Raw genomic sequence first — 144,179 nt, 5'->3', positions numbered from 1 at the left:
CTTTCAGTCTCATCCCCTGACCTCCAAGGAAGGGAGAGGGGCTGGAAGTTGAATTCATTAATCAACCATGACTATGTAATGAAACCTCCATAAAAATCCCAAAGGATGGGGTTTGGAGAGCTTCCTGGTTGGTGAACCAAAGTGCTTGCATGTGCCATCATGCTAGGCCCCAAACTCCATGAGAACAGAAGCCCCTTTGTCTGAGACTTTGCCTTGTGCATGTTTTCATCTGGCAGTTGATTCATGTCTTTTAATATCCTTTGTAAAAAAACAGAGGTCTAGTGACTAAACTGGTTTCCTGAGTTTTGTTAGCCACTCTAGCAAACTAATTAAATCCAAGGAGAGGGTCATGGGAACCCTTCATTAACAGTCAGTCAGTCTGGACTTGTGATTGGCACCTGAAATGGAGGGCAGTCTTGTGGAACTGAGCCCTCAACCAATGGCATCTGACACTATCTCTGGGTTGACAGTGTCAGAATTGAGTTGACTTGTAAGACTCCCAGTTGCTGTCTTACAGTTGCTTGGTGGTGTAGGGAAACCCCAAACTGCCCCCACCCCACCACACACATTTGAATTCATTCATCAGAATCTTTATGGTCAGAGGAGGGGAGAATTAAGATTAGATTTTAATTTTAGATTAAATGGATCACTCATTCCAATGTAACAAACATGCTCTGAGCTGCTAATTAGATACACAGGTAGATGTAGATGTAAAAGATGTAGGTTACGTAGATGCAGGTGCTGATATAGATGATGTGGTTTATGTAGGTATTGTAGATGTTGCTGTCAATCACATAGATGTAAATGCACATGTAAATGCTGTAGATATAAAGACAGATGTAGACAGAGTAGATTTCAATATAGGTGCAGATGTGCATGGCATAGCTGTAAACATGGATGTAGATTAAATTTTTTCAATCTCAGCACTATTGATATTTTGGGCTGGATATTTCTTTGCTGTTAGGGGCTGTTCTTTATATTGTCCTAGTTGCCAGGGGCACTCTCTCCCCCACCCACAAGTTGTGACAATCAAAAATGTTTCTGGATGTTGCTAAATGCCTCCTGGGTGCAAAGTTGCCCGGGTTGAGAGCCAGTGATGTAGCCAATGTAGATACTGATGTAGATTTAAGCATCAGTGTAGATGATGCATATGATGAACGTGAAAATGTAGCTGTAGATGATATAGATGTAAACATAGATGTAGGTAAAGTGTATGTAAATATGGATGTAGATGATGATGTAAGAGTAGATATGAATGATATAGCTCTAAACATAGATGTAGATGATGTGTTTGACAGAGATAGATGGCATAAATATAAATTTTATGATCTGGGCAGGAAAATGTAGGTGTTAATGATGCAGATGACATAGATTAAGTATAGGTGATGAGATAGATATCTAGACAGATCAATATAGAAGTAAGTTTCCCAACTTGAATTTAAGTTCTTTGAAGGTGGTATATATTCATATCTCCAAGAGTAATTTGGAGGTGTTCATTAATGATCTGTTGATTGTTTAATTAGTTCTACCACTTAGGAGCCAATAAAGTTCTCTTTAGTATTTCAAGTATGCTTTCTATTAAGAAAAGATTATCTTTAGGAAAGTTTGTGGCAATTTAAAACCCCAAGTTATAAACAAATGTATGTGAGTAGACATTTAATACAGTTAAAAAATATCCTTCAGGGCTTCCCTGGTGTCGCAGTGTTTGAGGGTCCGCCTGCCAATGCAGGGGACACGGGTTCGTGCCCCGGTCCGAGAAGATCCCACATGCCACGGGGCGGCTGGACCCATGAGCCATGGCCGCTGAGCCTGCGCATCCAGAGCCTGTGCTCCACAACGGGAGATGCCACAACAGTGAGAGGCCCGCGTACTGAAAAAAAAAAAAAATTCTTCATATGTTTTCCTAACATTTTATTATGAAAAATTTCAAACATGCAGAAAACTTGATAAAAATTTTTATTTATTTATTTTTGGTTGCACTGGGTCTTCATTGCTGCATGCGGGCTTTCTCTCGTTGCGGCGAGTGGGGGCTACACTTCATTGCGGTGCATGGGCTTCTCATTTGCAGTGGCTTCTCTTGTTGCAGAGCACGGGCTCTAGGCGTGCAGGCTTCAGTGGTTGTGGCATGAGGGTTCAGTAATTGCGGCACACGGGCCCTAGAGCACACGGGCTTCAGTAGTTGCGGTGCTCAGGCTTAGTAGTTGTGGCGCACAGGCTTAGTTGCTCCACAGCATGTGGGACCTTCCCGGACCAGGGATCGAACCTGTGTCTCCTGCATTGGCAGGCAGATTCTTAACCACTGCACCACCAGGGAAGTCCCTTGATAAAAATTTACAGATAAGAGCTGTATACCCACCAGCTTTTACCATTAACATTTACTATCCTTACTTATCTCACGTCTATCCATCTAGCCACCATCTATCCATCCATCACCTCATCTTACTTGTTGATGAATTTCAAAGCAAGTCCTACTTATGTTTTTAATTGATTTCTTAGAAGACTAAATTCCTGAAAAACTACTTACTTCCTATATTTAAATACTATAATTTTACTTGTGATGGTCATAGGTCACTTGGGATGTTCTGCAGAATAAATCTTTGTATTTATTTAGTGTTGAGAAGGTCACCATGACATTTACTAAAAATTTGAAGCTGAAATTCAAGCAAGGATAAGCCCAGAGCTTATTAAGGAGAGACACTGAGAACAGGGAGGCTGTGACATTTCTCCCACCTCTCTTTTGGGAGAGTTTTCATGCCAAGGGTAAGCAGCTTCCTGTCAGGAATGGTTTAGTGTAGTGTTGCCTGAAGGCAGAGAAACTTCCCAGGTGATCTATTAAGGTCCTTTTCATTAGAGCCAACTGACCGAGACCTCCCAGTCTTTACTAAAGGTTGATAATCAGGGTGGAAGAAGGAAAAAAAAAATGATGAAAACCAGAAAGACATCAGATTCAAGCTATCCCTTCATTAATATAAGATGATACATCAAGCCTCAGATGGCCTTTCAACTCACTCAGTGAATCTTGGTAGGATGTTCATACACCAGACAACAACTGAGTAAATGTTTCTGCTCTCACTGAGGTCCCAGCCTTTCTTCCCAGACATCGCCACGTTGCCAACTCACAGCTGGCTGGCCCACAGTTTACACTGATGCTATCCATAGTCCTAAAGGAATCTGACCTTTTCCTTTGGAGAGGAGAAATACTATATCCCCTCAAGATCCCATACCCCAAACTTATCATGTTTAGCAAATAGTAAATCTCTCCAAAACATCAAAGCTGACAGGGACCTGTCTAAAGTTCATTGGCTGTGGACTGTGGCATTTTCAGATATCTAGAATGTTACTGAATGGATGGAGGTTGGAGTCAGTCAGTCAGTGAGATTGATTCAGTTATTCCAGGGCTGTGGTCAGGGTCTGAGCTGCTAGCGTGTTACCAGACAGGGAGGAAAGAGGACTAAACCACAGAGCGACCCTGTAACATGGGTGGAGAGCTACTGAACAATGAGTAGTGATGTAAGCAATCTGTACCAATTGGAAATTTGGCTTGGGGGAGGCAGAGGATGTGCATCTCCCAGTTGATTCTGGGAAGATTTACTCTGGGCTCTGAATGGATGGGAAGCAGAAAGTTTGTCCACTAGTCTGGAGGATGAGAGAACACAGTGTAGCAGATGCTGAGGATACCCTGCCCATATCACCCTGGGCCTTGACATTTTGTGCACAGAAGACTGACTTCCAACTGCTGGAGGGCTTTGTCTGGTGGTTTGGGTTTGCTCTGCCTAGACACACAGCAGGCCAGAAGTGCTGGGGAGTTAGTGCCTTCCCAGCTGCAGCCTTCGACCAAACACTGTGGAATTGGTGTTTTTATACCCCAGCTCCATAACTCCTTGTTCAGGATAACTGAGGCTTACATTCTGCACTGCCCCACCAGAGTCCTCCAATAGGGTTGAGTTCCAATTGTCCACAGTCGCATCTTCCTTAAGCAAGCACCTCCTATTGGCTTCTGTCCCTCATGTCTCAGTTCCCCACTCCCCTACTCAAATAAACTACTTGCACTTGAACTTGTGCCTCAGAGTCTGCTTCTAAGGGAACCTAAACTAAGACACACAGGCAGCTGACAAATGCTTTGAAGATCCCTCTGTCTCATTATTTTCTCTCTTGTAATCTGTTAAGACGATCAGAAAACAGAGAAGACAGGGACTGCCAAGCACTCTTACCTCAGCCCAGGAAACGCAAGGACATCTTTTCCTGGTAACAAAAAAATTCTTTGCCTTTGGGAACAGCTGTCACAGTGTCAGTTCTGGCTTCATATTACTTACTCACACAATACTACCTCCCATTAGAGAATTTGAGAGCCATCAGAAATACACTGAGAGAACAGTGGCAGAATCCTAGCTGTTGCCTCAACAAATCTCCTATGTTCCAGCTCATCTCTGCCCCAATCTGATATGTAGCAACATGAAATATTTTCAAATGCAAATCCAGTCACTAATGGAATCCTTGTAGAAGAAGTTTTAATGCCCTTGGAAGTCACTGCTCACACTGAGCATCTGAGTAAAAGTCAGGTGGACAGATCGATCTTCAGTGTTCCCCCAGAAATTAGGCCAGGAGACAGTCATTGGACTACTAGGACACAAAAGAAACTGTTTCTCCTTCAATGAGGTTAAATCCTTTGCAAAATCAGCACTTAGAATAGTGATGTTGTCTGGGGATGTAATCCATTTTCTGGAGGTGGTGGGAAATATCTCTATATTTCATAGAATTAAAATAACTCCTGTTGTCTATGTCCTTACACTAACAGAAGTTCAATTGCGGAGATAAAGTGTCATCTGCTATCATGGGAGGATAATTAGCATCCTAAGGCTCTTTGCTCTATGATGTGGGTCATGGTGGGAAGCAGGATTCACTTCCTACTGTAGAAGCAAGCCAAGCCAGATGGCCCTTTCCCTGACCCCTGGCTGAAGAGGACAGTCACATTATCCAGCCTCAGCAACTCAGGTGTTCCCACCCCGGATTTTTAATTTAGACTCAGGGACAGTTCAGAATGCCATGGCAGCAGAGGCACTTGGGCTCTTGACCTCAGCTGTGGTGGTGTCCATCGGCCAGAGGGGCAACAGGGCCAGGGTTAGAGACATTCAAATCAGTCCATCCCTGCAGCATGACCTCAGCTGTGTTCCTGCTGCCCAGCCTCTCGCAGATCCTGCCTGTCTTTAAAACCCAGTTATCCAGGCTTCTGGTCAATTATGTTAGCCCCCATTATCCTTCTACTAAAGTTAGCCAGAGTCTACTCCTGTTATGTGCCATCCAGAACGCTGAGGGGCACAGAGAGTGATATCCCCAAGTGTACAGAGTCTCCCCTGTAGGTCAGAGACCTAGCTCTTGTCTAGGGGGCATCTAGATGTCTAGATAACTAGTCAAAGGGGCCTTATCTCCTTCGCTGCAGGGAGCTTGATTGCATAATTGTTAAGTTTCCTTTCCTGTTCTAAAAGTCTATGACTCTACATGGAGTGTTGGACAGTGAAGACACAAAACTACTTGAGCTTCTGTATCCTTAGTGGTAATAAGAGGGTTTCTGGAAAAGAAAAATGCCATTGTGTGAAGCCCACAGACGGATCTGGTCCAAATCGAACAATCAAAGGGTATCTCAAGTCTATATTGTGCATATGTCGCCAAATATCTCAATTCTATACTGTGCATATGATTGTATCTGGTAAACGTTGTTTGGGGCATATCAAGGCAAAGGAAACACATAGTTCAATTAACAATGTTCACAGGTGTCTGTTATATGAATGGTCCCATTGGAGACAAAGAATCAGAGATGTTAAGACAGGGAGAGTGACTGGCACTTTTACGTACTCAGTAATGTGAATGACTCTGTAGCCATGAAAACAGTCTAGAGAGTGGGCAGTGTGGTCATAACATGCATAGATCATGGAGTTTGGTGGGGAGAGTAGAGGTCATTTGTTTTTAAGCCCTTCCCATGGTCACACTATAACAATTTCAGGAAAAACCCACTTGAAACATTATGAATCAGGGAAACTTTTGTAGTTAATGATAAACCAATCTAGAGAGTGGTTCAAAACAGTTTTTGAAGGAAAGGGAGACGATTATAGATTAAAAGAGGCTTAAGAGATATATCAGCCAAAAGCAATGGTAGATCCTTGTTTAAATCCTGATTCAACTAAAACTGTAAGAACACGGACTATTTGATGATGTTAAGGAGTTATTGATGATTATCTTGGAGGTATTAGTGGTATTGTGGTGCGTTTTTTCCCCCAAGTCCTTATCCATTAGACATACATGCTGAATCTATGGGTGAAATAAAAGAATGTCTTGGATTTGCCTTAAAATACTGTAGCACAGTGTTACTAAAAGTGTGGTCTGTGGATCAGTGCCAGTTTGCCAGTTGTGTGCTATTTGTCTATGGTAAGTGCAGACATTGACAATGAGTGTTTAGAAACTGTGACAGCACTTTGCATTGTCATGGCATCCAAGCAGCTATGAGTGGGCTTGTCTCATTGACCAGCACAGAGCCCAGTTGGGTATTGTTGAACTTGCATGCCCAACTGCATGTGGTCCATGACAGATTGGAAATTAAATAGAAGGATTCTTCACCACTGATAGCTTAAGAAGAATTGCTTTAGCACACACACAAAGAGGGGCAGGGGTGGGTAGAGATAGATGAAAAAGAATGGCAGAAAGTTGATGACTGTTGAAGCTAGGTGATGGGCACATAGTACAATTCTCTCTATTTTTGTGAAGGTTTGAAAATCTACATCATTTGGTTTATTAAATAGTTTTTAAACACCCAGCCTGTTAATGGAGATATTTTAAATACATACATTTTCAATGCATATATTTATATCTAAACATATAGTATATATGTATGTGTGTATTTCAAATAAAATAATATAGAAATGGCACAGAATTCATAGCTCACACAGCTTACATAACATATGTAACTTTATTTTACAGAAATCTTAGGTAAACAAAGTAATTTCCTGGATCATAAGCTTGGTGAGCTTTTATTATATAATTATAATAAACAGATTATATAATAAACACCTTAAGGCCAAGGATCCTGTGAGATATCACTTCTGTTCCTCCACAGCACTCAACCCACAGTACTGCAGAGTTAATGGTCTCTAATAAACCCTGGCTGATAGGCTAAACTCAGGAACTGAATTGTTATGAAGAGTGGTTTAACTCTCCATGCACTAACAACACACCACTCAATCAATTTGAAAATCAGTTTCCTGAATCCACCCTCACAGAGATTTGTCACGGAACATTTGAGACTGAGGAGGACTTGGAGCTTTGCTAATGTCCTCATTTTGAAAATGGAAATGAGGGTCAGAGAAGTTATATGAGCCTCACTGGATGTTCTGCTTGTTAGTGGCAGTGCTGTTGCTTCTGATGCCTACAATTGGACTGTTCCTTCTGCCACGATGTTTCTCAGAACGTACAAGTCCACCTCCCACCCCCTGCCCCTTGCTCCTGGTTTAAAATTATATGGTTTCAGTTGTAGGAAAGAGAAAGAAGTTGTCAAGCTGACTCCACCAGGAGGCTGAACAAGAGGTGCGACTATAGAATAGGTTCATGTAATGGTCAGTATTTGCCCAACACTGCTCTGTGCCTCTGGCCTTCAGGAACTTTCTGTCTATACAGGGAAAACAGATGTACACATGTTAATAGAGGATGGTCCTGATGTGTAGGATTAAAGCATAAATGAGTAGCTGGGTACAGCCGGGGGTGGGGGGTGGGGCTGGAGAAGGGAGGAATATCTTGGAGGCCATAGAGCTTGGGCATGAGGTCAGAGAACCAAGGAGAGGGAAGAATCCTAGGGTTAGAATCACACAGACCTGGGTTTGTGCTTCACCCTGTTGGTATTAAAGAGCTTGGGAGGTTTCTGTGGGGAACAGGATGGGATCCAACACTGACTGGATTTAGAAAGACCAATATGGTAGCAACAGTGTGTGGAAGTGACTGGCAGCAGGGAGAACCATGAGGAGGGCCTAAGGAGAGGAAAGCGTGGAGCAGGTGACGGCAGTGGGAAGAGAGAGAAAAGGCAGATGTGAGAACTTTGACTTTTAAGTAAAAAAAAAAAAAAAAACACCCCAAATCCCCCCAAGACTATGTGATGTGCCAGATGCTGTTCTAATACCATACAAATCTGAACTTATTTCAACACCCTGAACTAGTATTATTGTTATTACTGTTTTACAGATGAAGAAACTGAGACACAGGTAGGTTAAGTCACATGCTCAAGGACACACACTGATAAATGGTAAAGTCAAGATCACACCCAGGCATTTTGGCTGCTGGGTCTCAGCTCTTCACCACTGCATGTTATAGTGAAGTAAAGGTGTTAGAGGTTAAAGTCATGATGACTCCATCATGACTAAGTGACTTAGAAAATGTTAATGCCACTGACAATTTAGATACATTAAATGAGAATATTAGCCTGAGGGAAAGCAGATACATATACTTGGATTTTATATATTTTGTTTAAGTGGACAAGGCTGCATCTGAGTAGAATGTCCTGTGGGAAATCAGAACTACAGGACAGGAACTCAGGAGAGATGTGGTTGTTAGTTCCTTTCTGTCAGCACTTGAAAAAAGTTGTGCCACTTCATTCTGGCCTCCATGATTTCAGATGAGAAATCTGCTGTCATTTGAATTGGTATTTGCCTGTAAGTAATGCATCATTTCTCTCTTGTTGCTCTGAAGATTTTTTTCTTTAGTTTTCAGAAGTTTAATTATGATATGTTTTGATGAGGAGTTTTTTAGATTTATCTTATTTCAGGTTCACTTAGCTCTTGAATCTGTAGGTTTCTGTCTTTCACCACTACTTCAGCCATTATTTCTTTGAATGTTTGTTTAGTCCTACAGTCTCTCTTGTCTTCTGGGATTCTGATGATATATGTTAGAGCTTTTGTTACTGTCCCACAGGTCCCTCTTTTTCCCTAGTCTCTTTTAGCTCTTTTTCAGATTGAGTGAATTTGATTGAATAGTCCTCAAGTCCAGTGATTCCATCTTTTGTAATCTTCACTTTACCATTAAGCCTATCCTGTGAGTTTTTATTTTAGTGGTTGTACTTTTCAGTTCTATAATTTTCACTTGGTTCTTTTTTGTAACTTCTATTTCTTTGCTGAGGTTTTCAATTTTTTCATGTTTCTGGGGATTTCATAATTGCTTGCTGAAACCATTTTATAGTGGCTGCTTTAAAATCTTTGCCAGGGCTTCCCTGGTGGTGCAGTGGTTGAGAGTCCACCTGCCGATGCAGGGGACACGGGTTCGTGCCCCGGTCCGGGAAGATCCCACATGCCGCAGAGCGGCTGGGCCCGTGAGCCATGGCCGCTGAGCCTGCACGTCCGGAGCCTGTGCTCCGCAGCGGGAGAGGCCACAGCGATGAGAGGCCCGTGTACCACAAAAAAAAAAAACACAAAAAACAAACAAACAAATAAAATCTTTGCCAGATAATTCCAACAAATGATTCGTCTCACTAGTGGTGTCATTTGATTATCTTTTCTCATTCAAGTTGAGATTTTCCTGCTTCTTGGTATGACAAGTGATTTTTTTATAGTATTTGGACATTTTGCATATAATGTTAAGAGACTCTTGATCTTATATAAATCTTCTATTTTACTAGGCAGCCACTCTGTTTAGTTTTTTCTTTAAGGCTTACTTTTGTAGGCTATCATTTCAACGACAGTTTAGTTTTCTGAGCCCTTGCAATGTTGTTCTGATCCACATTGCTCTTCTGGCTCTGCTTAAGCTCCAACTGGGTCCCTTCACATGATGCCTACATGGGTTAAAGGGGCTTCCCTGGGCTGCTTGGTGTCATTAGGCAGATGAAGGGAGATGCCCTGGGTTACCTTCTGTCACTGCGTAGAAGGCTGGAGACACTGAGCCTGCTGGTACTACTAGTGAATTTGGAGGGGCTTGCCTGTTGTCACCTGGTGTGGGACAGTGGATGAGCTTGGCTTCTGGGTTTCTCTGTTTCCACCGATGTGGGCAGATTGGGTTGACTGTTGTTGGGGGTTGGAGGGTAGGGCATGGGATGGGTTGGCCGACGTGCATTTTGCTGTTACCACCACTATGGGCAGATCAGTCTGCTGCTGTCTGTGACTGTGGGGTGAGGGATGGGTTGGAAATTCATTTCTGCTTCTTGCTGCTGCTGTGAGCGGGTTGGGTCTGCTGCTACCACAGGGTATGAGTCTCCCCACTAAGGCTTTGCTATCATTGTCTTTTCCTGGTCCTTTAGCCAGAGAGAACAGGCTTTGCTTCCTTCCTCCTCTCCTTCCTTCCTTCCTTCCTTCCATCTCTTTCTTGCTTGCTTCTTCTTGCTCTTTCTTTCTCTTTCTCTCTTTTTGTCCATTTTTTAAAAAAATCTGTTGTCTGTTGTTGGTTTCAGGTTGCAGGTTGGCTGGTACCCAGGATCTATGGAAGATAAAAGAACACCCAGGGAATTCACCATGGTGTTGTTCTTCAAGACATGAGGTCCCCAGCCAGTCCACTTTCTTCTTTCCATCTTTAAGAGTCCTTCAGAGTAGGATTGTCTGTAGAATTCTTTCCATGGCATTTGGTTGTTTTTAGATGGGAGGAGCCAGGAAAAATGAGTCTATATCATCTTCTCCTGGAACTGGAAGCTGCCTCAGGATTTTGAGTAAATGTTTTTGTTTAAGCCACTGTATTAGCTGCTGACTGCTGCTGTAAAAAATTACCACAACCTTAATGGCTTAAAACAATACAAATATATTATCTTGGGGCTGCATTCCTTCCAGAGGCTCTGGGGAGAATCCATTATTTGCCTTTCCAAAGAATGCTATCTGTGGTCCCCTTCCAGCAATGGCATCACTCTGACCTCTGCTTCCATCATCACATCTCCTTCTCTGATGCTCAAACTCCTGCCTCCCCTATATAAGGACACTTGTGATGATATCAGGTCTACCTGGACAATCCAGGATGACCTTTTCATTTCAAGATCCTTAACTGAATCATACCAATCACATCTGCAAAGTCCTTTTTGCCACGTAAAGTGACATATTCCCAGGTTTCAGGGATTAGGTCATGGACATCTTTGGGGACCAGTCTTCTGTTTGTTACAAAGCTAATAGATGTACTTTTGGATATAGATTCCCCAGCTCCCCAGCTCTTCTTCACAGAGGCAGCAAGAGTTGTGTTTCTTCTGCATGTCTCCAAAGGTATTTTATGCATCCACAAACATTTCTCTTTTGCCTCCATTTCCCCCACACAAATGATAATTTACTGCATAGACTCTTTTTCTCCTTGCTTTTGTTTTCCAGTTAATAATAGAGTTTGGAGATCTTTCCACATCAGAATAAAAAGAACTTCCTCATTCTTTCACAGCTGCATAGTGGACCATAATGTGGATATGCCATAATATATCTAACCACTCCTTACTATGGGACATTAAAGGCTCTGCTGGGATTTGAGGGGGTGACTAACAATGGCCTTACTTTCAAGGGGGGAGGGTGCTAGTCACAGTCATGGCTGAAAGGGGTTTCAACTGAGCAGCAGTAGGGTAGAGGCCAGATTAGAAAGGGATGATGAACTAGTGAGCACAGAACATTACTGCCATTCTTACAAATTCACAATTTCACTGTGCTCTATAATTTACAAAGGGCTTTCAGACACATTTTATATTAAGATATGTTGAATATTCATTAACTTATGAGAGCCTCATAAAGACTTTGAGACATAACAATCACCTATTATCTATAATTTGCAGATAAGTAAATTCAAGCCCAGAGAGGTTAAGTGACATGCTTGGGGGTGAATAGCAGCAGAGCCATTTCAGGGTCTTCTCTGTTTCCAAATTCCGGCATCTTGTGTCTTAGCTATTTCCTTGGTCCAGAAGGTGGAAGCAAAGGGAAGAAGAGGAGCTGGACAGAGCTAACATCATTAAATGAAGGTTTTTTTTTTGTTTTGTTTTGTTTTTTGCTGTGTGTGTGTGTGTGTGTATGGGTGCGTGTGTCTGTAAGTTTTTTTTTTAAGATAAAGGAAACCTGGAAATACATGATGGAAAAGTGAGAGGAAATGGGAGAAAGCTGAGGATACAAGACAGTGGGGAGAGAATGTGAAAGATCAGGGAAGGGTTAGGCAATGCATCCTTGAGCCAGGAGTTCTTGAACCAGAGTATCTGAGAATTCCACACCTTATATCCAAATGGGCCACACACCTTCTAGAGTCAGTGGGGCAAGCATTAATCAGGATCCCAGGGGTATCTGGCAACGGTAACCAGAACACTTTCATAGCTCGAATACACATGAATTACATTCTCATAAAATAATAAAGTGTGCTTAAGGCATCTGACATTAAGCTGCAAATGCTGAAGGAGGCCAAGGAAAAAAATAACTGTGACAGAGGGGTCTTGAGTCTTGTGTCTTCTGTGAATGCGCTACCCGGAGAGACCGCAGTTGGAAAGGATTCACTTGCGTGGATTTGTAGAATTCTTGCTTCAGCTGCTGGTAAAACCACTTTCTCCAATGCACAGCTTTCAGGTATTTAAGAAAAAAGCAATGAGAGAATAAGGCCAGTGGGTTGCAAGCAGGTAAGCAGGCTTGAGTCTGGTCCACAAGCCTATTTGCTGAGAGAATCATTTATCCCAAAGGGGCTGTCATTTGGGTCTCCTTAACATGGGCTTTCTCCATCCAAGCAAGAAACTGGTGTAGGTCGCCACAGAAATGACTGCGCGGAGGTAGTCCAAGCCTGCAAGGGACAGTTTGGGTTTTCTGAACACTGTGTTTTTCTGGTAAACGAACCATGAGGACTGATCAGCTCTGAAAGGTCTAAAACCATGGCCCATGGACCAATAACATTCAAGGATGTGGCCATAGAGTTCTGTCAGCATGAGTGGGAATTTCTCGACCCTGTTCAGGAGAAGTTGTACTGGGATGTGATGATGGAGAACTATAGTAACTTGGTCTCAGTGGGCCATTCCATTTCTAAGCCAGACATAATTGTTTTATTGGAGCAAGAGAAAGAACCCTGGATGGTTGTGAGGGAAGAAACAAGAAGCTGGAGTACAGATTTGGATTCAAGTTATAAAATAATCAGCGATAGAAAAACTTTTATATCTGGAAAACGTTCATCTCTTTTTCTGCATCAGAGAATTCATAGTGGTGAGAAACTCTATGAAGATAAAGAATGTGGGAAGGCCTTTAGTTATGCCTCAAACCTTGCTCAACATGGAAGAGTTCATATTGGAGCAGATAGCCAGGACTCCAAGATGGCATCAGTCGTACCACTGAAGGAGAAGTTCCTGGATGTCAAATTAGGGGAGCTGCCACACTGGATACTAATGCAGGATTTCATCCCTAAATACATTGCTGGAGCATTTCAAAGAGGTTATTACCGGTATTACCACAAGTATTTTAACGTGAAGAGGGGGAGTGTTGCTGGGCTTTCTATGGTGCTGGCAGTTTATGTGCTTTTCAACTACTGCCATTCTTATAAGGAACTTAAACATGTGAATTCCCTGGCAGTCCCGTGGTTAGGACTCCGCACTTTCACTGGCTAGGGCCTGAGTTCAATCCCTGCTCACGGAACTACGATCCTGGATTTTGGGGTCTTGGTTCCCCAGCTGGGGGTCAAATCTGAGTCCCTGTGGTGGGAGTGCCAAGTCCTGACCGCTGGACCACCAGAGAATTCCTGGCCCCAGGGAATATTAATTGGCATGAGCTCTTCCGGAGGTCCCCATTTCAGCACCAAGACCTGGCTCCACCCAACAGCCTGCAAGCTCCAGTGCAGGACGCCTCATGCCAAACAACCAGCAAGACAGGAACACAGTCCCACCCATCACCCATCAGCCTAAAGTTGTACTAAGCTCACAGACACCTCAAAACACACCCCTTGACATGGCCCTGCCCACCAGAGGGACAAGACCCAGCTCCACCCACCAGAGCACAGGCACCAATCCCTCCCACCAGGAAGCCTACACAAGCCCCTGGACCAATCTCACCCACTGGGGGCAGAGACCAGAAGCAAGAGGAACTATGACCCTGCAGCCTGCAGAAAGGAGACCACAAACACAGTAAATTAGACAAAATGAGATGACAGAGGAATATGTTGCAGATGAAGGAATAAGGTAAAAAGAAAAGAAATCTTCCATAAACATGAGTAGCCAAATGAGTACCACTGAAGAGGGCACACTCTACATTCCTGACCATGACCTTTGCCTGGCAGCCCAGAATCCTTTCATATCCTAATGGAAAATTAACAATAAAAGATGACTGGTTAAAAAAAAAAAAGGATCTCTCTCTCAGCAACTTTCAAGTATGTAATAAAGTAGTATTAACTCTGCTCACCATGTTGTATGTTACATTCCCATGACTTATTTTATAATTGGAAATTTGTAGCTTTTGACTACCTTCACCCATTTCGCCCACTGCCTCTGGCAATCATCAATATGTTCTCTATCTATGGCTTTGGTCTCACTTTTGGGGTATTTTTTTTTTTAGATTTCACATATAAGTGAGATTATACAGTATTGGTATTTGTCTTTCTCTGTCTGACTTCACTTAGTGTGATGCCCTCAATATCCATCCATGTTGTCAAAAATGGCAGGATTTCCTTCTTTTTATGACTAATATTTGACTGTATATATGCCACATTTAAAAAAACCCATTCATCTCTTGATGAACTCTTGTTGTTTCCATGTCTTGGCTATTGTGGGTGGTGCTGCATTGAACACTGGGTTATAGATATATTTTCAAGATAGGGATTTTGTTTCCTTTGGATGGATACCAAGAAGTGGAACTGCTGAGTTATATAGTAGTTCTAGTTTTAATTTTTTGAGGAACCTCCTCACTGTTTTCCATGGTGGTTGTACTAATTTGCATTCCCTCCGGCAGTGCATAAGGGTTCCCTTTCTTCCACATCCTTGCCAACACTTGTTATTTCTTGTCTTTTTGGTAATAGCCATTCTTACAGGTGTGAGGTGATATTTTATTGCAGTTTTGATTTGCATTTCCCTGATGATTAGTGATGTTGAGCACCTTTTCCTGTACCTGTTGGCCATTTGTATGTCTTCTTTGGAAAAATGTCTATTCAGATCCCCTCTCTATTTTTTAATTGGGTTGTTTGTTTTATTTTATATTAAGTTGTATAAATTTTTGAAAATATATTGTGGATTGTAAATCAACTATACTCCAGTATAAAGTAAAAATTTAAAAAAAAACAAAAACAAAAAACGTGGGCTTTCTCTGAATGTAAACTTGCTCATGGGGATTGTGCTCTCTGACAGATAGGGAAAGTGGTTTTCCCCTGGAAAAGAAAGTAGAGTCTGAGAGAGTCAGCCACTGCAAAGTAACCTGAGAAAATGGGAATAGAGAGAGGAAAGGAATAAAAAAATGTTTTGAGTAAAAATGCAGACAAAAGCAAACTGGCTTGTCATTTACTTGGATGTACACAAACCAACATGTGAATGAAATTGATTGTATCTGCTTCATCTTGCTTCCACTGAAGTATTTTAAAGTAAATTACAACCATCAAAATGTTTTACCGCTGAATGCTTCAGTACACATCTCTAAAAAATACGGACATTTCCTACATTTTATTTTATAAATATAAATAAGTATCACTGTTTGCCAGCCTGGACGTGCTAGGCATGGGTGAACAAGATAGAGCTCATGTTCCTTTGGTGGGAGTGGGAGATAGAGAGGTGGGAAGAGACTTAAACCATGTACCACATCGTTACATTTGTTTGGTGTAATCAAGTTATGAAGGTGATGCGCTGTGCTGTAGCCATCACCTATGGAAGGTAGCCCCTCCCATAAGGGAAGGTGGGAGGGAGTGGTCCCAGAAGGCTTCTCTGAGGAAGGCACACTGTGGGTGACCCTGGGGTGGGAGGAAGGCCAGCATTCTGGAGCAGGGAGCAGAGAAGGATAGCTTGGGGTTAGGTATGGGCTCTGACACCACCTCCACTACCTATTAGTTCTCTGTGCCTCTGTTTCCCCATCTGTAAAATGGGACCAGTAACAGGGGTGTTTGAAATGATGGTTGACACTTATTAAGGAATCCACAGTCCTACCCAAAACCTGTTGGTTAAGGAGATGGCATGTTAAGCAACTGAGAAGCCACTGTGGCTGCAGCAAAGAAAGTAAGGGTGAAGCCCTGGGATGGGCAGGACCAACTGCTAGACCAAGGGCAGCGAGAAGCATGGAAGGCAAGTGGCAAGGTTGGGTCTATATTTTTAATTTTTCAGTTACTATTTCATTGCAAAGGTAATACATGCTTTAATTTTGGACTGCCATGTCCCCCCACCTTTGTTAACACTTCACGGGATTGATCTTTTCAATTTCTTACCAATCATATATATTCTAAAATGGCAACACTTTTTAAAAACTGCATTTCTTTTTTCTTGGCTGTGTTGCATCTTCATTGCTGTGCACAGGCTTTCTCTAATTGCAGCGAGCAAGGACTACTCTTTGTTGCGGGCGTGGGCTTCTCATTGCAGTGGCTTCTCTTGTTGTGGAGTGTGAGCTCTAGGCGCACGGGCTTCAGTAGTTGCCCTGCATGGGCTTCAGTAGCCCTGGCGCACAGGCTCTAGAGCTCAAGCTCAGTAGTTGTGGCTCACAGACTTAGTTGCTCGTGGAATGTGGGATCTTCCCAGACCAGGGATAGAACCTGTGTCCCCTGCATTGGCAGGCAGATTCTTAACCACTGTGCCACCAGGGAAGTCCCTAAAAACTGCACTTCTGTGATAACTTACATCAAGCGGCTATTCATACTGTCCATTGAGAAAAAATTGCACAACCTAACAGTTTGGAGTTATGTTTTTATTCAAGGAACTTACTGAGGACTATAGCTTGGGAAGGCAGCCTCCCAGATAGCTCTGGGGAACTGTTCCAAAGAGCTAAGGGAGGAGCCAGGATATACAGGAGCTTTTGCTGAAAAACACAAAACAAAACATGTAGTTGAACATCAAAAGATTACTGCTAATGCCCAAAACCAGACATTTCAAGTTAATGATTTTAGTGCTTTAGTATGGGAAGATGCAAGAGTCTGGGCTCATTGAAATTATTCCTTTGATATGCACCTTAACTATGAAGGGCCAGCATCTAGTTTTTCTCTGTCCTGAGTTCCCCTCAGGGTGCGCCATCAGGGCAGCTGCCTTGGCTGAGGGCGTGATGGCTGCAACAGTAATTGTTTACTGAAATGCCAGGCAATGCTTTTTGTCCACAATATTTACTGACAATTTGCATTTCTTCTGTGAAGTACCTGTTCATACTCTTAGTTCATCTTTCTATTCATTTGCCATTTTAGCATTTATTTACAGAAACTCTTCATATATTACAACATTAAACTCTTGTTTGTTAATATCTGAGCAAATTTTTTCTCAAGTCTATCTCTTGTCTTTCAACATTTCTTTCCTTTTTTAAATAAACATTTTTTTTCTATTATTAAGATTTCATACATAGAAAAGTAGAAAGACTAGTGAATCTCCATATACTCATTACCTAGATGTGGTAACTGATAACATTTTGCCATATTTGTTTCATTATCTTGTTTCTGATAAAGTATTTTAAGTATTATAAAATTTTTTAAATTTAATAAAAAATTATAGACATTAAGACATTTACCCTAAATCCTCCAGTATACATCTGTATTTTTTTTTACAAAACCATAATACCATTATCACATATTTATGATATCTTTCAAAGTTTTTTACTTTTATGTAGTCATAACTGTCAGTCTTTTATTGTTTTGCATTGCTGTTTTAGGAAGTGCTTTCTCATGCAAAGATTATTAAAAAACTTATCTTTATTGTCATCTTCAATTCTATAGTTTTTTTTTTTGCACTTAGATCTTTAATCATCTGGAATTTATTTTTGTATATATTGTGAGGTGGAGATCTCATCATTTATAGAATATTTAGGTAGTTCAACATTTACCAGAGTTTTGAAATGTTGCCCTTAACACAGACTAAATTCCCATGGGGACTTCCCTGGTGGTCCAGTGATTAAGAATCTGCCTTCCAGTGCAGGGGATGTGGGTTCAATCCCTGGTTAGGGAACTAAGATCCCACATGCCGAGGGACAACTAAGCCCATGTGCCACAACTACTGAGACCGTGTGCTCTGGTGCCTGCATTCCACAACTAGAGAGAAGCCCGTGAGCTGCAATTAGAGAAGCTTGTACACCGCAGCGAAGAGCCCGTGTGCCGCAACGGAAGGATGCCACATGCTGCAACCAGGACCCCAAACAGCCAAACAAATAAATAAATAAATTTAAAAAACTTCCATGAATATGGCAACTTATCTTAATTTTGCTTAAAATCTTAAAGTCCCACTGTCTTTAGAATAAAATTCGAAAAAAAAAAAAAAGAATAAAATTCGAATTCCTCATCTGGGCTTAAAAGGCCTCCCCCTGCTTACGAAACTCATCTACCACTCTGCCCTCTGCAGACTGTGCTCTAGCCCCAGGGACCTCCTTCCATCTGGGCACTCAGAGCTCATACCAGGCTGTTTCACACTGATTTCGCATATGCCATTCCCTCTGCCTGGATGCTCCAGCCTCTGTGCGGCTGGCTCTGGCAAACCTTGCAGCTCTTAGTTCAAATGGCACTTCTTAGAGTCCTTCTCAGACCACCCAGTCTAAGCACCCACCCCAGGCACTACTACATCCCTTTTATTGCCCCAAAGCACCTCTCACTATTTGAAGTTACCTTGCCTTTGTCCGTCACCCTCACTAGAGGGTAAACTCCATGACAGCAGGAGACCTTCCAGGTCTGGTTCCCTGCTGTTGGGTCAAAGAAAGTAGACTTTCATCATTTTGATAGAAGTCGCCAAATTGCCCTGAGAAAAGCTTTGCCACTTTACTTTCCCCTTGATAGTCAATCAGAGCACTTGTCTCCCTGTACCCTTGCCAGAACTAGCATCCTTCCAACTTTTTACCACCTCCAAAATACAAAAATCAAGAAACAAAAACAGACAAACCCAAAACAACTAAGGGTATCTTATTTAAATAAATTAAAATTTAACCTCATAAATTGCAGTTCTTCATGTTTGAGTATGGTTGTTATGCTTATTAGACATTTTTTTCCCTCATTTTGATCTTGTTTATGACCTTAAATATTTTTTGCCTGCAGAATTTTAATATTTCTAAAAAGTCAAATTTATCACATTTTTCCTTCAGGATTTTCAGGTTTTGTGCCATTCTTAGAAAGATCTTCTCTATTCCAAAATAGCTAGATAGCTCTTTCCATATATGTATATGTATATACGCATTTTTTATTCTAACATTTTTATGATTTTATTTTAAAAATGTGAACTCTTTAATCCATCTGGAATTCATTTTGATATCAGGAGTGAGGTGAAGAATCTAACCTTTTTTCCTTTCCTCCCCCAGGGTGGGGAGCCAAATGTGCTAAGACCATTTGCTAAAAAATCCACTTTTCCTCATGGATTTGAAATGCTACCTTCATCATATATTCACTTTCCATCTACATTTATATCTATTTATGGGCTGAACTATTTTTCTTTCTCTGTTTTTCTTTTCTAGTTGCTTTAATCACTGTAGAGTTAGAAACATTTTCACATTTGACAAGGCTAGCTCCTCTTTAATTTGCTAGCTATTGATGCATATTTTGCTTTTTAAAAGGATTTGCACTGGGAATTCCCTGGTGGTCTAGTGGTTAGGACTCTGCCCTTCCACTGCTGGGGTGGGGGTGGGGGGCCCAGGTTCCATCCCTGGTCAGGGAAATAAGATCCCACAAGCCACGTGGTATGGCCAAAAAATAAAATAAAATAAAATGATTTGCACTACGGCTGCAGGGTAAAGAGAATGGAAAAGGTGGATGTGGCTTCACCTGATGGAACTTCCTTGCAGTATTCCAGGAGAGAGATGGTAGAATAGAGAACAGAACACAGAAGTTACCATAGATTACCCCATTGTATTCCAAATTTTAGTCATTTTCCAGTATACCACCTTTAATAATTATTGATATATCTAAATGTCACCTACACTATTAAGTTAATTTTTTACTACTTCAATTCATTTTAAAATTTTAAATACTTACATTAGGTGTATCCTATGTAATATCTGTAAAAGCATAGATCAGACATAGTAGTTATAATATTTTATAGTTATAAATGAATAGATAACAATGAAAATAAACATTGTCCATCTAGCACCTAAAGTTATTTTGTGTACAACCAGTGGTTTGAGAAACACTGATCTGAGCAAACCATTCTGATCAGTTCTTTGAAAATCTCCACTCAGCCTGGGCTGGCTGGTAGTGCCTGCTGCCTGAGCAGGACGCTGGTCAACAGGTGGGTTCAGTTTGCAAAAATCTTCAAGATGTTCACTTATAAATACTTTTCTGTGTGATTATAACCAATAAAAAGTTTAAAAAGTAAGTTTTTAAAAGTTTTAAAAGTATCACTGTATTGTTTCGTGCTAATTACCGGTAATAAAATCTATTACATATATAGGTCATGCAAAGAAACAGATTAATGAAGTGAATAGCAGTTACACAACCTTAAAACACTGGTAGCAGTTCTCTTCCTTAGAATTCTGAGGTTTCTGCAAGCAAATCCATCCTCCCATAGATCTCTGAAATGGGCCACAGATGATATCCTAGATAGAATGCTCAGAGGATCATAAGATGTCAGTGAAGTGATCTGTAGGGCAGAATTAGACAATGATGCCAGAGGCCAGAGCCTTAATATCCTTATCTCTTAGTCTTTATTAAAGGTAAACAGTGATAAATGGAAAATGCCATCCTAACTGCATGAAGATCAAATTAAGGAGCGAGATTGCAGGGAATCAAATATTTTGTACTGACCTGTCACAAGCACTTACTCAGAAACAAGTAAACACACACCACAGTCTTTTTTTACCCTAAGGCGATCCTTGTTTTTAGACTTCTAAATTCTCTGCTTTCAGAGTTTACCTTTTTTTCTGAACAGCCACAGCACTGATATTAATAAAGTTTACAAAGTCACTGATATTAAAATCTCACTGCCAAACAGAAGCTGCTGCTTCCCAGCATGCAAATTCAAATAGCTTGTATCTTTTGTCCTTCAAAAACAGTATAAAATAATCTAGTTTCCTTCTGTTGGTAGCCATGGAAACTAAAGTCCAATATTTCGGTGACAGAATCATGCTACAGACTACAGCATTCAAGGGCATCTATGGATTTGCTACACATCAATAAACAATAAAACTAGCAACTTCAAAATTCAACCTGTAGATTTTCAATTATAAGTCCCCCTGGTTTCATAATTATTGGGTGGGGGGCCATTGAAGTGGAGAAAATGCAGATGATTGCTTGTCAGAGGAAGATCTGGAGTCTTGTTTTCTCAAAGACATGTTCGTTTCCTATTTCTTTTCTGTTAGGTCTCCTTCCAGTGGTGCCTGACCTTCGAGGTGGATATTCTTCCTACCTCTAATCATCCCAAAGCTAGAAGCCTGACTATGTAATTCCCGACTTTTAAAAGGGCTTCTCTCTCCAGTCAAGCGTCCCTAAGAGACCCGGCCTGAGAGGGTGCCCTCACTCTTAACATACACATGTAGGCTGATCTATTTGCATAATCTGCTTTCTGGAAATCTTACGGAGTCTTATGCCAATTAAATTTCATCCAGAGTTTCTCAAAATCGAATTGTTCAGTATTTCCAGCTTCTCTCACTGTTCCCCCAGTCAAGTGATAGAGCCCTTTCTGTCGGTACAATTTGTTCGAAGGACCTTCGAGAGAAGGATTAGCACGGGGATTAGCGCGAGGCTTCTGATTACAATTTCAGGGAGCTCAGTGCAGGGACATGTCCTTCTACCAACCAAATCTCAAACGAATATTCGGGACACAGCTGAGGAGGAGAGGACCTGCCAGCACAGGCCTGCTCAGGCTATTTAAAGCTGCTCTCCATAAAAAAGAATGAAATAATGCCATTTTCAGCAACATGGATGGACCTAGAGATTGTCATACTGAGTGAAGTGAGAGAAAGAAGGACACATATAATATGATTTCACTTATGTGTGGAATCTAAAAGAAAGGGTACGGGGACTTCCCTGGTGGCGCAGTGGTTAAGAATCCGCCTGCCAATGCAGGGGACACAGGTTTGATCCCTGGTCCGGGAAGATCCCACATGCCGCAGAGCAACTAATCCCATGTGCCACAACTACTGAAGCCCGTGCGCCTAGAGCCCATTCTCCACAACAAGAGAAGCCACCGCAATGAGAAGCCTGCACACCACAACGAAGAGTAGCCCCAGCTTGCCTCAACTAGAGAAAAGCCCGCGTGCAGCAGTGAAGACCCAAAACAGCCAAACATAAAAAAATTAAAAATATTTTAAAAAGGGTACAAATGAACTTATCTACAAAACAGAAATAGAGTCACAGATGTAGAAAACAAACAAAACAAAGGGGGAAAGGGGGGGGAGGGATAAATTGGGAGATTGGGATTGACATATACACACTACTATATATAAAATAGATAACTAATAAGGACCTACTATACAGCACAGGGAACTCTACTCAATACTCTGTAATGGCCTGTATGGGAAAAGAATCTAAAAAAGAGGGAATATATGTATATGTATAACTGAGTCACTTTGTTGTACACCTGAAACTAACACAACATTGTAAATCAACTAAACTCCAATAAAAATTTTTTACAATTATAAATAAATAAAGCTGCTCCCTGGCAAAGCAAGGGAAGGACAGGGGTGAGGCGCCAGCCATTCAGAGGGTGACAGAGGGTGCTGGCAGCAGGCAGGCAGAAGACAAAAATAATGAGAGGAACGAGTCCACTTGGGCAAAGGATTCCTTTTTCTTTTCCACCACAAATTGACAAGCCTGCATCCATCAGCCTAGCTTATCATAAGTGAGCTTACACATACTTTGGTGGGTGGTACACAATTTTTTTTTCTCACCTTTAATGTTTACAATCTGGTGGAGATGAAAAGACTTTTTTTAAAAAATTTGCAAATCTTGGGCCTCCCTGGTGGCGCAAGTGGTTGAGAGTCCGCCTGCCGATGCAGGGGATACGGGTTCGTGCCCCGGTCTGGGAGGATCCCATATGCCGCGGAGCGGCTGGGCCCGTGAGCCATGGCCGCTGAGCCTGCGCGTCCGGAGCCTGTGCTCCGCAACGGGGGAGGCCACAACAGTGAGAGGCCCGCATACCGCAAAAAAAAAAAAAAAAAAAAAAATTTGCAAATCTTAGCTGTCATTTTAGATGGTTCAAATGTTCCTTCCATACCCAGTTAATGTTATAAAACAGGAAACTCTGGTTTTGGAGAGGCAAAGGTATGATTAAGATGTGATGCACTTTTTGGAACCATATTTAAATCTTTGTATTATTGGGGGACGTACGTTCCCAATCACATGGTCACAGTTTTACAATTTGTTAAAATTCTTATACTTGATTCAGCATAAGGCTTTGTTCCCTTCAAAAAAACTCACTGAGGGCTTCCCTGGTAGTGCAGTGGTTACGAATCCCCCTGCCAATGCAGGGGACACAGGTTTGAGCCCTGGTCCGGGAAGATCCCACATACCGCAGAGCACCTAAGCCCGTGCTCCACAACTACTGAGCCTGCGCTCTAGACCCCGCGAGCCACACCTACTGAGCCTGCGTGCCACAACTACTGAGGCCCGCGTGCCTAGAGCCCATGCTCCACAACAAGAGAATACAACACAGTGAGAAGCCCGTGAACAGCAACGAAGAGTAGCCCCTGCTCGCCGCAACTAGAGAAAAACCTCCATGCAGCAACGAAGACCCAATGCAGCCAAAACTAAATAAGAATAAAATAAATACATTAAAAACAATAAAAAAAACTCATTGAACGGAAGCCTATTCTCTTAGGTCGGCTTCTTCCAGAAGTAGAATCTGAGTCAAGGGTTCAGGTGCAAGAGATTTACTAAGGAAACGCTCCCAGGAGACACCAGTGAGTGGGAGAAGGACAGGGGAAGGAAGGAGCCAGGCAAGAGTGAGGTTTCACGTGAAGCCCCAGCCTTGGCCTGGTCAGGAGGAGAGCTCTGGAACTTGAATCACGCCTCAGAGCATGTCCTTCCTGGAGATAAGGAAGCTGGACTTTCAGACTCCCAAACCAGTTGGTCACCAGCCTTAGGTCAAAGGGTCGGGTAGGAGATGGGGTGGCCATGGAGGCAATAAAACCCCCAGACACTGCTGGCTCTCCATTTGGGCCGAATTGGCTCCAGGACCAGATCACAGATGCCAGCCTTTGCCTGCAAAGCACTTAGCTGGGGGTTGGGCACACAGAGCTGGCAAGAGACCTGAGGGGTTCTGGGTGATGCACCAACAGTCTCAGCCACAGGGCTACCCCCCATATGCTTGCTCTCACCACCAGGCAACAGTTATGGGTCTTTCATCAAGTTCTGCTGCAAGAGGAAATGAATAATTTCTTTTGAAAGTCCTGGGGTCAGCTTTTCATCCTCCAGAGACGCACTTCCTTCTCTGGTTGGGTAAAAGTGGGCGTCCCTGGAATGCTTCTGTAAGATGGAGCAGCCGTCCCGGTTGAAGATGACCCGCGCCATTTGAAAACTGCGGAGGGTGTACTTTTGGTTCTCCTTGGCCTTCAGTTCATTGATTTTCTGAGACAGGCACTGGTAGACGGATGTGGAGAGTGAATTTCCAGAGGCTGGCTGTGGATGGCCAAATACTTCATAGAATCTGTCCAGAGATTTCCGAAGTCCAGTATCCTCTGCCTTGGTCTCGGGTGGGCCCTTCCCAGAAGGGTCAAGCCAGGAGTTCTCAGAGGTCCAGGAATCATTTTGTTCAGTATTTAAGTTACTACTGTCTGCAAGACAAAACATATTCCAATACTCAGACACATATTTTAAAATATCAGAAAGCAAGGCAAGAGCAGATGATGTTTCTTTTCAATGTAACACACTCACTATTCCTGGGTAACTGGCAATGGACAGAATTAGCTGATTTCAGAATCTGTTCCCACTATCCTGGGGTTCTGCCACTTGTTTGCTCAAAGTAAGATACTTGCATGTGTCAGGGGTTCTTAACCTGGGAGTCCTTATATAGAAATTCAGGGTGGCTGTGAACTAGTATGGGGGAAAAAATCTTATTTTCATTAACCTCTACCTGAAATTAGGAATTTCATGATGAATGTAGGCAACAAACTTATTAGCAGCAGCACCTGTAACCCTGTTACCAACAGATCACAGTTCTTTTCATTTCATATTAGAGCTTGTTGAAGATGTTTTAAAAATACCATTTATGCTTATCATTATGCTATAGAACAAACTGTGTCCCTCCAAAATTCATATGCTGAAGGCCTAATCCTTAATGTGACTATAATTGGAGATGGGGCTTTTAGGAGGTTCTTAAGGTTAAGTGAGGTCATAAGGGTGTGGCCCTAATCAGACAGGACTGAAGGCCTTATAAGAAGAGGAAGAGACCCCTCTCTCTCCCTATTGCCTCCTACCCCCCACCAGATGTGCAAAAACCAAGGAAAGGCCATGTGAGCCTGTGAGGACACAATGAAAAAGTGACCTTCTGTAAGCCAGAAAGAGACTCCTAACCACAACATGACCATGGTGGCACCCTGATCTCAGACTTTCAGCCTCTGGAACTGTGAGAAAATACATTTCTGTTGTGTGAGCCGAGCCACCCAGTTTACAGTACTTTGTTAGGGCAGCCCGAGCAGCCTAAGACACACTACTCTGAAATCACCATAGTTATTAGTTCGGACACTAGATCTTATTATGTAAGTCAATAAAAAAGCATTACAGGGCTTCCCTGGTGGCACAGTGGTTGAGAGTCCGCCTGCCGATGCAGGGGACACGGGTTCGTGCCCGGGTCTGGGAAGATCCCACATGCCGTGGAGTGGCTGGGCCCGTGAGCCATGGCTGCTGAGCCTGCGCGTCCGGAGCCTGTGCTCCGCAACTGGAGAGGCCACAACAGTGAGAGGCCTGCGTACCGCAACAACAACAACAAAAAGCATTTCATATTCTTTACAATGTCATATCTTTGTTCTTTAAATATTTTAATAACTACATTTCAATATTTTTTCCTTAGTAATCCTATATGTTTTACTTCATGCATTTAAAAACATTATTCTGAGAAGGGGTCGAGAGGCTTCACCAGATGCCAAAGGGATCCATGGCACAAACACAGCAGTGACCCCTAATGTAGACGATTCTGGGCATTTATGCAGTTCAGACATTTTCTTTTCTACCCCCCACAATAATCCTATAGACTCTTTACCTCCAAATTAAAATTACCACCTTTGTGCTTTTTAAAGGAGGGGTAACAAACTAAGTGATTTAATAATAGACAAGAAGAAACCAGAACTGAAGACAAACCCTAGTTCTTGTAACTTTCTGTAACAGGAAGGTAACTTTCTGTACCTCTCTGGGCACCCTAATTCTTAACATAGGAATCTCTTAGGTCTTTTGAAACAGAATGTTCCTATCGATGTGTTCTAGAAAAGACTTCATACAAAAAATTAATTTGCAAGTTATAGAATTCCTTATAAAACTACCAGGTTTATTCTTTAAAATTTCACACTTTAAATCAAAATATATTTTCCTTTTTTCACTTTGATATAAGCTTTATTAAATTACTAACTTTAATTCCACACACACCCCACCCTTGGTAATTCAACAAGTAGTTATAATAAAAAATATTTGTACTTGCTAATGATGAGGAATGTTGAATGATGCAGTGGGTGAAGTTTTAGAAAAGGAGGCAGGATTTGGGGTTTTGACTCTAGTTTTACTACCAGGTAGATATGACACCTTTCTGAGCTTCGGCTTTCTCATCTACAAAACAAGAGTTTTACTAAACAATCTCTCGCCTAGACCTTCTATGGTAATACAGGGAATGGAGAAGTATAATCCAAAGCATTAGAGTATCCAAAAAGAATGTGGACACACGTTCTGTGAGACACATGCAGGGTCACACGTGGACAAGCATTCGCTGACTCAACACACATTTACAGAAAGGTGATGCTATAAATGTAACTCATTACAAGTTGCTACAAGATAAGCAGAGAATGCTGAAGACCATGTTCTTCACCTGAGATAGTTAGACCTTAACTAGGAAGAGGGGACATACTTCTAGACATCAAACAACTGGGAAATACTCACAGGATATACATAAATGCACAAAGATGTGATGACATTGACTGGGGACAGTGTGGATGCAAAGACAAATGCAGAGTAAGGGAAGGATCAGCGTGTAGCAGAATTAGTGAGGAGTGCCTCTTTGGAGAAGGCTACGTGCAATCTTATTAGAAAGGGACCAGAATCAGAAACTGTGGAAACAGGAGGGTTAATGAACAAGGCCATGTGGCAAGAAGAAGCAGAAACTAAACTACTCCATGGCTGGTTGTCATTATCCCCCTCTGCCAGCTGGCTGTACCTTCAGCAGCCTGAGACCCAGCCTGGAGGCAGAAGGAGAGAGAATTCACAGAATGGCCAGACAGGCTCCTGGGACAGACAACAGCGACCATGCTTTTTAAAGAATTCAGTGGCAGGGATGGCTTACATTACACTGGATTTCAGCAAGCCTAGTTTATGTCCCAGGCCCCTCAAGCCTAAAAAATAAAATAAAATTTTTAAAAGAGGAAAAGAAATTTCCTTTGCTGCTGCTATGCCCAGAGCTCCTGCCTAGTTCTGCCTAAGTTCCTCCCAACAAGCCCATTGCTGAACTGCAGGCTCCTGGACGGGCAGAGGGTGAGGGAGGCAGAGGCTGGCCTCTTTAGAGTCCTGAGTCAGAGCAACTGCAGGAGAGGGCTTCCTGGCCACCTCACTTGGAATGCTGAACACACTTTCCAATAGCAACTTTCTTATCCACATAGGTCAATAGGTTCTACAACGTGGAAGGGGATGTGGATAGACAGAGTGGAAAGCTGGGGATAATCTAAAGCAGAGTGATGTGTAACACAGTCTCCAAAGTCAAGCAGACCCAAGTTCAAACCCCTGCTCTGCCAAATTCAAGTCGTGCAGCACTAAGTTACTTAACATCTCTGAGACTCGGTCTCCTGGTGTGCAAAATGGAGACACTACCAGTTATCGGCTCATGATTCTCATGTTGTGAGAATTAACTAAGATAATATATGCAAAGCACTTAGCCCACCTTGAAGAATGGCTGATTCCAGGCTGGTGATAAGAAAGTACAAGATGAGCCTGGAACATCTCACCATTCTCTAATGCTCGAAGAATGCTGGGGGCACAGCAAGGGGGAGCTGAGGCCGGCTCAGAAGGGATGACCTGGCCAAATCTGGAACAACTTGAGCATCAAAATAATGAGAGTTAACAGATTATAACCCATTTATTAAAACAGAAAACCATGAATCCATAAAATAATTGAAAGTTTGAAGAGGAATGGGATACTTACAGCCTCAGAGTACCTCCCCATAAGATACTTATTAGTTACAAAGGGAAAAAGAATAACTTTAAATATAGTGGAGAAGTGTGGCAAATATCACCATCCACAAGTCCCATCAGTAACGGGACAAATCAAAATCATGTGCCACCTGACCAGGTGTAACGGGAAGACCCAGCATCACTTCTTGGATAGTCCTGCCAAAGGTGCATCACCTGAACCAATATGAGGAAGTGGCAGACAAAACCAAATCAAGAGACATTCTACGAAATAAATGGCCTGTATTCTTCAGAAGTGCCAAGTTCATGAAAACCAAGGAAAGGCTAAGCAGTTGTTCCAGACTGAAGGAGACTACAGAGACAGGACAACTAAATGCAGCACATGATTTCCTCTGGCTCCTTTTGCTCTACAGAACATTCTTGGGCCCCGTGAATGGGGTCTGGGGATGAGATGGTAGTAATGTGTCACTGTTAATTTCCTGATTTTGATGGTTTCATTGGGCTTTGTAGGAGAATGTCCTTGTTTGTAGGAAAATCAAGGATGGTGGGCAACAGGTTGGTGGCTTACTCTCAAATAATTCATGAAAAAAATGTTACTTGTACTTGCAAGTTTTCTGAGTTTGAGATTGTTTCAAGAAAAAAATTAAAACAAACCTCTGGAGGAATAATTGTTAACATTTCTTTGGGTGGCCTACTTTCAAATTAAAACGAACAAAACAAACTTAGTCCAGGGCTTGGCAAATGTACTTGCCTAATGAAGGTACTGCCATTAGAGAGGCGAGGGGAAAGGGGAAGAGGAAGGGTCACAACATGGCAGGATGGGGTGTTCCTTCCCACCTTCTTCCCCACAGATGATCTGGTCCTGGGGGGTAAGGCAGGAAACCAGAGGCTGAGAAGTGTCCATGGGAAGAGTGGGAGAGAGAAGGAGAGCTCAGCAGTGACACTCCAAGTAGCAGGGCCTGTACTTATTAAGTAACTGGTCAATACTTTGATATGCAGGTTTAAACTTTTGCATCTGTGTCTCACTGTTATATTTCATTTAATTTTTGAAACTCAGTATCCATGAAAGAACCTAAAAAACTAGCCTGTCTCCTCTATTTTACATGCAGATGTCAAGTAGACAGCAGCTCATCTTCAAAGAAACCCTCCTTCCCCTTTCCAGAAGAGTAATGACAATATGCATTGAGTTATTTACTACATCCGTTCTTTTGAACAGTGCCTCCAGTTCATTTCGGACTCTGATTTCCTTTTAAAATTTACTCTAAAAAAAAAAAAAAAAAAAAAAAATTTACTCTACTTCCAACTACAAAGCCATCTCTCTAATCACGTGGCTCGTGTGGCCTTTTGGGTATATTAAATGTTTGCGTAAATTATTTAAATGTAAAACATTTAATTTAAATTTAAACATTTAATATGTTTGGGTAAATTTAATCTAAAAATTCATAAGAGTTATTGTACGCTGTTCAGTTGCTAGGGAATGCACTGCCATTCATGTATGCTGCACAGAGCAGGTGTCAGCACTCACTCAGCATTGACTGTGCTCCCACTGGGTGTGAAGCACGGTCCTGGTGGAGTAAATCCAACCAAGAATGAGGCTCTGAGGCATCTAGGCTGTCTTCCTCACTCCATCCTGGGAGGAAGGCATCCAAATCATTTTTAAATGTTTTTATTCTAACATAAAGTAAGCCATTTCTTGATCTGTTCTCTAAGACATGAACTTTTCTGTCAGCTCTATCCTGTTGCTGTTGCAGTTGAAGGGTTTTGTTTTGCTTTGATTTTTATTTATGTGTAAAGAAACCTGCTGCAATGATTTCACAGATGAGAGACAGGCAGAGAGATACAGGGGTTTAAAAATTTGCACAGCTAGTTAGTAGTGAGGCTCACACTTGACACTGGGATCCTGACATTTCATTTCTCAGATAATTCAAGGATCAGTTTTGGCTTGCAAACAACTCCTTATTTTTACATTGGCTCATACTATTTCTTAGCTATTTGTACCCACCATTCCCTTGACCCATCTCCAAAAAAGGTAAACATTTCATTAAAGAATTCCTAATTAACATTTATAGTACAAATAAAAAACATTATATCATGAAAAAAATTATTTAAATTTAAATTTACCCAAACATATTAAATGTTTCTTCACCAGTATACAAAGCCCATCACTTCTCTTCCTACACATGGACAGAAGATGGATCTCTGATAACTTGGTCAGTTCCTGCTCAGTGGAGCATCCTCACAGCTATATTCAAACCCCACTTTATTCTACCTGTTGTTAGAGCTCAGACCTGTAGGGCTCTCAACTGGGGACTCTACTCTAGGGACAGACGGGGGACATTTTTTTGGTCAGTGCTTGGAAAGCGCTACTAGTGAGTGGGATCAAGGATGTAAACATCCTACAATGCACAGGACAGTCCCATATATCAAAGAATCATCCTCCCCCCAAATGCCAGTACTGCCCTCCACCCCCAGAGAGCAACACTGGCTCAAAGGATTCTGGAAGGAGCGGGAAGTGAATGCTGAATCCCACTGAGTTGTAATAGATTGATTTGCCTTGAGCTCCTCAAGGCACCTTTGCTACTGAGCCCTGCATAGTGAAGGCCCTTCTTGCTGGCACCTATTTGCACCATGGTTTCCTTCCCTCTCAGACCTTGAGATGGCTTTTTTTTTTCCCTCAGTAAGGGCCCCAGTCCTAATGATTTTGGCATTATATAAATTGGGTGGAATTTCCCTTTTTATTTCAATATGCTTTCCATCATGAATAGATTTCTTTAGGATTTGCAAAAAGAGAGAAGGATGGGGCTTGACGCCACAATGCTCTTACATGCATTGCTTCCAGGTCATCTATCCACCAGAACATCCGTTTGTTAAATTTTCTTTTGACCAAAGAGAGGAGAGATAACGTATAGATATTTGAGATTCTTATAAACCTAAAACTATGTTTATATCTTGAGGAGTTACAGAGGTTATTTGAGTTTAGTAATCTGAGATAGTGAATTAGCATGGAGCATTTGAGATTCATGGCTGCGTTCTGAGATGAATACCATTGGCCGTCAGAAACCCGGGTATTTGATGGGGGTTTCTTCCAGTGACACTTCTGTGCCTACTCCTGCGGCTGGTAAGTGCACAGCGGGGTTTGACCTCTGCGGCACGTTTTAGCTTCTGTCCTTAACAGGTTCCCTTTCAATGGGCCTGACGTCTAACTCTGCCTCCTCCAGGCAGCAGCATCAATAGCCGCCCACTCTGCCTATTTGTCCAGAGTTTCTTTTACCAGCAACTGCTAATTGGGAGGATCTGTGGCTTAAAGGCTGCACAGAGCTGAAAGAAATCTACTCTAAGACAATAAAAATATGGCAAATTATCAGGATTCAAGGAAAGAAGGAACATGTGCTTTGTATGGTCTTCTATGTTGCTTGGAGGGGAAGCTGCCCCTTTCTCAGGGCACTGCATGGCACACTCCTAAGGGTGACCCTGCTGCCTTGGTTAGTCTATTGGAGGCTCTAAGAAAAAGTCACGGGCATGAGAACAAGGTGAATGGGAGGAGGGAACACTTTGGAGGCACTGACTCATCTTCTTCCTGACAGCAGTCAGAGGCCTCCCAAGGTCTCCACATGGGTGAGCTACCAATTTTAGTATATTACGGTTTGTGGTCCAAGGATGTGGGGCACCACTCTGCTAGGCTGAATCTTCCTGCTCCAGATCTCACCTACCTTTCCTCTCCTATGCCTCTCATTCCTGCCTCCCCACTCCATACTTTGTGGAGGAATAGAGGATTGAGCAGGATCACTGGATGGACAAGAATAAGTCCTACCTCCAGCCCCACAGGCTGCAGGGTGCTGATACCTCTGCATCCTGGCTTCTTTCCTGATCCTGGAACGCATCAAGAATGTTCCCTCTTCAAAACCTTCCCACTTGCTGTTCCTCCCTGTGGAACATGCCTTTTCCACATATCTGCACAGTTGGTTTCCTCACAACCTTCAGTTCTCTGTTCAGATGTTACCTTCTCAGTGAGGCCTTCTGTATGAGTCAGGATGGGCTAGGGTGTGCTACTTAACAAGCAAGCCCCAAATCTCATAAAACAACAAAGGATTGTTTCTTACTACTTGCACTCTGTGTCATACTACAGGTGGATCTGTATCATCCTTGCCCTTTCCCTGGAACCCAGGCCACTGGGGCAGCCACGACCTCAACATTGCTTAGTGACTACAGCAGAGGGAAAAGAGCACGGTGGAGCAGACCGTCACCAGGAGAGCTCTGTGACTTCTGTTCACATATCATTGCCATTGTTAAGTTGTATGGCCAAACCTGATTTCAAAAGAATGAGGAAGAAAAATTCTCCTGTAGGGAGAGGCAGAGATTACTGGTGAACAATAATCTAGTCTGCCATACGTTCCTTGAGCACACCATTTAAAATTACATTTCCTTCACTCCCTAGACCCTGGCTGTCCCTATCTCCCTTGTCTGCCTTATACTGTTTATATAAACCTAATAGTACCTAATAATATATGATTTGTTTGTTTATTGTCAATCTTCTCCTACTCAAGGTTTTTTGTCTCTCTTGTCACCTGGTGTATCCCCAGGGCCAGCACACGGCAGATACATTTAAAATTTTTTGATGTTTTGTTTTATTTGATGAGTTTTACTTTCAAATGCACATGTAAATGTGTGTATTACTAGGGTGACCACTATTCACGAGTGTGACTGGGGTGTTTGCCCAGGAAATCCCCAGTTTGTGCCTAATGTCTCAATTAATTATTAATAGCACCCTTTTTCACTCTCAAAAGGGCCTTGGATTACACAATCCACTAGGTGAATACATGAATCGTGATAAATTACATATATAAGCTGATGCTGGAGGAGGGGGCAGATATATCTTGGTCAACAGTGAGACGTTCCACCACACATACCTGGGGCGGGGCAGGGGGGTTGAGTTTGATGCCAGAAATAATCCCAGTCTGTGGTATAAATAATGTACCTACAGACTTTTTTTTTTTTTTTTTTTTTTTTTTGCTAAACCTGTGGATTTGTTCTACTGTACTCCAAGACCATCCTCTTTTCCTTTCTCCTCTTTTTCATACGTGGTATTTCTCCTACCCTCTTGCTGTCCAAGAACCTTTTTATTACTGCCCTGCAAGTGAAGGGCCTCAGTTCACCCTACCCCATCAGCAGCTTGCTTAGATTCCTCTTTCTGGCTTCATCTGACTGTCCCCCTCCCCTTAAGGTATAACACCAGCCCTGTTACTTACTTCCTATCTTATTAATAATGTAAAATTAATGACAAGAAAAATCAATCAGCTTAAGCCTCCTTTTGCCTGATGGTTTATACACTTTAGAATTTGCTGCATACAAGGGAGCCCAAGGAGGTGTGGACATCAAGATATTTAATCCCAGTTAACACCTCAAAGGATGGATGGTCTGGCCAGGTGCTTTTGAAACCACAGTCTAGGTCTGTACTTACTTACATCTGAAAGTAGAAACTGGATGAATCACCCATGCTGTCACCTTTCATCCTAATGACGAACAGATGCAATGGGCAGAGGACAGAGACCTCTAAAAGGCAACTGCTGAGAAATAAAATGAATGCTGGAAAAATACAAAAATATGTGTGATAGGTGAACAGCCCTAAAAGTAGGTGCCCAGGGCAATTAATAAGGTCAATCTCTACTGTCTGATTCATAAGCTATCTTACTTTTACCTTGGCATTTTATGTTTTTTTCTAAAGAAATTAAAATGTTCTGAAAATTACAGGGAACTATAATATCCAAGTTCACACCACTCCAGATTGACAATTAACATATGTCATATTTGCTTCAAGTCTTTTTTCCTATTAAAGAAGAATTAAACAGTTCAATTAAAGTTGACATAGAAATAGAAATTCCTACATAGAAATTGATTCCTTCCAGCCCATTTTTATACCTTACATATATACGTAACCATAAGCAAGACAGAGTGTTGCTTTATGTGTGATGATCTTTTTAATCTTATTTTCAATACACAAAGTTTTGCTTTTTTTCACCCAACCTTATGATTTTTTACTTCTAGCCATTATTGATATATATATATATATATATATATATATATATATATATATATATATATGAATTTAGGGACAGGCTGCATTAGTTTTCATCCATTCTCTTGCTGAAGGACATGTAGGTTGTGCCTAATTTTTCACTATCACAAACAAGGCCTTAGTGAGCCCTTGTGCACTTGTGAGACTTTCACTGGAAATACATACAGGAGTAGAATTGCTGAGTTGAAGGAAACATGCGTTTTCAATTTCACTAGATCCTGCCAGATCACTCTCCAAAGTGGTTGCAGCAGTTACAGTCCCACCAGCACTGTCTAGTTTTTCCTGTTCCTCCACAGCTTTGCCAAACCCTGATACTGTCAGACATTTCAAGCGGTATCTCATTATTGGGTTCACATTTCTCTGATTACTCGCATGGCTGAGCTGCTCTTCATATACTTATTGGCCACTTGAGTTTCCTTACTGTGAACTGCCTGTTCATATTCTTTACCATTTTTCTTTCTGTTTTTTGTCTCTTTTCTATATTCTTTTTAACGGCATAGAAAATGAATTATAAAGAAAACAATATCTTTGTCTGACTTTTCTCCAATTAATCGCATGACTAGTTTTTTTCCAGTCTGAAGGGGATTTAAAAAAAAATGTGAGGATGAAAAAAAGACTTCACGAGAAGCCTCAAGTTCTGTTTTTGTTTTAATGGCAAACCTTCTAAAGCAAAACAACTCTCTTGGTGTCAGCTTATCATTACCAAAAAGTGATATTATGTTTCTACTCGATTTAATAAAAAAGTCATACACCAAGCCTGATCCAGGGGCAGGGATCACATCCAGCTTACCGAGTCTCATTTTCCAGGCAAGAAAATTAAGACAGGACCAAGTCTCCCAGAGTCATTTAATGCAGGGATTGGCAACTAGAACACAAAGAAAGGCTAATCTGCTCATTAATTTTCTTAATTAAAATCATTTTCATGTAACTATCATTTGCCATAATGAGGATCGCTGTTGGTTTTACATGTTGGTGATGATGAGCCAGGCAAGGAGTTCAAGAGCCTCCCGAGATGATTCATAATTGACGTTTAGAGACCACAGGCTTGGATCCTAGAAATGCATAACAATTCTCTTCTTTACTATGAGACTGAGGATTAGCCTGAGGCTTGATTTACAGCTTGGTTTTGTATTTTGTTAAGTAGTAACCAAGTTAATGGGACAGAGAACCTGACCCTTTCACAGCTGGAAAAGCCATGGGGAGTTACCTTGTTCAACTCTCTCACTTTCTGGACCAGAACTGTTTAGCTAGAGTTGGAACAAGAACTGTGGTCCCCACAGACATAGAGAATAGACTTGTTGCCAAAGGGAAGGGTGGGTGGGGGAGGGATAAACTGGGAGTTTGGGGTTAGCAGATGCAAACTATTACGTATAGAATGGATAACGACAAGGTCTTACTGTATAGCACAGAGAACTATATATAATATCCTGAGATAAACCATAATGAAAAAAATATTTTAAAAATGTATATATATATATGTATAACTGAATCACTTTGCTGTACAACAGAAATTAACATTGTAAATCAGTTTTTTCAATTAAAAAATTGTTAGAAATAAAGTACTGTGATCCATTGATTGTTAAAAAAAAGAACTGTGATCCATTGACCCCGTCCACATCTGGATATGAGGAGCCCTGAGAAGGGATGACCAGGAGAGGCCATCACACAAGGGACCTAAGCTCCTTCAGGAGCCACTGCAAATTAGGAGCTTCACAGTAACACTTAAAGCCTTTGTTTTAAAGTGTTTTTCCCCCAGGTGGTTTTTAAAATCTCTTTTACATGGGATGTTTCAGCAGATTTGTTTCAAATCCTGGCCTAGATAGTAAGGAACAATTGTGAGCAGAAAAAGCAAATGATTTGGATTTAGGTTGCTATGGCAATGTTACCATTTTTGAATATGGCTGTTTACTTCAGCAGAGTTGATTTAAATTTGAGCCGCTAATTAAGATGATGCTTGAAACTTTAACCTTAACCTTCACTGTAAGAAAAAAGTAAGCACTTTAAAAATGATGCTTGAAGTGTTGCTGGAGACATATTTAGCAAGAATATCATTCCCCTTTGCTGGAGAAGCAGAAACCCAATCCGTTTTCCTTGAAAAAGAATGAGGGCCTACTCACAATCTGTCCAAATCCACAAGTCAGTATTTCCTAGTTTTAAGATTTAAAGAGGAACAGAACAGAATTCCTGTCAAAACTGAGCCAGTTCCAGTGTTGACACCAGCAGTAAGACTTTCTGAGAGTGACAGACAAGGGAAGTCTGATACTTCTCTACACATAGCAGTATTTTTGTTAGACACATATTTGTGTAAACAGATTTCACTCCACATCAAATCAAAGTTAAGTACATCTATGAAGTGACAGATTGAACTGGAAACAAATACACCAGAATGTAAATATATAGCTGAGTGTTCCCCCTTCAAAGTAATCACCCTGGGGAGTGGGGGCAAGCTCTTATTTTATTTTATTTATTTTTATTTATTTATTTATTTATTTATTTATTTTTGCTGTACGCGGGCCTCTCACTGCTGTGGCCTCTCCCGTTGCGGAGCACAGGCTCCGGACACACAGGCTCCGCGGCCATGGCTCGCGGGCCCAGCCGCTCCGCGGCATGTGGGATCTTCCGGGATCGGGGCACGAACCCGTGTCCCCTGCATCGGCAGGCGGACTCCCAACCACTGCGCCACCAGGGAAGCCCAAGCTCTTATTTTAAAAATGTTGATGTTGCTGAGAACATTTTGGAGCCTCTTAGAAAGTGACTTCACTTGCTCTGGAAACTTTTTTTTTTTTTAACATCTTTATTGGAGTATAATTGCTTTACAATGGTGTGTTAGTTTCTGCTTTATAACAAAGTGAATCAGCTATACATATACATATATCCACATATCTCCTTCTTGTGTCTCCCTCCCACCCTCCCTATCCCACACCTCTAGGTGGTCACAAAGCACCGAGTTGATCTCCCTGTGCTATGTGGCTGCTTCCCACTAGCTATCTATTTTACATTTGGTAGTGTACATAAGTCAATGCCACTCTCTCACTTCGTCCCAGCTTACCCTTCCCCCTCCCCGTGTCCTCAAGTCCATTCTCTACGTCTGCGTCTTTATTCCTGTCCTGTCCCTAGGTTCTTCAGAACCTTTTTTTTGTTTTTTTTTTAGATTCCATATATATGTGTTAGCATACGGTATTTGTTTTTCTCTTTCTGACTGACTTAGCTCTGTATGACAGACTCTAGGTCCAGCCACGTCACTACAAATAACTCAATTTCGCTTTTTATGGCTGAGTAATATTCAACTGTATATATGTGCCACATCTTCTTTATCCATTCATCTGTCGATGGACACTTAGGTTGCTTCCATGTCCTGGCTATTGTAAATAGAGCTGCAGTGAACATTGTGGTACATGACTCTTTTTGAATTATGGTTTTCTCAGGATATATGCCCAGTAGTGGGATTGCTGGGTTGTATGGTAGCTCTATTTGTAGTTTTTTAAGGAACCTCCATACTGTTCTCCATGTGGCTTTATCAATTTACATTCCCACCAGCAGTGCAGGAGAGTTCCCTTTTCTCCACACCCTCTCCAGCATTTACTGTTTGTAGATTTTTTGATGATGGCCATTCTGACTGGTGTGAGGTGATACCTCATTGTAGTTTTGATTTGCATTTCTCTAATGATTAGTGATATTGAGCATCCTTCCATGTGTTTGTTGGCAATCTGTATACCTTCTTTGGAGAAATGTCTAGTTAGGTCTTCTACCTATTTTTGGATTGGGTTGTTTGTTTTTTTGATATTCAGTTGCAAGAGCTGTTTGTAAAATTTGGCGATTAATCCTTTGTCAGTTGCTTCATTTGCAAATATCTTCTCCCATTCTGAGGGTTGTCTTTTCATCTTGTTTATGGTTTCCTTTGTTGTGCAAAAGATTTTAAGTTTCATTAGGACCCACTTGTTTATTTCCAATTCTCTAGGAGGTAGGTCAAAAAGGATCTTGCTGTGATGTATGCCATAGAGTGTTCTGCCTATGTTTTCCTCTAAGCGTTTTATAGTGTCTGGCCTTATATTTAGGTCTTTAATCCATTTTGAGTTTATTTTTGTGTATGGTGTTAGGGAGTGTTCTAGTTTCATTCTTTTAAATGTAGCTGTCTGGTTTTCCCAGCACCACTTATTGAAGAAGCTATCTTTTCTCCATTGTATATTCTTACCTTGTTTATGAAAAATAAGGTGACCATATGTGCGTGGGTTTATCTCTGGGCTTTCTATCCTGTTCCATTGATCTATATTTCTGTTTTTGTGCCAGTACCATACTGTCTTGATTACTGTAGTTTTGCAGTATAGTCTGAAGTCAGGGAGCCTGATTCCTCCAGCTCCATTTTTCTTTCTCAAGATTGCTTTGGCGTTTTGGGGTCTTTTGTGTTTCCATACAAATTGTGAAATTTTTTGTTCTAGTTCTGTGAAAAATGCCATTTGTAGTTTGATAGGGATTGCATTAAATCTGTAGATTGCTTTGGGTAGTATAGTCATTTTCACAATGTTGATTCTTCCAATCCAAAAACATGGTATATCTCTCCATCTGTTGGTATCATCTTTAATTTCTTTCATCAGTGTTTTACAGTTTTCTGCATACAGGTCTTTTGTCTCCTTAGGTAGGTTTGTTCCTAGGTATTTTATTCTTTTTGTTGCAATGGTAAATGGGAGTGTTTCCTTAATTTTTCTTTCAGATTTTTCATCATTAGTGTATAGGAATGCAAGAGATTTCTGTGCATTAATTTTGTATTGTGCTTCTTTACCAAATTCGATGATTAGCTCTAGTAGTTTTCTGGTAGCAACTTTAGGATTCTCTATGTATAGTATCATGTCTTCTGCAAGCAGTGACAGCTTCTTCTTTTCCGATTTGGATTCCTTTTATTTCTTTTTCTTCTCTGATTGCTGTGGCTAAAACTTCCAAAACTATGTTGAATAATAATGGTGGGAGTGCTCAACCTTGTCTTGTTCCTGATCTTAGTGGAAATGGTTTCAGTTTTGTACCATTGAGAGCGATGTTGGCTGTGGGTTTGTCATATATGTTCTTTATTATGTTGAGGTAAGTAAGTTCCCTCTATGCCTACTTTCTGGACGGTTTTTATTATAAATAGGTGTTGAATTTTGTCGAAAGCTTTTTCTACATCTATTGAGAGGAGATTAGCTAATCCAACAGCACATTAAAAGGATCATACACCATGATCAAGTGCGGTTTATCCCAGGAATGCAAGGATTCTTCAGTATACGCAAATCAATCAATGTGATAAACCATATTAACAAATTGAAGGAAACTTCTTTTGGATGTCCTCATTGGTGGCAAATCTCCATCCACAGAGGACAGAATTATCCTTTTGGAAAATGTCAAGAGGCATTAGGAGTGAAATCTGATAAATAATGTAGGTGATCCTGCAGGGTAACTGGGCATGGGTTAAAAAGCAAGGTTTATCTCCAAAAGGAAATTGCTTTCCTTATGTTTCACATGCTGGTTCTGAAAGTAGTTCTCACAAAGGAATTACAAAGTCAGTTCTATGTAATAGCAAGCAGCATGGTTTCAATGTACATATATGTTCAAATTTGCTACCTTCAAGGACAGGCTAATGCGGATATAAGTTCTGGCTATTGTAAAAAAGCTCATAGTCATAGATTAGAAATCTGAATATTTTTGTCCTGACAGATAAGATGTTGGCGAGCGTGGACTTTGTATTTAGAAGACTTGAGTTTAGTCCTACCATGGTCACTTACTGCCTATGTGACCATGGGCAAGTTACTTAACATCTCTGAACCTCCATGTCTTCATCTGTAAAATGGGAATAATAGCTCTGCCTCATAGGACTCTTTTAAGAATTAAATGATTTATTAGTGTAAAACCTAGCATGTAGTAAGTGCTCAACAAATATAAGCTACTTTATAATTATCACAGTGACAAGAGTAGTATCAGAAGCAGAGTTGTTACATGTAGGTATTAGGCTACTTGCCATTTAGCATCTAGGACTTTTTTTTTTTTTTTTTTTTTTTTTGGCCATGCCATGTGGCATGTGGGATCTTAGTTCCCTGACCAGGGATTGAACCTGAGTCCCCTACATTGGAAGCATGAAGTCTTAACCACTGGACTGCCAGGGAAGTCCCAGCATCCAGGATTTTAAAAAGTAAATTGTAAATGCTCCTGCAGGTCTTCTCTGCAGTGATAAATTAACATTATAAGCAAAGTCTAGATGAACAAGCATTCATTCCTGACTGGAAGGAACATCACTTTTACTTACTGCTCCATGCTGGTGTCAGAGTTATTGGGATGAATCATAGTGAACATTGCCCATCTCACAGCAGTAGGACTATGATTACAGAGAGGTCCCAAGTGCATGCTCTGCAAAGCAAACACAGTCCCACTGTGGGTGGAAACAGCAGGTTCCTCAGCATGTGGGCATGTCAAACACGGAAGCCCAGGCTGGTGGAGCCCTCATCGTCCCAAGGAGCAGCAGCACCAGAGTGTGGGTGGGACTGAAATGACTCAACCTCCAGGGAGTCTGTGGGGGTGGTTGTTTTAGAAGTAGATGGAGATCAAGTGAAGAACTTCAGGGAAAGTTTAGGTTAATAAATACATATGAAAGAGAAACAGGTTACATTAAAAATAAAAAAAGATTTAGAAACTAGGAAGAAAAGATCTGGGTTCACAGAATGACTGCTGGCTGAGTCAGAATTGTAGTGCTGAGTTAAATTTTAAAAGGCAAGATGAGACTGGGAAATACAATGAGAACAATTATAGGAGATAATTCTTAATTTCCTTCTCTTCTCCCTTCTCTCACTAACAGCTGATTCTGAAGAAAGGCAAAGCTTTGTGCCTTCTCTTCTGTAACAAATAACTTCAGAGAATACAGAAAACTCAGTGGAAGTGGATAAAAGCCATCAACAAAATTTTTAAATAGCATAATATACAACCTATGCAGAAAAGGCCTATAAACAGCAGAGAAATGAAAGCTAAGGCTGACTGAATGACAGAAAATATGGGCTGTGAGGGGTTTAGGATGCATTTGTGTTGAAAATGTTTCTAACATGGAAACATGAGCTAGAAGGGCTAGAAGTGGGTGCAGATATGGAATTTTGAATTTACACCTTTACAAGGATATGACAAATCCTCCCTGTGACCAAATATCTAAAAATGCTGGCTAAGATATTTTTTAAAAATCTCTTACAGTGCATGACTAAGCTGGAATAAAGTAAAGAAAGTCCTCAGAGACCAAAAGGAAAACAAGAATGGGTGTTCCAAGAGGTAAGTGAATCCTGAGCTGGTGCCTAAACCTAGCATACCAGCTTTAATGGTCACACAGCATTCAGGACACAAAGTCTAGGTCATGGCCAGATGGGGTGCTTGAAAGGAAACTCACTGCACAAGGCCGAGAGCCCTGTAGCTCCACCCTCAGAGAAAAGATGGACTAGAAAGAAATGTGCCTTGGAAAGGGTTGTAGGAACTTCCCTGGTGGTCCAGTGGTTAAGACTCCAAGCTTCCACTGCAGGGGGCATGTGTTCAATCCTTGGTCGGGGAACTAGGATCCCACATGACATGTGGCGAGGCTAAAAATATTTTTAAAAAATAAAAAAATAAAAATAAAGAAAAGGGTTGCACTAAAAAAACTTGTCTGTCTTGGCTTTGCTCTGAGTGGAGAGAAAAAAAAAAAGAACCATCTCTCCAGAAATATAACCATGAGCCAGACCTCACATATATTTGTGGCCTGAGTTGAGACTATTCTGTAGTCTAAAATCCTCTATGCCAGGTATTTATTTTAATATGGTTCCAGATTAATGTGCTCTCATATGTTTAGAGAAAGCAAATGCAAACCCTTTTTAGAAGACTGTACTCTCACTCCAAATCTCAAAAGAAACCCTACACACAAAGTTCCATGGAATATGAGTTTACAATAAAAACAATACTCACAAAATACCTATTTAAACAAGGCACCTTTGTTGAGAGGGAGTAAAGAAAAAGCACCAGCACTAGAATGAGACTAACAGAAACAGATTATTTGAGTTAATAGAATATAAAATAAATGTGCTTTTGTTAAAGAAATAAAATAGGGATTCGGAAGTTTGACTAAAGAACAAGAGACTACAAAAAATAAACAGGTAAATTAGAAAAAGAGATAAAAAAGCTTAGAAGAATGTAAAATTATAATAATAGGTATTTATACCTCAGTAGATAGGTAAAACAGAAGATTAGACACTGCTGGACAGAGAATTAGAAAATGGAAATCAGATTTGAAGATTCACTCAGAATTTACCAAAGACAGAGATGGAGAAAACAAAACAAAACTGAGATGTGTAAGTCAAAGTGAGATGTTCTAACGTGCATCTAATGGGAATTTCAGAAAAAGATAATAGAGAGAATGTAGGAAAGGCAATGACAATAAGTTAATGAGTGAGAATTTCTTAGAACTGATAAAAGCATGAATTCTCAAATTTAGCAATCACAGTGTTTTTCAAGCAGGATAAATAAAAAGAATTCTGTGGCTAGGTACCAGAAAAAACTGTAGATTATCAAAGGCAAAAATCAAAATCCTAAAACCAGCCATAAAGAAAAGACAGATTACCTATAAATGAATGATAATTAAGTTGACTGTTGATGTCTCAATAGCAGCAATGCAAGCAAGAAGGCAGGAGAATAATATCTTCAAAGTTCTAAGAGAAAATAACTGCCAACCCAGGGCCACTCAGGATGATGAGGAAATTAAGACATTTAACTGGCCATTTAACAAAATCATAAATGTCATAGCCAGACTGCCCTCATATCCAAAGCTCATTCTCTAAGAGTGCTTAGAATGGACAATATTCATACCACCTAAGTCAATTTATGGAGATTTTATCTTAAGGCAGAGGAATGAGCTACATAGAATTTTCATGTTTTCTATTCCTTTTGGTGATTCACTAATATAGTTCAACTATCCTTGAAATGGTATTCCAAAGCTAGACTTTGATCCCAAATCACAGGTGATCACCTTAAAAGTGTAGCTTATTCTACATTTTGTTTCCCGAAAGTTTCATTCTGTAGTGAATTAATTATGCAAAATCATTCAACTTCAAAGTTGTTCTAGTTGGTTTTATTAAAAATGTAGATGCTTTTAATGTTTTGCAGATGTCATTTTCTCTCTGTAATCAACTGTTTCCATATGTTTTTCAAAAATTACTAACTTGATCTTCCTAAGTCAGCTCATGCTGCTACTCTAGTGCCCTCAGTATTGCAAAATTAATTGTGCAGCCATTGGCCTACAGCCCAAGCACTCTTTTGGGGAAAAAAAGGAAAATAATTATTTTTACTCTCTCATGTTATTCACTCTCTTTGAAGAGATCACATGAAAGAAGAAATACAGCTTAATTTTAAGAAAGCAAACTTTCTTTTAGCCAATGAACTATGCCAGTCATAAGAAGATAAACAGAATAGAGGTGATGACTCACAAACTTATTAGCGGTAACATTTACTGCCTTACTGATTTTTTGTTACCTAAGATCCTTCTTAAATTCATTTCATTTCACATATAAATGAAACAGTTTTCTTGCATAAACCTAGAAAGTGGTACAAATTTGTAGGGGATTATGAAGAAGGAAAAAGAGGAAAATGACCTAGTTATACTGGTCATTCCAAATAACTAAATTTCTTTGACCTCTGAGTGGCAAAACCTCAGATGCATTTGAAACTTCAACTCTTTTAAAAGGAGCCCCCCCAAACCCCATGCACACAATAAATCTTTCATGCATATTTCTGTTTTCCTGTACCCTGACCTAAGTAGTAGATAATTGGGTATAAACATATGTAAAAATCCACCAAGCTGTAACACATAAGACTTGTGCACTTTATAAGAATTGTATCTCAATTAAAAAAATATCTACACAGACACACTCAGAGACACACACACACACACACACACACACACACACACACTCCCTGTCTTCAATAAGTCTTGAATGTGGCATAGACGTTAAGATTTTTTTTTAAAAAAGATTCCCAGATGATTCTAATGTTCATCTAATGTTCAGTTAGGATCAGCTGCCCTAAGATAGCTGGAACATGTCTTGATTAGAATAGCCATTCAGCAAATATTTGTTTCAATAAATGTATGAATGAATGAATGATGAACCAACAAACTAATAAATATCTATGTTATTCACAGTTGTAGGTACACCATTGATTGAGGCCAGAAAAAAACCCTAAGAATGTCCAAAAAAAAAAAAAAGACATGCCACATGTTTTAAGCACTTTAAATGCCTTATCTTTCCTCACAACAACTCTGTGAGGAAAGTTTACTGTTCCTGATCTTTAGCTGCAGCCAACATCAATCACTTTGGCTACTTTAAGCAGAAAGAGAGGTATTAAGAAGTATAACATAATTCACAGCATTGTTAGGAGAACTGCAGAGACAGACTCTAAGCTAAACTTTTAGGAATTACTCCTCAAATCAGTAAGCAGAACTGAACAGCCAAAGGGGCTGCTGGAACCTAAAGAACCAGGAAGCTGCTGCTACAGATGCTGCTCCAAGCTTCTCAATCAGGAAGCTGCCTGTGAAGTCAGGAAGCTATTACTACAGTTGCCAGTTTCAGAACCATGCTGCCTCTGCCATTATCCACACCAGCTAGAAATGAAGGTCTCAGCCCCATCTCTCTTCACACATAATCTAAGCCTGAATTCAGAGGTTTATAGGAATGCATTTGATTAGCAGATCTAACTCACATCCAGAACACTAGCTGCAACAAGTTCTAGAAGTGAAAACTGCCACTTTCTGTAAGACAAGAAATGATGCTAGGAGGAGGTAGGAATGGGCATTAAGTGGGCTAATTAATAGACTCACAGATAATAAAACTGAGGCACAGAGATTAAGAAACTTGGTCAAAGACACATAGCTAGTAAGTGGCAGGGCCAGGATTCAAACTCAGGAAGTGGCCCCAAAGACTAATAAGGCATTGGAGAAAATGATAATAATTCAGTGCACAGGCAGGCTCATGCGTGTGAGGTTTCCAGTCCTGACATACAAACTTTTTTGCTTATAAAGAGCAACTTCTAATTTACTATACTTATTAATCTTGACATCACCTCTAGAATTTTAAGTCTGGTAGTTTCTCATCTTCAAAATTCAAAAATATATCACTAATTTATTTGACCATTTTAATTTTGGTCTAGAAAGTGTTCTTAAGTGTTTCAGGGTGGGGAGGGGGCAGGGGAGAAAGCTGAAAAAGGTTATGGCACCAACTAGTGACGGAAGACATCCATACTCAGGCTTCAGTGACCACCTCCAACTCCAGCTCCTCATATTACTTCCATGGTACAAATTAAAAGAACATTTAAAAGTATCTTGAAGTTATTTAGGACTTTCTAATGGAACATCTTACTGATTCTACTTTCATCAAAAATTTTAAGAAACTATATTGCATGAAGTAGAATGATGGTTGTTTAGCTTCTGCTTGGAAAGCTGACCATTATACAGCTCTTATGGACTGGAAACCTTGAGAGTAAAACTGTGGTGTATTCTCTGTTATCTGGAACTGTATTTCCACACATCCTTAGCACAGTTCCATCTGTCAGTCTGCCTATCCCTCTCTCGCTCCATCTATTCACCCACCCATCCATCTCTCTATGAGAATGACCCAGATAGCCAAATAAAAACACTAAACTGTATCCAAAATAAATATATCAATAAGTACGGACTAAGGCTGAGAGGAGTGAGAAAGGTCATTTCCAAATCATAGGATGGAAATGTTGAAAGTTCCCCACAGAGGAGAATGTGTCAGCTACTTTTTAAAGACTATAATTTGGAACAGAAACCCTTCTGGGGTGGGGGAAAGAGGAAATGCTTCATCTGACATGACAAGTTATAAATCACAAAACTGTCAGTTTGGGAAGGGTAAATATTTGCTGAAGATTAAGTACATGGCAAAGGTACATCATTAAATCTAAAGTGATTAAAAAGCTCAGTTTGTTACCACATACCTCTACTCCATCTTTAATGAGCACACAGCCTCAATAACCATGAGCTGTAGTCTTATCTATCTCCACGATGCAGAAGGAAAAGATAAATGTTTTCAGCATGACTTCCAACAAAGTGAGTCTGAATTAATTATTCCGTGTGCAAGTGCAAATGGATTTGGTAAACAAATGAGCCTACCCACCAAAGACATCAGCCAGATACTGGACTGAATTCATATTAATCAAATGTACATCAGACTGAATCAGTGACGTGCACAGAAGTAGGACTGCTCAACACTTATATTTTATTGATAATTCCTAACCAATTTTTATGTTTATAAAAGTAATATGTGTTCAGAGCTTTTAAAAGTCAGATGAGGCTAAAAGTCTGACAATGGGCAACAATACTTTGGAACATCCCTGGTGGCGCAGTGGTTAAGAATCCGCCTGCCAATGCAGGGGACACAGGTTTGATCCCTGCTCCGGGAAGATCCCACATGCCACGGAGCAGCTAAGCCTGTGTGCCACAACTACTGAGCCTGTGCTCTAGAGCCCACAAGCCACAACTACTGAGCCCATGTGTGGCAACTGCTGAAGCCCGTGTGCCTAGAGCCCTTGCTCCGCAACAAGAGAAGCCACTGCGATGAGAAGCCCGTGCACTGCAACAAAGAGTAGCCCCCGCTCGCCGCAACTAGAGAAAGCCCGCACGCAGCAACAAAGAGCCAACGCAGCTAAAAATAAATAAATAAATAAATAAACTAGCTTAAAAAAAAAACAATACTTCCCTGCCTCCTCCATCCTCCTCCCCATTCCTCAGAGTCTACATTCCAACTTGCTGTTCCTCCTGGTTTTTAAAATCTTTTTATGTCTAATGACCATGATCCTATATGATAACTTAGTCTTAGACACTATATGTTGATATCATTAGGCCTCATCACATACACTTACACATGCCCCTGTGCATAGAGACTTACCTTCCCCTGTTCTCTAAATACAATTATGTCACATTTTTAAATTAAATCAACATTCAGTGTTTACGTTATTATAACTATATAAAGTTGATCACTGCTTTATTGTATGATATTAGTGTTTCTGTGCTCAATAGTTATTTCTCTTTTGCATTTGCTTGCTTTGCTTTGTAACTATCCCTAACTCTACCTACACCCCCCAAGAGCCACTCAGTGTAACGTCCACATGTCCACCTGGCAGAACAGGCTTTCAGTTCCCCAGCCTCCTGAGCACTTGCCTTTGCAGCTCTCCACCCTCCAGCTCCAGGCCTGATCCATGGCTGTTACCCAGGTCTCCCCTTTGTTGCTCTCCTGAATTTTTTGTATTATTTCTATGATGATTTCCTCTGCCCCACTTTTTGTTTTGTTTTTTGCAGATTTCTTCTGCTCCATCATTGTCTCTGTTTCTTTTGAGTTCTTTATTTCATATTAGTCTTGGTTTCTACATTTTACAATGGAGGATTTCCACAAATACCTGGTGATCTTTGGCTATGAGTTCCTAATTTAAGGGTGAGGTATTCAAACGCTAATTGGAAGCTCTTGCCATGGGTGGGGCTTATAGCCTGGTGGACTTCATATAGGGTGACTGATTTTCATTCAGGTTTTCCAGAGATGGATCCTCTCATCTCCGCAATGGCCAGGGAGTGATGCATGAGGATCCTGTTTTAGACAGAAAGGTCCAGACAGTCCTCTTTGATGAGATGACATTGAACTGGGAAGCCCTAAATGCAACGAGGGAGGAAGCAATGTGAATATCTGGGGCAGATGGGTTTCAGCAGAGGAAATGGCAAATGCAGAGTCCCTGAGATAGAAACAGGTTTAGCAAGTATGAGGACCAGCCAGGAGGGCCCTGTGGCTAGAGCAGAGGAAGCAACGGGGAGACAGAAGGAACGATGTGCATTTATAATTTATGGAAACAAGTTTCACATAGACCTTGTCAGAGACATTAAAAAGCCTAATATCAAAATATTTAGTGACAGTTTATAAAAACGAATCTGAGGGCTTCCCTGGTGGCGCAGTGGTTGAGAGTCCGCCTGCCGATGCAGGGGACGCGGGTTCGTGCCGCGGTCCGGGAGGATCCCACATGCCACGGAGCGGCTGGGCCCGTGAGCCATGGCCGCTGGGCCTGCGTGTCCGGAGCCTGTGCTCTGCAAGGGGGGAGGCCACAACAGTGAGAGGCCCGCATACCGCAAAAAAAAAAAAAAAAAAAAAAAACGAATCTGAACCATTTTTATGGTACTTGATATCAGACAAAAAAGATCACGATGACTTGCCTTTGTTTGGTTAATCAGGCAAGCTTACAGTTATGTGAAATTATTTACCCTTGTTCAACCTTGTGAAGATTGTGAAAATTGAAAAATCTATACCTCATAAACATGTACACTAGAGACTCTGAATAAGATATAAATCTGTCCACACATCTAAGCTAAATCAAAGGAAGCAGCTCATGTTGGGAAAAATCGAAAGCTTAAAAAAAAAAAAAACCCAACCAGTTGCCAAGGCAACAAGAAAAAAAATTAGACAGAAAATATATTTTCCATCTCAAACACTATCACATTCGAAAGCTGAGTATCTTCTGGCCCTGCTTTCGAAGTTTTATTTAACCTTTATTCAGTCATTCCCGGAGACGGTGGAAGAATTGAGAATCCACAGAACCCAGGCCTCTGTCAAAGGTGGGGGGTGGGCAGCACACTAGTAAAAAGCACTGTAAGGGGAGGGGAATAAACCCTCTGGTTCACAGGCTAAGGCATAAGAACTACCTTCTTTACTTGAAATTATTCTGCGACTTTTCCTGTATGACACGATTTTGCAGAGAACTTCCACTTATGGGCTAGACACCAAATGGTTATTGAGAGACTGGAAGGTCAAATAATGTGCTGGAGGATTTCCAGATCCTTCCCCTTGAACTTGTACAATTTCAAAGGATGACTCAGAGCTGACATTAAACACCATCTGTGCTCCTCAACCAGCCACCCCGCTAAAAGCCCTGCCACCCGCCACAGGCTGCCAAACACGGTCCCGACTCTCCCCTTGCCAGCTTTCTCCACCTGGAGGCTCCAGTCCTTCTTGGGTTCCCTGTGCCCCCTCCTCGACGAAGCCCCCACAGGTCCGCAGGCAGAGCTGACCGGCCCGCCCCATGCCCCGCAGGGTCCAGTGTACGGCACCCAGTGGCTCTTCCACATCCTGCTGAAGGCCTGTGCGCAGCCATTTTCTTAGATCTGATTGTGGCTTCCTCGAGACAGGCACCCTGTCCTAGCTACAGTGAGACACTGGGCCCAACACGAGCCTGGGGAAAGTGGTTTTAGCGAATGACACAGAATGAATTAATATACTGCTCTAGATTTTAATGCTAAAGAACAATCTCAAAACACCATCAACAAGAAGCGGGAAGAATCTGGAAAGCTGGTGGAGGGTAGAGGGAGGCAACTGTGTGTGGCCCCAGCTCAGGCCCTGGCCAGCCGTGTGACTGCTGATCCTCTCTCATTTTCCAAACTGAGTCTGCAGAATGCCTCCTGTGTCCTGAGAGATGGTAGCAGGTGTTCCATGAAAAAGGGGCTCCATTTTCCAGTAAGTTCCAGATGGTGGGGTCAAAAGCATAAGTCAGGTCTTTTTACCGCAGGCCTTTGTGCAATAGTGTCTCACCTGGAGGAGGATGGAAGAAAGCGGAGCAGGCCAAGCCCCTGAAAACACTGACTCTCATTTTCATTAGCGTTGCTCTTCTCATCCATCTACACTCTGTAGATTTTTTATTCCATAATGACTATAGATTATTTTTAATTAAAAAAAAAGCTATTTTACTAAAAGAATTAGTCAAATTAGGATGAACCTAGCTGGATGAGCTTGTATTTATTTTTCCTGTATTATTATAGAAATGATCCTTTTTCTAAAGTTACACACTCTTACTTTCACTATCAAAAATTTTTTTTTTAACTTTGGAAAGTTATATTTGAAGAAAAGCACTCACAGGATAGGAGAACCTCTCACCCTGGGTATGGGAAGCCTCCACCATAAACCTTCCTCCTGGCAGGCAGTTCTGTTCCGGCCTCCAGAAGGCTTGGGCTTAGAGGGTAGCTCCCAATCTGCTTTCCCCAAAGCTGTCACTGTGTTCCTGACAATGAGGGCATAAATACCACATCTATGAACACACACTTAAGCAGATATCTGCATTCCAAGGGTCACAAAGATGAAGGGAATCAAATGTAAACACACGTGAAGTTTTGTCTCCTCAATGCCAAGGACAGCAGGCACATCTTAGATGAATGGGTTCTAGGCAAGAGAATTATAGGACCACTCAGGTAACTGAACATAGGCCAAGGGTTAGACAAAATGGAAATGATAAAGATGCAAATCCAAACTTTAGCCTCCTTCTCTTTTCTATAACTATTTCTACAGCTAGCTTTTATATAACTATTCTGTGTGTGTATGTGTGTGTGTATTTCTCTCTCTCTCTGTCTCTCTCTCTCTCTCTCACACACACACACACACACAGCACAGGACCCGCATTAGATGGACTCTGTTCAGGACAATCATTTATATTAACATGGTGAAGCAGAGACCTAGAGATAATGCAGATGTCACAAGGCCCCCAACCAGAGCTGAGCTGAACAAACAGTGTTCCCATTAAGGTATTTTAAAGATCAAGAGAAACAGTTTTTCAGGGTTACAGGGGTGATTTTTCTTCTTACCAATGAATAATCTCATTTAAATGAGTACTATTTAAATCCTTTAAGAGTCTAAACAGAAACTAGGGACAATACTCAGAGGAATCTGGAGCAAAAAACTGAAGAAAGGAAGAGGAGAAGCAGAGAAGCCTATTTTGGGACTATTTTAAGAGGAAAAAGCAAAAGTACAACACTGTAAGGTGTGTGCACCCAAGGGCACGACAGATGGGGAGCTCCGGGTGTGACAGGGGGACAGACCCACCAGCCATATAGCACTGCTGCAGGAAGGCAACGACCACCTTGCTCCAGAAATGTAAAGAACAGCACAGCCTTGGATAGCTGCCCAGAAACCTCCACCTGGAGAAGCAGATCTTCTGTAAGACTCTTGAGCAGAGACCTAGGATGAATGGGATGTTAAGGTCTAAAAGATGTTAAACTCTAAGAGATCTAAAAGATCTCATCCTGCTTTCAGCATGAGACTGAGAACAATACTATTAGTAAACAGAATGGCTCTATGCTGGAAGAATTCTAAGTCTTTTCAGTGATTTGGAGTATAATATACCCACCAGCCATGCTAATCTCAAAAATGTAAGCAGTGATGAAGAGAAGCTTCAGTTAAATATCATGAAATACGCTACGGCCTAGCGTTCCATCTAAGCTCCCCCTTCACACAGGGAGAGTAAAGGAAACCGAGGCAGGAACACATGCAGTTTCCACTCGACCCAAGAATCCTTCAAAAATGTGGAGAAGTCTCTCCTAGGCTCACTTCCATTCCTCTTACGAAATGAAAAAAAGAAAAAAAATAGGGGGAGAGGAGGACAGGGAGCATGAAAGCAATGCATTGTAAGAAAAGAAAAAGAAAATATAGCAAAATTGTAAGAGTTTCTCTCTGAGTGGAAGGATTATGGGTGTTTATCTTTTTCCTCTTGTGCTTTTTTATATTTTCCAATCTTCTACAGTAAACATGTAAACAAGAAAATGTTTAAAGAGAGAGAGAGATCAAAGGGACTAGAGAAATCAAATTGAGACGACTCAAAGGAAGCGACACAACTATTGCCACTTAAAAGCAAATGCTGGGCTTCCCTGGTGGTGCAGTGGTTGAGAGCCCGCCTGCCGATGCAGGGGACACGGGTTTGTGCCCCGGTCCGGGAAGATCCCACATGCCGTGGAACAGCTGGGCCTGTGAGCCATGGCCGCTGAGCCTGCGCGTCCGGAGCCTGTGCTCCACAACGGGAGAGGCCACAACAGTGAGAGGCCCGCGTATCACAAAAAAAAAAAAAAAAAAAAAAAGCAAATGCTTGCTCTGTCTTAGGCAGTGTCTCTGTTCATCTTCCTGTTTCTTCAAGGACAACAGTCATTTGTCAAATATTTATTAAATGTGCACCAAACGCCTGACCCTGGATGGAGAAATGAAAGGTGGGGCTGTTGTCCTCAACAAACTTGCAGTCAAGAAAGACTCCAAAAGAAATAAAACACGAAGAGCACTATAAAATGCTAAACCATGTTCTTCTGATGACAGCTATACTCAGAGCTTATAGAGAACAGAGTCAGAGGTGCCATAAAGAGTTCACTGAACCGGGACCCCAGACCTGGCTCCTAAGAGAAATGGGGATTTGGATAAACTCCCATGGTTCTCCACAAAATGATCAAGGCTAGGTGGAAGTGTCTCTGCTTTCTCTTGGTAGTTAATTAATATGGTCCTGTTTAAAGACAATGCAGGTCTTGTGGGCCCTTGAACCTTTTGTCAAAGTGTCACTGTAAACGTCTACCATTTCTAATGAGTTGGCATGAAAATTATAGCAATGTTATATTTGCAAATTGATACGTTTTTAACTTTTTATAAATTATACGTATATGAAAGTGCATAAATCATAGCTCTATTCATCTTCACAAACTGAACATACCCGGTATAACCAGCACCCAGATCAAGAAACAGAACAACACCAGAACCCCAGGAGCCCTTCTTGTGCCCCCTTCCAGTTACTACCCTTCCAAGTGTTACTCTCATTCTGACTTCTAACACCTAGGTTGCTTTGTCTTTTTCATAGTGTATATAAATGGAATTACACAGTAGATACATTTGATATCTGCCTTCTTTCACTCAAACTTCTGTTTGTGAGACTCATCCATGTTGTTGTAGAGAGTAGCAGTTAGTTCATCTTCAATGATGTATGTGTTCCATTGTATGAATTCATGACCATTTAGTTATCCATTCTACTGAAGATGGGCACGTGGGTGGTTTCCACTTAGGGATGTTATAGTTGGTGCTGCTATGACTATTTCAGTGCATGCTTTTCCATGAACATATGGGTGCATTAACTGCTGGGATACAGGGTACACAAATGTTCAGTTTTTAGAAATCCTGCAAGTAGGTGTCATAGCTTATCTGAGAATTAAGGGCCCATCTCTGCTTTTTCCTGTTCCTGGCTCTAATGATGGAGTCCTATATCAGGCCTGGTCCAATCTGATCTATCACCGAAGATGGGGAGTCCCCAAACCATTCTATTTTCATCTACCTTAAAACTACTGTCTTCATAGACATTACCTATGCTTATTTTTTCCTAAAGAAAAGGCTGTTAACTAAGACGGGCAGAAGAAATTACATTGTTATTAAAGGCAAATTATAAAGGACAAGCTGTCTAGTAAAACACAACTTATAATTACAATTATCTTCAAAATAAATCAAATTATCTGTATAAACCCAATGACTCACTGGTAAATTAATGAAAAATATGACAGTGCTGAGCTTTTAATTGCTTCTATTACAAAACCCCCAAACCCAAACTTCAGTTATCAGGCAGAAAAGAGACAATTAGTTTGTAACAGATCTGTCAGTAAAAACTTGTTACAATGTGGCCCCAGAGTTCATAGTTTCCAAATTCATGAAGTCCATCTGTCCAATTTTTTCAGGTTTTCACTTTAGAGAATCCTACTTAGATAGTCCCTCCAAACGAATTGCTTTTTGTTTTGTTTTGCTTTTGATCGGGGTCTTTTTTTAAAAAATATTTCCAGTATATAAGCTTCATATGAGCCCTGTTATCTCAAACTCCAAGTTTAATTTCTTTTCCAGAACATTTTTTTCATAATATTAAACCTCAGAAAAACAGCAGATGACAAGATTATTGAGCAATGGTAGGGCTGAAACAAATTAAGGCTTTCAGGCTGTGTTGCTACTTCTGTTTGCAAAAAGTAATCTTTTTCAGGTTATCAAACATCACTTGTGACCTTTAAAAAGAACTCCCTGAAGTCATTCATTCATAATAAATACTGGTTAGACTATTACAATAGTGAATAATGTAAAATGATGCCAATTTTCAATTATAAGACCTGATAATGCTTATTACACGTCTTCAATATTACTGAATAGGTTTGAAATGATCCAAATAACAATCAAATATATTTTGCTTGGCACCATCAGATGAAGAAACTACAAATAAACACAGTAAGGAAAGAGATATGAGAAATAGAATAATTTCAGGGAAAAAAATTCCCCCAATAGTATATCTCCTATGGAGATGGAAGGAAAAAAGAATTTGCTCTTGGTACAAGATCTACTCCTATTCAAGTAGAAAGGGTGGTTACTCTACTGATGGGAGAGTGGGGTCATAAAGAAATGACCCCTGGGCCTCCCTGGTGGCGCAAGTGGTTGAGAGTCCGCCTGCCGATGCAGGGGATACGGGTTCGTGCCCCGGTCTGGGAGGATCCCATGTGCCGCGGAGCGGCTGGGCCCGTGAGCCGTGGCCGCTGGGCCTGTGCATCCGGAGCCTGTGCTCCGCAACGGGGGAGGCCACAACAGTGAGAGGCCCGCATACCGAAAAAAAAAAAAAAAAAAAAAAAAGAAATGACCCCTTAAAGCATTAAGGAATAACTTGAAAGGCATGAAAAGGAACTTCATGGGCCCTTACATGGCACCTAGAATCCCTACTCTGCTGGCTTCCTGAGGTTATGACATGCCACAGACCAATATGTTTATTCATTCAACAAATATTTATGAAGAATCAATTATGTACCATACACTGTTCTACAGTCTGGAGATTCTGTGATGAACAACACAGCTATGGTCCCTGCCCTCATGGAGCTAAAGATCTAGAAGAGGAGGTAAGACAAGAAATAGATAACTCCACAGATAAATTCTAGTAAGTGACATATAGGGTGCCCCAGACAGCAATTAAATACTGGATATTGTAGGGAGAGGTGGTCGGGGGTGACTTAGTTACATGCGACATGTGATACCAAGTGTTAACCAAGTGTTAAATATGCTGAATCCATTATTCAGAACTAACACCATCTGTAGCCAGGTAAGTGATGTCAATATTTACTGCATCTTTCCATTAGTCATTTCAATATAACTATTTGGGGGGGCACTTATTTTTATGTCAACCACAAATAAAGGCAGAGTTGAGTATGGTGTCATCTCTCTTCAAAGAGTGGATGATCAAGTCTACAGAGGAAGCAGCCCCACAAATAACCCTCCAGACCACAACATGAAAGGCACTGTAATGAAGCTGTGAGGGAGTCTAACTGAAGGCAGGGTGAAGACTGCAGAGAACGAGGGTATCCAGGCTGGACCCTGTGAAAATGTAGCCCTTCTCCAGGCCTAGAAGGAGGGAAGGGCACTCTTGGGAAAGGGAATGGGCATGAAAAACCTTAAAGTGGTACACAGGTCATGGCATGTTTTATGGGCAGCCTGCAGACTGTCTGAGTGGCAGGGGAGGGGACCAGAGTGGTGGATTCCAGGGCCGAGACAGGAGGGCTTATGGGTGGAGAGATGGGTGTGGGCCAGACTACAAGGGGCCATGACTCAAGGCCGAGTGGGGGCTGCAGAGCAGGGGTACCACAGGGCACTATGCAGACATTTTCCACCCACCCCCTTACCTAGATCCACTCTTTACCTGGCTCCACCTTGCTCTGCCCTGGGAGGCTGACCACATGGACTGCACAGATGGGCACCCCTGCCCTCTCTCTTGGGGTTGAGAACCAAAGAGAGGCCTGGCAGGAGATGCAAGGAGGGAGAAAGGTAAGGTGGGACTACTTCCCTGGCTCCCTTCCTGGGTGGTTGCCATGGGCTGACTGCATCCCTCCTCCAAGCTCACAACTCCCATCAGGCAGCCCACCCACCACGACTCCTGGGAGCACGCTCTCTCAGGCCCTGGCCATGTTTCCCCTTGTGGTTTTCTCACTCCTGCTCACAGCTTTGTACATAATCTCTTTATTAAGCTTCCCTCAAATTACCTGGTTGGGCTGTGTTATCTGTTCCCCACCGAGACCTGAACGGATGCAGTCATGCAGCAGGGAAATCGGGAGGTGGCTGAGGAAGGCATTAGAGGCAAATGCAGAGAGGGAGATGCCTGTGGGAGAAGGGGGGGGGGACTGGGGGATGGAAGGTCATGATGACAGAGAAGAGTGGGTCATTGGGGATGTGGAATGCCAGACTAGCCACAGACTACAGCACTTATGTGAAAACTGCTGTGTGCCAGGCACTATGCCACAGGCTCTAACAAAACTCACTTAACTCTTACAGCTTCCTAATGAGGCATCCCATTGAACAGATGAGGAAACTGAGGCACAGAGAGGGTGAGTGACTTGATTAAGGTCCCAAGCTAGTAAGTGGTGAAGCTCAGATTTAAACCCAGGGAAGTCTGGTACCAGAGTCATGTCCTGAAACCTCTGTGCTAGCCTGACCGCTCTGGCTGGGCAGAGAAGGGCCCTTCAGAATTCAAGATCTTGGAGGAGGCAAGGCAATGGTGATAGCAACTCTGGGGAAAGCCACCTGTGTAGATTGCTGAAGTAAGGCTACTTGAAGAAAACCTTGCTACCCTGTACAAACTCTGCCTTAGTGACAATGTAGAATCTTGTGCAGAAATCTAAAAAAAAAAAAAAAAAAAAAAAGACTATGTCCAAATAAATTACAGTCAGTTGGGAATTCCCTGGTTAGGATCCTGGGCTTTCACTGCTGAGGTCCCAGGTTCAATCCCTGGTTGGGGAACTGAGATCCTGCAAGTTGCGAGGTGTGGTCAATAACAGAAACAAAAAACCCCGCAGATTTACCACAAAACCATAATTATGTTCCTAAGAGACCTCACACTATCAAAACACATATCACATAAATAGTTATTTCAATATGGGAAAAGGAGAATGGTGGTGAGAGCTGGCGAGACTAGATAATTTTTCCTGTAGGAACTTCGACAATAAAGAGTTTAATTATATTTTGTTTACCATCTAAAAAGAATAAATGCCTTGATCACAGACCAACAGAGAACCAAAAGCAAAACATGAACAGCACAGAAAAATAACCTGCATCCAAGTTCACAACCAATGAAGACAAAGAAAAGCTGGCCTCGGGCCACTCACATAGTGTGGCCATGTGCCCTGTGCTCCACGGGCAGCCGCTTCCTTCCTCCAGCCCAGGGGAGCCTGTGAGGGCGCTCACATCACAACCGCTACGGGTCCAGAAAATGCAAAACATGCTTCCAACACACTCAGATGCATAATAACCAGTTCTCAGAATGAACTTACACCGTAAGGAAAATATTGGTCAATAATGTTTGTGTGGGGTCTCCTGCAGCAGATAAAGTCATGAAATCAACAGGGCTCTGTGATGTGTAATTATAGCAGGGCATGTCCCGTGACTTCTTTTAAACGGCATCTCACCATCTCAACTCACTACCTTAACTCAAATAACTTCCACAGCAACAACTTTCTTTTCCTTAAGGAGAAAGAGAGGAAGGGAAAATGCTCCCTAGCCAGACTCGGGTCCGCTTCTGTGGTTGTTCCCTTGACATCAGGGCAGGTTGCCATGACTGTGTGTACACTTAACTTCTTTTTGCAAGAGGGGGCAGCTGGCAGATGACATTTGTTAATCAGTACTGTTCCATACACTCATATTAAAAGGAGCCAAGAAAACCTACGCTACTGTGAATATTTATCCTTTCAGGTTCAAACTGCTAATTTGTTTTAAAGGAGGACACCCTCTCTTTGCTGTATAACAGGAGACAGTCCATAAAGGACTTTGAAAGGGATATGGTTTAGCTGAGTGTATTGCCAATGTTTAAAACTTCCTATTTTCTTGATATCTCAACACCCCTGAGCAGAGGCTGTGAGCACCTGCCAGGCGACCAGAGGTGCAGTGTGATGAGGCTGGTCCCTTCTTGCCCTTCCCTGACTGTGACTGAGTGACATTCAAACACACCAGTAAAAATCCCTTCACACCTTTTGCTTGTGTGGGGATTGTGCCTGAACCTGGGTGCTCACTCCCTCTCAGCTCCTAACCCTCTTGCTGAGTCTGTTCCTCCAGTGCTCCTCCCACGAGGCCCCCTGCCTAGCCTGCATGCCTCCCTCCTCTAGGACCTGTGAGTATATAAACCCTCTCACTTCGTATGCTTCTCCAAGTGCAGCTGTGCTGACAGCATCCTTAAGGACCCCACGAGGGGCACTGGCTCCCCATTTTCAACACACTAAGCAATCTGGTGTTTCTGAAAAGGAAGCTAAGGCCTCTGATGACTGTGGCAGTTAGGAAGACACAGACTTCAATCCACATTGCAGAAAACTGGAGATTTCATCATTAAATTCTTCCATGGGAACATATTTCCCTTAAAAATGCCAGTTAGGGAAAGAGAAATTTTTTTAGCCTGGATATGGTCAATTTATATACAAATGTATATAATTTTAACTAATTCTATTTCTTATGTTTCTGATCTATTTTAAAACATTGAATCCAGATTTCTTTTAATATGATTTATCCAATGACTGGTAATATTTCTCTCCCTGTTACCATTTGCTTTCAGCTCACTCAATTCCCTAAGCCCCCTCCTTTTTCCAAGAAGGAGAGGTTCATTTCACTCAAACCATGATCATGGGTAAAATTCATAGTCAAAATTCTAGTCCACTATAAACTATGTTTGAGAGCTACCATAAAGAGTAGCACCTCTAGTCCTCTTGACTAAAGGGTAAAAGTAGACAGTAGATAGCTGTAGGCTTTAGATCCTTGTGCAAGATGGTAACTTGGGCTGAATCTTGTCGATTCTACATCGCTACTGCTTCATTTGGGAAATAACACTTTAGATCAAGGCAAAAAGTGGATACACAGGTTAATATTTCATCCCAGATCTCTACTGCAGTGTTTAAACGATAGCTCTTCAATTATGGTGGAAGAGGAATATTAATTAATTCATTCATTGTTTAACACAAATTTCTTGAACAGCGGTTATGTGTCAGGCATTATTCTAAATGTTGAGGATACAGCAGTGAAGAAGAGAAACAAACAGCTTGCTCTCATGGAGCTTATGTTCCCACTGGTAAAACAGACAATAAACAAGCAAATAGAGACTTTAACTAGAGACAGTGATAAATCCCATGATGAAGATAAAGTAGAGGAAGGGGATAGAGAATGATGCGGATGGGGAAGCCAGGTTGGATGGGGTAGGCCAACAAGTCTTCTGGGGAGTCACATTTGAGTAGAGATCTGAAGAAAGAGAGGGAACAAACAATGTTCCAGTGGAAGAACATTCCAGGCTAAAGGACCTGTAAGTGCAAAACCTCAGAGGTGGGAATGAGCTTGTGTGTGGCTGGTGAGAAGTGGGTGAGGAGGAGGGAGCATAGCCAGGCAAGGAGGGCCCAGATCACGTGGAGCCCAGAGACCAATGGAAGAGATTTGGATTGTGTCCTAAGTACACTGGAGGGGTTTAAGCAGGAGAGTGAAGTGGCAGAACTGAAAGTTTACAAAAAGGTTGCTCTGGCTACTGCTGGAGAGTGGATCAAAGAGGGCAAGAATGTGCCTGGAGGCCAGTTAGGAGGCTACTACGGAGTTAGTGCAACATGGCAGCTTGGGCTTGGGTGGAGTGATGAAGGTGGTGAGACGCTGCCGTACCCGGAACACATCTTGGAGATAGAGCCTGTGGGACTTATTTGCGCTGGACACAGAGGATAGGTTTGGGGCCTGAAGAACTGGGTGAAGAGAAGAAAATTAGGAGAGAGGTTGAGTTGTTTGTTTGTTTGAGGGGGATCAAGAGTTCTATGTGAACTTAAGTTTGAGGTGCTTATTAGATGGCCATCTAGAGCAACTGAGTAGGTAGCTGAATGCACGTGTCTGGGGCTCAGGAAGAGCTGGCACCAGAGAAGTTAAAAGAGATCACCGAGGGACTGAGGCAGAGGGGGAAGGGAAGAGGCCTGAGGTCTGAGCCTGAGATGCTCCAAGGGGCTGGAAATCAGTTAGAAGAGCCAGAACCCAACAAAAGGAGCTGAGAAAGAGCAGCCAGTGAGGAGGAGGGAGAAGCAAGAGGAAGGAGTGTCCCAGAAGCCAAGTGAAGAACAGGTGTCCAGGAAGGGGGTGAGCAGCTGCATCAACTGTGCTGTTTGGTTAAACACGATGAGGACTGAGAACTGGCCACAGGATTTGGGAGATAAAAGGCACCACAAGTCCACAATAATAGCAGGGGTGCAGTGTGTGGAGGTAGGGGAGGCAAAAGCCCGACTGAGTGGGTTGGAGAGAAATTACGAAGAATGAAGAGAGTGTGTCAGACAAGCTAGACTCCTCTTTCACAGCCCCCCTTTGCTATAAAAAGGAACAGAGAAATGGGGCAGTAGCCGAAGAGCAATACGGGGTGAAGGGAGGATTTCTTTTTCTCAAGATGAGAGATTTTACACTGGAAAGAATGACCCCGTCAAGAGGGGAAAATCAATAATGCAGGAGAGAGGAGATAATTGGAGGTGTGATGTCCGTGACCAGGAGAGAGGAGTGGGAATTGCGTACGAGTGGAGGGAATGGCCTTAAACAGGAGCACAGACTTAGTCACTGTAACAGACAGGGGCCTCTGGGGACAGAGGCAGGTGGTAGGAGATGAGAGAGTTCTTTTTCTGCTGTTTGAATTTTCTCAGTAAAATGAGAAGCAAGAAGCAAGGTTTATGGCTCATAGGGTGATGCTTAACAGAGAGCGAAATGACCCTGCTTCCTCTAGACCCGGGCAACAAGCAGCCGATGGTCCGATGGGGGCACCAAAGTCCACTGGGCAGCCCAGCTCCCCACGTAAGAACTGGCAACTGCCAAACCCAATACTTTTTCTTTGTTTCTTTTTCTTTTTGTCTCGCTCTTTTTTTTTGTTTGTTTGTTTGTTTTGTGATTGATTCCCATTGCGGAGTTTACTCATGTTGTAAACTGAGCTACAATTTAGTTTTAGCAAAATAATACAGTGTATAACATTTAAATTAATGCTGTTAATTTTTTAGTTTTGTCGTTTATTGCTTTGGTTTTTTAATTGTATTAAGCACAGTAAGCCTAAGGAGCTTTTTTTTTTTTTATCTTAAGCATTCTTACCACACACACACAAAACAAATTAACTCTGTGAGGTAGTGAATGTGTTAATTATTTTGATCTTGGCAATCATTTCACAGTGTATAAGTATATCAAACCATCACACTGTAAACTTGAAATATATACAATTATATTATTGTCACTTATTTCTCAATAAAGCTGTAAAAAAAATGCTAAGCCCATTTCTAAGAAGAGGAAACAGTTGGGAGAACCTGACTTAGCAGCCAGGAGAAGGCAAAAGAAGGCAAATCTCTGAGGAATCAAAACCAGGCAGGGAAAAGCTACTAATCCTTCAGCAACACTTAAAAAATTAAAAATATTTGATCCATTTGCTTTCAATTTCCCTAGTGAACCTTTCCTACTTAGTGAGAAAAATATTAATGTTCCAATAGGGAAAATAGGCTAAGGACATTTACAAAGAATTCATAGGTAAAAAACGTGAATGGCCAATCCATACGAAAAAATTACTGCATTTCACCCATAGAGGCAGAAAGTAGAATGGTGGTTGCCAGGGGTGGGGGTGAGGGAAATAGAGAGTTAGTGTTTAAAGGGTACAGAGTTTCAGATTGGGAAGAAGAAAAAGCTCTGGATTTGGATGGTACATAAAAAAAATTCTGGATTTGGGTGGTATAAAAAGTCCTGGATGGTACAATGTACGTATTGCCACTAAACTATACATTTTAAAAAATGGTTAATATGGTAAATTTTATGTTATATGTTATATACCACAAATTTTAAAAAATTGCATTTAATTGGTAAAGAAATGCAAATTAAAACAACGAGATGGGGACTCCCTTGGTGGCGCAGTGGTTAAGAATCCACCTGCTAATTCAGGGGACACGGGTTTGAGCCCTGGTTCGGGAAGATCCCACATGCCACGGAGCAACTAAGCCCATGTGCCACAACTACTGAGCCTACACTATAGAGCCCGCGAGCCACAACTACGGAGCCCGTGTGCCTCAACTACTGAAGCCTGTGCGCCTAGAGCCCCGTGCTCCGCAACAAGAGAAGCCACCACAATGAGAAGCCCACGCACCGCAATGAAGAATAGCCCCCACTCGTCGTAACTAGAGAAGGCCTGCGCAGCAACGAAGACCCAATGCAGCCAAAAAACAAAAACAAAAACGAGATGACAGTTTGCACCCATACTCTATCCTCAGTGAGGTCACCGGGTGGGTAAGACCCTGTGGAAGAGGTGGATGTTACCCAGAATGCAGGTAGACCAGCCCCCCCTCCCAGCTTGCTGGGTGGAGGATAAGCAGTGTCACTTTCCCAGAGGGCTATGGGACTCAAATGCTTTGACACTGTAATTTGGCTGTCAAGAGTCTATTCTAAAGAAAGCATCAGTAGCCAGGCTCAGAATATCTAACTAAGTGCATATGTATGCATCCACTGTATGCTGGAAGGCCAGGAGGGCACCACCAATGGATGACAACTTGGAGGAGTGTCTGGAAGACACAAAGCACAATGGGCAAGACAGACCATAAAACTCAAAGGTGCTGGACACCCACACCCCACCTAGCTGAAAGAAAATGGAATGCAAAAAGTGAGTTTTCTAGCAGAATCTGAAATGATCCTGCAGTAAGAAGCAGGAGGAGCTGGAAGGAGAAAGTGTGGGGAAGGGAGGGGGAGGAGGTCTGTCTGGATATTATTTAAAGGGATCAGTAGAGTTGAGCCAGGCCTCCCCCATCACGCACCATAAACATGTTCCTTCTCAGAGCTGCCAGCTCTGGTGTGTGTCAGCAGGATGCAACACAAAACGCATGCAACACTGATGTGCACAGTGGCATTACCTGTAAGAGTAAAAATATTAATAATAGCTGGCAAAAATGGGTAATAAATTATGGCATATCTATATAATGCAATATTTTTCAGCAATTAAAAATGATATTTTTGAATTTAGATGATATCAGAAAAGGCTCACAGTATAATGTCTAAAGAAAACAGACAATTGGCAAAAATTGAATCAGGTCTGTGGAATAATCCACAGTGGAGCTCTGTATAAATGTTGATTTTTCTGATTTTGATAATTCTACTGTAGTTGTATAAGAGAATGTCCCATTTTAGGAAATACACATTGTACTAAAGTATTTATGAGTGAAGGAGCATTATGTCTACACTTACTCTCAAATGATTAAGAGAAAAAATAATATAATTCTCAAATGAATAAGAGAATGATGAAGCAAATGTGGTAGAATATTCTCAATGGGAGAATATGAGTGCAGGGTATAATTTTTTAGAAAGGCAAATAACCCAATTTAAAATAAAGAGCCAGTGATATGGACAGATAATTCACAGGAGAATAAATTAAAATATCTAAGAAAATTATACAGGATGATGCTCAAACCTTACTAGTAATCAGAGAAATGCCAATTAGAACAATGAATTCTTGTTTTTCACCCATATCAGTAAGGATGTGGGAAAACAGTCACACTCAGACATTTTTGGTACAGGCTTTTGGAGTGTTAGCAGTACTTATAACAAATTTGGAAATGTGCATGCCCTTTGATGCAGTAATTCCATCTTCTATGCACCTATTCTACAGAATGAAAAAAAGCAGCATGCAAAATTATACGTAGAGAATGACCCTTATTTAGTTTAAAAAAAGAAAGAGCTACAAGTAAATCACAAAAATGGTAACAATGATTAAGGATTATCTCCAGGTTTTAAAAAGGAGATGGTTTTCTTCTCAGCATTGCTTTTAAAAATGTATGAAATACTCAAACAAGCAGGAAACGTGCAAAACCGAAAACAGCAAACCTCCATGTACCCAGCAACCATAGTTAAGTGATGTTAAGAGTTATGAGAAAATAAGTCATTTAATATATTTGAAGACCATCCCAACTTCTTTCCATCCTTTTCATCCTAGAGTTTCTTCTTTCTAAGCTTTTTTCTTTAAGCTTGTTTGTATTTTACAATGTTAACCTATTACCATTATAACAAACACGAACCTTTTGAAAAGCAGCGTTGAATGGAAACAAGCAAATCATTTATTTGCACATTGCTCAGAATGCCTGGGAGACCTGGGTAATTCCCTCTATTTGTTATTGGAGAAACTGGGGTACTGTCAGGTACCTCCACTTGCATGCCATAAGATTGGCTAGTTACAGGTCTCTGAGTGGAAACAAAATGCCATTTAGAAACCAGTAGATTTCACATCTGAATGCCCAGGTAACTCTTCAGTGGATCAGTACCTGGTGAAACAGCAGTTGCAACATGACTGAGCGGGAAGGAAGGCCTGTGCAGATCACCTTTCTTTCTAGTACAACCACTTTGTTACTGTTGAAGAATTTAAGTCCTAGAGCAAGCATGTGACTTGCTCAAGACCAGACCAGGAACTCATATAGGGGAAAATAAAGGAAGGGCTCTACCAGCAGCCTGGTACTGGATCTCTCTTTCCCTTTTTGGAAAATGAGGGCTAAAAGGCACCATAGCTTTGAGAAGGTATCCCAGGATGTTCCACTGAAAATAGGTTCCCTCCAGATTTCCCACACCTTGAGCCTGGTCAGTGCCCCCTTCAGTGGACACAAGAGAAGGGGCTTTTCCCTTGTACTGGGTCCCTGGTCTTGTTCAGGTTGAGATTGTTCATCCAAATCCAAAAGTCTGCTTGGTGATCAATCTGTGCTTCTCAAGTATCAGCTCTTTGGCCCTACTGTATGATAAGAAATTATATAATTGGCCTCATTGTTGGGATTTAAGGACACACACATGAACGCACACAATCACAGCCCCACAGCTCTGGATTTTCACTTTATATCTCTCAAGAAGATGAACAACAGAAGCAGTAAATATCAATTCACCTGACCCAACATGATGGACTTTTAAATGAAATGACCACTTGGCCAATAGCCCACGTGGTTGCCAAGACTCCAAGATGACCCCTAATGATCCCCATCTCCTGGTATTCACACTCTTGAGCAGCCTCCTTCCATGCTGTAGTGGGGTAGGCCTGTGTGATGCATAGAACATGGTAGAAGTGATGGTCTGTTGCTTCCAAGACTAGATTATAAAAGGCACTGTGGCTTCTGTTTTGAGCACCCTCCACCTCTCTCTCTCTTTCTCTCAACTCACTTGGGGGAGAAGTCACCTGTTATGTCTTGAGGACACTCAGCAGCCCTGTGGAGGGGCCTGGAGAACTGAAAACTCCAGCCAGGAGTGACATGAGTGAATCTTCTTGGAAGCAGATCCTCCAGCTCCAGTCAAGGCTTTGGCTTGACTGTAACCTCATGAGAGACTTAGAGCCAGAAGCCCCCAGCTAAGCCACTCCCAGATTTTTGACCCCCAGAAACTGTGAGGTAATGAATGTTTGTTGTTTTAAGCTGCTGAATTTTGGGGTAATTTGTTTTCACTCCCAATAGGTAACTGAGCTCACTGTCCCTCAATACCCAGTATGCTACAACAAAGTTTTTACCAAACTGTATTTTAGAGGTTAAGAAATGTTGGTCACAGACTTCCATATGATTTTTTTTGAATTTTATTTTATTTATTTTTTATACAGCAGGTTCTTATTAGTTATCTATTTTATATAAATTTATTTATTTATTTTTATTTGTTTATTTTTGTCTGCACTGGGTCTCCGTTGCTGTGTGCGGGCTTTCTCTAGTTGTGGCGAGCAGGGCCTACTCTTCGTTGCAGTGTGCGGGCTTCTCATTGCGGTGCCTTCTCTTGCTGCGGAGCAGGGGCTCTAGGCACGCGGGCTTCAGTAGCTGTGGCGCACGGGCTTAGTTGCACATTGGAATGTAGGATCTTCCCAGACCAGGGCTCGAACTGTGTGCCCTGAATTGGCAGGCAGATTCTTAACCACCGAGCCACCTGGGAAGTCCCCATAATTTCTTATGTTCTCAGTTGATTAAACTCTGATTGTAAAAGATGTTTCAAAGGACTACAGATTGTTGCCATAACCCAATACCTGAGCAAACTGTGCCTTTCAAAGTAGGACTGGGAAACTCTCTCATAAAGGTTTTCAGGGGGCTGCCTCCGAGCAGGCTCCCCCTGAGCAGGCTGCTGACATCCTCCATGTGCCTCTCAGAGGGCTCTGGATCTGGGACAATACATCAGGCTCTCAGGTATGGCCTGGCTGGCTTTGTCATCCCTGGTCTCTTTCTCCAGGACACGGTAAATCAAAGACCCCGGCTAAAGCTTATCCATTAAACCCGGAGATGAAAAGAAGACAAGACGAAAGGAGACATAAATAAAACCTTTCCCCTGTGAGACAGCCTGGCAGCAGCCTAAGCGATCATTTAATATCAGCCTGAAGTAACATTTTCCTTTCTTTATTTTATGAACTTTACTTGGACCTCCACAGTCAGTTTTTTTTAAACCTACCCGTGACAAACAACTCTGAGTTTGCTGATAAATATATTGCTGTGGGAAAATGTCTTCTAATCTGGACATTTCAGAAATGGGTTGCTTGGGTTTTCTATCCCTAAAGGGTAAATGTAAATTCGAAGACAGCAGAGACTGTATCTAGTTCACACTTTCTCCCCAGGAGCTATAGCACAGTGCACTTATTCACCAACTATGAATTTACTTTCCTTCTTTGAAGGCCTATCAGTCAAAGGGTATCTGCTGAGTGCCTATGGGTACAGCATGGTGGAAGGAGCTGTAAGGGCCATGAAACTTAACATGGCATAGACCTGAGGCACTGAAAAATACTATCAGGTCCCCATGTGTGTCCACTGGAATTCAGTAGTTCTTTAGGCATAAACACAAACATGTGACTTTCTTAGCAAATGACCTGCTGTTTAAATAGTCTATAGAGTTGCTATGGTGCCTGAAATCAATAAACATTCATTGAGTATTTATTATATGTAATGAAGGCAAAGCAGTTACAAAGGTGAGCATTACAGTTAATAAGCCAAGTTTGAGATGGAAAATAATGGATAAAGGTAAGAGTATAGATGATTTTTTTCCTTCTCATGTTCTGTATTTTCAAAGTATCCTAAAATTAGCATGCATTGGTTTTAAAAATCAGAAGAAAATGAATGGTATTCCTGAAGGGGTGGAATTAGGTGAAAGGGGGAAAAATATTAGGCAAGTCAGCAAAAATGAGTCAGGGAAAGGCGACCTCTGCTGGTGAACCATTACGATGAAGAGCACGCGCTTTGGAGTCTGCAGGTCTGGGTTCAAATCTCAGCATCGCTGCAATATTAGCTGTGTCTGTGGGGAGGTAATTTTGCCTTTCTGAGCCTCAGTTTCCTGATCTATAAAATAGGGATAAGAGTGTCTTCTTTAGGTAGAGAATGAAGATTAAATGAGATAATACACTGAAGGATCTCAGCTCAGTAAATGGTGGCTATCATTTCTATATTATTATGGGTGACAGTGAGTGATATCTGATACAGCTCTTGGTGTTACTATAGCAACCCCAGATTTCTCTCCTGATACACAGCTGTAGAGCTCTCTCCTACCCCATTCTTCTACCACCTTTTTTTTTTTTTTACCGTTTTCTCTTCTCTTTTCTCCACTGCTTTTGTCTCTGCCAGTTGGAACCAGTAACACTCACTGGGGTGCTTAGGTCTGCAGGCAAATTCCAGACACTTAACAATGTAATATCATGAAGTCCAACCATCAAGTAAAACTTGATGGAGAAGAAGCAGTAATAGGTATTTTGAAAAAACCTGGCTCATTTCTAGATAAGTCCCAAACAACCATCAGTCCTTTTTGTTTGTTTCTTTCTGCTTTGTACTTTGAGGAAATAGTGCTGTAAATATATGACGATTTCTCTAATTGTTATTTTCTGATATTTGCATTTTCTCCTCTTCCACAGAAAAGTATAGAAGAGGCTCTTCATCACAGAATTAACTTTACAAGCAAAGGAAAAATGTACTAATTTACTCCACTAAAACTAAAATTCTTCCAGCCTCTCTGCGCATGTCACTTGTCAGAGGCCTTTCCTGGCCATGGTGCTTAAATTGCACCCCATCTCTTATGCTGTATGCCTTTTCTTCATAGTACCAGCTGATACAGTATTTATTTATTTGTTTTGTTGTGTATTTACCCCTTCTGTACTGCCTCCAAACAGGACCCTGGTAACTAGAATAAAAGCTCCTTGAAGGCAGGGTCTTCATCTATTTTGTTCACTATGTATGCCCAGTGCCAAGCACAGGGCCTGGCACATAGCAGATGCACAATAAACATTTATCGAATGGATAAATGAACAACAACCACTGCATTTTAAAGAATCCAGTCATCAGGGGTTCAGGTAAACAACCGATTACAATATGGAGAAAACAGAAAAGAACTCAGCATGTTGGTGAGGCATTAACACCTGGTGAGAGAGATACACATGGAAAAATTACTTCTCATTAACCTAATGATTTGCTCTAGAAAGCAGAGAGAAATTTTAACTGAGTTTGAATCTTGGTATAATCTACTAAAAATATGATCCACAAACTTTACAGAAATCTCTCCACCACAGAAAATTTAATCAACAGAAACGAATAGCCAGCCACCCATTCACTTACTTGTTCAAAGATATCAGAATTTATTTTTATTTTTTTAATTTTTTTTTGTGGTATGCAGCCCTCTCACTCTTGTGACCTCTCCCGTTGCGGAGCACAGGCTCCGAACGCCTAGGCTCAGCGGCCATGGCTCACAGGCCCAGCCGCTCCGCGGCATGTGGGATCTTCCCGGACCGGGGCACGAACACTTGTCCCTGGCATCGGCAGGCGGACTCTCAACCACTGTGCCACCAGGGAAGCCCAGATATGAGAACTTTTAAAAATTGAAGGACTCAAATTTCATGCATCATAATCTCTAAGAAATAGTTATTAATAGTATTTATTACCATTTTCAAGTTGCCTATTAAGTACCAGGGCACAGTAAGCAGTGCTTTATATGCTCTGTACATCAAAGCGTCCTGGCCTATAACCTCATGCTGGGCCATGATGAAATTCTCACCAGTCCACGGCCAAGTGGGAAAACTAGTGACTAGAGACTAGTTATTTTGGGATTAGGTTCTTCTTCCATTTTGGATATTAAAATATCCTTCCTTGGGCTTCCCTGGTGGCGCAGTGGTTGAGAGTCCGCCTGCCGATGCAGGGGACACGGGTTTGTGCCCTGGTCCGGGAGGGTCCCACATGCTGCGGAGCGGCTGGGCCCGTGGGCCATGGCCACTGAGCCTGCGCGTCTGGAGCCTGTGCTCTGCAGCGGGAGAGGCCACAACGGTGAGAGGCCCACGTACGGCAAAAAAAGAAAAAGAAAAAGAAAAAGAAAATATCCTTCATTTCACAAAATGATGGGGGATTTGTGGAGTGACTGGTATAGGCTGTTTTTAAGATCTTTTGCTGGCAAAATAAAAAGTTGGGCCAATCTCTGTTGGGCCTCAAAAAAAGGAGGAGGAGGAGGAGAGAGACGAGGAGAACCCAAACTGTATCCAAACACTGCCAAATGTCTCCAGGGGACAAAATCACCCCTGGTTGAGAATCACTGGTATGGAGTGAAAACTTGAGTTATCTACACAAGTGAGGGAGCATGGATACATTGTTATAAGACATAGAATACTAGTAATTAGAAGAAAATTTGTCCTGGCCTGTAGCTGGAGCTGCCGAGGGCCATTCTTAGTGGCAGAGTGGCAGTCCCCTCAGGAGCAAGCTGGAGTGTGGCACTGGGGACCCACCTCACAAGAGACACACAGCTTTCCCAACGTGGACGCCGCTAATCAGACACCTGACCGAAGGGATGTGCCCACAAAGGGAAAAGGGGATTTAAGTGTGAACGCAGAACAAATAAATCTAATTCTAAGGATCTGTTTAAGGAGAGCATATCTGTTCCCCACCCCTGTAAATTATTTTTTTATTTTTATTTTATTTTTTAAAATATCCTATTGGAGTATAATTGCTTTACAATGTTGCGTTAGTTTCTGCTGTACAACAAAGTGAATCAGCTATATGTGTACATATATCCCCATATCCCCTCTGTCTTGAGCCTCCCTCCCACCCTCCCTATCCCACCCCTCTAGGTGGTCACAAAGCATCGAGCTGATTTCCCTGTGCTACGCAGCAGCTTCCCACTAGCTATATCTATTTTACATTTGGTTGTGTATATGTCAATGCTACTCTCTCACTTCATCCCATGTTACCCTTTCCCCCGTGTCCTCAAGTCCATTCTCTACGTCTGCGTCTTTATTCCTGCCCTGCCACTAGGTTCATCAGTACTATTTTTTTTTTATATTCCATGTATGTGCATTAGCATACGTTAGCATAGTATTTTTCTCTTTCTAACTTCATTCTGTATGACAGTCTCTAGGTCCATCCACATCTCTGCAAATTGAATAATTTCGTTCCTTTTTATGGCTGAGTAATAATTGCATTATTTACATATGTATCACATCTTCTTTATCCATTCTTCTGTTGATGGACATTTAGGTTGCTTCCATGTCCTGGCTATTGTAAATAGTGCTGCAATGAACATTGTGGTACATGTATCTTTTTGAATTATGGTTTTCTCAGGGTATATGCCCAGTAGTGGGATTGCTTGGTCATATGGTAAATTTATTTTTGGCTGCATTGGGTCTTTGTTGCTGCACACAGTCTTTCTCTAGTTGTGGCGAGCTGGGGCTACTCTTCACTGTGGTACGTGTGCTTCTCATTGTGGTGACTTCTCTTTGTTGTGGAGCATGGGCTCTAGGTGCGCGGGCTCAGTAGTTGTGGTGCACGGCCTTAGTTGCTCCACAGCATGTGGGATCTTCCCAGACCAGGGATCGAACCCATGTCCCCTGCTTTGGCAGGAGGATTGTTAACCACTGTGCCACCAGGGAAGTCCTTATTTTTAGTTTTTTTAAGGAAGCTCCATACTGTTCTCCATAATGGCTGTATCAATTTACATTTCCACCAACAGTCCAGTAGGGTTTCCTTTTCTCCACACCCTCTCCAGCACTTATTGTTTCTAGATTTTTGATGATGGCCATTCTGACTGGTATGAGGTGATACCTCATTGTAGTTTTGATTTGTATTTCTCTAATGATTAGTGATGTTGAACATGTTTTCATGTGTTCGCTGGCAATCTGTATGTCTACTTTGGAGTGGTGTCTATTTAGGTCATCTGCCCATTTTTGGATTGGGGTGTTTGTTCTTTTGATATTGAGCTACATAAGCTTCTTGTATATTTTGACGATTAATCCTTTATCAGTTGCTTCATTTGCAAATATTTTCTCCCAATCTGAGGGTTGTCTTTTTGTCTTGTTTATGGTTTACTTTGCTGTGCAAAAGCTTTTAAGTTTCATTAGGTCCCATTTGTTTATTTTTTATTTTATTTCCATTACTCTAGGAAGTGGGTCAAAAAGGATCTTGCTGGGACTTCCCTGGTTGCACAGTGGTTAAGAATCCACCTACCTAGGGCTTCCCTGGTGGCGCAGTGGTTGAGAGTCCGCCTGCCAATGCAGGGGACACGGGTTCAAGCCCTGGTCTGGGAAGATCCCACATGCCACGGAGCAACTGGGCCCGTGAGCCACAATTACTGAGCCTGCGCGTCTGGAGCCTGTGCTCCGCAACAAGAGAGGCCGCGATAGTGAGAGGCCCGCGCACCACGATGAAGAGTGGCCCCCGCTTGCCACAACTGGTGAAGGCCCTCGCACAGAAACGAAGACCCAACACAGCCATAAATAAATAAAAAAAAAAAAAAAAAAAAAAAAAAAGAATCCACCTGCCAATGCAGGGGACATGTGATCCAGCCCTGGTCTGGGAAGATCCCACATGCTGCAGAGCAACTAAGCCTGTGTGCCACAACTACTGAGCCTGTGCTCTAGAGCCCATGAGCCACAACTACTGAGCCTGCGTGCCACAACCACTGAAGCCCATATGCCTAGAGCCCGTGCTCTGCAACAAGAGAAGCCACCACAATGAGAAGCCCACACACTGCAACGAACACTGCAACTAGAGAAAGCCCGCATGCAGCAATGAAGACCCAACACAGCCAAAAATAAATAAATAAATTAATTAATTAATTAATTAACTTAAAAAGAAAAAGGATCTTGCTGTGATTTATGTCATAGAGTGTTCTGCTATGTTTTCCTCTAACAGTTTTATAGTGTTTGGTCTTACATTTAGGTCTTTAATCCATTTTGAGTTTAGTTTTGTGTATGGTGTTAGGAAGTGTTCTAATTTCATTCTTTTACATGTAGCTGTCCAGTTTTCCCAGCACCATTTATTGAAGAGGCTGTGTTTTCTCCATTGTGTGTTCTTGCCTCCTTTGTCAAAGATAAGGTGACCATATGTGCGTGGGTTTGTCTCTGGGCTTTCTATCCTGTTCCATTGATCTATATTTCTGTTTTTGTGCCAGTACCATACTTTCTTGATTAATGTAGCTTTGTAGTATAGTCTGAAGTCAGGGAGCTGATTCCTCCAGCTCCGTTTTTCTTTCTCAAGAACGTTTTGGCTACTCGGGGTCTTTTGTGTTTCCATACAAACTGTGAAATTTTTTGTTCTAGCTCTGTGAAAAATGCCATTAGTAATTTGATAGGGATTGCACTGAATCTGTAGATTGCTTTGGATAGTATAGTCATTTTCACAATGTTGATTCTTCAAGTCCAAGAACAGGGTATATCTTTCCACCTGTTTGTATTGTCTTTGACTTCTTTCATCAGTATCTTATAGTTTTCTGCATATAAGTCTTTTGCCTCCTTAGGTGGGGTTTATTCCTAGGTATTTTATTTTTTTTTTGTTGCAATAGTAAACGGGAGTGTTTCCTTAATTTCTCTTTCTGATTTTTCATTGTTAGTGTATAGAAATGCAGGAGATTTCTGTGCATTAATTTTGTATCCTGCTACTTTACCAAATTCATTGATTAGCTCTGGTAGTTCTCTGGTGGCATCTTTAGGATTTTCTTTGTATAGTATTATGTCATCTGCAAAGAGTGACAGTTTTACTTCTTCTTTTCCAATTTGGATTCCTTTTATTTCTTTTTCTTCTCTGACTGCTGTGGCTAAAAATTCCAAAACTATGTTGAATGATAGTGGTGAGAGTGGACAACCTTGTCTTGTTCCTGATCTTAGAGCAAATGGTTTCAGTTTATCCCCACTGAGAATGATACTGGCTGTGGGTTTGTCATATATGGCCTTTATTATGTTGAGGTAGGTTCCCTCTATGCCCACTTTCTGGAGACTTTTTATCAAAAATGGGTGTTGAATTTTGTCAAAATATTTTTCTGCATCTATTGAGATGATCATATGGTTTTTATCCTACAGTTTGTTAATATGGTGTATCACATTGATTGATTTGCATATATTGAAGAATCCTTGCATTCCTGGGATAAACCTCACTTGATCATGGTGTATGATCCTTTTCATGTGATTCCGTTTGCTAGTATTTTGTTTGCTATTGTTTTGTTGAGGATTTTTGCATCTATGTTCATCAGTGATATTGGCCTGTAGTTTTCTTTCTTTGTGACATCATTTTCTGGTTTTGGTATCAGGTTTTGGTGGCCTCATAGAATGAGTTTGGGAGTGTTCCTCCCTCTGCTATATTTTGGAACAGTTTGAGAAGGATAGGTGTTAGCTCTTCTCTAAATGTTTGATAGAATTCACCTGTGAAGCCATCTGGCCCTGGGCTTTTATTTGTTGGAAGATTTTTAATCACAGTTTCAATTTCAGTGCTTGTAATTGGTCTGTTCATGTTTTCTATTCCTTCCTGGTTCAATATTGGAAGGTTGTACTTTTCTAAGAATTTGTCCATTTCTTCCAGGTTGTACATTTTATTGGCATATAGTTGCTTGTAGGAGTCTCTCATGATCCTTTGTATTTCTGCGGTGTCAGTTGTTACTTCAAGGAGAGCATATCTGTTAATGCTATCAAGATTTACTCTAAACAGTAGTTAGTATTCATTTCATGGAATTAAAATGGGTTGCCCATTTTTGTGCAAGCATGTACATTCAGCTCCTTTCTACTATTTAGTTGTACATCTAGTTCTTTAGTGACTTTTTGTAAAGCTGTCACTTTAATCACTTATGAACACAGTTTTAGAAAGAAGAATCCACCCCAACACTTCTCACCTCCTCTTATGAAAAATTCTTTTATAGTTCCACCTCTGGAAGGACATTCTAATGATGCATGTGCCACAGATCTGTATCTGCCACTATGGAAACTCATTTTAAAATGCCACCCCCCTTAAATTCCTTCATGGCATATTAACTTGATGTTCTAAAACAAATATTTTACCACGAATTAACTCCTAGCAAATAGTAAGATCAACCTAACTAACCTGACTTCTATAGCCCTTCCGCCATCTGTAAATGTGTTTCTTATACATTCTTAAAGGGATCTTTTGTTAGTCATTAGGCTTTATTATATTCTCCACTAAAATCTACTAAATCACTAATATTTAAAATAAAGCAATATAGTTCTCAAGATATGAGTCTATTAATGAGAGTATTCATTCACCAAATGCATTGGGTAAGATACATTATGAGGAAACCCACTCAGATTGTCTGTGAGAGTTAAAAAGTGGGGATGACCTAAACATCCACCAACAGACATCACATCAGATAAAGTATGGTCCAACCATACAGTGAAATACTCTGCAGCCACCAAAAATATGAGATTTACATGTACTAAAATGGCAAGATGCCTTAATATAGCATTAAGTGAAAAGAGTAAGATACAAAATGGTATGTATAGTAAAATCCCATTTGCATTTCTAAAAAACAGATATATGAGCTGTTTGTGTTATGTGTAATATATGTGGTGTATGTGTATGTGTGTATATGTATGTATGTGTAAGTATAACTGTATGTATGTATATGCTTATAATTGCATAGAAAATATCTGGAAAGATGCACAGAAGTTATTTATGATGATCTCTAGGGAGAAGTACTGAAGAGACACGAGACTTTTATATTTCATTTCATACCCTTCTGTGTTATTTATTTAAATAAATTTTTAAAATGGATGACTAATGTCTTCATCACTAATATAACTATCATACATATACCAAAGCGGGGACCTCCCTCCAAAAATGTAGCAGCAAGTCTGCAACAAGAAAGATATGCTTTGGATTTTCTCTACAGCTCATTTCCTGAAATCACTAATGGCTTCCAGGGAGCACGAATCCTGAAGCCTGACAAAGAAAGGCTATATCTTTAAAAAGGAAGTCTCCAGGGCACTGCTTTTCCAGTAGTGTTCAAATAATTCTAGGGTTATCTGGTTTGCCAAATTGGGAACATTCCACAGAAATAGGACTCTAACTTGTGAAACTGCTTTGAATAATGCAGTATCCTATATATTATTTTCAGAAATATTTTCAGAAGTCAGGAGTTTACACTGTATTTCTGGATTTTAATTTTTTTAAGACCAAAATGATATCATTGTCCCAATTTTGAATCACAATTCAAGCAGAATCAAATGTGGCCAAGAGCTGCCCTTGGCCCAGCATAGGAAAGGGACCCAAGACAGACAGCACAGCCCTGCGGGGCTGCAGCTGAAAGCAGTGGGCGCTGTCCCAGCATGTGGCTGCTAGCCAGCTGACTTCTAAGCTAGTGTGCTCATGAACACAATGAGGATTCAAGGCAGAAAATTACAGGTGATGGTTACAGGACAACTCACTTGCTCTCAGGTACTAAAAGCAAGTCTTGCCGTGAAAGACACAATGTGTGGCATATTAGTGGAGAAGATGGTGACAGAGGGCTGGCAACCATCACTGCCACTCCACACCCTCTCTCACCCCAAGTCACTCAGTTTACATCCCCTGGGTGCACAGAAACAAAAACAGGGGATACAGATAAGGAATGTTGGTACACCTTAACTGATCAGCACAGCATAGGCAGGCAAGATGGCTAGGAAAGTCAATTCTCCCATCACTCTGAAGAGACATAGTGATGCTGAATCTCTCTGTCCATGGCCAGAAGCAGATGCCAGCGACCTCAACAGATCCAGGGACAACACTGTGGGCCTCTGTTCCACTTCTATCAAGATTATTGTTTGATTTCTTTTAGCCCTAAACCCAATTCCTTCAGAACTTGGGAAGCAGTTTATCAGAACTCAGGCCTGACTGGTAAGAGTAGAAATGGGCAAAAGGCATTTATTGCAGATAATACGCTTTCTCACAGTAATACAGGAAAATGATCAGTGCTCTTAACCATCACAAGAGATGGATATATGATAGAAGAAAAAGAGACAAGTGTCTTAATTTTCAACAGGGAGGAAGAAGGTATAATCCAGAAATCTATACATTATGGACCATTGAGCCTGATGCTTAAACAAGAGTTAAAAGTATAGAGGTGAGGACTGATATTTGTGACACCTGTTGTGTGTCCAACCCCATTGGTTAGGTGTTATTAGCCCCATAAAACAGTTGAAAAAACTGAGGCTCAGAGAAGTTCTTAACATGCCTAAGGACACCCAGTAAAAAATGATAAAGCCCTTTAAACCCCAAAAGCTGTACTTTCTCCCCATTCAACAGAGAAAAGGAGGTCGCCAGGCCCAGCCATGTGTCCTACAACATTAGGCTCACCTCTGTCTGATCACAAATTTAGCAGACAGTTCAAATATTTACATTCTTACTTTGTTGCCTGTCCCAAAGTACCTTTTTCCTGTCTAAAGAAACCGAAAAATGTACCACTTGTAGAAAGGTCTAATTTCTTTATTTCAAGAAACTAAAAGGGTGATGGGGAACTGATTGATAAAGGACAGTGAGCAGGGGAAACACAGTCATGTTACGGCAGCTTCATGACTGTTAGACCAAGAGCTGAGCATCAGGTACAGCTTTCCTAGGTCTGGCAAGACAAGATTATCTTCTGGGAGGGAAAGGGGGCATTTGGGGACAGTGCTGTAAGATTTTTGTTTTTCCCTCAGCTGATCACCGTGGGATGCTGCCAGGGTTCCTGCTGCCTGGACTCCACAAGATCTCCCGGGCTGGGCAAAGGCCCTATACACCACCAGCACATAATTCTCTTTTCAGTAAATAAACTGCCAAAGAGTCTGAATATGTGGCATCTCTTGGGTTGTTTGTTGTTTTTCCCCTTGTCTTCAAACACTTCAAGTTTACCAAGTCAATAGGAAATATCTCATGCAAAACTGAACAAGAGGGCTTCCCTGGTGGTGCAGTGGTTGAGAATCTGCCTGCCAATGCAGGGGACACGGGTTCAAGCCCTGGTCTGGAAAGATCCCACATGCCGCGGAGCAACTAAGCCTGTGAGCCACAGCTACTGAGCCTGTGCGTCTGGAGCCTGTGCTCCGCAACAAGAGAGGCTGCGATAGTGAGAGGCCCGTGCGCCGCGATGAAGAGTGGCCCCTGCTTGCTGCACTAGAGAATGCCCTCACACAGAAACGAAGATCCAACGCAGCCAAAAATAAATAAATAAATTTATAAAAAAGAATTATTATTTTTAAAAAAAAGCTGAACAAGATCCGGCTTCTAAACATAAATCCCTGTTAGATGCACCAGCACATGTATCCACATATCCATGCCAGTGGAAAAATGTCAAGTGCACTGGTCTACAGGGTTAGGTAGGTGACAGACAGCTTCATCTAGGGCAATGTCTGCAATGGAATTCCTGTTAGGCCATCACGGAAATGTTCTTCTACAGTCCCAGATTGGTTCCAAGACAGTGAAAGATTTTTACAGGATGTGGCAGACCCTGAACAAACAAAACTAGCCTGCAGGGACCTTAAAGTCACGTAGAAAACACACAAGAGACCGAGTGGAAGATAGATTATTCTTTTCGGGAACTATACTAATGTTTTGCATTAATTTTAATGATCAAGTCATAGGAACAGGCAACTTCCTCTTTTGATTGAGGAGGAAGGAGACAGCCTCCCAACCCCTAGTTAGCAAGCCCACCAACACCTCCTCTTGTCATTGTTGTTTTATTCCTTTAAATGTTAAATCAAGGCCTAGGCTTCTGGCGGGGGATCCCCCCCAAACCGCATGCTACATTTGAGGCCCCCTTTTTCCCCCCATGGGGAAAGTTTTCATTTTTTCTATCAGATTCTTTTTTTTTTTTTTTTTCCGGCTGCACTGCGCGGCTTGCAGGATCTTGGTTCCCCGACAAGAGATTGAACCTGGACCCAGAAGTGAAAGCATCGAGTCCTAACCACTGAACGGCCAGGGAATTCCCCAGATTCTTTCTTTTTAAAAACCATTTTTAAAAAATTGAAGAATAGTTGATGTATAATGTGTTAGCTTCAGGTGTACAGCAAGATGATTCAAATATATATACACACATCTATCTATCTATCTATATACACATCTATATCTCTCTATATATATTCTTTTTCAGATACTTTTCCATGATAGGTTATTATCAGACATTGAATATAGTTCCCTGTGCTATACAGTAGGTCCATGTTGTTTATCTATTTTATACATAGCAATGTGTATATGTTAATCCCAAACTCCTAATTTATCTCCCCCTTTGTCTCTGCTATCCCCTTTGGTAACCATAAGTTTGTTTTCAATGACTGTGAGTCTATTTGTTTTGTAAATAAGTTCATTTGTATCATCTTTTTAGATTCCACATAGAAGTAATATCATATAATATTTGTCTTTCTTTGTCTTACTTCACTTAATATGATAATCTCTCGGTCCATCCATGTTTCTGTAAATGGCATTATTTCATTCTTTTTTATGGCTGAGTAATATTCCTTTGTGTATATGTACCACATCTTCTTTATCCATCTATTAGATTTTTGAAGGAATCTTCAGTCAAACAAGGTGAAGAACAAATGTCCTCATGCCTCTCTGGTCTTCAAGAATGTTGTATTGAAATTCAGCCCCTCTTGAGTTACAAGTGTTGTGGCCTTATTGAGCATATGCTTAGGGTGAGAATAAGCCCAGGACAGTGAAAAGGGAAGGCCAGGGCTGGTGATCAAGCCAGATGGGAGCCAGAGCAAAAAGTCACCCATTTCCCTTTATCCTGGCCCTGGCCCAGGAGTGTGTGTGACAGAGAACTTGACGGTGTAAGTCTCGGAGGAAACCTCGAGAAGCACTGCTGCTTGAGGGAACCACTTGGGCAATATTGTGTATGGTGGTCACTGACAAAGCTCTGGAGTGAGACTGCCTAGTTCTACCATAGCCTTGGTTAAATAACCTAGCTGGGCCTCAGTTTTCTCAACTCTAAAATGGGGATGAGGGAGTTCCCTGGTGGTCCAGTGGTTAGGACTCCATGCTTCCACTGCAAGGGGCACGGGTTTGATCCCTGGTTGGGGAACTAAGATCTCACATGCCACACAGCCAAAAAAAAAGAAATCTCTAAAATGGGGATGAAAACAGTATCTCTCCCCTTGCTTATTGAAGGATTACCTGGGATAGGGCCAAGGAAACAATAAATGTCAGCTATTGTGATGACTATTTATAAGTGACTTTATACTCCCTTTGTAATCATTCTTTTGTGTGAACTTTGCAGTGAGCACTTCCTGAGGGTGAGAGATGTATTATAATCTCTATGTTAATTCTTCTTTTTAAGAACTTCCAGCCACATGTCTTAAAAGTATATTCTAAAAAAAAAAGTATATTCTTAGCTCTGCTACTTAACTATTTCAGAACTTCTATCTTCAAAGGCCCAAATAAAGTTTATTTCATCCACATTTTTCTAATATTTTATCTTCTGTAGATATTGCATGAAGTCTACAATGATTTGAACATTTCTAACCTAACAGACAAAATGACGAAGTGGATTTTCCAACCTCTGCCATTGATAACACTCACTGGCTAAAAATTTCTCATATGTGTGATGCTTTGAACTTCTTTCAGTGCTTTCATAACTACTCTTTATTTTATTTATGTGGTTCTTTACTTACTTATACCTCTACCTTTTCCCATCAAGGACTGAAGGTGGCTTTAAGGACACACAAAATCACAAGATAGCATAAAATAAAGACAGAGCCAAGGAAGAAAAACAAGGAAGAAAGAACACCAAAATCCCTGGGAATTGGGAAGAAAAAGGCCTTGTTCCTATTTCATAAGAAGGAAAGCAGGGCACAGAACCACTAAATGACTTTTGAAGCTGTGTGGGTTAAAAGCTAGAAATATCTGAGACTAAGGCAGTGTTAAAAATGATAACCTGGGACTCTGGAGTATTGGGAAATTAATTCAAAACAAAACAAACTAATGTCAAAGAGACACCATCCAGGTCAGCGGAGCTCCAAGGAGAAGTCCTGGGAGCTAGATGTGGATGGACCTTGGAGGGGAGGTGGTGTAGACAGCCATGATCATAACTGTTGGTACTCACAAAGTGCTGGGCACCATTCTAAGAACTTTCTGAGCATCACCTCATTTAATACCACAGTGCCTTATGACATATATACTAGTATTATTCAGATTTTGTAAATGAGGAAAATGAGGCCCAAAAAGATGAAGTAACTTGCCCAAAGTCATGGAGTGAGTAGGTGGCAGATTTGGGCCCAGGCAGTCTGACCAGAGCCCACTCCCAAACTCCAGTATCTCCAGAGACCTGATGCAAACAGAGGTCACCAACAGGAAGGCTAGGCCTGGAGGACCAGGGACATCCTTTCTCAAAGCTGAGAGGGAGAGAAGAGCAGGCATGGTGGGTGGGTCAAGAAAGTTGCAAGGAAAAATGAGGACTCAGCTAGATAAAAAGGGAACTCAGGATCTAAAGCCCCAGGCTTCAGTGCCCTTTATTTGGACCCTGCCAGCTCGCTGGGCAGGAGAAATTCCTTAAAGTGACCTCACAAGGGGTCAAGACACTGACTTATTTCCAAAACCAAATGTATCTCTGAGACAAGAGGATGATGATGATGATGATAAATAATAACAACAATGCTTGCTTTTTCCTATTTTCCTAAGTTTAGAGCCATCATTCAATCAATTAGTATTTATTGAGCACATACTATCTACCAGGCACTGCACTAGGCACACTGACTTTGAACACAGGACTTTAAGGAAGGAGATTTTTTGTCATTTCCATAGCACATTAAATATTTTTTAAACATTAAAAAATTTCTAGGGACTTCCCTGGCGGTCCAGTGGTTAAGACTCTGCCCTTCCATTGCAGGGGGCCTGGGTTCGATCCCTGGTCTGGGAACTAAGATCCCACATGCCACATGGTATGGCCAAAAAAAAAAAAAAAGAAATCTAAATTTTAAAATAGAACACCCCTACTTCTCCCAGCTCTAGGTTATGGGTGGCTATCAATCTCCCAGGCTATTCCTATTACAGAACTCTAAAAAATTGCTCTATTTTTGGTACAGGTTCCCTCCTCCTCCCAGTGTCTTTAGGAGCCACTCCACCTCCGCAGTTCCTCTCTGTGCACACTCTGAGCTGTGGCTTCTTCCTTCCGTTAGATCCCCTCTACCTTCGCCTTTTAGGGATCAGTAAAGCTATATGCCAAATATGTCTAATTCTCCCCTCTCCAGGCCACTGACAGGATTGCACTTCCTGGCTTCTTTGTGGAAATGGGGCCACATCATTAGTTTTGGGCAATGAGCTGTGAGTAGAATTCCTGATTTAACTGCCAATGAGAGGCTCTCTGGAGTTCTTTTTTTTCCCTCTACATGACAATGGCAGCATGTGAGATGGTGGCTAGGTCCCGGGGTGATGAGCCATCCTAACTGCCCAAAATGAACGTGCAACATGAGTAACAAACTATAGAGTTTAAAATCACTTAGATTTGGGGATTGTTTGTTATCACAGCATAACTGACTGACTGACACAGCCTTTCAATGAGGTTCAAAGTTTCTGGTCCATAGTTTCTGATCACCCCTTCTTTTCCAAGAAAGAGACAGAGATACATAGAGTCATATATAGATATAGTCACAGAAATAATTTTTTCTTATTATTTCTTAGATTTTGAAGTGGGAGGAAGAGGGTAGAACATGTGGAAAGCCTACCAGCCATCTCAATCCAATCTCTGCATATAAATGATTTCAATACAAAAGTAAATAGAAGGGCTTCCCTGGTGGCACAGTGGTTAAGAAGCCGCCTGCCAATGCAGGGGACACGGGTTTGAGCCTTGGTCCAGGAAGATCCCACATGCTGTGGAGCAACTAAGCCCGTGTGCCACAACTACTGAGCCTGTGCCCTAGAGCCCGCGAGCCACAACGACTGAAGCCTGAGTGCCTAGAGCCTGTGCTCCGAAACAAGAGAAGCCACCGCAATCAGAAGCCCGCGCACCACAACGAAGAGTAGCCCCCACTCGCTGCAACTAGAGAAAAGCCTGTGTGTGGCAACTAAGACCCAATGCAGCCAAAAATAAATAAATAAAATAAATAAATTTTTAAAGAAAAGTACATAGAAGTTGCAGCTTTAAGAGCCCTAGAGAAATCTCACAATTTGAATCTGGAAATATACAGATAAAAGATTTTTTTAATCTATAAAATGAAAGGCACAATAGATGTCTTGGAGTATAAAAAGCAATGTGCTCTGTATGAACTTACAAGACAGTATGGGAAGAATCTTTGCTCTAGCTCAGTGTTTCTCAACCTCTGAACTATTAACATTTGGGGCTGGAAAATTCTCTGTTGTGGGGGAAGGGCCGTCCTGTGCACTGCAGAATATTTAGCATCACCTCTGGCCTCTACCCACTAGATTCCAGTGACACTGCCCCCAACCCATTTTGACATCCAAAAATGCCTTTAGGCATTGCCAAATATTCCCTGAGGGACAGTCACCTTCAGTTGAGAACTTCTGTACTAGCTATGGTCACAAATAAACTTAAACCTTCTCCTACAGACTGGATAACAATTTTCTTTCATAAGAGATTAGGTAGTACCATGTTTATGTACTGACACAACCGGACCCAAAACAAATCAGTCCAGGTTCTGATGTTTAGGCCAATGATGTCTCACCACCTTTTCCAGAATTACTTCTGGGACACGAACCTTGAGCCTGTGAGTGTCCTTTTAAAAGACTTAGACTCAAGGCAAATTTAAAAGAAAGTGAGGTTTACTATGTTGTAAGATGGCCACTCATCAACTCCTTCCCCGCTCTGTATGTCATTCCCAAATCAAGAGTGGAGTCAATTCCTTCCCCCACCTGAGTTTGAGTTGGCCTGTCACTGCTTTGACCAGTAGATACAACTGGTCAAAGAAGTGAGCCAAGCTCCTGAGAGGACTGGGAGTTTCTGATTTTCTTCTCTTGGAATGCTCACTCTTGGGATTTTCCCTGTAGGAACTCAGCCACCATGTTGTAAGAAGCCCGGGCCACCTGGGCATGGAAAGGCCACATCCAGGTGCTGCAGCTGACAGCCTACCTGAGCTCCCAGCTGATGCCCATCATCAGCTGTCAGTGACATGGATAAGCAATCTTGAATATTCCAGACCATTCAAGCTCCAGGTGACTGCAGCCTCAGCCAACATCACTTGGAGCATAAGAACCATCCACCTGGGACTTCCCTGGTGGTCCAGTGGTAAAGAATCCGCCTTACAATGCAGGGGATGCAGGTTCGATCCCTGGTCAGGGAAGTAAGATCCCACATGCTGCGGGACAACTAAGCCCACGCACCACAACTACTAAGTTCACACGCCACAACTACAGAGCCCACGTGCCCTGGAGCCTGCATGCCACAACTAGAGAGAAGCCCGCACACTGCAATGAAAAGCCTATGCACCGCAACGAAAGATCCTACATGCCTCAACAAAGATCCTGCGTGCCACAACTAAGACCCGACCCAGCCAAAAATAAAAATAAAATAAATAAATGATAAATAAATCTTAAAAAAAAAGAACCATCCATCTGAATCAAGTCAACCCACAATATTGTGAGAGAGAATAAAATGTGTTTCAAACCACTAAGTTTGGGAGGAGCTGGGCAGCAACATAACCAAAACATGACCTCAGATCCAACTGTCGTTAGTGACAGAGACCAGACGGGTCACATATACATGTGGGACAGGCATAATGTTCAAGGAGTGGCCCAGGAAACAGTGAGTGGAGAAGCCCGTGACAATGGCAGGATCTAGGATTGCATGGCCAGGAGTGTGAAATTCCCAACTATCTCAGAGATGTCAGTGAAATCAAGTGATTGAATGTGAATGAGTGGCAAAGTAGAAGGTGACTTGCTAAACAAACGTAGACATGTGTTCGAATACTATTCCCTGGGATGTACAATTTTACATGACCATCATCATGGCAGATATTATTAATAGTGTGTCTAGCATGTGTGAACACTGTACTGGGTGCTTTACATACATTATCCTTAATCCTTGAAACAGTCTTGGAAGATAAGCACACTTGTCTCTTCCTCCACCCTCCTCCTTCCCTACCACCCTTCCTGCTTCCTTCTTTTATCAAGAGGGCAGTTAAAAAAAATTTTAAATCGTATCATATACTGTTAGACAAAAGAAAGCTTCCTGTCACTACTCTGAGCAAAACACAGAATCCAGAGCTCTGTTTTTGTTTTTCTTCCCAGGTCTTAATATGCTGAAAGACACTCGATAACCCTTTTTAGGTTCCGGGCTAGTTGCAAACAACTTCAACTTCTCATGCCTGTTGAAGGTTAATATTTGAAAAGTTATATGTAAGTTTGTAGTCTAATACTGGGAGAGACCAAGTATCTTTCAACTCACCTCCCATGTTCTAACTCACGCTGTAATTGTTTACTGAGTGCCTACCACATGGGTACACATCATGTCACCTCCTCACTAGATGAAATCTAGAGACAGATCACAAGTAGGAAGATTCTATTTGGAAGGACTTAAACAGCTTCAGGTAGTGGCAAGGGTTGTGGCCACAATCTAGCAGTAGGAAAGACATTTACTTTCTACCATTCTGTAAAGCTCCTGGATATCCAATACAAGACACAGTATTGAAAACAGAGCATGCACTTATTCAGTGCTTACTGGATGAATAAAAAGCATTAAATAGACAGTAACGTGAATGTGTGGAAATAATGTAAGACAACTGAGTTCACTGTATAGAATAAGTATGATTATCTGATATTATTAGTTCATACTGACCCCACAAAATTCACCTGAATGTATAAAAAAATTCTCATTTACAGCATTATATAGCCAATTCCAAACTTGTTTTTTCCCAATTTCTGAATCCTGCCAATTTCTATATTTTTTCAGGCTGCTATTATCTTGGGATAGTTGCAGGGAGTTATCACATAATCCACATCCATGAGCTCCAAGTTTGAGAGATAGCACATTTTGATCACCCATTCTTTGAAGGAAGAAATCATGATTAGCCATGGACTTGGCCACAAAGATCAATGATCTTCTCATCTTCACAAAGTAACTCAAATTCAAATTTAGGAAATTAGCTGAGAGTTTATAGGCAGAGGTAAAGCAGCAGGAAACTCTAGGGTATCTGAGATGTACCATAAAAGGAAAAACTCAGCTGGGACCACCTTAAATCATAACTGAGCAATTACCGATTCCTTATTATGACTATTTCTCTCTATATTTTTATTAATAATATATTAAAAAAACTATAGCCAACTGGGCAATTTAAAAAAATAATTTAAAACTCTACAGGTAATTTTGAGAACACTCACAATAAGAAAACTGAGGTCTAGTAATAAAGTTATAAAAATGTTTCCTCTAAGATCTGATTATATTTGGTATTACTGCTCTTCTGCCATAAATGTAAAATAAGATGCTAATTTCTAACCCCTGAGTAATATTTTTTAGTGTCACGAGAATGTAATAGATTCAACAGCTAATCTTTTCATAGAGGATTCTGACATGGGAAAATAAGAAGACAACTGCTCTTTTTTTAAAATTTTTGGCCATGTTGGGTTTTCATTGCTGCGCGCAGGCTTTCTCTAGTTGCGGCGAGCAGGGGCTACTCTTGGTTGCAGTGCATGGGCTTCTCATTGCGGTGGCTTCTCTTTTTGCAGAGCACAGGCTCTAGGTGTGTGGCCTTCAGTAGTTGTGGCACGAGGGCTCAGTAGTTGTGGCTCGTGGGCTCTAGAGTGCAGGCTCAGTAGTTGTGGCACATGGGCTTATTTGCTCCGTGGCACGTGGGATCTTCCCAGACCAGGGCTCGAACCCATGTCCCCTGCATTGGCAGGCGGATTCTTAACCACTGCGCCACCAGGGAAGTTCCAACTGCTCTTTTCTTGAATGAATTTGTTCATTTGTTCTGTGTAGCCTTGAAAGTTACACTGCCTGATTTTGTCCCCTCTTATTTTAAGTTTTATTTAAGATTTTGCATATCTTATTTTCCTAACTAGATCATCAACTCCTTGTGTACAGGAATCATGTATTCTGAGTATTTTATATCACCCTCAATCTATAGCATGGAGCTTGACACAAAGACAACAATCTAAAAACTGTTTCATTTGACTAGTTAGACCTGTAAAAAACATGCCATGTAATACATTCTCACAGACCCAGCTATACTTAAAGCCACCTCAAATTAATTGAGAGCCTTCATCATAAGATTATTTATAAAGACTACTTAGCAAGGAGCATCTGCAAATACTAATCAAAGCACTTTGCAAATGAGAAGGCATCTGTTGACAAGCACAACATTTGAAATGAAGAGTTTATATGAGAATAGGATTAGATGATTTGCTAAAAATATATCCAAAGTTAGTGGGCTTCCCTGGTGGTGCAGTGGTTAAGAATCTGCATGCCAATGCAAGGGACACAGGTTCGAGCCCTGGTCTGGGAAGATCCCACATGCCACGGAGCAACTAAGTCTGTGCGCCACAGCTACTGAGTATGAGCTCTAGAGCCCATACTCTGCAACAAGAGAAGCCACCGCGATAAAAAGCCCGTGCACCGCAACGAAGAGTAGCCCCCGCTCATCACAGCTAGAGAAAGACCGCATAGCAACAAAGACCTAACACAGACAAAAATAAAAATAAATAAATTTAAAAAATACACACACACATATATATATATATATATATATATCCTCCAAAGTTAGTAGAAAACATATACGTTAATAGCAAATGCTAGGAAGTAATTCTACAGATACTTTGGGTCAGTGTTAATAACTTCTCTGTAAGGGCTCTGTCCAGTACAAATCCCTTTTTTTGCCCAGTACTGAGCAACTTGAAGGGGGACAAGGCTTGGTCTCCTCCTGAAAGGAATTCAGTAACGAAGACATGGGAGTCCAGAACCATCCCGAGAGGCGGTACTAGGTCTAACAGCAGCAGCTGTAATGGCTGCCACTCAGTGTGCTAAGCTCCAGGTGCCTCACTCAATTCTCAGGACAACCTAGGAAACTGAGCAAAGCAAAGTACAGCAACTGGCCCAAGGTCAGAAAGCTAGTAGGTATAGAATCAAGGTCAAACCCAAACTACTCTGGCTCTCAAACCAAAAATAAAGAATACATTTTTTTTTCAGTCAGGACACCATTTAAAACCAGAGCAAAAAGGATAAAAGTAAATAAATAGCATTAAGACAATTGGTTCCCATTTGGAATAATAAAGCTATCACCTTGTCCCACACCTTTCACCAAAACAAAGATTTCAAAGTACAAAAAAAACTAAACCTTAAAAATTCCAGGAGGGACTTCCCTGGAGGTCCAGTGGTTAAGACTCCATGTTTCCACTGCAGGGGGCACGGGTTCGATCCCTGGTCGAGGAACTAAGATCCTGTGTGCCACATAGTACCGTCAAATAATAATAATAATAATATCAGGAGGTACCTATTTATATAATCTTGGGAGTGAGAATGATTTTCTAAATATTACACCACAGTAGAAGCACTGATTGATAAAACTAACTACACAAGAACCTAAAATCTCTCACATCAATAAAACAATGTATTTATTTGTAATTATCAGAACTTGGAGATGAATTAATGGCCATTAATAGGGAGATAGATAGTTAAAATAGTAGAGGATATTTGCACTCCAGAATACTATGTAGACATTAAAAGGACTGAAGTATTAACATTTAATAATGGCTGTTATAGAATGTGGTATTTTAAAAGACAAGTTGTAGAACAATATGCTTTTGTTAGAGATATTTTGGGTAAAAATTGTGCATAAACAACTTACTAAAATATATAATTCACATGCACAGATTTACCCACACTGAGACATATTTATGGGTACACTACCAAAAACAAAATACACGCAACACTACAGGTTACTACTAGGACGTAGAAAGGGGAGAGTGAGAATAGAGAATGTCCCATTTCTACTTCCTTTTGGTCTTCAGTATTTTAAATTTTTTTTAAGTACATATTACTTTGGTCACTTTAAAGAAAAACTTTAATCAATACATACATTAATAATCAATACATTAAAAGGCAAAACTGGAAAAAATATAACTGCATTCCCGATGTATAGAGAACTTTCACAAATTAGTAAGAAAAGATGAAAATTTTAATAGAAAACAGGCGATTCATAGAAGAAAAAACATGTCCAAGAAAACACAATCAGAGAAATGCAAATTGAAACAAGAAATCATTTTTTGCCTATAATAGAATTATCAAAGTATTTTTAAATTATACTACTAGTGTTGATAAAAGTCTTGAAAAAAGTGATTTTTTTTGGTCCCCAAAGCACTGTATATAAGTGGTATCAAACTCTATGTATCCTTTTGCAACTTGCTTTTTTTGCTCACCATTAATGATTTATATAAGTTGACACTTTGTGGGTAATAATGATACAGGTAGCTCTTGTTCATTCATCTTAACTGCTACATCATATTCTGTTATACATTTGCCTTAATATGTTTACCCGTTCTCCTCTGGTGGACATTACTTTGTGTCCATTTTTTCCTTCTGTTTTAAACAATGTTGCAATAAATAGTTATAAATGTAGGAGCACAGGTGCTAAGATTTCTCTCTTGGATATTTACTGAGAAGAGTAAACTGAATAGGTGGGGCAAAGACTATGAGCAACTTCACTTTGCTCTCCAAGGTCTTACACCAACTGACACTACCAACCATAAAGGAATTTCATTCCTCTACATCTCCATCAACAGCTGTATTGTCAGATTTTAAGTTCTGCTTAGGTGGTAAATGTAAAATGGTATCTCATTGCTGTTTTATTTTGCAATTTCCTTGATTACTAGTGAGGCTGATTTATATGTTTGTTGGTCATTTGGGGTTTTTTTCTTCTGTGAATTGCCTCTTCATTTTTTTTTTTTTTTTGAAAAAAGTGATTTTTATCCCTTTCGTTCTGGAGAACAAACAAGCAATGCGTATTAAAAAATTTATTGTGATACAGCAATTTTTCTTATAGGAACATAGCTTGAAGAACAATTTAAGGTATATAAAAGGTTTTAACCATAAGGATGTTGAACATAGCCCTTTATAATAGCAGAACATTAGAAACAGTGAAAATGATAAAAGATAGGCAACTGTTTGTTTGTATAATGATTTTAAAAGTTGTTTCAGAGAAATATAAGGCACAACGTGGAAAAGGTGATCTGACAAGCATTTTAAAAGAAAAAGGTCCAGTATTTCTTGAGATGTCCAACAGATTTTTTCACAGGAAGTTTTACTGAAATAAGCCTGAGAAATAATGCAGATAGACCCTGTGAACTTCTACCCACCTTCTCCTAATGTACTGTACTTCTAACTGTAGTATATTGACATTGATAAATCCAACCATCTTATTCATATTTCTCAGTTTTACTTAAAATCATTTATGTGTATCTATACGATTTTATCACATGTGTAGATTCACACATCCACAACCACCACGAAGATAAAGAATATTTCCCTGACCACAAGGATCCCTCATGTTGCCCTTTATAACCAGGCCCACATCTTTCTGCCCACCCCAAACCCTGGTGTCCACTAATCTGTTCTGAAATTTCTAAAAATACTGTCATTTCAAAAATATTATATAAATGGAATACAGTAGGTAGCCTCTGGGAATTAGCTGTTTTTTCCCATGCAGCCTAATTCCCTGGAGATTCACCCAAGCTATTGTGGGTATGGCTAGTTCATTCCTCTTTACTGCAGAGCAGTGTTTCATGGTATGAATGCACCACAATTTAACAATTCTCCTATTGAAGGATAACTGGACAGTTCACATTTTTAGCTATTATGAATAAACCTGCTATGAACATTCATGTACAGGTTTTTGCACAAATCTAAGTTTTCAATTCCCACAGATTAAATGTCCAAGAGTCCAATGACTGGATCATGTGGTAATTGCATGTTTAGTTTTACATAAGAAACTGCCAAACCATTTTCCAGAGTGGCTGAACCATTTTACATCCCCACCAGCAATGTATGAATGATCCAGTCTCTCTACCTCCTCACCAGCATTTGGTGCTGTCATTATTTTTTATCTTAGCTTTCTGATAGGTATCATTATGGTTTTAGTTTGTATTTCCCTGTGGCTAATGATGTTGCACATATTTTCACATGCTTATTTGCCATCTGGATATCCCCTTCAGAGAAATGTCTCTTTGTGTCTTTTGCCCATTTTCTAATTGGATTGTTTATTTTTTCTGTTGAGTTTTGAAATGTTTCCACATACTCTAGAGATGCTGGTCCTTTGTCTGATATCAGATTTGCAAATACTTCTCCCAGTGTGTATCTTATCTTTTCATCCTCATCATGTGGGCTTTCAGAGAGCAATAGTTTTTAATTTTGATGAGGTTCAATTCATCAGTTTTTTGGCTGTTGTATTTTTCATTCTACCATTTACATTTGCTTCTTTTTCTAATTCTCTGCTGAGATTTTCTATTTTTCATTTATTTCCAGAGAATTTGTAATTGATTGTCAAACATTTTTATGTTGGTTGCTTTAAAACCCCTGTCATTTAATTCCAAATCAGTGTGATTCATCTCACTGTTGGTGTCTGTGACTGCTTCTTCATTCAAGTTGCGACTTTTCAGCTCTTGGTTTGACAGGTGATTTGGGGTTGTATCCTGAACATTTGTCCACTATGTTTAGAGACTATTCTGTTTAGAGAATCTTGGTCCTATTTAAATCCTTCATTTTAGCAGGCAGCCGTTCTCTTTAGGTTCAGCACTCAGGTTCTGGCCTGCTTTCATGGGCTGCGGTCTAATTTTCAGAGACTCTGCTGTTCATTGTGGTTTGTCTGGTGCTGCTGAGGCCCCCACAGGTCCCTGCTGGTATTGTCTGAGGGCCTGGCTTGGCCTATAGGTGTTCCTTGGCAGGGGGAGATCTCAGGTCCCTGGGCAGACTTCCCAGGCAGGACTGCTTGTAGAGGTGGGGTTCCCCTTTACAGTGCCCCCCTCTTTGCTGCCCCCCGGCTGCCCGAGTGAATGTGGGTAAAGGTGAGTCTCAGGCCCATGAAGATAAAGGGATTTCCCAGGCTGGGTCACTTGCAGTGCTGGCAGAATCCCCCCGTTTGTGCCTCCTGGATGCCTAGGTCTGGCTTAGTAGGGGAGAGGCATCTCGGGCCCAGTGGAGGAGAGCGCTTCCCCTGTCACTTATTGCTACGGGTCTCCTATAGGCTCCCCCTTGCTGGGTGCTGCGTTCTCCTGATGATGTTGGACAGACAACCAGTCAATCATGGGGCAAGAGGAGCCTAAGTGACCCCTTCTTGTTGCTAGATGTAGGTCAGGGTGCACTGGTCCTGGTCACCTTCTCTATGCTGTTCCTTCAGTCCTTCAGTCCTGGGGCCCCAAAACCAATTCATCTTCTTCTTACCACTGCAAATGTTCTACTTTGGATGCCACTTGTGTTTCCAGGGTTTATAGTTGTACTTAGCAGAGAAAAGCAGGGAGAAATAGGTCTACACTATTTTGTCAGATTACGAAAGATTTTTAAAATCTCTTACCTTTTAATGCTCCTATAATTTCATCAAATAAGGCATATGTAAATCCTTTGATCTTATCTTTTCAGAAGAAAACATAACATTTACTTGGCAAATGTACAAAAAAAATCAGATAGTATTTTTATATCTGTATTCTACCCTGTAATCAATCAAGCAAGATATGTGAAAATGTGTCCTCAAATTATATAACAACATGTGCAGTAACTAGGCCTAATTAATAAGTTAGCTTCTCAGACTTCAAATGAGTAAAATAATCTCTAACAACTTTAAGTTTTAAGATGAAAAAAAACTCTGCAAAGAATAAATTACAAAGGCTTAACACATATGGTACATTTAAATTCTTTTTCTCTGTAAGGCTCAGGAACATGAAAAAAGTGGCCACAAGAGGGCAGCAGACTCAAACTCTGCCCCATAGCAAGAGCCTGCCAAGCACGTGTCCAGGCTTAAGTATTACTGGCTAAAAACACGAGATATTATTTTAACCCATTCTCCCCTTACACTTCACTTCTAAAATGGCACTGGTCCATGGATAACGTCCTCATCTTTTTATCTATACTGTGCTTAACATGCCCCAATATTTTCCCAAAAGTTCTTTGTAAAAGAAAATTCTGGACATAACAATTACTGAATACATTGTAAAGAAATGAAGTTAAACCTCTTTCCTTGTTTGTTTTTAGAATTTATCTTAATTTTCCACTCATTTGTATTATTTTGTAAGCAGGAAAAAACTCACAATACTATAAAATATAAGAATACAGTTTTCTTAAGAAAATAGCTTTAAAAGACGGTCTTTAGGGGTATCCCTAAAACTGTAATCTCATGTACTACAATGAGAGAGATTTTTTGCTAAAAAAAAATGAAGGAAACAACATACTTTCTTCATGATGGGGAAATGTAGTGATAATTCTCTACTCTCAGTAGCATTATAGCTCCTCACATATATTCATTTCTCGGCTGTTTTCTTGACTTTTTTTAAAAAAATTTATTTATTTGGTTGTGTTGGGTCTTCGTTGCTGCATGCAGGCTTTCTCTAGTTGCATTGAGTGGGGGCTACTCTTCATTGCGGTGCATGGGCTTCTCATTGCAGTGGTTTCTCTCGTTGCAGAGCTCAGGTTTTAGGCGCCCGGGCTTTAATAGTTGTGGCACGTGTGCTCAGTAGTTGTGGTGCATGGGCTTAGTTGCTCCGCAGCATGTGGGATCTTCCTGGGCCAGGGATCCAACCCGTGTCCCCTGCATTGGCAGGCGAATTCTTAACCACTGCGCCACCAGGGAAGTCCCTCAAAGAAAAAAGCTGGGGGCTTTAGAGAGAGACCAGTCTGGGCTAGTCTGAACACTTCATATGAGAGTTGAGCAAATCTGCAGGACTAATGTGAGAGTACACGCTATTTTTTAAAATTTTATTTATGTTATTTATTTTGGGCTGCGTTGGATCTTCGTTGCTACGCGTGGGCTTTCTCTAGCTGCGGCGAGTAGGGGCTACTCTTCATTGCGGTGCGCGGGCTTCTCATTGCGGAGGCTTCTCTTGTTGCAGAGTATGGACTCTAGGTGCATGGGCTTCAGTAGTTGTGGCTCACGGGCTCAGTTGTTGTGGCTCGCCGGCTCTAGAGCACAGGCTCAGCAGTTGTGGTGCATGGGCTTAGTTACTCTGCGGCATGTGGGATCTTCCCAGACCAGGGCTCAAACCCGTGTCCCCTGCATTGGCAGGGTGGTTCTTTACCACTACGCCACCAGGGAAGTCCCATATGTGCTATTTAACTTAGAATCTTTTTTGTCCTAGAGTACACATAAGCTCAATCACAGCTTAAATTTGATGGTAAAGTTATAAACTGGTGAACAAGGTACCATGATACTTGATATCTATTTTTAAATCTTGTCAAATTTCACTTAAGTGTGTTGTTCATTTATTCAACCAGCCTCCGCTGAGCACCTACTATGTGGCAGGCACTGTACCCTTATTCCTTACAGGCCAGGGTTCAGGTCTGGACAGTGGCTGCAACAGGCACTGTTCTTAGACCAGGCAGAGAGCAAAACAAGAACCCACACAGGGGAGCACCAGGCTCCCAGGAATGAATTAAAAAACACTTATCCTTGCAAGTTATGCCAGTAAGATGGGTTTTTGTAACTTCGAGCATGTTAGCAAAACCTAGCTCCATCAAAAACTCCAGGGGTTGGGCTTCCCTGGTGGCGCAGTGGTTGAGAATCTGCCTGCTAATGCAGGGGACACGGGTTCGAGCCCTGGTCTGGGAGGATCCCACATGCTGCGGAGCAACTGGGCCCGTGAGCCACAACTACTGAGCCTGCAGGTCTGGAGCCTGTGCTCTGCAACAAGAGAGGCTGCGATAGTGAGAGGCCCGCGCACTGCGATGAAGAGTGGCCCCCACTTGCCACAACTAGAGCAAGCCCTCACACAGAAACGAAGACCCAACACAGCAAAAATAAATAAGTAAATTAATAAACTCCTACCCCCAACATCTAAAAAAAAATTAAAAAAAAAAAAAAAAAAAAAAACTCCAGGGAGCTGGCGGGTTGGGAAACAGCAGCCACTCAGCAAACAAAGAGCATGATTTACAGCTTCAAAGGGCAAAGAGCCAAGAATAAGAAGAGTTCCGGGTCCAGGTGAGAAAATCTTTTCTGGACAGAAAGAGTTATCGAGAGTTCCATCCATTCCAGCAAAGTTAAAAAAACCCTGACTTTATTTTCTTCCTTCAGTTTTAACATAAGAAGTTGGAACCTGCCTGGTGTGAGAAATTTATCTGTAAAGGAAATGCCTTCTTTCCGACAGGTCTACAGGTAGGTAGAGCTTCTTCAGTGATGGGAAGATGAGAGGCTGAAAGGGGAGCTCAGTGGGCAACGGACATGATGCTGGTCAATGAACCAGAGTCCTGGTGGCCCGAGACAGTGCTGAGACTGCTGTGAAGATATTCAGAGTTAGAGAAAGAGGCCCGCAAGGACTTTCCAGAAGAGGTAACTGCAAATATTTAAGACAATATTTATTACTTAGTACTTACTCATACCTTGACGTTTGCATTTCTTTAAAGTTCTGCCTTGAAGTCAACGTAACCCAGATTTGAGTCTCAGTTTTCCCAAGTTTGTGGAGTAAAACATTAATATGTTACATATTAACCTTTCTATGGCTCCATTTCCTCATGGGTAACATGGAGATCATAACATTATTTACTGCTTGGGGTGGTTGTGAGAATCAGAAGGAACAATGCATGTAAAACGCATAGCACAGTGCCTGGAATGCAAGTGTACAATAAATGATAAACTACTGATCTTCCTGTTTCCCCTTAATTTTTTTTGTGTTTTTTATTTGGCTGTGCTGTGCAGCTTGCAGGATCTTAGTTCCCTGACCAGGGATCCAACTAGGGCCCCGGCAGTGGCACCAAGTCCTAACCACTGGACTGCCAAGGAATTCCGTCTCCCCTTAATTGTATATGATCTTCTTTGTCCTACCAATATATGACAGTGAATGCAACTAGTGATGGTATATGTTTGACTGTTTCCACCGAGTTGTTTCCTCATATTGTAAGAAGACACAGCTGAGTGATGAGTCAGGAATGAATGTTCACTTGGAGAAGCCCCTGAAGAGAGTTATATGGTCAGGCCACAGCGCCACTGCTGTACGCCTGGACTGAACAGTAAATGCCTGTTGGTGCAGCTCTCGACAGGAACACAGCCTGTCTTTAAAAACTGTAACTGCAGGGGCTTCCCTGGTGGTGCAGTGGTTGAGAGTCCACCCGCCGGTGCAGGGGACACGGGTTCATGCCCCGGTCTGGGAGGGTCCCACATGCCGCGGAGCGGCTGGGCCCGTGAGCCATGGCCGCTGAGCCCGCGCGTCCGGAGCCTGTGCTCCGCAACGGGAGAGGCCACAACAGTGAGAGGCCCGCGTACCGCAAAAAAAAAAAAAAAAAAAAACCCAAAAAACTGTAACTGCGGGCAGAGTGCACAGAAGTAAACAAGCCTCTTCTCCCACAGCGAGTGTCCTTGACACTCAAAACTAAGGATGATGAGAGACGGCACAGATCACAAATAGCATTCCTGAGCCTTAAAAATAATTCTACTCGGGCTTCCCTGGTGGCACAGTGGTTAAGAATCCTCCTGCCAATGCAGGGGACAAGGGTTTGATCCCTGGTCCGGGAAGATCCCACATGCCACAGAGCAACTAAGCCCGTGTGCCACAACTACTGAGCCTGTACTCTAGAACCCATAAGCCACAACTACTGAAGCCAGTGAGCCACAACTGCTGAAGCCGGCGTGCCTAGAGCCCGTGCTCCGCAATGAGAAGCCACCACAATGAGAAGTCCGCATACAGCAACAAAGACCCAATGCAGCCAAAAATAAAGAAATGAATAAATAAATTTATTTTTAAAAATTCTACTCAAACTGTTATCACCTCTACTATTTAACATTGTCTACAATTTAGCAGGCTAAAATACAGAACTATATGTATGTATGTATGTATGTATATATATATATATATATATATTTTTTTTTTAAGGGATAGAAAAGTCACAGAAGTAGTCTATAAAGAGGGTCTCCAAGGAAATAGGAGTTGTCAGGTCACTATGTGACTTTGGGTGACTTTCTTCTTCAATATCCTGGGGTTCAACTTCCCCTTGGAGAAAATGAGACAACTAGGAGACCTTGGTAGTTTTCAAACCTTTTTTTCCGCCCTGACATCCTTTCTTCCAATGAATAATTATCTGGAGGATGAGCAAGAGTGGAGAGTCCAGGGCTCACTACTGTCTCCCAGTCCTGACCTGAAGCTCTCAGAAAGCTGCCTGGAGCACAGTTCGGGCACACTGGCCCAGAAGCTGTACCATTCTCTAACTCTGTGGGCCTTAATCATGTAGGGTTTACCCTTCACTCCTTGGGCCACACAATTAGGACACACTGCTGCCTTCCAACAGTGGCAAGAAGAGTTCAAAACCCGTTTAGAACCTGAAAATTAAGCCTAGTTGGCTGAATCTGCATAACTCAATCCAGGAAGTGGTAACAAAATGCAGAGATGCATTGCCATGAAGAATACTCAAACTTCCCAAATAAAACCCATCAACTTGAGATGTGATAGGAAGTTTCAGACTTTGTTCTATGATTTCTCAGAGAATTGGCTTATCAGTCTCCTTTCCCTTCCTGAGTGTATCTTAGGTCCAGTTTAGAGGAGGCTCTGTCATTAGCTACTAGGTTGGGTACTATTTAATGCAGCTACAAAGAAAATGTCTTTAACATTATTTCCATGTCTGAAATATACCCTGACTCCTGTTTAAAATGACAACACCACATCCAAAATTCTACAGTTATTATGCAAATTCTATTTTGAGATTTTGAATTTAAGAGCTTATAATTTCTTATGGAAATAAAAATTTCAAGAATTACAAATGGATACCACATGCATAGCAGAAAGGAAAAAGACATACTTATCTACTCTTAAAAAATAAATTCCTGGGCTTCCCTGGTGGCGCAGTGGTTGAGAGTCCGCCTGCCGATACAGGGGACACGGGTTCGTGCCCCGGTCTGGGAAGATCCCACATGCCGCGGAGCGGCTGGGCCCGTGAGCCATGGCCATTGAGCCTGCGCGTCCGGAGCCTGTGCTCCGCAATGGGAGAGGCCACAACAGTGAGAGGCCCACATACGGAAAAAAAATAAAAAAATAAAAAAATAAAAATAAAATAAAATAAATTCCTTAGATGAAATGCCTAAATACACAGGTTATAAAATGGCCTTTGAAGATTGGGATGTTGACAGATTCCAAAAGAAGAATAAGGAGCATCAAACCACCATTTACTTTAAACTTATAACCACTTGTCAGCAGGGCCTTTAATCATCAAAGACACTGTGTTTAATATTCAACTTGCTGTATACACTCAACCAATTTCCCCAACAACTGCTCTTAGAAGTTCAAGTTGGAGGAAAGGGCTGAGGTTTCCCACCTCCACGCTGCAATGTCAAAGCAACTGCAGAGGAACCCTGTGTCCTGCATTAGAATACATCTTGGGTGCTCTCCAGGATAAAGGTTTGCGAGGGCTCTGGTGAGACAGGCCACGTGAGCTACCCAGAGTTTATCAAGCTAGAATGGTACACACAGGACTGCACCTCCAGGAAGCCTTTGTGACCTTGAGTTTGAGAGGTTTCTCCAAGACTATTTGCCATTTCACTCTGCACTTTCATTCTGTTTACTATATGCTTTCTTCGAGCCCAGTAATGAAAGAGAAAGGAAATGTGTACCTAAGAGGCAGGGAGTTCAAGTCCATCAACAAACATGTACTTGGGACTAATTGACAGGTTGAATTCATAAGTCTCTGGAGTGGACTGGAGCTAACCGGGGAGGGGAGAGCACACTTCAATGAGGGAAACAATGCAGCTGAGGCACCAGGGCCTGACTCAGCATGGAAACAGGCCCAACGGGAAAGGCAGGCCTGTGTTAATGAGTACTTAGACACCAGCAGGGGCTTGTATTCAGCTGGTGTGCACCTGCACAGCCTTGCCAGTTGTTAAAATATTGCAATACTGTTGAATTGGTTGTTAAATATTTTGAACAAATACCCCAGACATCAGATTACCCCGTCCTAAAAATGAGGCACAGGAGCCTTGAGAGGAGTTGGCAGGAGGGTGAAGTGGATCAGGACATCTCAAGGGGATTAAACAGAGGACGTGAAGACAACTGTGCTTCGGGAGGAACTTCTTGGCGTGTGGCTCTTCTGCCTGATCTCCCCAGGAAGCGCAAAGGGCGGGGGTTTCACAATCCTGTGCTTGGCCAAGGTGACAAGTTGATGTTTGCTCCCTAGCAATTCATAGGAAGTGGCTCATCGGTCACTTCAGGACAGATGAGCTCTGTTTATTTAGACAGAGCCCGGCCTCACCTGCCTTTGGTACCCAGACAGAAACGACCAAGGCTTTGAGGTTTTTCTGACTAATACTCTCAGATTCTTATCAACCCGCGCACTTCTTGGAAAGCACTCTCGAGCCTCACGCCCTTTGCCACCAATCCCCTCCCCCGGGGCACGGGCAGTGAGGTGGCAGCTGGGCACAGCAGATAAGGGCAGAGGAGTATCTGTTTCGCTCCCGGCCGCTGAGCAGGAGCAGTTGGGGCGGAGGTCACGGCCGGAGAATGAGGAAGAGTCTTGCGTGAGGTGACGAGGGAGGAGGCAAAGCAGGGCCTCCTTCCAGAAGTTGGGTCAGTGACAGGCCCACCACAGAGGCAGCTGCATGGTGACACGGGGAATCCGTACAAAAGGAGCCAAGTGCCGTGAGTCCCAGGTTGGATGCGCCCAATGCTGGGCGACCCTGGTGTCTGCAACTGGAAACTTTTGACCGTTCACCAACCCCCAGAGAAGCAATTTCCTAACAACACACAGCAGCAAAAAGCAAACCAAGAATGAAGTTGGCTTGGGAAGTGGATGTGTTGAGAAGCTGAGACGGGATGGCCACCATCAGGACACGTGCAGATAGGCCGGTTCTCTGACAAACTAGGGATCCGGAGTTATTGGACTAGATTAAAACATGGGCCAAAGTCTCCAGAGGGCTGGTGAGGGAGAGAGCCTGTAACCACAGGCACCTAAGAACATGCAGTGAGGGGAGGAAAGCGACTCAATTTACAAGTAGAAAGTGAACCCTCAGGCACCTGGACAGTCCGAGAAACACGTGGTGGAAGACGGTCAGCACAGAGCCCATCGGCTGGGCACACAGGGCAGTGACTCCCCCAGAGGTTAAGGCTGTCCATCTCAAGTTCATGGCTTGCTAAGGGCCAGATTACCAGTGACAACCTAAGTTTACTTGGTAGAAAATCTTCTCACCAAAGGCAGATCTGGAATGTTTACAACAAAATAAACAGCTTTCCATGTAAGCATCTCCTACTGATGTCAGAATGAAATTCTTTTGTCGTGGATAGACCTGAGCCCAGTTATTTCCATTTAGCATAAACTCTCAGATGCGGGCTGTTAAATAAACGGATGGCTGCCTCCCATTTGACCCCAGCATAATCCTTGCTCCCATCATGGCTCAAAGATACCATTTCCACTTAGTTCGCAGGAACCTCTGGGTGATCTGGTCCGTTTTTAAAACAGTCACGAGTATTGTCAGTAATACATGGCATAACCTACAAAAGTACTACAGAGTGGCCGAGTGTACAGCCAAAGAAAATTTTTGAAAATATTTAAGTCTGAATAAAATAGTATCAAAACCTAATATTCCTCCCTAAAATTACCCCCTCCCAAAATGAGATGTTTGCTCTATCAAGCTAACAAACTTGCGTACATTTATTTCCAGCAGCTCCTTGTCCCAAGGCTATCAGCCCCTTGGTTACTTTCCAGGTTAGAAAAAAGCAAACTTGTCTCAAAGTATGACTCAAAATGCTGCCTTTGGATTCACCCCGGCTCTGCCATTTAATTAGTGACACTGGGCAAGTTTCCTAACTTCTCTAAGCCTCATGTCCTCATGTATAAAATAGGGCTAATTTCCATTTCTCAGGTTTGTGGTAGAAATGGAAAGTGGCAAAGGTTTGTGAAACACTAAGCGTGGAGCCCAGCAGCACAGAACCTGACGGGCAGCAAGTCCTCCACAAACAGAAGCAATCATTGCTCACCCATTCTAAGACATTCCAGAACCCTGTTGCACAGAGAGAAATGCCCAGGCACAGAACCTTCCTTGGGGGACTGTGTGCAGCCCAGCGGGAGTGCTGGGAGTGCTGCAGAGGGTCAGGCACAGCCACGGGTAAAAGGCGGGAGATGGACACTAAGGGTGGTTCCACTGGGAAAGGTCAAGCTCGGGGGTGGGGAGGGGAGGGGAGTGTGAGAAGGTGTGGGGGTGGGAAACCTAAACAGGATGCTTTTCAAGGACAGCAGACAGGCAAATCCCCAAATCTCTCTCCTACCTGCCCTGATTCCAGAAATTGAACCTCTCTTTTAGGTTAAGGCTCAGTACTCTTAAGAACTGGGACTCCAAGAGTACAGAGGCGGGTGACTCACCTGTGTGTGTGTGTTTGCCCTGACAGAAGCGACAGAGTTTAAGCCGCTGCACAAGAGTCTATAACTTACTTTACACATGACATATATATATATATTTTTGCGGTACACGGGCCTCTCACTGCTGTGGCCTCTCCCGTTGCGGAGCACAGGCTCCGGACGCGCAGGCTCAGCAGCCATGGCTCACGGGCCCAGCCGCTCCGCGGTATGTGGGACCTTCCGGGACCGGGCCACGAACCCGTGTCCCCTGCATCGGCAGGCGGACTCAACCACTGCGCGACCAGGGAAGCCCCACGATATATATTTTTTTAATAGTTATTTATTTGGCTGCGCTGGGTCTTAGCTGTGGCATGCAGGATTTTTGTCACCGCGTCCGCGATCTTTGTTGCAGCATGGGGGATCTTTTCTTTAGTTGCGGCATGCGAACTCTTAACTGTGGCATGTGGGATCTAGTTCCCTGACCAGGGATCAAACCCGGGCCCCCTACATTGGGAGTGCGGAGTCAGACACTGGACCACCAGGGAAGTCCCACTTTGCACATGTTAAGTGGCTGACAGTTCTGCCGTGTCTCCATCAGTTACACATTTTGACTTTTCTTTTGGGAGGCAGAGGAAATCTGACAATCTCCTCCTCCAACACTGACCATGCTATGGGGCTAAATTTAGGCTTTGAAACTGAGGAGGACCCTGTGGGGCTCCCGGGCATGGAGACTTTTCTGTCCCCCGTTTCTTGTGAGCAAGACTCCAGCCTCCATAACCTTCCCTGAGTTCCAAAGGGCAGATTTGAACTGCTGCTAATCAAGGGAGGAGCAGCCAAGAAACCACCTGTGGCAAGATGAAAGGGACCAGAGAAGCTCATCAAGATGGGGAGATCACCTGAGACCCTGCACACACCCTCATCTTGTCAGCAACCCCACCCTTGAACTATTGCTATAAACTCCTCAAATCCTCCCAGGTGGGGACACATAGTTTTTCAAGACAGGAGCCCGCTGTGTCCCCCTTTGCTCAGCAAAGCAATAAAGCTATCCTTTTCTTCTTCACCCAAAACACTGTCTCCAAGATTCACTTTGGCACTGGTGTACAGAGAGGCTGAACTTTCAGCATCAGCTTCACCTAATTCAGTGCTGCCTATGACTCCCAACCCTTATTCTGGAACCTTCCAAAGTTATCCATAAGCATCCTGAAGCTATGTATGTGCATGGGGAGTGGGGAGGGGAATGGAGACATTTTATATTGTGATCAACTTCAGCCCTAAATAAATGTGGGCCTGTCTCGTAATGATATAATAACAGCATTTACTCATCCATTCTTTCTTTTTAATTTTTGTTTTGTTGTTGTTGTTGTTTTTATTTTTACTCATCCGTTCTTCATACAGTACCTGCTATCCTGGAATTTATGTTCTACTTGGGGGAGACAAACAAATAAATTAACAACAAAATACATAGGGTGCCCAGTGACACTAGTGCTGTGGAAAAGAATAAAGCCAGGGAAGGACATGATGAGGGAGCATCACCAGGAGAGAGGCAAGGCTGGGCCTCTCTGAAGGGTGAGCATGCTAGGCAGCAGCCCAGCCTGGGGTGGGAAGGGTGGGTGATGGTACAAGGTGAGGTCAGAGAGGCCAGGCCCGGGGCCCCAGGGGTATGGGGCCAGGTTAAGTCCTCTTAAGTTTGGCTTCGGCTCTGAGTCAGATAAGAAGCCACCAAAAGACTAACGTAATATGATTTACACTTTAAAAGGATCCTCTGGTCTCTGTGTTACGAAGAAACTGTAGGAGGGAGGAATCAAGATGGCAGAATAGGAGGATGCGGAATTCACCCTTCCTCACAAGTACATCATGAATACATCTACAGGTGTGACCCTGTTACCTTGGAGAGCTGAAGGGGTCTGGAGGTCCTGTGAGGGTGTTCTGGGACGGAGACCTAAACAATATAAACATCCAACAGTCGAGCCGCCTCAAGTCCCTGGGAATTTCAGAATGACTGACACTTCTGATGCTGTTCCAGATTCTGAAGAGCTGTTTGCCAGCGGATTCACGGAAGATGACAAAGAGTACCAGGAATACCTGAAACGCCCTCCTGAGTCCCTCCAATGGCTGAGGGATCGAATAGCAGAGCTGGTGGGAACCAAAGAAATAGAGGCAATCGGTTGCAAGATAACCGTTTAGAGGCAGGGATAGCAGACGGGGGTGGCCAAGTGACAACTGACCCAAATCAATGGCACGGACAAACCCGGGGTAACAACTGCTCACAGCACAGACAAGAACCTTACTACCCCCATCAAGATGGACACTACGGTCACAACCAACGGCTTCCCTGTGGCTACTACTGATAGAAATGTCAGCCGCTTTTAGTAAAACCATTTACTCTGTTAACATGACCAAAGTTTATGTTGTATTTTCTGTTGGTCATCGTTTTACATCTGATTGTAGAGAGTGGATTGATTTTTTGGAACTTGAGACTTTTTTTAAATTAGATCTTACTGGAGACATATGCTGGCTGCTGGAAATATCAATAAATACTCCCCTAAAAAAAATACTTCTACAAATGGAACAATTCTCACAGAGCACCTGCTGAACACTAGCGGAAGACCTCGGACACCTAAAAATGCAATTAAAAATCCCCACACAACTGGGTAGGATGAAAGAAAGAAAAAACAAAAGACAAGAAATGAGAAAGGACAGCATCCCTGGCGGGGAAATGAAGGTGGGGAGAGGTTCCTGCGCTCAGAAAAGCCCATTCATGGCGGGAAAATCAGCTGGGGCAGAAAGGGACCTTTGGGGGATTGGAGGTGAACACAGCAACCGGTCTGTGGAAGGCAGGACAAAGTAAGAACTGTGCACATGGTCCGTGCCACAGCCCCGCACACTCCAGCCTGAGTCACGTGTCTCCTGGTGTGGAGGGGGCTGGGTGCTGGAAACTGGGGTTTGGAGAGTGGACCCGGGGAGGACAGCGATTGGCTGTGAAGAGACAGCCTGAAGGGACAGGAGTGAGGAGCTCCACAACAGGGAAGGTTTTTGGAAGAAACCCGGGCTGCTATAGAAGTAAGGTATCACTGTTGAGTGGCACACAAGGAGCGGAGCTGCCATTGCAACTCCCTTCCCCCCTGCTGGCCCCTGCCTCCACGGGCACTGGGAGGAACTCCCACCAGAGCGAGCATGTCTCAGTCTGTTGCAACTTCCTGCCAGTCTCTGTCACCGCAGACACTTTACACGACCCAGTTGTGGCTGCCTTATCCCTCCACAGCCTGAGTAAGTTCCCCAGTCAGCCTGGGTGCCTCAATCACCGCTGCTTTCGCCACCTTTCGCCTGGGTGGGGAAAAGACACCTAATGGTAGCCCACATGCAGAGGTCTTTGAGCAAAACCAAAGCTGAGCCCCAGGGGCTGTGCTACTAAGGAAGAGGAATGGAATTCTCTCTGTGCAGCTGCACAAGCTGTGGATTAAATCCCTGTGATCTGCTTGGTAAACCCTGCATCTGTGGAATATCTGAATGGACATGTGCTCCCACAACTAAGACCAGTCTAGCTTTAGCAGCTGTGGACTCTGGGGGCAAGTACCTGTGGGAGATGGGCCAGGTCAGAGTCTGGGCTGCCCCCACAGGGCCCACAGCGGGTCCAGAGACCTACCTAGAGGTATTGAAGGGCCTCCTGGGGAGGCAGGGGTTGGCTGTGGCTCACTGTGGGGTCAAGGACACTGAGAGTGGAGGCCTCAGGAAAATATTATTATTACTATGGTTTTTCTATTTTTTAATTAATTTTTATGGGGTATAGTTGCTTTACAATGTTGTCTTAATTTCTACTGTACAGCAAAAAAGTATGGAATGCTTCATGAATTTGCGTGTCATCCTTGCGCAGGGGCCACGCTAATATTCTCTGTATCATTCCAATTTTAGTATATGTGCTACCAAAGCAAGCACTCTTTTTTGGTTTGTTTGTTTCATTTTCTGTTGTTGTCTTGTTTTAATTGTATTTAATTTTTAAATATATTTTTTACTTTTCTATTTTTACTTTATTGTGGTTTTATTCTTGTTTTTCCTTTTGTTCCTTTTTTTAATCGTCTTTGTGTGTTTGTTTTATGTTATCTTTGCTTTTTTTTTTTTTGTGGTACGCGGGCCTCTCACTGTTGTGGCCTCTCCCGTTGCGGAGCACATGCGCCGGACACGCAGGCTCAGTGGCCATGGCTCACAGGCCTAGCCGCTCCGCAGCATGTGGAATCTTCCAGGACCGGGGCACGAACCCATGTCCCCTGCATCGGCAGGTGGACTCTCAACCACTGCGCCACCAGGGAAGCCCCATCTTTGCTTTTTTAGCTTGCTTTCTGTTTTTGTTCTGTTTTGCTGTTTTTGTTAATTTTTTATTGTTTCTTTTTGTTTTGGGGTTCTTTTGTTTGGTTGTTCTCTTGGGTTTTTTTATTTGTTTGTATTTTCTTTTTTTCTGTTTGTCTGTTTGGTTTTGCTTTTATCACTTGTCTTGGGTTTTGCTTGTCTGTTTGTTTTCTTTTCTTCTTTTTTTTGGCTGCGCAGCTTGTGGAGTCTCAGTTCCCCAGCCAGGGGTTGGGATAAGAGTGCCAAGTCCAGGACACCAGACCACCAGAAAACTCCTGGACCCAGAGAATATTAGTCAGCGTGAGCTCTCCCGGAGGTCTCCATCTTGACACTAAGACCTGGCTTCACCAAACTGCCTGCAGATTCCAGTGCTGGATGCCTCACACCAAACAACCAGCAAGACAGGAACACAGAACCACCCATTAGCAGACAGGCTGCCTAAAAGTCGTACTAAGCTCACAGACACACCAAAACCCACTATCTGACACAGCCCAGCCCATCAGAGGGAAAAGACTCAGTTCCAATCAACAAAGTGCCGGCACCAGTTCCTCCTACCAGGAAGCTGACACAAGTGCCTGGTCCAACCTCACACACCAGGGGGAAGACACTAAAAGCAAGAGGAACTACGACCCTGAAGCCTGTGGAAAGGAGACCATAAACACAGTAAGTTACACAAAATGAGACAACAGAGAAATATGTTGTAGACAAAGAAGCAAGGTAAAAATCCACAAGACCAAATGAATGAAGAGGAAATACGCAGTCTACCTGAAAAAGAATTCGGAGTAATGATAATAAAGATGATACAAGATCTTGGAAATAGAATGGAGGCACAGATCGAGAAGATACAAGAAATGTTTAACAAGGACCTAGAAGAACTTTCAAAGAACAAATAGTGATAAACAATACAATAACTGAAATGAAAAATACACAGAAGATAGAATAAGTGAGCTGGAAGATAAAATGGTGGAAATAACTGCTGGGGAGCAAAATAAAGAAAAAAGAATGAAAAGAAATGAGGACAGTCTCAGAGACTTCTGCGACAACATTAAATGCACCAACATTCGAATTATAGAGGTCCCAGAAGACGAAGAGAAAGAGAAAAGGGTCTGAGAAAATATTTAAAGAGATTATAGTCAAAAACTTCCCTAACATGAGAAAGGAAATAGCCACCCAAGTCCAGGTAGCACAGAGAGTCCCATACAGGATAAAGCCAAGGAGAAACATGCTGAGACACATATTAAATACAAAAAAAAAATTACAAAGAAAAAATATTAAAAGCAGCAAGGGAAAAGCAACAAATAACATACAAGGGAATCCTCAGAAGGTTAACAGATGATCTTTCAGCAGAAACGCTGCAGGCCAGAAGGGAGTGGCAAGATATATTTAAAGTGATGAAAGGGAGAAACCTACAACCAATATTACTCTACCCAGCAAGGGTCTCATTCAGATTTGACAGAGAAATCAAAAGCTTTACAGACAAGCAAAAGATAAAAGAATAAAGCACCATCAAACCAGCTTTACAACAAAAGCTAAAGGAACTTCTCTAGGCAGGAAACACAAGAGAAGGAAAAGACCTACAAAAACAAACCCAAAACAATTAAGAATATGATAATAGGAAAATACATATCAAAAATTACCTTAAATGTGAATGGATTAAGTGCTCCAAGCAAAAGACACAGTCTGGCTGAATGGATAAAAAACAAGGCCCATATATATGCTGTCTACAAGAGACCCACTTCAAACCTAGGGACACATACAGACTGAAAGTGAGGGGACGGAAAAAGTTATTCCATGCAAATGGAAATCAAAAGAAAGCTGGAGTAGCAATACTCATATCAGACAAAATAGACTTTAAAATAAAGAATGTTACAAGAGACAAGGAAGGACGCTACATAATGATCAATCCAAGAAGATATAACAATTGTAAATATTTATGCACCCAACAGAGGAGCACCTCAATACATAAGGTAAATACTAACAGCCATAAAAGGGGAAATCGACAGTAACACAGTAATAGTGGGGGACTTTAACATTCCACCTATACCAATGGACAGATCATCCAGACAGAAAATTAGTAAGGAAACACAAGCCTTAAATAACACATTAGACCAGATAGATTTCACTGATATTTATAGGACATTCCAACCGAAAGCAGCAGAATACATTCTGTTCTCAAGGGCACATGGAACATTCTCCAGGGTAGATCACATCTTGGGTCACAAATCAAGCCTTTGTAAATTTAAGAAAATTGAAATCGTTATCAAGCATCTTTTCCGACCACAACACTATGAGATTATAAATCTATTACAGGAAAAAAAACCCTAAAAAAAATAAACACATGGAAGCTAAACAATACATTACTAAATAACCAAGAGATCACTGAAGAAATCAAAGAGAAAATCAAAAAATACCTAGAGACAAATGATACTGAAAACACGATGATCCAAAACCTATGGGATGCAGCAAAAGGAGTTCTAAGAGGGAATTTTATAGCAATTCAATCTCACCTCAAGAAATAAGAAAAATCTCAAATAAACAATCTAACCCTACACCTAAGGCAACTAGAGAAAGAAGAACAAAGAAAACCCAAAGTCAGTAGAGGGAAAGAAATCATAAAGATCAGAGCAGAAATAGAAACAAAGAAAACAATAGCAAAGATCAATAAAACTAAAAGCTGGTTCTTTGAGAAGATAAACAAAATTGATAAACCTTTAGCCAGACTCATCAAGAAAAAAGGGAGAGGACTCAAATCAATAAAATTAGAAATGAAAAAGGAGAAGTTACAACTGACACCGTAAAAATACAAAGCATCATAAGAGACTACTACAAGTAGGTATATGCCAAAAAAATGGACAACCTGGAAGAAATGGACAAATTCTTGGAAAGGTACAACCTTCCAAGACTGAACCAGGAAGAAATACAAAATATGAACAGACCAATGACAAGTAATGAAACTGAAACTGTGATTAAAAATCTTCCTGCAAACGGGACTTCCCTGATGGTGCAGTGGTTAAGAATCAGCACTCTCAATGAAGGGGGCCTGGGTTCAATCCCTGGTCAGGGAACTAGGTCCCAGATGCATGCCGCAACTAAGAGTTTGCATGCCTCAACTAAAAAAGATCCAGCATGCCACAACTAAGGAAACAACGTGCCACAACTAAGGAGCCAGCAAGCCACAACTAAGACCCAAGCAACCAATAAATAAATAAAATAAAATAAATATTAAAGAAAAATCTTCCAGGGCTTCCCTGGTGGCGCAGTGGTTGATAGTCCGCCTGCCGATGCAGGGAACACGGGTTCGTGCCCTGGTCTGGGAAGATTCCATATGCCGCGGAGCGACTGGGCCCGTGAGCCAAGGTCGTTGAGCCTGCACGTCCGGAGCCTGTGCTCCACAACGGGAGAGGCCACAACAGAAAGAGGCCCATGTACCACAAAAAAAAAAAAAAAAAAAAATCTTCCAGCAACCAAAAGTCCAGGACCAGATGGCTTCACAGGTGAATTCTATCAAACATTTAGAGGAGAGCTAACACCTATCCTTCTCAACCTCTTCCAAAAAACTGCAGAGGGAGGAATTCTCCTAAGCTCATTCTACGAGGCCACTATCACCCTGATATCAAAACCAGACAAAGAAGTCACAAAAAAGAAAATTAGAGGCCAATATCACTGATGAACATAGATGCAAAAACACTCAACAAAATACTAGCAAACAGAATCCAACAACACATTAAAAGGATCATACACCATGATCAAGTGGGGTTTACCCCAGGAATACAAGGATTCTTCAATATATGCAAATCAGTCAATGTGATATGTCATATTAACAAACTGAAGGATAAAAACCATATGATCATCTCAATAGATGCAAAAAAAGCTTTGGACAAAATTCAACACCCATTTATGATTAAAAACTCTCCAGAAAGTGGGCATAGAGGGAAACTACCTCAACATAATAAAGACCATATATGACAAACCCAAAGCAAACACCATTCTCAGTGGTGAAAAACTGAAAGCATCTCCTCTAAGATCAGGAACAAGACAAGGACGTCCACTCTTGCTACTTTTATTCAACATAGTTTTGGAATTCCTTGCCATGACAATCAGAGAAGAAAACGAAATAAAAGGAATCCAAATTGCAAAAGAAGAAGTAAAACTGTCACTGTTTGCAGATGACATGATACTATACATAGAGAATCATAAAGATGCTACCAGAAAACTACTAGAGCTAATCAGTGAATTTGGTAAAGTTGCAGGATACAAAATTAATGCACAGAAATCTCTTGCATTCCTATACACTAACAATGAGTGATCAGGAAGAGAAGGAAACAATCCCATTCACCACCGCAACAAAAAGAATAAAAAACCTAGGAATAAAACTACCTAAGGAGGTAAAAGATCTGTACTCAGAAAACTGTAAGACACTGATGAAAACAATCAAAGATGACACAAACAGATGGAGATATACCATGTTCTTGGATTGGAAGAATCAATATTGTGAAAATGACTATACTACCCAAAGCAATCTACAGATTCAATTCAATCCCTATCAAATTACCAATGGCATTTTTTACAGAACTAAAACAAAAAATCTTAAAATCTGTATGGTGACACAAAAGACCCTGAACAGCCAAAGCAATCTTGAGGGAAAAAAATGGAGCTGGAGGAATCAGACTCCCTGACTTCAGACTATACTACAAAGTAACAGTAATCAAGACAATATGGTACTGGCACAAAAACAGAAATATAGATCAATGGAACAGGATAGAAATCCCAGAGATAAACCCACACACCTATGGTCAACTAATCTACAACAAAGGAGGCAAAGATATACAGTGGAGAAAAGACAGTCTCTTCAATAAGTGGTGCTGGGAAAACTGGACAGCTACATGTAAAAGAATGAAATTAGAACACTCCCTAATACCACACATAAAAATAAACTCAAAATGGATTAGAGACCTAAATGTAAGACTGGACACTATAAAACTCTTAGAGGAAAACAAAGGAAGAACACTCTTTGATACAAATCACAGCAAGATCTTTTTCAATCCACCTCCTAGAGTAATGGAAATAAAAACAAAAATAAACAAATGGGATCTAATGAAACTTAAAAGCTTTTGCACAGCAAAGGAAACCACAAATAAGACGAAAAGACAACCCTCAGAATGGGAGAAATTATTTGCAAACTAAGCAACTGACAAGGGATTAACCTGCAAAATATACAAACAGCTCATGCAGCTCAATATCAAAGAAACAAACAACCCAATCAAAAAATGGGCAGAAGACCTAAACAGACATTTCTCCAAAGAAGACATACAGATGGCCAACAAACACATGAAAAGATGCTTAACATCACTCACTAATTATTAGAGAAACTGAAATCAAAACTACAGTAAAGTATCACCTCACACCAGTCAGAATGGCCACCATCAAAAAATCTACAAACAATAAATGCTGGAGAGGATGTGGAGAAAAGGGAATCCTCCTACACTATTGGTGGGAATGTAAATTAGTACAGCCACTATGGAGAACAGTATGGAGGTTCCTCAAAAAACTAAAAATAGAACTACCATATGACCCAGCAATCCCACTCCTGGGCATATATCTGGAGAAAACTAGAATTCAAAAAGATACACATGCACCCCAATGTTCATTGCAGCACTACTTACAATAGCCAGAACTTGGAAGCAACCTAAATGTCCATCAATAGAAGAATGGATAAAGAAGATGTGGTACATATATATAATGCAATATTACATAGCCATAAAAAGGAATGAAATTGTGCAATTTGCAGAAACGTGGATGGACCTGGAGACTGTTATACAGAGTGAAGTTAGTCAGAAAAAGAAAAACAAGTATCGTATAATATTGCTTATATGTGGAATCTAGAAAAATTATACAGATGAACTTATTTGCAAAGCGGAAATAGAGACAGAGACATAGAGAATGGATGTATGGTTACCAAGGACGAAAGAGGGGAGTGGAATGAATTGGGAGATTGGGATTGACATATATACACTACTATGTATAAAATAGATACCTAATAAGAACCGAGTGTATAGCACAGGTAACTCTACTCAATGCTCCGTGGTGACCTAAAGAGGGGATATATGTATACGTATAGCTGATTCACTTTGCTGTACAGCAGAAACTAACACAACATTGTAAAGCAACTATACTCCAATAAAAATTAATTTAAAAAAAGGAAGAAATGCAATTTTTTTGAATATTCATATTTAGTTGACTGGGTGTACCTAGTTAACCATTATTATTAAATTATTTAATTATTTGTTTGTTTATTTATTTATTTTGGCTGCATTGGGCCTTTGTCGTCGCACACAGGCTTTCTCTAGTTGCGGTGAGCGAGGGCTGCTCTTCATTGTGGTTCGCGGTCTTCTCATTGCAGTGGCTTCTCTTATTGCAGAGCATGGGCTCTAGGTGTATGGGCTTCAGTCACTGCAGCATGCAGGCCCTAGAGAGTGTGGGCTTCAGTAATTGCAGCACATGGGCTCAATAGTTGTGGCTTGCAGGCTCTAGAGTGCAGGCTCAGTAGTTGTGGCTCACGGGTTTAGTTGCTCCGTGGCATGTCAGATCTTCCTGGACCAGGGATCAAACCTGTGTCCCCTGCATTGGCAGGCAGATTCTTAACCACTGCGCCACCATGGAAGTCCCTGTTCAATGTTTAATTTAGTGACAATTTACTGTAATTATAGATGTCACTATACACAAAGCTTATTTTTATTATGAATTATTTCTTTAGTTTTGGTTAATATAACTGGAATTCCTGCATGAAAAGTAAAATATTTCTAAGCCCATGTATATGTATTTCCATATAGTTTCTATATGAATATGTGAAAGCACAACTTATGAGTGAAGTTTCTCTGCTTTTATATATTCCATTAAAGATAATAATAGAAATAAATAAAATTTTAAAAAAAGAAGAAGAAACTATAGGAGGATAAAGACCAGATGTGAGAAAAGCCAGTTATGAGATTAACAATAATCCAGAAGACAGATGTTACTGGCAGGGACCAGGGTGGTGGCAGTGGAGACAAAGGAGAGCTGACAGGATTTGCTGATAGACAGGATATGAGATTAAAGAGAAAGAAAGAAGTTGAGGATGACTCCCAGGTTTCTGCCTTCTGAACAGAAGGATGGAAGCATTTTTTTGAGATGAGAAAGCCTCAAAGAACAGGTGTGTCTATGTATATATGAGACGGTAGAGGAATCAGGAATTTGGTTTAGGATATGTCAAATTTAGGAAGTCTAATAGAAATCTAAGTGATGATATGAAATACATAGATAGTATAAATGTCAAGCCAGAGATCCAAACTAGAGAGAGAAATCTGGGATTGAGCCGGGTACTGACAGCATATAAGGCCCTGAGACTGGATAAGATCACTCAGGGAAGGGTGTGATGACAGAGGGGAGAGCTGAGGACTCAGCCCTGGGCTCTCCAACACTAAGGGGCTGGAGAGGAAGGAATCAGGCAAAGAAGACTGAGAACAAATAAGACAGAAAAGTAAGAAAAAAACCATAAAATGCTGCTTCCCAGAAAGCCCACTGAAGAAAGAATTCAAGAAGGAAAAAAGTCAATGCTGCTGACAGATCAAGAAGGAGAACGCTTGAGAAGTGACCACTGGATTTAACAATGTGGAGGTCATGACCTTGACAAGAGCTATTTCCATGGAGTGATGGAGATAGAAGCCAGGTTGGAGGGTTTTAGGAGGAACTGGGAGGAGACGAACTGGGGATAACAGGTGTAGATGACTCTTCTGAGGGTTTTCTGTAGAAGAGAACAGAGGAATGAGTCTGTAACTAGATGGGGATTTGGGGTCTAGGGTGGGCATTTTGTTAAGATGGGAGCTATTAAAGCACGTTAGTATGATCATGAGAATGGCCAGTAGAGGTGGGATCTACGATGCAGGAGATTACTAGAAGTGACGACCTTGAGTAGATGAAAGCAGACAGGAAGAGAAGGACAGGCAGGGATGGGTCTCCCACGGAAGGAGGGAAGGAAGCTGATGGATGTGAAGTGTGAGTGTGTGCTCATTCTCTTTTGAGTGCTTCTGTTTTCTTGATTAAATAGGAAACCAAGATTATCAGCTGAGAGAGAGGTTGAAGGAGGTAATGGGGATTTGCAAAGAGAGAAGAAGATACTACAAAGTCATCCAAGAGTGCAGGAGGATGAACATGCTAGGAAAATAGTGGGTGATGGATGGGCAGCAAGGAGGCTCAACTTGAGGTAGGAGGTCATGAATTTAATGGATCTTGTCATGAGGATGTGGAGAAAAGGGAACCCTCCTACACTGTTGATGGGAATGTAAATTGGTGCAGCCACTGTGGAAAATAGTATGGAGTTTTCTCAGAAAACTAAAGGAGAACTACCACGTGACTCAGAAATTCCACTCCTGGGTACCTATCTGAAAAAAACAAAATCACTAATTAAAGAAGATACATGTACCCCAATATTCATAGCAGCATTACTTACAATTACTAAGATATGGAAGCAACCTAAGTGTCCATCAACAGATGAATGGATAAAGAAGATGTGGTACACACACACACACACACACACACACACACACACGCACAATGGAATACTGCTCAGCCATAAACAAGAATGAAATTTTGCCATTTGCAACAACATGGATGGACTTGGAAGGTATTATGCTAAGTTAAAGAAGTCAGACCACTTACATGTAGAATCTAAAAAATAAACTAGGGACTTCCCTAGTGGTCCAGTGGTTAAGAATCCGCCTTCCAATGCAGGGGACGCAGGTTCAATCCCTGGAGGGGGAACTAAGACGCCACAAAGCAACTAAGCCCGTGCGCCACAACTACTGAGCTTGCATGCCTTAACTAGAGAGCCCATGTACCACAAACTACAGAGCCCATGCGCTCTGGAACCTGTGTGCCGCAACTAGAGAGAAGCTCACGCACCACAACTAGAGACAAACCCACAGACCACAACTAGAGAGAAGCCCAAGCACCGCAATGAAGAGCCCAAGCACTGCAACGAAGAGCCCAAGCGCTGCAACGAAAGATCCCACATGCCTCAACGAAGATCCCGCGTGCTGCAACTAAGAACCAATGCAGCCAAAAATTTTTTTAAATAAATAAATAAAATAAAATAAATTTAAAATAAATAAATAAATAAATAAAACTAGTGAGTATAACAAAAAAGAAACAGACTCACAGATATAGAGAACAAACTAGTGGTTACCAGTGGGGAGAAGGAAGGGAGGAGGGGCAGGATGGCGTAGGGGATTAAGAGGTACAAACTATTATGTACAAAATAAATAAGCTACAAGGATATATTATACAACACAGGGAATATCGCCCATATTTTATAATAACTATAAGTGGAGTATAACCTTTAAAAATAGTGAATCACTATGTTGTACACGTGTAACATATAATATTGCACATAAATTACAGCTCAATTAAAAAAAAATGGAGCCTAGTCAGCGTGGTGGTGTGTTGAGGCGCCCAGGTGCTGAACTCATGAAGAGCTGGATTTCCAAAGCCTACCACGTGCCAGGCATTACACCTCATACACTTTGACCCTCATTATGGCTGCCCCATGACAAGGTAGGCATTACTATCTCCATTTTACAAATGAAGGAACCAAGACATGGAGGCCAAGTGACTTGCCCAAGGCAAAACCACAGAAAGAAGCAGAACCAGAATTCAAACTAGACAGTAAAATGCAGCACCACCCCTCCCCATGCCGTGCAAAATGGTTGTCTCAGGATACGAGTGCTCCTTCCCATGTTTAGACCTTGATAAGGGCTTCCAGAAGAATCTTTTTTCATGAAATGTCTAGATTTTAAACAAGTACTCCAATATAAATAGTGCAATGGTCAACTCAATTCAAGTTAATAACAGTTGCTTTCTTTGGGATGGAAAGTAATGTAGAGGCAGCAGGATGGGAAGGGGAGAGGAAAGGTTAAATGAACTAAGATTCTGAGCCTAGAAAGAAAAAGGATAAGAAATACTCTAATTCTTGCTCTGGAACTAAATTAAACAGCAATCTGACTGATCCTGATGACTATGTCCTGAAAATCAGAACAGAATCATCAGGGAGTTTAAAAGTATTGTTTTTTCATAGAATTCTTAAAGATAATGACAGGTACACACCCTATGTACTTACCAATGTTGAATTCATCTTCATTAAGGCCCACATTTTCTTAGTACCTGCGTGCTCTTTAAAAATATATATTTGGGTTTCTTAATATTAACAACAACAATAATAATAGCACCAGAATACTGTAATGGCAATTGACTGAGCACCAATGTATGGCAAACACTATGATGTGTCCCTGCACTGTTCCCTGAGTTAAACCTACTCCATGAAGCAAGCATTTTGATCCCCATTTTGTAGATGATTCTGGAACTCAGAGGGGTTAAGAAATACGACCTGAGTCACACAACCAGTAAGTGGCAAAGCTTTGAATATGTGGACCTACAGGCCTGGATTAGGCAATAAACAGGGAGGAGATGGGCTTTACAACCAGAGATGGTCACTAACTATGTCAAAGAATTATCATTAAGCTTAAAAAACAGACTTTTCGGCAATTCGGTCAGGGAAACTTACAGAAAAGTTGTTACCTAAATCCAGAGTATACTTCATAAGAGGAACACTAAAGTCCCTATGACACACAACAGGCCCACATGGCTCTTTTCTGAAGTTTTAAAAGAACAAAACAAAAAAAACAATTCTACCCTCTCCCTAGTGAACCAAGTGCTCCCTGCCTCTAAATGGATTTGGATGGAGATCAGAAAGGGACTCAGACAAAAAGGCCTCCAGGAAACAGCTCCTTGTCCTGGTTCCACCAGGGAGGCTGTCCTTTGAAGTCTCTCCCAACAGTTTTGCTTAGATAAGATGTTTTTCTCCCTGAGACAATGAATGATTCCTCAGAGATCTGCCTTTGGAAGACAGAGAAACAAACTATCACATATAGGTATATGTCAGGATTTGTTTGTTTGTTCAATGTTAGTTTGTTTTAAACTGTGCTTCTTACCTGGATCCGTATCAGAAGAGCAAGGAATAGAAAGGGCTTCCTCAGAACTATAAGCCTCACTGTTGGCCTCCTGGCTGGGTCTCTGCAACACGTAATCCCTTATGTCATAAGCTGATGGCAGGTCCAAAGCACTGCTCTCCTCTGACTGGCTTCCTGGAGTGGCTTCCTGATTTGCCATAGTCCTGCCATGGAAGAAATAAAACAATTCAATAGAGAAGGCATTGTGTAAGAGGAGCCTCCATTATAGCCATGGCTTAAAGCACCTTAAAGGCCAAACAACAGGAGAACCAAAATAATTTACTTTCCTGTTATTAACAGTCTTCCTTGTCTTCACTTTACTTTCCTGTTATTAATGGTCTTCCTTGTCTTTGCTTTAGACCCAGTATTTGTTTACCATGTTTCTTCATCATGAGAAACAAATAACTCTCAGCAGAGAAAGAAACCATGAATCATTTCAGCTGGAAAGTGAACTGCTTGCCTGATAAGGATGAAATACTGTACAGCACTATAATCCAAGGACTACACAAATATTTAATGAGATGGGAAACGGTCCATGATATGTTAAATGGAAAAAGATTTAAAAACTATAGGTAGGGTTTGATCCATATTTTATAAAATACCGTGTGTGGGATGTGTGTGTATGCAATATGCAGACCTATAGCTAGAAAAGAAGGTCAGAAGGTTATATCCCAAATTAATTCCAGTGATAATTAACTCAGTGGTTTAATTTCTGGGTAGTGAAATTACAGGCGATTTGCATCTTCTTCTGTGGCCTTCAGACAACTGTTAACATGCCAGGCCCCAGGGATGCAAGGATGAATGTGATAGACACCTCCTTTGAGTTGCTCAGGTTGGGATGATCCAAACACAGAGACAGACAGTGCTAACACCATGATAAGATGAAGAGGCGCCCAGAGAGGGGCAGTAGGCTTTCTGGAGGAGGCTGTCCCCAAGTGTGGGGCAGGCCATGGCCAGGGGACAGTATGAACCCCAGAGGAACCAGCTTGGGCAACCACAAGTGGCAAGAGGTGTTGAAAGTTTTGGACATTTCTTGTTAAAAATTAGGTGTCCCTCACCCCTCCTGGTTGATGTCTATGTGTGGGCTGGAGGGTTCTTTGCAGTACATCCAGCCCTGCCCACCTCTCTGTAAAATAATTATGGGCGTGGGGAGATCCTGGACCCTCTGCTACTCTCTGCCTCTTAAGTTGTCATCAGTAAATCTTACTATGGTCAACAGCACACCCTGTGACTACCACAGGCCACCATGTACCATGCAGAGGAGACACATGGTCAGATCTGCAGATTTGGCAGCTGGACAGCAGGCAATCTCAGGAACAACAGGAATTCAGACAACTGTTGTGGTCCCGGTGAGAGAGGAAGAGCATGTGAATGAGGGCAGGGCACTAGCAGCCAAGAGCAGGGGACAGATTAAGAAGATATTGAGGAACAGAAATAAGAGTCGAACTTAATAACTGAATGGACAAAAGGGCTAAAGAGGAACCAGAAGTCAACAAAGAGTGGTAGCTTCAGTGACAGGGTTGTATTCTCAACTGAGTGAGAGCAGACAGGAGAAGGATAGGTTTGGGAGGAGGCAGTATGCCAAAGTATGGGATATTATCCAGCTGTTAAAATGACAGTCAGAACTTGAAAGATCTATGTCTGAATGACAGAAGCAATTTCAGAATAACATGAACAGTATAATAATACGAGTAGTTAACATTTATTAAGTGCTTTTTGGTGGCCAGGCATTGTGCTAAGAGCTTCATCTGCAACAGCCCTATGAAGCAGGTAATCTTATTATTACCCTCATCTACAGATAGTCAGCCCCAAACACAGGAGAAGTAGAGTAACTAGCCCAAGGAAACCCGTCCAGAAAGTACCAACCTAGGATGAACCCAGCTCCAGAGCCTCCTGACTGCAGCCCAAACTACCACCTGATCAAGCAAAGATAGAAGGTGTAAAAACAAATCAACAGAGAGACCTGGCAAGACCCCTCTCATTTGAGGACACCCAGTCACATGCTGTTGTGGACATTCGCTCAGGCAGACAGTGAGCCAAGACATCAGCTGATTGCTTCTGGAAGGAGTGAGGTGATCAAGATTCCCAAAGAAGCAAGAACATCCTGTCTTTGCACGCTGCTATATTAGCCAACCAAGCCCGGCGTTTCAGCAAACACCTCTGCTGCAGGCATCTATGGCTCCTCTTTCTGCCCTCATCTTACCAAACACTGCTCTGGAGGTTTCTGGAAGGGAACAAACAGGTTAATAAATGACAGCCATGTATCCTGCTTGCCTACAAAGGTGTCTTTAAATCAGCCAGCAACAGAAGTCGTTATTAATGACATGGAACAAAAGGAATCCTTTTTGAAAACACATAGCACCTTGATGTGATATCTATCTTTTCTTTTATAATCACTTATATTAAATGTCAAATACGTCCCAAACTGCTTATTTGAACGAAAAAAACGATCTACTGAAAGGCAGAATCCTGTTTATTACAAAATAAGTACCTGTGCATGTAAAACAGTATTTGGGACTCAATGAATTTGTACAGGAGAAATCAAATAATAGGGACAGGTGAGACCCTTCTAATGATCTGAAACTACCTAGGCTGGCCAAGTAGAACGCAATGATTATCCTTTGCCCCAAAACTTTTGATATGTGGTTTAATTTCCTTCTCCAGAAGTACTTATTTCCTTCTCTTAAAGGTGCTTTAATTACACAATCTAAGTATTATTTTCCAATACTTGTGAGTATAGGATGCCTTGTGACTGCAGGCACAAGAAGTTTCTCAGTACATAAATACCTGCTTACCAAGAGAAAGCAGCCATTGCTCTACAGATTCTTACAAATCTACAAAAACAACTCAGTCAGGGTCCATGTATAAGAAGCAGTTTAATTTCATTTACTTTTTTCTTTTTCTTTTTTTTTTGGCCGCACCATGTGGCTTGCGGGATCTTAGTTCCCCAACCAGGGACTAAACCCAGGCCATGGCAGTGAAGTGCCAAGTCCTAACCACTGGACTGCCAGGGAACTACGTACTTTTTTTGTTTTTTTCCAATTAAGTCTCTTTCCTCCCAATATTTTACATGAAAAATTTCAAACAAAGGATAGTGGAAAGAATTTAATACAGTGACCATCCATATAGCTACTGCCTAGATTTCTTTATTCTTACTCAAGTTACTTAAACACCAAAACAAAACCAAAAACAGTTCACCCATTTCTTCCACCACTCTCCCCAGCCACTTCTGACAACCACCAATCTGCTCTCTGTATCTATAAGCTTAATATAAAGTATTTGTATTTCTCTGACTCATTTCACTTATAATGCTCTCAGGGCTATTCATGTTATTGCAAATAGCAAGATTTCATTCTTTTTTATGGCTGAATAATATTACACTGTACATATATATCACACCTTCCTTATTCACTCATCCATCAGTGGACCCTTAGGTTGTTTTTCTATCTTGGCTATTATAAATAATGCTGCAATGAACATGGGGGTGCATATATCTTTTCTAATTAGTGTTCTTGTTTTCTTTGGATAAATACTCAAAATTGGAATTCCTGGATCATATGGTAGTTCTATTTTTAACTTTTTGAGGAACCTCCACACTTTTCTATAGTGGCACCAATTTACATTGCCATGAGGTTTCCATTTTCTCTACATCTATGCCAATACTTGTTATTTCTAGTCTCTATTTATTTATTTATTTATTGGCCTCGCCCTGCGGCCTGTGGGATCCTAGTTCCCTGACCAGGGATCGAACGTGCACCGCTGCATTGGAAGCGCAGAGTCTTAACCACTGGACCACCAGTCTTTTTGATATTAGCCCTTCTGACAGGTGTGAGGTGATATCTCATTGTGGTTCTGATTTGCATTTCCCTGATGATTAATGATGTAGAACATCTTTTCATGTACCTGTTGGCCATCCATATTTCTTCTTGGGAAAAAATGTCTATTCATATCTTCTACACATTTTTTAATTGGATTGGTTGTTTTTTTGCTATTGAGTTATATGGGTTCTTTATATATTTTAGATATTAGCCCCTTATCAGATATATGATTTGCAAATACCTTCTCCCATTTAGTAGGTTGCCTTTTCATTTGTTGATGGTTTCCTTTGCTGTGCAAAAGATTTTTAGTTTAATATAGTCCCACCTGTTTATTTTTGCTTTTGTTGCTTTTGGTTTTGGTGTCAGATTCAAAAAATCATCATCAAGACCTATGTCAAAGGGACTTCCCTGGTGGCACAGTGGTTAAGAATCTGCCTGCCATTACAGGGGACACGGGTTCGAGCCCTGGTCTGGGATGATCCCACGTGCCACAGAGCAACTAAGCCCCGTGCACCACAACTACTGAGCCTGCGCTCTAGAGCCTGCGAGCCACAACTACTGAAGTCCCTGCGTCTAGAACCCATGCTCCGCAACAAGAGAAGCCACCACAATGAGAAGCTGGTGCACCGCAATGAAGAGTAGCCCCCACTCACCGCAACTAGAGAAAGCCCACAAGAAGCAACGAAGACGCAATGCAGCCAAAAATAAAGAAATAAATAATTTTTTAAAAAAGACGTATGTCAAGGACTTTATCACCTCTATTTTCTTCTAGGATTTTTACAGTTTTAGGTCTCAAGCTCAAGTCTTTAATCCATTTTGAGTTAATTTTTGTGTATGGTGGTCCAATTTCATTCTTTTTCATGTGCTGTCAATTTTCCTAGCACTATTTATTGAAGAGGCTGTCCTTTCCCCATTGGACACTCTTGTCTCCTTTCTCATAAATTAATTGATATATGCACAGGTTTATTTCTGAGCTCTCTATTCTGTTCCACTGATTTATGTGTCTGTTTTTATGCCAATACCATAGTGTTTTAATTATTATAGCTTTGTAATATAGTTTGAAATAAGGGCACATGATGCCTGCAGCTTTGTTCTTTCTCAAGATTGCTGTGGCTATTTGGAATCTTTCATAGTTCTAAAATTTTTGTATTTTTTTGTTTGTTTTATTACTGTGAAAAATGTCATTGGGATTTTGCTAGGTACTGAATTGAATCTGTATATTGTTTGGGGTAGCATGGACATTGTAATATTAATTCTTTCAATCCATGAGCACAGAATATCTTTCCATTTATTTGTGTCTTCTTCAGTTTATTTCATTAATGTCTTATAGTTTTCACTGTACAGGTCTTTCACTTTCTTGGTTAAATTTATTCCTAGGTAAAAACAAAAATCTTTTAAAAAGAAAAAGAAAAAACTTATTCCTAGGTATTTTATTTTATTTATTTCATTTATTTTATTTATTTATTTATTTTTGCAGTACACGGACCTCTCACTGTTGTGGCCTCTCCCGTTGCGGAGCACAGGCTCCGGACGCGCAGGCCCAGCGGCCATGGCTCACGGGCCCAGCCGCTCCGCGGCATGTGGGATCCTCCCGGACCGGGGCATGAACCCACGTCCCCTGCATCGGCAGGCGGACTCTCAACCACTGCACCACCAGGGAAGCCCTATTTTATTATTTTTGATGCAATTGTAAATGGGGCTGTATTCTTAATTTCTCTGTGATAGTTCATTATGCAACCGACTTTTGTGTGTTGATTTTGTATCTTGCAACTTTGCTGAATTTGTTTATTAGTTCTAACAGTTTGTTGATGGAGTCTTTAGGGTTTTCCATATATAATATCATGTCATCTTCAAACAGTGACAGTTTTACTTCTTCCTTTCTAATAGAGATGCCTTTTACTTCTTTTTCTTGCCTAACTGCTCTGGCTAGAGCTTCCAGTACTATGTTAAATAGAAGTGGCAAAAGCAGGCATCACTGTCTTGTTCCTAATCTTAGCTGTGGGCTTGTCACATATGGCCTTTTCCTAGATTTCATAATTAACATTTTACTGATTTTCTTTATCAGATAACCACCTATCCAGCTCTATTTTCATCCATCAATTCACTTATTTTTATACATATTTCCATTTAAAAATTGATATAATGAAAGCTTCTGAGGGGATGTGTATGATATAATCAATTTGCATCTTCAAAGGCTCACTCTGTCAGCTGAGTGAAACACAAATGAGAGGAGGGTAAACGTGAAGTAAGGAACACAGCTAAGAAGCTCTGGAAAAATGCCCAGAGATGTGCAGGGGCTCTGGAGTTGGAGAGACTGCTCTCACTTTTTAGCTGTCACCTTGGGCAAGTCACTTAACCTCAATTTCCTCATCTATAAAAATGGCTTGATTACTATGCTTACCTCATAGGGTTGTCATAAGGATTATATAAAATGAATGCATGTAAAATACTTAGTACAATCTCTGTGCTCATGATGGCTAGCTCCAATAAGTAAAACAGCAATAATTAAAAAACAAATCACAGGCTCCTCTCTTCCCAGCCAACCACCAGCCCATCTGCCCCTCTACTTCCCATCCTATAGCCATCCTGCTTCTTTTCCAGTAGATTCTATGGTTCACAGTCTTGTCAATACCCTGAACTTCCCTGCCCTGCCCATTCTGTCTTTTCATCACACTCCTTTGGCAAAATTCAGCCTAGACGACCTCAACTATCTCCCTATTTTCCGTGTGCTGGACATGAGAGTCATCAAATAGGTCAGGGCAGACTGGCTCACTCTAAGTGTCTGAGCACCCACCTGGAATGGGCTATCTGGCTAAATGAATCCTGAGATGTTTATCTCATAACTTCCTCTCAACCCCCCTCCTTGACTCTTTCATATTTTCTCCACTCTTCTTCAACTCAGACCCTCTCCATCACTCACAGACCTTCCTCCTCTTTTCAGCATATCATCTCACTTCCTAATTGACAAGGGAAACAGAAGCCAGCAGAGAGGAACTTCTTCAGCTCTATCAACATAACAAAGGCTCCCACATCTGCACACTGCTTTACCTCTCCGTAAAACAGGGAGCTGTCCCTTGGGTGGCAAAGGCCAACCACTCCACCTGGGCTTTAGATTCCACTCTCTGGACCTTTCCAGAAGCCTTCGGAGACGATAATCCCTTCTCTGGCTTCTGTTCCACTGGACCTTCACTTACGCTGTTCAACAGGCCCAAATCACTCCCATTTTCAATAAAACCTGGTGTGTAAAAGAATATCCTTATTCTTTGGAAATACCACTCAAATATTTAGTGTTAGGGAGACATGATGTCTGGACTATATATATATATATATATATATATATATATATATATATATATATTATATGAAAGAGAGAGAATGATAAAGTAAATGGGGCAAGTGTAGACAATTGATGAATCTGGAAAATGTTATTTGGGAGTTCCTTGTACTAGTCTTGCAATTTTTTGAAGGTATAAAATTATATCAATATGAAAATTGTCAAGAAAGAAAATCAAAAAGAAACCCTTTGACACCTGCCTTCCTCACAGCCAATCTCCTCTCACTTCCACAGACTTCTCAAGAGTCTAGAATTGGCTCATTTTCTCATCTCCACCAACTCAATCACTCCACCATAACTTATAGAAATTCCTTCTTCTGACATTCTTTCTTTACTTTTCAGGAAGCCACTCACCGAGCTGACATCCCAGCTCTGTCTGTTCCTTCCTGCCTGCTCTGTGGCTCATCTTCCATCTCCAATTGGACTTCCTCAAGGATATCCCAAGGTTTTCTCCTCTTCTTTCCTCCTCTGAAACATTAATTACCACCCAGAAACTTCTAGCCTAGTTCCCCCAACCTCTGACCCCACTGCTTTCTTTCCATCAGGTTTTCCAATAAGCCTTGCTTCTTCCCACTGCACCTGTCCTTCCCTCTTGTGGATAACTATTCTAAAAAATGGAAGAGGGAACACTTCCCAGTTTACGCAATGAGCCCACCGTTATCCTCACACCAAAACTAGACAGAGACATCACAAGAAAACTGTAGACCAGTATTATGAATACAGACACAAAAATCCTTGACAGAATACTAGCAAAATGAACCGAGCAACATATAAAAAGGATTACACTCCCTGACCAAGCAGAACTTATCCCAGAAAGCAAAGTTGCTTTAACATCTGAAAATCAATGTAATACACTATATTAGGATAAGGGGCAGAAACCACAACAGACACACACGCACACACACACACAATCAACTGACAAAGTCAAATACCCATTCATGATCAAAACACTCAACAAACTCGGAATAGAAGGGAACTTCCTCAATCTGATAAAGGGCATTTTTGAAAAACCCATAGCTAGCATCATACTTCATGGTGAAAGACTGAACGCTTTCCTCTTAAGCTCAGGAACAATTTAATATTAACTGCTCTCATCACTTCTATACAACATTGTACTGGAGCTAAAACCTTTAGGTGCACAATTAGGCAAGAAAATGAAATAAAAGGCTTCCAGATTGGAAAGAGAGAAATAAAACTATTTCTATTAGCAGAAGACATGATCTTGTGTATAGAAAGTGCCAATGAATCCACTTAAAAAAAAACTACTAGAATAATTAAAGTTAAACAAGGTTGCAGGATACAAGATCAATACAGAAAAATCATTTGTATTTATATACACTAGCAATAAACAACCTAAAAATGAAATTAAGAATATAATTTTGGACTTCCTTGGTGGCACAGTGGTTAAGAATCTGCCTGCCAATGCAGGGAACATGGGGTTCTAGCCCTGGTCTGGAAGATCCCACATGCTGCGGAGTAACTAAGCCCATGCACCACAACTATCGAGCTTGCGCTCTAGAGCCCGCAAGCCACAATTACAGAGCTCATGTGCCACAACTACTGAAGCCCACGTGCCTAGAGCCCATGCTCTGCAACAAGAGAAGGTACAGCAGTGAGAAGCCCGTGCACTGCAATGAAGAGTAGCCCTTGCTTGCTGCAACTAGAGAAAGCCCACATGCAGCAATGAAGACCCAACACAGCCAAAAATAAATAAAATAAATTAAATTTTTTTAAAAGAATGTAATTTAATTTACAATAGCATCAAAAAATAAAATACTTAGGTACACATAATGAAAAATATGTAAGTCATGTACACTGAGAACTATTTTAAAATGTTGAAAGAAACTAAAGCTCTAAATGAATGGAAAGACATCCTATGTTCATGGAGGTGAACACTTACTATTTTAAAATGGCAATATTACCCAAATTTATGTACAGATCAATACGGTTCTTACAAAATCTCAGTTCGTTTTTTTTTTTTAATTTGCAAACATTGACAAAACTGTTTAAAAGTACATATGGAAATGCAAGGGGCCCATAAAGCCAAACCAATCTTTTTTTTTTTGCAGTAGGCAGGCCTCTCACTGTTGTGGCCTCTCCCGTTGCAGAGCACAGGCTCCGGACGTGCAGGCTCAGCGGCCATGGCTCTCGGGCCCAGCCACTACGTGGCATGTGGGATCTTCCCGGACCGAGGCATGAACCCACATCCCCTGCATCGGCAGGCGGACTCTCAACCACTGCGTCACCAGGGAAGCCCAAGCCAAACCAATCTTGAAAACGAAGAACACAAATTTGGAGTACTCATACTTTCTGATTTCAAAACCAATTACAAGCTGCAGTAATCAAGACTGTGTAGTATTGGAATAAAAACAGTCAGTGGAATAAAATTGAGAGTCCAGAAGTAAAATCTTACAGTTATCGACTGATGTTCCCCAGGATGACAAGACAATTCCGCAGGGCAAGGACAGTCTTTTCAACGCTAAGACAACTGGATATCCACATACAGAAAGGTAAAATGGCTCAAGTACTTTGGAAAACAGTTTAGCAGTTCCTCAAATGGTTTGAGTTACACTTGGATCAGGCGATCCAACTCGTAGGTATATGTGCTCAAGAGAAATAAAGACATGTGTCCACACAAACTGTACACAGATGTTCACAGCAGCTTTATTCATAAGAGCCAAAAAGTGGAAACAATCCAAATGTCCATCAACTGATGAATGGATGAACAAAATGTGGTATATGAATACAAGGAATATTTTTCTGTAATAAAGGAATTAAGTTCCAATACATGCTACAACAAGAACAAACTTTTAAAACATTATACTTAGTGAAAGAAGCTAGTCAAGAAAGACCACATACTGTACGCTACTATTTATATCAAATATGCAAATTGACAAATCTATAGAGACAAAAAAGTAGACTAGCAATTGCCTAGGACTGGGAGGCCATAGTGAATAGAGAGTGACTGCTAATGGGTACAAGGTTCTTCTTAGAGTTGATGAAAATATCCTAAAATTAGATTGTGGTGATGGATGCACAATTCTGGGGATATATGAAAAACCACTGAATTTTACACTTTAAATGGGAAATTTTTACAATATGTCAATTATGTCTCAAGAAAGTTTTTTTTTTAAAAGAAGAACCGAAGCTCATTTAGACACACTGCACGCAAATTCTGGGGCTTCCCCAAGGCGCTCGCTGCAGAGGCCGCCCGTGGTGGGGGAGGAGAGGTTTGGGAGCAGGCCAGGGAAAGCGGCCGTAACTTCCCAATTAGGAGAGAACGGCCTGATGCCTTGCGGAGACCCCCTCCCTTCCCCCAATCCGATCCACTCGTGAGTCCGCAGAGAAAACTGGCCCAGAAAATCATCCGGCCCCGATTTCACTCACCGCCCCGCAACAGCAGCTGCCTCTAACCGGAAGCGCTGGCTCCACGTTTGTTACCGGAAAAGCAGAGTTTGAAAGGAAGTCGCAGGAACCATCTTTGCTGAGGTCAGGAAAGAACAAGGGAAGGCAGTTACGGCCATCTTGACTGAGGGCATTGGCTCCGCCAGCACTGCTTTCCACAAATGGCTAGTTTGGGCAATTTCTAGAGGTTTATTGATAAATGTGCTTGGTGGACACTAAAGGGAAAAGGAGAAATATTTTAAACGTTTAAAAACTTGGACGTCTACATTTAAATAAACATTAAAAAGTAGAGTGAAATTAACAAAGAGAATGTTAATATTTCAACATGTTGCGTTCAGGTAGCTGGACACAACGGTCAGAACTGCAGGACCACATGAAAGAGATGAGGGTTATTGCTCCATTTCATCATCTTCTTGAAAACGTCCTGTACACTCACAGCCTCCTATAGATGCCTACACTGGGATAGAACCCCATAAATCAGGAGTCCTACACTAGCTGAGGTTTGGCCAATTACCTGCCAGATACTTTGAGCTTATGGCAAGTAAGCGGACTGATGTAGTGACCTTTTGAAGGCAATTTTTTTTAAATAAATTTATTTTGGGCTGCTTTGGGTCTTCGTTGCTGTACGTGGTCTTTCTCTAGTAAGTTGCAGTGAGCAGGGGCTACTCTTTGTTGTGGTGTGCAGGCTTCTCACTGCAGTGGCTTCTCTTGTTGCAGAGCACGGGCTTTAGGAGTGCGGGCTTCAGTAGTTGTGGCGCACGGGCTTTGTTGCTCCACAGCATGTGGGATCTTCCTGGACCAGGGCTTGAACCTGTGTCCCCTGCATTGGCAGATGGATTCTTTTTTTTCTTTTTTTTTTTTTTTTTTGCAGTACGCAGGCCTCACTGTTGTGGCCTCTCCCGTTGTGGAACACAGGCTCCGGACGCGCAGGCTCACCGGCCATGGCTCACAGGCGCTCCGCGGCATGTGGGATCTTCCCGGACCGGGGCACAAACCCATGTCCCCTGCATCAGCAGGCGGACTCTCAACCACTGTGCCACCAGGGAAGCCCATATTTAGACAAACCTAACAAAGTGACTGTAAATTTCACTTTTGCTTCCAGCTTTGTGCTTTGATAATCAGTGTATAATTTTTAAAAATATTTACTTATTTGTTTATTTGCTGCACAGGGTCTTAGTTGCAGCATGTGGGATGTAGTTCCCCGACCAGGGATCAGACTCAGGTCCCCTGCATTGGGAGTGCAGAGTCTTAGCCACTGGACCACCAGGGAAGTCCCAATCAGTGTATAATTTTTTTTTTTTTTTTTTGCGGTACGCAGGCCTCTCACTGTTGTTGGCCTCTCCCGCTGTGGTGCACAGGCTCCTGACGCACAGGCCCAGCAGCCGTGGCTCACGGGCCCAGCCGCTCCGTGGCATGTGGGATCCTCCCGGACTGGGGCATAAACCCGTGTCCCCCGCATCAGCAGGCGGACCCCCAACCACTGCGCCACCAGGGAAGCCCTCAGTGTATAATTTTGATTTTCACTTTTTTCCATGTGTATCTCACAAAAACCACTCTTCCAAAGTAGCATGATAGATTGTGATTAGAGAAAGCCTGGAATGACATTAGGTTATTTTCCTGTCTGTTTTAGGAATGACAAACTCAAATATAATTGAATGAAATTAATTATATGATTATGCAACCATTAAAACTGACTTTAAAAATAACAACTTGTTGGGGAACTATGATCCCACATTCTGTGAGGTGAGGCCAAAACAAAAATTATGACTTGCTACAGGTCTTCCCTGGTGGTCCAGTGGTTAAGACTCCATGCTCCCGATGTAGGGGGCCCAGGTTCGGTCCCTGGTCAGGGAACTAGAACCCACATGCTGCAACTAAAGGATCCTGCATGCTTCAATGAAGATCCCGTGGCTCACCCAAATAAATAAAAAATAAATAAATAAGTAAATATATATATATATATATATATATATATATATATATATATATATAAAGAAAATCCTGGATCATGCATTGCATTCTCAGTTTTCATGTCTCTTTAGTCTCCTTTTACCTCCGTTTCTGTCTTCGTATCTTGACGTTGACATTTTTGAAGAGTACAGGTCAGTTACGTTGTAGAATGTCTCTCAGTGTGAGTTTGACGCTACCACCTGGTTCTCAATGGCATTGAACATTACTGATCACTCCCTCCCTCTGGAAAGCCCTTGTCCCTGAGTTCCCCTGATACCACCTTCTTCCAATGTTTCTCTTTTGCCTCTCAATCATCTAAATCACCTTTACAAACTCTTTCTCTTCAACGTGGACCTCTCTCAGTGTTCTTAAATTGTCTTCTCTTTTCCCTCCCATGCAGATGATTCCCAAACCTCTAAGCCAGTCTCCTCCTGCGATTCAACTTAACATATCCTCCAGTGCCTTTATCTCAACCTCCGCCACCTCCCAATCAACCTGCTCCTGTTGCCTGAAAACGGGGTCCTCCTCTTGGTGGGTGTGGAGCCAAAAGACACAATGCAGCCAAAAATTGTAAGAAAGAAGTGTTTATTATTTGCCGCAAGTAAGAAAAACATCAGGATCTTTCCCAAAGCAGTGTCTCCCCAAACAGCATAATTGGGGAATTTTTAAGCTAAGCATACGTGCTTATTCATGGAGGGGTCTGAGCAGAGGATAATTAGCATAGAATTGGGGCAAAGGTTGACAGAGTCCAAGCTTTCATCGACTGAAGTCATGAAGGTCAGTAAATGTCAATATCTTCATCCCTTAAGTTCCAATTGATCTGGTGGTTGAGTGCTGGTGGGAGCAGTGGTTAAATTCTGCAAAACAGCTCAAGAAATTGCTTCAGGCTAATTTTTACCACTGAAACAGAACTGGGAGTATTTACAACAGATTTATTATCTTTGTTATTGTTATTTCTCTTGCCTGATAACAGTCATTTGTTCCTGCATTCTTTTGTTCCCTTAAGATCCTTAATTACTGAGACTCCTTCAAGGGCAAGCATTGTGCCCAGGCTTAGATCACAAAATTGGCTTAGGCCAAAAATGGCTTCTCTTATGTCAAGAAAGCCATGCCTGGTTCTCTGCGGAACCCCTACCCTATCTGCTTACACTCCCCACCCACCCCAAATCTCCTGTCTCAGTGAGTCAGACCGTTTAGTTGCCAAAGACAGAAACTTTTTCTCCTCCTTTGTCAGCATGTCCCACATCCATCAGTAATCAAAGCATCTTACAGATTCTTTCTCTTAAAGATCTACTGAGTAGATCTTAATTCTCTCCATCCTCACTGCAACTTTCTGAGTACAGCTCACCATTATTCACCACCTAGATGACCAAAGCTTTCCATCTCCCCCTGAAGCCAGAGTTCTCTTTCTCTTCTTTTTTTTTCTTTTTTCTTTCTTTCTTTTTTTTTTTGGTCCCATGGCTCAGTGCTGAGCCCTAACCACTGGACCACAAGGAAACTCCCCAGAGTTTTCTTTTTTAAATGAGGAGGAATCATACCACTCTCTTGCCCTCCCTCAGGCTGAAACTCAAACTTTTTTTTCTTTCAATTATTTTTTATTTTTTAAAATATTTTTTGGGGGGCCATGCAGTGTTGCATGTGGGATCATAGTTCTCTAACTAGGGATTGAATGCAGGCCTCCTGCAATGGAAGGGTGGAGTCCTAACCACTGGACCACCAGGAAATTAATTCCCTGAAACTCTTAACCAGGCTTAGAGGACCCCTACTCCTTATCTCCCATTACTATCCCCCAACTCTCCACCTATGCACCATTTTCTTTTCCTTAAATACTCCACACTTGCTCTCTCTTGCCTCTGAGCTTCTTACCCATAAAATTTCCTCCGTAGGAACACTCTCCTCTCCTCTTCTTCTGTCTCTCCCATGCTTCTGATCTCAGCTTTAGGGAATTCTTCCAGGAAACCTTCTCTGACTTGTCAAATATGAGTTAGTTGTCCCTCCCAGGAAAGCTCACACTCCTCCTGATTATACTAAACTCCTTTGCCTTTTCAGTTTCCCCCACTAGACTGTAAGTGCCTTGAGGGCAAGTACCATGTCTATTTCAGACTTGTAGTCTAGAGCCCCGCCTAATGACTCACATGTAAGTACTCAAGAAATTTGTGTTATATGCAGGAATAAATAAATCTCTTCCCAGGTCTCCTCCATTCCCCACCCCACTCAACACTTACATCCTCCAAGAAGTGTAAAAAACATGACTTTTCCCTGACCTGTTATCAGTGAAACAACCCTTGGAGCCTTTTGCCACTGTCACTCTTTCCCTGAAAAACAAATTTGTTTGCTTATAAACTACTTCTCATTTATTCTCCTGTGGCCTTTCTGTGATAAGTTTTATCTTTCTGATGGGAGCAATTTTCTGGAGCAATTTCTGAAGACTAGAGTGACTTTCTTTGCCATATAGCATGCCTCAGACCATCCTTTTTGGTAATACCACTTTCACTTGGTCAGTGCACAAGAAATGAAAACTAATTGAAGTCATCATCGAATCAGAATAGTTAATAATTGGGATCTTTAATCTGCAGAGACGGCAAAACAGTTTATTGCATTCCAAAAGGGCCAAAAGGGGATGCTGTTTGGCCATTGATTGTATAATGACTGTATAAATTGAGTTATGTCACAGTTTTATGAAACTCTTATATTTCATAGTTGATTTTTCTACCATCAGCTAAGCAAGCTACTTTAGCCAAATCTATTTCAGCAGAAAGAAGTCATTTTAGGTGAAAGATCAAAATAGCTCTTTCAAAATAGAATAATGTTGTTTGCAATGACCTTATCTCTCTTTGTCATTCTGAACCTTGTCTAATTGCTCTTCCATCTGGGGATTTACCTTTAAGAAAGAAGAAAGGAAAACATACTTCAAGGGTAGGTAACTGATGAATTTCAAGGCATTTTATTGTTTTTCAGTCATGCAATATTATAAAACCATAACTAAGCAAAAAGTTGATAACAAAGGAAAGAATATCAGATAGATATTCCCTGACCAGACTGGAAGATCCATAAGGGTGGAGGTGCAGGTTTTATTTACCAATGAATACCCAGCACTGGACAGTGTCTCACTCATTATAATGAACATAAGCTTGGACCTTAAGATCTAAAAATCAATGCTAGCACTTGGGCCTCCCTGGTGGCGCAGTGGTTGAGAGTCCGCCTGCCGATGCAGGGGATACGGGTTCGTGCCCCGGTCTGGGAGGATCCCATATGCCGCGGAGCGGCTGGGCCCGTGAGCCATGGCCGCTGGGCCTGCGCGTCCGGAGCCTGTGCTCCGCAACGGGAGAGGCCACAACAGTGAGAGGCCCGCATACCGCAAAAAAAATAAATAAATAAATAAAAATAAAAATAAAAAAAAAATAAAAATCAGTGCTAGCACAATACTAGGCAAATAATAAAGACATTAAAAATACTGCTTATTGGACATTCCATGATACTGGAGAAAAACGTCTATTCCTAGCACTTCGACCCTATGAGGACTTAACAAATAACATACGATTTCATGATGAAGGGGACAGTATGTCTGACCAACAGCCCAGAGCCACCATGGACTGTCTACACTCAACCGTGGAGCAACAGGTGCCTGAATGTGCTGTCAGGAGACTGAGCTTCAAACCTAGCTCTCTTACTAACCAATTCTATGAGTGTAGCCATTTAACCTCTGTGAGCATTTTCCCATCTCTAAACCCTTTCCAGGACTATTTAAAAAAAAAAAAAAAAACTGCTTGATGGAGTAAATGACTGGCTGATGGCCAAAAATTCTAAATTCACTTTTCTCCCAAATTAATGATTTGAACAATGCCAGTGTCTCCCTTGATGTAACAGGAAGAGGAGAACGACCAAATCTCTAGAAACTCTTATCAACGGAGAAGGCACTGACTTAAATCTGCATAACAGCCTTTCCCTTGTTTACTGTGCTTTTCCTGTGCTCATAACTGACTGGCCCCACCCTCAACATCCTCTCTTGTCTTTAGCTGAGGGTATTCTTTAAGGTGAGAGTTTGGGCCATTTTGGTGAGTTACTCAGTTTTCCTGGGTCTCTCCCATGTACACATGTTATTAAACTTGTATTTAATTTTCTCCTGCTATTCTGTCTCATGTCAGTTTAATTCTAGACCAGCCAGAAGAACCTAGAAGGATAGAGGAAAATGTCTTCCTCCCCTACAGAGGCTTATTATCCCTTAGGGTTTCTGTGGGCCAGTTTTCTGGCAGTGGCATGGTTAGATGCAGTCGTGTCCATACTGGCCTCTTCACAGAGCTATAAGAGTGTGCTCACAGCAAGGTGCCTGGATTCCTCGAAGCAAGGGTAGCAAACTTTTTCTATAAAGGACTAGATAATAAATATTTTAAACCTTGTGGGCCACCTCCAGGTTCTGTCATAAATTCTTCTTTTTTTAACTATAGTTTAAGAATATAAAAACCAATCTTAGCTCACAGTTTATACAAAAACATTCTGCAGGCTGGATTTTGTCCATAAACCCTAATTTGCTGGTTCCTGCCCTAGAGTACGCAATCCAAGAGACCAAGATAAAGCTGCCGCCTCTTTAAAGGCCTAGCCTGTGAAGTTACACACCGTCCCTTCCACTGTATTCTGTTGTCAATTATGGCCGGGTTCATTGTGGAAGGAGAACTACACGAGGGTTTGAAGACTGCTGAAGGCAAGGATCATCTGAGGCCACCCTGGAGGCTGACCCACATGGTGTGTTTAAACGTGTCTGAGAAGCATACATTTGATTGTCTCCAAATGATTTTTTTATTATCTTTGACAATGACCTTCTGAAAAAAGGAGAAATCATGCAGAAAACTGTGCTTACCATAAAATAATCTGCTCCTAATTGCTTGGTATTCTTCTAAATTATTCCCTGAAAAGGTTTAGAAAATAGCAAAGAATATAAATAACTAGATAGTGAGTGGAGACTATGATTTCCTTTTTCCTTTTAAAAAAACTTTTTGGCCATGCCGAATGGCATGTGAGATCTTAGTTCCCTGACCAGGGATCAAATCCGTGCCCCCTGCTGTGAAAGTGCAGAGTCTTAACCACTGGCCCACCAAGGAAGTCCCAAGACTATGATTTTCTATTTTCAAAAACCCCACAACTCCTAACAAAATTATTTTGAAATAGTAGACATTAATAAATGTTTGTTGAATTAAAAATATATATATTTCTTTCCACAAAATAGCCCTTCTTTTTTTAATTCCACCCAATTATTTGGTACTCTGTAAGCCAGATGTAAAGATTGTTTAACTATTTTTCAGCTAGTTGTACTGACTTTATACAGATACAATATGATTCTTTTTCTGAGAAAAAAAGAAAAATGTAGGAAAAAGCATGTTTTAAAAAAAGTAGAAATGCCTCACAGTCAAAGATACAGCAATCACCCTTTTTTTTTTTTTTTCTTTTTAAATATCCACTTGTTGGGACTTCCCTGGTGGTCCAGTGGTTAAGACTCTGGGGACTTCCCTGGTGGCATAGTGGTTAAGAATCCACTTGCCAATGCAGGGGACACAGATTTGATCCCTGGTCCGGGAAGATCCCACATGTTTCGGAGCAACTAAGCCCATGTGTCACAACTACCGAGCCTGCGCTCTAGAGCTTGTGTGCCACAGCTACTGAAGCCCATGCACCTAGAGCCCGTGCTCTGCAACAAGAGAAGCCACTGCGATAAGAAGCCTGCACACCACAACAAAGAGTAGCCCCCGGCTCACTGCATCTAGAGGAAACATGCGCACAGCAACGAAGACCCAACACAGCCATAAATAAATAAATAAATAAATGTTTTAAAAATGCAAAAATAAAGACTCCGTGCTTCCACTGCAAGGGGTCCAGTTTCAGGGAACTAATATCCCACAAGCCTCCCAGGGCGGCCAAAAAAAAATTAAATATCCACTTGTCTTTTTGACATATACCTTTGAGTGATATTCTCAACAATACGTCTCAATGCCCAGATGTGAGCAAGTATGCAGCGGACTTGGTGGACCTTGCAAAGAACTACTGGCTTTGGCTGGCTTTATCAGTCAATTTTTAGCCTCCAATTATTTTGCTTGTCATTATCTTTGACAATGACCTTCTGAAATAAGGAGATAAGGTTAAACCACTTTCTTACACACCATGATGGTTAAATCACAGGTTCAAACATCAGGCACCAAATTACCGACCTTCTCCTTCCTCCCAACACCATGACGTAGAGGAAGCCCGTGGGGTACAATTCAGAGACCTGTGCAGATTGTGGTGTCCTCAGGCCTGCATTTCTCATCATTAGCTGAAGATAGCATTCCCCATGACACCTAAAAGCATTTCAGTCATTTGCCCTCTTCCAGGAAAAAGTAAAATACACTCACATTAATGGATCACAAAATTTAATGTCGAAACTGTTGTCAACCCAGGTACATGTGCCCGACGCTCGGTGGGGCCAAACAAACTGAAACGTCAGAGTTCAGAGCAGAGAGAGGTTTACTGCAAAGGCCAAGCAAAGGGTATGGGCTGCTTGTGCTCAAAAGACCCGAACTCCCCAGTGGTTTGGGGGGAAGTTTTTAAAGACAAAATTTGGGGTGAGGGCTATAGGCGTGTGACTTTCTTCTGATTGGTTGGTGGGGAGGTAACAGGGTGGTGTTCCAGAACTCTTGTGCTGGACTTGAAGTTACCATCCTCCACCTGGGCGGGGGCCTTAGTTCCTGTCGAACTTAGAGATTGTATCAGATTGTTCTGTATATCCACGGAGGAGGAACTAGAACTCTGCTTTATTGATGCACTATTGTGTGCCCTAAGTAGTAACTATTTGAATCTGCACTTTGGAACTCAGGGAAGATCTAGGAAGCTGAGGCCTTTGTTTACAAATAAAGAATGGGGAACACAGAAAGGCTTTTGTACCTGTGATACAGAGCAGGGCTCTGTGGGGCTGCTGGGCACAAAGTCTTTCTGTGTCCTCCATTTCTTTGATTACAGGAAATAGCCTTCATTCAGCCTCCATGACCTTCCCTGAGTTCCAAGGGGCAGATTCAAGCAGTTGTTAATTAGGGAAGGGAGGATGTGAGACAAGCGAGAAACAAACAGTCAAGAGAAGCAATAGTGCAGCCTTAGGGCAAGGTCCTCAGTCCCCATCAAAGGATACACACAACAATATCTTTGAGCTGTTTTGCAGATACTGAAACTCCCTCCAGGCGGGAGAAGTTAACGATTAACAATGATATGCTGCCCACAATCATGTAGACCCCAGACCAGTTGGAACCTGAAGGTTGACGATGCTGACTCCTACTTACCTCACCACCAACACATCAGAAGAATGTCCACGAGCTGATCACCCCTCTTTGAACCATTACTGTAAAACTTCTGACTATCCTCTCCAAGTGGGGACACATTGTTTTCAAGGCAGGAGCCCGCTGTGTCCCCCTTTGCCTGGCAAAGTAATAAAGTTATCCTTTTCTACCTCACTCAAAACTTGGTCTCTGAGATTCGATTCGGCACTGGTATACAGGGAAGCTGAGCTTTTGGCATCACCTGGGGGAGCCTTGCAGAGCCCTGCTTGGTTTCAAAACTGTCCCCCTAAAACCGAATTCCATTACCAAGTTTATGATTAAGCTCTCTATCCAAAAGTTTATTCCCTTTCTTGTCCCCTCTGACCTCAGTCCTGTGCTAACTGAACACTAATCAAGCAGAGTCAGATGACTAAAATTGCTGTTGTCAATAACATCGTTAATGTACTAAAATTGCTATTATAGACACCACCATTAACATACAAACTCAGGTTGTTTCTCCAGGGCAAGATGAACTCACAGACCCCCGAGCCATGGATGACCCAGCCTGAGAACCATAGACTGGAAACATGCTGACTCCCAAAACTGGGAGCTGTCACAGAAACATCACAAAAGAGTGATTAATCCCAGCCTTTTTGTTTTTCCCTTTAAAAAACCCCCTAAATCAAAGGCCAAGATGGACTGGATCTGAGGCTTGTCTCCTACTCCCTTGCTTGGTGCCCTGCAATCAATGATGTACTTCCCTTCACCACAACCTCCTGTCAGTAGATTGGCTCTTCTGCGAGTCGGGCAGGCGGACCTGAGTTCAGTATGGTCCACTTTGTATGTTCCAAAAGTTCTCTTGAGTTGTGCAACTCTTTGTTTTCCAGTCCTGGGAAGTGTATTTCTAAATGCTAAACACGGAGAAGGTCTTCCTAAGCATTACAAACCCCATTAGGTGTGAGAAAAAGAGTGAGGATTTGACTACAGAGAAATGTGAAAGGCACCTAAACACATAATGGAGCCACAAACAAATCAGACAAGGAGCTAATAGCCATGTTATGTAAAGAGGTGGCTCCACAGGATCTGTTCTGGAAGGATGTCCGTGGTTAGTTGTTAGATGGGACAAGCAAAGTTTTAAGGCAGTTGCATGAATGTGCATAGAAAAATTGCAGTCAATATACACCAGTTATCTCTGGGAAGTATCTCTAGGAAGCAGAATAGGGTGGGGCTGAGTGAAGAGTGAATACTATCAGTTTTTACTTTACAAACATCCATGTTTTTTAGATTTCTTTTTACAAGCACCAATTGGTAATTCAATACAACTATAATGTGTTAATAATAACTAAGTTTGGTAGAGAATTCTAGACTGTGCTTGAGCATCAATGAAATGCATTTCCTTACTTAATCATTTATAAAAATGCTATGAGTAAGGTACTATTATTACGCCCATTTTACATATGAGGAAACTGAGGTACAGAGAATGTAGGTAACTTGTGATAGAGCTCGCAAGTAGCTGGCTAAAAAGATGCAGTTTAAAATATATAAACTGCAAAGAATGCGATTGACTATCCTAAAAGGAACCAGAGCTACTATTCCCAGCTTTAGAGAATAATTTAAAAGTAAGTTTTAATTAAACAAAATTGAAGTGGAGCACACTGAACTCATAAGCATTTTTTAGAAACATTATTAAAATAGAGCAGATGCAGTCCTGTACTGGATATCTGTGACCCAAATCCTTTGTGTGTTTTAGAAACATCCCTGTGTGTGCCATAAATCCTCCACGTCAGAGTGCCTCGTTGCTAATGTGGCCCGTTTAAAGGACAAGAGAGGGAAAATCACTAACAAAGCATAAATGAGAAATGTGTAATTACAAAGCGTAAGTGCTCCAAATCAGTTGATGTTGAAAATAAAAATTTAAAAACATCCGTTTCACTGGGTTTACTATCTTAAACTGGCTCCCTCCTTTGTTGTGAAAGAGGCAGTGCTTGCTTGTAATCTGCAGTGACCCTCCAGGATCAGCAGTCTCACAGTTCCTGTGGATCCTGATGCCCCTGTTGTATAAAAAGGAGATAATAAAACCCATCTTCTCTAAGGCCTTAGGGCAATGTAGTAAACATATCCTCCTTTTGCTATCAAAGTGATTGTCATGGCTCCCTTGCTGCTCTCTGAAAAAAAAAGAAGCTCTTACCTACTGTCCCCTGATAATGTCCAGTTATAAATACCCATTATCAGGAAGTCCTTTGAGCAGACTGAAATCCATTAACCTCCAAAGAAGACAATGAGTCAGTTGTTCCTAAAGTTCCAAAGGGCAAAGCCAACCTCTCAGGAGGGTGAAATGGGAGGCTACCTATTAGGTCATTTGAACAGCACAAGGTAGAACATTCTGCCTCAGAGTATCTTTCATCACTGTGCATGTGAAGTTCCACCTTTAGAAATGAATTCCTTTGAAACATGTGGAGCCCTCCTTAGAATGAAAATACTTTCCCATCAACTCTCCACACTGGCAGTCAGTTTGAAGTTGAATCATTGGGAATAATGCCTAGAAGGCCCCTGGTCCTCGAGTCCAGAGGTGTGAGGGGGCTGCCCAGGAGAGAGACATAGACCATCTCGCCTTGGGCCACCCTAGGATCCCAAGGGCTCTAGACCTTCCAGGTTAGCATGTCCCTACATAAACAAGGACAAGCTGACAAGCTGCTTTCCAACTGCACGGAAACTTCCAGCTTTGGCTGGGTTCCCCTGAAGTCTCCTCCCTCCCCACCTGGGAACAGCAATTTCCCAGCACAGAGCTGGACTCAGGCAGTGCTTAGATGTAGACCTGAGCTTCCCAGGCAGGACACTTAGAGGCTTTTCCTTCCTTTGAACCCCAGAAGACTGTTTTTTTGTTTCGTTTTGTTTTTTTCTTTTAAATTATATTGTTACTAGAGATTTCCTAATCCTTTCCACAGAGAATGGGTCAATATTGTGCTCTGATTAAGGATCATTAGGTCCTCAATAAGCATGCCTTTTCCCCTCCACAAAAAGAACTCACTGCATCCACATTCTTTCTCTGGACATATAGCCTAACATCCCCTAAGCTCCAACACTGCCAAACTAAGGGCCATTCCCCCCAGCCCGGATGGGAAGAGGTTTTCATAACAGAAAAACATTAATGCACATTTAATCTATAGAGTGCATGGCGCTGGGGGATGGGCAAGGCGGGAACTAGCAAACTGCAGATGTTTATTTAGATGTTTACTGCCCCACAGTCAGTCATCCAGCCAGTTGAGAGGTAGACACACCCCATGTACCAGCCCCTTCAGAGAATAATCTCAAGAGATTAACAGCTTTAGGAAGAATTAGGACTTTGAGCTCTGGACAAGGATTTACTCAGGCAGCCATGTCACAAAAGGCAGTAAGCTCTAGGAGTTTTCTGGTAGCATCTTTAGGATTCTCTATGTAGAGTATCATGTCATCTGCAAACAGTGACAGCTTTACTTCTTCTTTTCTGATTTGGATTCCTTTTATTTCTTTTTCTTCTCTGATTGCTGTGGCTAAAACTTCCAAAACTATGTTGAATAATAATGGTGAGAGTGGGCAACCTTGTCTTGTTCCTGATCTTAGTGGAAATGTTTTCAGTTTTTCACCGTTGAGGACGATGTTGGCTGTGGGTTTGTCATATATGGCCTTTATTATGTTGAGGAAAGTTCCCCCTATGCCTAATTTCTGCAGGGTTTTTTATCATAAATGGGTGTTGAATTTTGTCAAAAGCTTTCTCTGCATCTATTGAGATGATCATATGGTTTTTCTCCTTCAATTTGTTAATATGGTGTATCATATTGATTGATTTGCATATATTGAATCCTTGCATTCCTGGAATAAACCCCACTTGATCATGGTGTATGATCCTTTTAACGTGCTGTTGGATTCTGGTTGCTAGTATTTTGTTGAGGATTTTTACATCTATGTTCATCAGTGATATTGGCCTGTCATTTTCTTTCTTTGTGACTGGTTTTGGTATCAGGGTGATGGTGGCCTTGTAGAATGAGTTTGGGAGTGTTCCTCCATTGGCTATATTTTGGAAGAGTTTGAGAATGATAGGTGTTAGCTCTTCTCTAAATGTTTGACAGAATTTGCCTGTGAAGCCATAATTCAAAAAGAGTCATGTACCAAAATGTTCATTGCAGTTCTATTTACAATAGCCAGGACATGGAAGCAAACTAAGTGTCCATCATCGGATGAATGGATAAAGAAGATGTGGCACATATATATAATGGAATATTACTCAGCCATAAAAAGAAACGAGGGCTTCCCTGGTGGCACAGTTGTTGAGAGTCCGCCTGCTGATGCAGGGGACATGGGTTTGTGCCCCAGTCTGGGAAGATCCCACATGCTGCTGAGTGGCTGTGTCCGTGAGCCATGGCCACTGGGCCTGCACATCCGGAGCCTGTGCTCCACAACTGGACAGGTCACAACAGTGGGAGCCTTGTGTACTGCAGAAAAAAAAAAAAAAAAAAGAAATGAAATTGAGATATTTGTAGTGAGTCGGATGTATCTAGAGTCTGTCATACAGAGTGAAGTAAGTCAGAAAGAGAAAAGCACATACCATATGCTAACACATATATATGGAATCTAAGAAAAAAAAAGGTCATGAAGAACCTAGGGGTAAGATGGGAATAAAGACACAGACCTACTAGAGAATGGACTTGAGGATATGGGGAGGGGGAAGGGTAAACTGTGACAAAGTGAGAGAGTGGCATGGACATATATACACTACCAAACGTAAAATAGATAGCTAGTGGGAAACAATCGCATAACACAGGGAGATCAGCTCGGTGGTTTGTGACCACCTAGAGGGGTGGAATAGGGAGGGAGATGCAAGAGGGAAGAGATATGGGAACATAGTATATGTATAACTGATTCACTTTGTTATAAAGGAGAAACTAACACACCATTGTAAAACAATTAGACTCCAGTAAAGATGTTAAAAAAAAAGAACAAAGTTGACCATACACCAAAAGAAAAAATATTAAAATGGCAGTGAAAGCCTGCTCTGATTTAAAAGTGATAAGATAAACTTATTGTTAGTCTTCTTCTAACAGTTGTACCTAACATTCCTCCCAGAAGGTTCTTTCTCTGCCTCTCTCTGTGGCTGATATTGCTCACCTGTTTTACCAGGCAAATTTAATGAATTGGGCATAATATTTTTCATGTAAATTAACTGCTTCCTGCTGACTGGTACTTCTTTTCCTCCCTCCTTCTGGTTCTCCAGGAAAAAAGTTCTTTTTTTTTTTTTTTTTTTTTTTTTTTTTTTTTTTGTGGGATCTTAGTTTCCCGACCAGGGATCGAATCCAGCCCTGGCAGTGAAAGGGCTGAGTCCTAACCACTGGACCACCAGGAAATTCCGGAAAAAAGTTCTCACAAAGATGAAGTTGAATTAGAAAGAACTTCTTTCCCCTGAGGAGACAACAGAAAGTCAAATAACTCAGTTTTCAAGGACTGCCAGGGAAAGTCACTCATGGAGTACAATGGCTCCTTTGTAATTTCACCCTCAACAACTGCACTCACCCAACAGGGTCTGGTCTTTCCTCGCATTTCTTTGGTCAGTGCAGGCTCCTCCCCTTAATTTCAAATTTCTCTCCTCTCCCTCTCAGCTGCTAACTTGCGTCCTAATGCTATTAAACATCCAATACCATCAAGATCCGGACCACCTGCTCCTCTTTCCCTCCATTTAACACAGAAGTTGCTAACAGTCCCTTTTTGTCTTTCTTTGCCCTGTCCTCTCTCCCACAGTTTCACAGGACGTCGGTCACCCTAGCAATCTTCTCTCCCGGCTCCCTTTCTCTGGCCAATTGCTCCCTGTCAACTGATCCTTCACATCTACATCTATGTATCCATTCCTTTACCTGTAATACACATAATATAAATAATACATGTTGCAAATATTTTCTCCAAGTTTGTCATTAGTCTTTTGACTTTGTTTATAATGTTTTTTTTGTTTGCTTGCTTATTGTGTTTTTAGCCATGCAAAAGTTTCTTCTTTTTAAATAATTCTGTTTATCAATCTTTTCTTTTATTGCATCTAGATTTTGAGTTACAAATACCTTTTCCTGCCCTCAAAATATAAAGGAATTCACACATGTTTTCTTCTAGAACTTACATACTTGCCTTTTTACATCCAGTCCATTTGGAATTTATTCTTGCATATGATATGAGATGTGGATGCAATTTTATAATTTCCACATGGCTATTTAGGCATCCCAACACCATTTATTAAAAGATATTTTAATATCTTTATATTAAAAAGATTTGAGAGATTTGAGATGCCACCTTTATCATATTCTAAATTTCCATTTGTATGAGTCTATTTATGGATTTTCTGTTTGTTCTGTCTATTCATGTCTGCCATAATAACAAAACAAAACAAAACAAAACCAACCATTCCTCAGCCTTACATCCTCATCTAGATTTCCCCTTCATAAACTTTTCAAAAGAATTTTCCATCCTCTGCTTCCATTTTCTTACCATTCACTCCTCAGTTCCCTCCAATCTGGCTTTCACCCTCATCATTCCATCAAAAGATCTGCGCTTGAGTCATCGCTATAGGCAGTTTTCAACCTCACCTTATTTGACATTGTTGAACACTCTTTCTTTGAAATGCTCTCCTGATTGGCTTTCAGGTCTCTACCAGCTCTTGGTTTTCTTCCTTCTTCCCTGGCCAGTATGGCACAGTTTCCTCTGCAAGTTCGTGCTCCCCTACCAGGCCCATTCAGGATTGGTGAATCGAAAACTCATTTCTTACCCCTTTCTACACATTCTCTCTAGGTGATCTCCTTTCTGCCCACAGCTCCAGTTCTTTTATTTATTTATTTATTATATAGCAGGTTCTTATTAATTATGTATTTTATATATATTAGTGAATATATGTCAATCCCAATCTATCAATTCACCCCACACACAGGTTTCCCACCTTGGTGTCCATACATTTGTTCACTACATCTGTGTCTCTATTTCTGCCTTGCAAATTGCTTCATCTGTACCATTTTTCTAGATTCCACATATGTGTGTTAATAAGCTACATTTGTTTTTCTCCTTCTGACTTACTTCACTCTGTATGACAGTCTCTAGATCCATCCACGTCTCTAAAAATGACCCAATTTCATTCCTTTTTATGGCTGAGTAATTTCCATTGAATATATGTACCACATCTTCTGTATCCATTCGCCTGTTGATGGGTCTTTAGGTTACTTCCATGACCTGGGTATTGTAAATAGTGCTGCAATGAACATTAGGGTGTATGTGTCTTTTTGAATTATGGTTTTCTCTGGGTATATGCCCAGTAGTGGGATTGCTGGATCATATGGTAATTCTGTTTTTAGCTTTTTAAGGAACCTCCATACTGTTCTCCATAGTGACTGTATCAATTTACAATCCCACCAACAGTGCAAGAGGATTCCCTTTTCTCCACACCCTCTCCAGCATTTGTTGTTTGTAAATTTTCTGATGATGCCCATTCTAACTGGTGTCAGGTGATACCTCATTGTAGTTTTGATTTGCATTTCTCTAATAATTAGTGATGTTGAGCAGCTTTTCATGTGCTTCTTGCCCATCTGTATGTCTTCTTTGGAGAAATGTCTATTTAGGTCTTCTGCCCATTTTTGGATTGGGTTGTTTGTTATTTTAATATTGAGCTGCATGGGCTGTTTATATATTTTGGAGATTAATCCTTTGTCCATTTGCAAATATTTTCTCCCATTCTGAGGGTTGTCTTTTCGTCTTGTTTATGGTTTCCTTTGTTGTGCAAAAGCTTTTAAGCTTCATTAGGTCCCATTTGTTTAGTTTTGTTTTTATTTTCATTACTCTAAGAGGTGGATTGTAAAAGATCTTGCTGTTATTTATGTCAAAGAGTTTCCTTCCTATGTATTCCTCTAAGAGTTTTATAGTGTCCAGTCTTACATTAAGGTCTTTAATCCATTTTGAGTTTATTTTTGTGTATGGTGTTAGGGAGTGTTCTAATTTCATTCTTTTACATGTAGCTGTCCAGTTTTCCCAGCACCACTTATTGAAGAGACTGTCTTTTCCTCATTGTATATTCTTGCCTCCTTTATCAAAAATAAGGAGGCAAGAATGTGTGTGGGTTTACCTCTGGGCTTTCTATCCTGTTCCATTGATCTATATTTCTGTTTTTGTGCCAGTACCATATTGTCTTGATTACTGT

At 41.6% G+C, this 144,179-nt stretch overlaps 1 protein-coding gene, 1 non-coding gene and 1 pseudogene across 4 annotated transcripts; 1 reads left to right on the top strand and 2 right to left on the bottom strand.

Annotated features, from left to right (window-relative positions):
• Positions 1–23,176: 23,176 nt before the first annotated feature.
• Positions 23,177–126,778, bottom strand: SHLD1 (shieldin complex subunit 1). Of its 3 annotated transcripts, none has more exons than XM_060078158.1 (3): positions 126,744–126,778; positions 116,187–116,368; positions 23,177–24,776 (listed from the first exon to the last, which is right to left on the bottom strand). In XM_060078158.1, exons 2-3 carry the CDS (start codon positions 116,362–116,364, stop codon positions 24,334–24,336), a joined length of 621 nt encoding a protein of 206 aa, XP_059934141.1. In that variant the 5' UTR covers positions 116,365–116,368; positions 126,744–126,778; the 3' UTR covers positions 23,177–24,333. The 3 variants fall into 3 exon arrangements, with proteins under 3 accessions (XP_059934141.1, XP_059934142.1, XP_059934143.1); XM_060078159.1 differs by lacking the exon at positions 126,744–126,778 and adding an exon at positions 118,168–118,196; XM_060078160.1 differs by lacking the exon at positions 126,744–126,778 and adding an exon at positions 118,071–118,108.
• On the top strand, positions 102,820–103,172 carry LOC132476299 (RNA guanine-N7 methyltransferase-activating subunit-like protein; annotated as a pseudogene).
• LOC132477207 (U6 spliceosomal RNA) lies at positions 104,651–104,757 on the bottom strand. The gene has a single exon (XR_009530227.1). It is a non-coding gene; the product is annotated as a U6 spliceosomal RNA (small nuclear RNA).
• Positions 126,779–144,179: the final 17,401 nt, after the last annotated feature.

The sequence above is a fragment of the Mesoplodon densirostris genome, chromosome 16 (genome assembly GCF_025265405.1).
Source record: "Mesoplodon densirostris isolate mMesDen1 chromosome 16, mMesDen1 primary haplotype, whole genome shotgun sequence".
NCBI classification, from domain to species: Eukaryota; Metazoa; Chordata; class Mammalia; order Artiodactyla; family Ziphiidae; genus Mesoplodon; species Mesoplodon densirostris.
This window is presented reverse-complemented; position numbering and strand designations above follow the sequence as displayed.

Excerpts from the sequence above, each read along its gene's own strand:
- SHLD1 (XM_060078158.1), bottom strand. The coding sequence starts at position 116,364 with ATGGCAAATCAGGAAGCCACTCCAGGAAGCCAGTCAGAGGAGAGCAGT. Across the intron at positions 24,777-116,186 it reads CTCTTCTGATACGGATCCAG|ACAGTAGTAACTTAAATACT; the intron begins GTAAGAAGCACA and ends TTTGTCTTGCAG.